The sequence below is a fragment of the Wyeomyia smithii genome, chromosome 1, assembly GCF_029784165.1.
Source record: "Wyeomyia smithii strain HCP4-BCI-WySm-NY-G18 chromosome 1, ASM2978416v1, whole genome shotgun sequence".
Taxonomy (NCBI): domain Eukaryota; kingdom Metazoa; phylum Arthropoda; class Insecta; order Diptera; family Culicidae; genus Wyeomyia; species Wyeomyia smithii.
The window spans coordinates 99,413,612-99,557,790 of record NC_073694.1 but is presented as its reverse complement, the minus strand read 5'-3'; the positions used below and the strand labels follow the sequence as shown (position 1 = coordinate 99,557,790).

At 40.6% G+C, this 144,179-nt stretch overlaps 4 protein-coding genes across 4 annotated transcripts; 1 reads left to right on the top strand and 3 right to left on the bottom strand.

Annotated features, from left to right (window-relative positions):
- The first annotated feature begins 44,779 nt into the window (after window positions 1-44,779).
- LOC129716981 (uncharacterized) lies at window positions 44,780-45,783 on the top strand. The gene is made up of 2 exons (XM_055666826.1): window positions 44,780-45,671; window positions 45,749-45,783. The coding sequence occupies exons 1-2, from the start codon at window positions 44,780-44,782 to the stop codon at window positions 45,781-45,783; spliced, it is 927 nt and encodes a 308-aa protein (XP_055522801.1).
- Window positions 45,784-94,353: 48,570 nt separating this feature from the next.
- On the bottom strand, window positions 94,354-97,174 carry LOC129718075 (uncharacterized). The gene is made up of 2 exons (XM_055668485.1): window positions 96,270-97,174; window positions 94,354-96,205 (listed from the first exon to the last, which is right to left on the bottom strand). Exons 1-2 carry the CDS (start codon window positions 96,982-96,984, stop codon window positions 96,084-96,086), a joined length of 837 nt encoding a protein of 278 aa, XP_055524460.1. The 5' UTR covers window positions 96,985-97,174; the 3' UTR covers window positions 94,354-96,083.
- Window positions 97,175-97,223: 49 nt separating this feature from the next.
- Window positions 97,224-103,106, bottom strand: LOC129716980 (uncharacterized). Its single transcript, XM_055666824.1, has 3 exons — window positions 102,833-103,106; window positions 98,276-102,786; window positions 97,224-98,211 (listed from the first exon to the last, which is right to left on the bottom strand). The coding sequence occupies exons 1-2, from the start codon at window positions 103,104-103,106 to the stop codon at window positions 101,678-101,680; spliced, it is 1,383 nt and encodes a 460-aa protein (XP_055522799.1). The 3' UTR covers window positions 97,224-98,211; window positions 98,276-101,677.
- A 4,333-nt stretch (window positions 103,107-107,439) lies between these two features.
- LOC129719070 (cytochrome P450 315a1, mitochondrial) lies at window positions 107,440-140,924 on the bottom strand. Its single transcript, XM_055670438.1, has 6 exons — window positions 140,906-140,924; window positions 113,547-113,649; window positions 113,335-113,471; window positions 113,064-113,279; window positions 109,208-109,423; window positions 107,440-109,144 (listed from the first exon to the last, which is right to left on the bottom strand). Exons 2-6 carry the CDS (start codon window positions 113,632-113,634, stop codon window positions 109,034-109,036), a joined length of 768 nt encoding a protein of 255 aa, XP_055526413.1. The 5' UTR covers window positions 113,635-113,649; window positions 140,906-140,924; the 3' UTR covers window positions 107,440-109,033.
- Window positions 140,925-144,179: the final 3,255 nt, after the last annotated feature.

Below are 144,179 nucleotides of genomic sequence, written 5' to 3'. Positions count from 1 at the left end.
AAATTTATTGCAGATTTCTCCGAGCATTGGCCATAATAAAAGATAAAAATCCCTCTAAGGGATCGAAAATGCGTCCGGAAATTAAAACCAATAATCCACTAAGTGGAATAGTGCACTGGATTGAAGTAAGTTTTCGATTTTCCATATTAGCACTTCCTCATCTTTCATATTTTGTTTCTGAGTAGGACGATGATATTCCCACAGCTGAATCAGATTCCTTTTTGTTAATTGTTCGTGGTGCTTATTTGACGGATTCCGACGACTGCATTCTTCGGATACGGGAGCAGAACATTCCAATTGGAAGCGATTTACGATCTGCGTTCAAAATTTATTTGGAAGCAATGATTGTATTTAATATTTCACCTACAGCCACCGATAAACAATTTTTTTTTTGTTTTTGAAGAGTGCTGTTTTAAGTGTAGATAACCTGGGCACCACAGGACAAAATTTAACACAGCTTAAAGTAAGACAAGCTCTTTCTTACAATTAGTTGCATCATAAGTAATAATTGATTTAAACAATAACAATGCACTGAATTACTACGTCATGGTTGCTAATTATTTCCGAAATTTTCCATAAACTAATTCTAAATTTATATGAGTTTTAGAGCTCCATATATCTCACAGAACGTACGGTAAATATGACAGCTAGACTTCTTCTTCTTTCATTACAGAATTATTCTGTCAAAAGTGACACATCAGTTGCATCACAAATCAATCTGTACTGGCTTGCATAACGGAAAATTTTACCGAAAGGTCAGCTGTTGAAATTCCGGTGAAACAATTACAGAAGTCAGTGAAATATTTTAAGTGTGTGGGTTTATCTAAAAAAATCGGGCGTACTCCAGTAAATTTTACCGGAGTTTATTTGACTGCTACGATTTTCGACTATTCAGCATATTAAAACGAGATTCAGAATTATTTCATGAATATCTCGGTAAAATATTACCGAGAATCTCGCTAAAGTTTGACAGGTTTGCAAATTTGGTATTACAAAATCTCGGTATTTTGATGTATTACCGGGATTTTTACCGAGATCTTGGCTGTTGAAATCTCGGTAATTTATTTTACCATACTCGGTGATAATATCTAAGTGTGTAGATATTCACACACGATGTGCACACATACATACACGGTGGATGATGGGGAAACCACCTGGCGGTGCAATTCTCGTTCAGTTTCTGGCTGTATTCACCCAACGATATCTGAATTGGATTACCGCTGGTGGGGTCCAACTCAGATCGAAGGGGAGCCGAACTAAATGAAGGAATCCAGCTGTCTACTACCTCCGCCGCTACTGCCTGCTGCCTCCACACTCAATCAGATAATAAAAGTTCGGTACTTATTATCACAATTTCGATCGGTAAGTTTGAGAAAATACAGAATAGTTTGTAAAATTGAAATAACTGCACATACTTTCTGTATTCGACAAATAATTTTACTGAATACTAGTGGTGTGCGAAACTGGCTTTTCTGGTGTCGAAACGAAACGAAACGAAATTAACCCTTAATTTCGGTTTCGCCAAATTAGTCGAAACGAAATCAAGGTGGATTTCAAGTTCTCGAGACGAAACGAAATTGGTCTCTGAATTTCGCGGAATTTCGAAAAATAAAATAAATGTTTCTGAAACATAGCATTACAATGATTTGAAACGTTGGACCGTACGCTAACGAAGTACCCTTCAGCACCTGATCGCAAGGTGCTTACCTGGTCGACGAAGAGTAATGTAGGTATTCAGATATCGATAAACCGACAATGACGAGAAAATCAAAAATGTTAACAACTAAAATCTTGATGCATATATCCATTTATACAGATTATATTGCAGGTAATAGTAGCGCGATAGATACAAATGATCTAAAGGTCACACTCGAAATGTCTTTGTAAATAATAATTTAATAAACTTCTTAACTGATTCTTTTGGTTTGAATGCAACTATGTTTAAAATAGTAATCCTTCTTTCATAGCTTTTTCATCACTCAAAATCCAAGTTTTGTCTTAGAGCTCGAACTGGAAAACATGAGATATGGTAGGTAGGTTTTCAACCATTCCTGTGAGTTTTGGTGTCCCTAGCAAAGATAACTTTTCCAAAGAGTTTTTCCCTATGCAAACGTAAAAGCGACAAATCCGATAAGCAATTCCTCGGCGGCCTTCTGATGCAATTCTGCATTCTCTAAAAGCAGCAAAATTCACGGGAATGGTTAAAAAGCTGTAAACATGGGCGCAACTAAGGAAAATTTCTAGGGGGGGCTAGTTTTCATGTATGATATTAAAAAAAAAAACGGAAAAAGGAGTTTTAATATGCTTATTTAAAAACGCTTGAAATAGTGTCGTAACAGCAGAAAAAATCACTTCGGGATAGAATCTCCGAAGATGTACTGAATATGTTGAACACAGCGTCAACGCCAACCTCTTTCAGCAACACTGATTTGATATTGAGGAGAGCCAGGTTTGGTAAATGGCTGGGCAGTGCTTTTTAACAGCACACCCGTACTAGCTGGAATAAAATAGACCCCAGTGTGGTTCAAGGCATAATGCCCTATTCCTACCTCCACGTGTTACCGACTGTTATACGAGCAACCAAGAGAAAACCGGTGAACCGGTGGGAACTTGGTCGTATGCTGACAGGAAAGGGGTAGTTGTTCTCCTTAGAGAGCAGCTTGTCTGAACCCCACAGGCTAGGGGCGGCTCAAACAGCGACTGATCCGGACCGAACGGCTGAACTACGAAATGCGGTGTCTCACCAGCTACACCTATGGCGGCAGCCCCGTCGCGAGACTAGGCATCGCAGCCCTAGTAAGGCAGCATACTACAATAAACATACTACGAAGAATCAAGAATTCAAAACGAACCGGAACAATAGGCAATGACCCAGCCGACGATATAAGGACGACGATTAGAAGCTTGGTACACGTAACAGTAGATCGCTAAACGCCCCGGATGTCGACTGGATTCCGCTGGATTAGCTAGAATCCCGCCACTTCGACATCGTTGCGCTCCAGGAGCTTTGCCTGAAAGGAGAGAAGGTACGGTGGATTTGTGACCGCAAGGCACAGTACCACCAAAGCGATGGCACAACCAATGAGCTTGGTAGCGGTTTTATAGTGCTGTGCAGGATGCAGAGTCGTGTGATGAAGTGGCAGGCAATCAGCGACAAGTTGTGTTTGTTGAGAATAAAGGCTGGTTCTACAACTACACTGTTCCCAATGTGCACTGCCCTCACAAAGGAAGACCTGATGCAGAAAAAGAAACGTTCTACGCACAGCTGGAGAAACTTTACGATAGCTGCTCGCGTAGGAACATCAAGATCGTCATTGGGGATATGAACAGAAGGAAAGACTTATATAAGTCGGTGATCGGCCCGCACAGCCTGTACACCGTGACGAACGACAACGGCCAGCTATGCACCAACTTCGCAGCTTCCCACGGGCTGGCAGTCCAAAGTCCCTTCTTTCCTCGACCAACGTACAGCAAAACAATTGACCACGTTCTCATCGACGGCCATTACATACGTACGCACCAATCACAGTGCTGATCAGACATGACTACTTCAATACAAAAAACTACGAAACTCTGATATAACCGGTAGTCCTCTACGGAAGTCCTCTTGGTGTTTTCGAACGGAAGGTGCTGTGGACTATCTACGGTGGAGTACAAACGAACGACGGATAACGGCGACAGCGCATGAACCATTAGCTACAAGCACTGCATGGAGAGAACCCCATTGCGCACCTGGCGAAAGACAATAGGTTGCGGTGGGCCGGTCACGTCGTAAGGATGCCGGACGATAACCCTGTGAAATCACTTCTCTTCAGCAAACCCTACCGGCAACAGAAAGTAAGGGGCGTAGGAACTGGTGAAACACAGCCCAAAACCGAGTTAACGAGTTACTACAGCTCTTGTCTGACTGGTAAGATGAGTAAGAGAGCAAGGCTTGAGAAACGATCCTGGGTGCAGAACTAGTTCTTAGCTAATGAATGACGACATCTCAATTTGTGTTGATTTTGATGCTCTGATAAGTAGTATGGAATGTATTTATATTGAATACAATCATTCTCTCGAAAATTCTGGGGGGGGGGGCCAAACACTTTCTAAAGGGGGCTGAAGCCCCCCCGTAGTTGCGCCCATGGCTGTAAACCTTTTGAGCTTTAGGGCATTTTTTTTCACTTTTGTCGACCAGTGTTATTGAATTTTTTTTAACACCGTTTAGTCAGACTAGACTAAGTGACATCTTTATCATTTCGAGGAAAACAAAATTTTAACTAACTTTTCTCTAAACTTTGAAGTTTACAATAATTTTGCACATTTTTTAATATAACTTAAAATTACTTTTTAAAAATGTCCCAGTTTCAATATATTTTTGTCATTTTTGATTTGGCTTAAACTTTGCATAAACTCTTCTATAGGCTGAAAAGCTGTTTAAAATGCTATTTTGGGAGGATTATTGTGATTATCAATATTTTCAGAGCCAAAAGTTTTTTGATCAGTGTGACGTCTCTGGAAAAGTTTTAGATAGTAATTTTGTCTTTCCGATAAAAAAACACTAAAAAATTCATATTTTTTAATGTAAAAAGACATTAAAATTAATATAAAACCTAATCTAATCCACCTAGCGGTCAGCCTTTCTCATTCAAACTTTTATTTGTAAAAAAGATTTACATGAACGCTTCAATCCAATAAATGTATATTCACTCTTTAGGTTCTAAAATATTGATGTTGTAATCTATACATATAAAAATGCAGTCCGGTCTATCTGATGCATATATGACCGAACCGATCGACGTAAAAATTTGTATGTAGGGGTTTTTGGTGCCGATAAAGGTTCCTATGATAGTTTGAGACCCCTCCCTCTTCTGGAAGGGAGCGGTTCCATACAAATAAAACACAAATTTCGCACAGGTCAAGAACCAATCAAGAAAATACAACCAAATTTGGTATGTGAATGTTTTTAGAGGTAACAAATATGTCCATAATGATTCGACGCCCCTACCTCATCTGGAAGCACAATTTCTGCACATCTCGCGAACTAATCAACTAAATGGAACCATATTTGGCAGGTGAATGTTTTGCGTGGTAACAAATATGTTCCATAATCGACCTCAGGCAACATTTTGGATTGTAAGGTGGCACGTTCATTAAGCAGACAGTATGTGAGTAGAGAAAGAACGAAAATTAAGCGAACTGGAAATATGATACAGATTTGGAAAAATATACCGCATCCCGACGGGACTTGAACCCGCAATCTCCCTGTCTCCGGCATGGTGTTTTGACCAATTAAACTACGGGGGACGGTGGTACTGTTCCACAATCTATATCGTATCACATTCCGCTGTCGACTTATTCTATTGCTCATCCCTAACTACACACACTGCTGTGCAAGCGTTATTTATAGACTGAAAGGAATGTCTCATCACACACAGAAGAGTCAGCTGATGCTGATAACTCTTATAGACCTGTGTGATTGCGGGTTCAAGTCCCGTCGGGATGCGGTATATTTTTCCAAATCTGTATCATATTTCCAGTTCGCTTAATTTTCGTTCTTTCTCTACTCACATACTGTCTGCTTAATGAACTTGCGTGTTAACGGGAAAAAGCCGTTGTTGAAAATAGAAATTCAGTTCGAAAAAATTAGCCGTACGGAGCACCTTCCGTAGTTGTGTCGCACTTGCAAGCACGACACAGACTGACTTTGGTCTCGATCACACAGGTCTATAAGAGTTATCAGCATCAGCTGACTCTTCTGTGTGTGATGAGACATTCCTTTCAGTCTATAAATAACGCTTGCACAGCAGTGTGTGTAGTTAGGGATGAGCAATAGAATAAGTCGACAGCGGAATGTGATACGATATAGATTGTGGAACAGTACCACCGTCCCCCGTAGTTTAATTGGTCAAAACACCATGCCGGAGACAGGGAGATGGCGGGTTCAAGTCCCGTTGGGATGCGGTATATTTTTCCAAATCTGTATCATATTTCCAGTTCGCTTAATTTTCGTTCTTTCTCTACTCACATACTGTCTGCTTAATGAACTTGCGTGTTAACGGGAAAAAGCCGTTGTTGAAAATAGAAATTCAGTTCGAAAAAATTAGCCGTACGGAGCACCTTCCGTAGTTGTGTCGCACTTGCAAGCACGACACAGACTGACTTTGGTCTCGATCACACAGGTCTATAAGAGTTATCAGCATCAGCTGACTCTTCTGTGTGTGATGAGACATTCCTTTCAGTCTATAAATAACGCTTGCACAGCAGTGTGTGTAGTTAGGGATGAGCAATAGAATAAGTCGACAGCGGAATGTGATACGATATAGATTGTGGAACAGTACCACCGTCCCCCGTAGTTTAATTGGTCAAAACACCATGCCGGAGACAGGGAGATTGCGGGTTCAAGTCCCGTCGGGATGCGGTATATTTTTCCAAATCTGTATCATATTTCCAGTTCGCTTAATTTTCGTTCTTTCTCTACTCACATACTGTCTGCTTAATGAACTTGCGTGTTAACGGGAAAAAGCCGTTGTTGAAAATAGAAATTCAGTTCGAAAAAATTAGCCGTACGGAGCACCTTCCGTAGTTGTGTCGCACTTGCAAGCACGACACAGACTGACTTTGGTCTCGATCACACAGGTCTATAAGAGTTATCAGCATCAGCTGACTCTTCTGTGTGTGATGAGACATTCCTTTCAGTCTATAAATAACGCTTGCACAGCAGTGTGTGTAGTTAGGGATGAGCAATAGAATAAGTCGACAGCGGAATGTGATACGATATAGATTGTGGAACAGTACCACCGTCCCCCGTAGTTTAATTGGTCAAAACACCATGCCGGAGACAGGGAGATTGCGGGTTCAAGTCCCGTCGGGATGCGGTATATTTTTCCAAATCTGTATCATATTTCCAGTTCGCTTAATTTTCGTTCTTTCTCTACTCACATACTGTCTGCTTAATGAACTTGCGTGTTAACGGGAAAAAGCCGTTGTTGAAAATAGAAATTCAGTTCGAAAAAATAAGGTGGCACATTTCGGTTTCTTGGAAACAGCCAAAAGTGGCCGATTTCCACCCAATATAATAATATCCGGATCAAGAATGATACACAGGAGCTAAAATCGACCACAGATACCATTTTGAATTCTAAGATGGCGACTTCCGGTTTCTGAAAAACAGCTGTAAATGATCAAATACCACCCAATATAAGTGTTCCCTTAACCAGTATGACGTTCAAAATCCAGAAATTGTCTCCAAATGCCATTATGAAATCCAAAATGGACTCCCGGTTTCGGAAAAACAGCGGCAAACGACCAAAGACCGCCCAATATGGGTATTTCCGGAATCGTAATGATGCACTGGAGCCACCAATCGACCTTAGACAGCATTTTAAATTGTAAGATGGCAATATCCGGTTTCTGGAAAACAGCCTGAAATGGACAATTCCCATTAAATATGAGTATCTCCGGAACCAGAAAAAAGCACAGAAGCTAAAAATTGATCACAGACACAATCTTGAATTTTAAGATGATGACTTCCGGTATCTGGCAAACAGCCGGAAATGACCTAATACCATTCAATATGAAGGTTTTCGGAAACAGAATTACGCCCAGATGACAAAAAGTGACCAAATACCACCCAATATGGGTTTCTTCGGAACCAGAATGTTGCAAGAAGCTAAAAATTGACCTCGGACACCATTATGAATTGTAGGATGGTAACATCTGGTTCCTAGAAAACAGCCAAAAATGGCCGATTTTCGGCTAACATGAGTATCTCCGGATCTAGAATGATACACAGCAGTTGAAATCGACCACAAATCCTATTTTAGATTCTCGGTTGGCGACTTCCGGTTCCTGAAAACAGCGGAAAATGAGTGTTTCCTCAACCAGAATGACAATCAGAGGCCAGAAATTATCTTAAATACCATTTTGAAATCCAAGATGGCGACTTCCGGTTTGTGAAAAACAGCCTAAAATAACCAAATACCATCCAATATGAGTATCTCTGGAACCAGAATGATGCAATGAGCTAACAATTAACCTCAGGCATCACTTTGAATTGCTAAATGGCAACTTCTAGGAAACAGTCGAAAATGACCGAATAATACTCAATATGGATATTTCCGTAAACGAGATGATGCATAGAAACCAAACATTGACCCTGGATACCATTTTGAATTTAAAGACGACCACTTTTAGTTTGTAGAAAACAACCAAAATAACTAAATATCTCCCAATATGGGTATTTCCGGTGTCAGATTGATGCCAGAAAATCTGCTGAGAATGACCGTATACCACCCAATATGAATAAATTCAGAATTAAGGCGATGTACAGAAGCCAAAAGTTGAAGATGTTGTCATTTCGATAAAAACAAACATTTCAAACGATTTGTCTTTTGACTTTGATCATATCCTATGGCCGATTCGTCGTGCATTTGCAGACTTTAAACACATCGCAAGGAATCAATGAATTTGGAAAGTTCAAATAGTACGATACCACATTAAAATTATGTTGAGGCCACATATATCGATCAAAGCAGGTGTAGTTTTAAATAGTCTTTGAATTTCTTTTCTTTCCAAAAACTTTGAGTCACATATCAAATTGTTATGAAGTTTGTTATTTGTAAGTTTGAGAGATGACTCATTCGTATAACACTAGTTATGTTCAAATAAGTCATGTAATCTTTGAGATAATAGACTCTCGTTGTTTTTTTTAACAATTTAATACATAACGGTTGCTTAAGTTCGATTATAATCAAATGAAATGGGAACGTATAGAGCAGCCAAACTTCGGAACCACGTGTTCAATCATAATTCATCAGTTAACCCTTAACTAGCCCGCTCATCTGGTAATAATATTGATCAAATCGGTTGTGTAGTTTCTGAGATAATGAAGTTTCGTGATTTTCATATTTCGGTACTTTACAGACGGTATTGCTGTCCGATTACAGTAAAATTCAATAGTGTGTTATGAGACAGCTAGACCTTTTGTTTGACACTAATTTTGTGGAAATCGGGTCAGCCATCACTAAGAAATGTGAGTGAGTTAAAGTAGTCTTCGGGATATGTTCCTTTTCATAGCTGGATTTCACATTTTTAAACATAACAGGCAAAGTAATAGTCCGATTGCAAAACAAATCAATAGGGTCTTACGGGGCAACTAGACCTTCCATTTGACACTGATTTTATGAAAATCGGTCCAGCCCTCTTTGAGAAACATGAGTGAGATTAAGTGTTGAAGACCACAACACGTTTCTTTTCATAAATTTTGAACCACAAGTTCAATCTTCATAAAATTCAAAAGTCAAAGGTATTTTAAATAGCCCGCTCATTTGAAATCAATTTTGTTCAAATCGTTCAAATTGTGTAGTTTTCGAGATAATGATGTTTCATGATTTTTACATTTTGATACATAACCTCTAAACTAAAAATCCGATTAGAATGAAATTCAATAGGGTCTTATGGGACCTTTCATTTGCAATTAATTTCATGAAAATCGGTCCAGCCATCTCTGAGAAAAGTGAGTGAGAATAAAAATCTGCACACACACACACACACACACATACACACATACACACATACAGAAAATGCTCAGCTCGTCGAGCTGAGTCGAGTGCTATATCCCATTCGACCCTTTGGAGCACTTTTATACTTTCGGTTTTGCAAGTGATTGCTATACCTTTCTAGGAGAAAGGCAAAAAGCTTATTTTTCAAAAATCTTATTTTTTTGTATAAAAATTACAAAAAAAAATACCGAAGCGATGAAGGAATAAAAAAACAGTTATAGATTTAAAAAAAAATAAATTACAACATGTTTGTTTTTAGAAGGACAATATTATTATCTACAACTTTGCCAAAAACACTATGCCAATTAAACAAACTGTTTCGATTATAAAAATTTTTTAATTACCCACAGGGTGCCCAATTGGAAATTAAAATTATTTTTTCAGCTAAATCAGTTTGTTTGACTGGCATAACTAGTGTCTCTGGTAAGGTTGTAGAAAATAATTTTGTCCTAAAACAATATGCCTTGTGAGTTTCTGCGACACCAAAAATAATAAAATGCATTTGGGACCATTCCTGAACTACGTGGTCATTTTTTGATCCCTTTTATACCCCCTACTCCTCCGTGGTCTTTCGTGGTCTTTTGTTTTGTGATATTATTCTGCAAATATATGTGCAATAAAGTATGAAAAATTTATTTAAAAAAATGAAGGTTTAAGAAAACTGATTATTAGTTATTGCGCAAATTGTAAATGGAATTTTCAGTAATATCATTTTCTCAAAAACAAAAATAACAAATAGAAAATGGTTGTTTAATTTTTAATAATATTTCATTGTCTTTAACAAATATAATAATTTCCTTACTCTGAAAGTAATTTAAAATACGCTATTCTTTTGAGTATATTCAGATTGATTTTCAATTTGTTGTTGAGTATCAAAATAAATAAAATTTGTTTAAGCAGTTTGATCATAAACGATAAATTTTTCGCTTATAGTTATCATCTAGAAAAATATTATTTGATAATAAGTGAAACCTTACTTTAAGTGATTTTCAGGTATCGGATTTGTAATTTAGTTTTTTTGCCTTTCTCCTAGAAAGGTATAGCAATCACTTGCAAAACTGAAGATATAAAAGTGCTCCAAAGGGCCGAATGGCATATAACATTCGACTCAGCTCGACGAGCTGAGCATTTTCTGTATGTGTGTGTGTGTGTGTATGTGCAGATTTTTATTCTCACCCACTTTTCTCAGAGATGGCTGGACCGATTTTCATGAAATTAATTGAAATGAAAGGTCTTGTTGTCCCATTAGACTCTATTAAATTTTATTGTAATCCGATTTTTAGTTTAGGGGTTATGTATCAAAATGTAAAAATCATGAAACATCATTATCTCTAAAACTACTCAACCGATTTGAACAAAATTGGTTTTCAATGAACGGGCTACCTGAAATACTCTTAAATTTTGAATTTTATAAAGATTGAACTTGTGGTTCAAAAGTTATGAAAAGAAACGTGTTCTGAAGACTGTTAAATTCACTCATGTTTCTCAGAGATGGCTGGACCGATTCTCATAAAATCAGTTTCAAATGGAAGGTCTAGTTGCCCCATAAGACCCTATTGATTTGTTTTGCAATCGGACTATTACTTTGCCTGTTATGTTCAGTAATGTGAAATCCAGCTATGAAAAGGAACATATTCCGAAGACTACTTGAGCTCACTCACTTTTCTCAGAGATGGCTGACCCGATCTCCACAAATTTAGTATATGGTATTTGGTTATTTTAGGCTGTTTTTCATGAACCGGAAATCGCCATCTTGGATTTCAAAATAATATTTAAGATAATTTCTGGCCTCTTAGCGTCATTTTTGTTGAAGAAACACCCATACTGGGTGTTATTCGATCATTTTCGGCTGTTTCCCAGGAACCGGAAGTAGCCAACTTAGAATCCGAAATGGGGTCTATGGTCGATTTCAGCTGCTGTGTATCATTCTAGATCCGGAGATACTCAGTTAGCGTTAGACGGAAATCGGCCATTTTTGGCTGTTTGCCAGAAACCAGAAGTTGCCATCTTACAATTCATAAAGGGGTCTGAGGTCAATTTTAAGCTTCTTGCAATATTCTGGCTCCGGATATACTCATATTGGGTGGTATTTGGTCACTTTGGGCTGTTTTTCAGAAACCGAAAGTCGTCATTTTGTACTTTAAAATTGCTTGTGAAATCAATTTTTGTCATTTGGGCGTGGTTTTGGTTCCAAAAACATGCATATTGAAAGGTATTCGGTCATTTCCGGCTGTTTGCCAGACACCGGAAGTCACCATCTTAAAATTCAAGATTGTGTCTGTTATCAATTTTTAGCTTCTGTGCGTCTTTCTGGTTCCGGAGATACTCATATTTAATGGGAATGATTCATTTCAGACTGTTTTCCAGAAACCGGAAGTTACAATTCAAACTGTTGCCTGAGGTCGATTATGGAACATATTTGTTACCACTAAAAATATTCACCTGCCAAATATGGTTCCATTTATCCTCCCTTCAAGAAAATGAGGGGTGTCGAAACATTATGGACATATTTTTTACCACTAAAAACGTTTACCTGCCAAATTTGGTTCCATTTAGTTGATTAGTTCTCGAGATGTGCAAAAACTTCTGTTTCATTTGTATGGAACCCCTTCCTTACAGAAAAGGGAGGGGCGTCCAATTATTATTGACATATTTGTTACCACTTAAAACATCCACATGCCAGATTCGGTTGCATTTGCTTGGTTTGTTCTTGAGTTGTGCAGAGATTTATGTTTCATTTGTAAAGGATTTCTCCCTTCCATAAGAGGGAGGAATCTCAAACTATCATAAGAACCTTTATCGGCACCAAAAACCCCTACATTTAAATTTTCACGTCGGTTCGTTGCTTTTCGAGCCTATATGGCTCAGACAGACAGACAGACAGACAGACCGGACTGCATTTTTATATGCATAGATTACAACATCAATATTTTGGCACCTAAAGAGTGAATATACACTTGTTGGAAATTGAAACGGATTGAAACGTTCATGTAAATCTATTTTTACAAATAAAAGTTTGAATGAGAAAGGCTGGGTCTGACCGCTAGGTGGATTAATTTAGGTTTTTTTAAATTACAAAGTTTTTGAATGTCGAACAAAATATAAACATCTTTCTTTCTTCCTTCAGTTCACGAACATCCAGATCTTATATATTGTTTTAAGACCAAGACGTTGATTTTTTTACCGGTCGTTGAGTACAGTCAGGTTTTTTTTTACGCGGGGATACATACCTCGTAAAAAAAACCGCGTAAAAAAACGCGTTAATTCGAAAATCCGCGTAAAAAAAACCGCGCTAATTTAAAAATCCGCGTTAAAAAAACCTCGTTAATTCAAAAATCCGCGTAAAAAAAACCGCGTTAATTCAAAAATCCGCGTAAAAAAACCTCGTAAAAAAACCGCGTATAAAAAACCGCGTAAAAAAAACCTGACTGTATTGAAATATACTTCCAGGAAAAATGTCATAAATCCCGACGCATTACAAAATAGAACTATTATTCTAAAGAAGTAAATGCCATATAAGGCAAAGCCTGTTTAAAACCAAAAAAAAAATATTTTCTTCTTTCGGAAAAATTTGAATTATGTTTCAAAAATTTGATTACAGTTAATTGCTGACAACTCGCAAACCTCCCGTGACACTTATTGATTATCGAGTCGTGTCAAATAAATTTATTAATTAAAAAATTATGAAAGCTTTGTCCTGACTTAGGGGAAATAATAAATTATAAGTCAGAAAAAAGACTACGTGGTCTATTCGTTAACCCCCACACCCCCCACGTGATTTTCCGTGGTCTTTTGACAACCCCCCCTCCTCCCCTTCTCCCCATATATACGGCCCCATTGAAATCAGGCCCGGATTTAAGGGGGGGGAGCGAAGGGGGTGAATGCCCCGAGCCTCCCGATTCAAGGGGCCCCCCTAATCCCGGGGTGACCTTTTTTTTTGCTTGCACCTTTCAGAACGTTACCTCTAAATGTTTTAAGAAAAGAGGGCCTCACAAACAAATTTGCCCCGGGCCCCCCCACCATCTAAATCCGGCCCTGTTTGAAACAAACCAAAAATTATTTTTCTTTCACCCAATCAACAGTTAGAATGGAATTTTGTAATGCAACAAACAAATAGTTTTCTTTTTACTCAATTAAGTTATTCGTAATCATCCTCGTTCTCTTATTTCTCGTTCTTTCTAACCTTTTTTTTTCTTCTACCATGTAAATTCGTTAAGTGCAAAGTCAGAATTACTTTTATGCTATAATCTGAACTTGTTTTTGACATTGTAAAATTTTGTGTCCCCTAAAAACAAGAGTAACATTTCTCAGTTATGTGTTCAACGAGAACGAACCATGTACTTTTTATTTATTCATTGAGAAAGTATACTTTTTTGGTAACACGTTTAAAATAGTTTTGATAAGGTACCTGGCAGTTTTGAAACCTATGCTGACTTTCAAGTCAGAGTGTTTTGAAACAATACTAAAAATTCAGGCAATTACAACTTTTTCTGCTTGACACATCGATCACTGCACTAGGGTGGGTCGATTGAAAAATCGCTTAGGCACATATGATTTTCGGATTTTAGGGATCAAAATAAGATACTTTTCTCAAGAAACCATACCTCTAAAATGAATTCTGATGTCCCTTGTACTAACGTGTAGGTACCCAAAAGGTCAAATTTCAAAAAATCCGGTTTTGACCCATTTAGAGTGACCCAATCGAGTCCAAATGTATGACCGACCCCCACTAACTTTGGAGGGCTGACCCACCCATGCTAGTGTTACCCCCCTGGGACCCCCCTAGGGGGTCTCCCATAGAAAAATATAAAAAAATATCAAAAAATCACCATTTTTGGCACTTTATATGACAAAAATCAGTGAAATGGCTATTATTTTTCCGCACAAATGAAGTTTCTAGGAAAAAATGTTTTTTTTTTTGTTTTTGGATTTTTGTTTTCTCCTGCTTCGCATGGGATTCGGTCCTGAGTCTTCAGCGCATACATACACAATTACACATATTTCTGAGCCATTCTCATTGCAGATGGCGTTTGCAGTTGGCGTCCTTTTGAACATAAAATCGTATATCACTCTGTTACATCATATGTAATATTTTTATTTCGACCAGTCAGGCGAGCACCGCTGGTATGCTACCACAACGGCTACCACGCACGGACGCTCCGTTTCTACTGTTCCCACGCACACTGTAGAACCAGAGTGAATAAATAGAGTGACGCAGAGTCTGAAACCAGAAAAACCAAACGAACACTGCAAAGTCGGGTGTATTCGTCTTCAGCAAAGTATCTTAATCCGAAAATCATATGTGCCTAAGCGATTTTTTGATCCCCTACAAATCGAACCGCCCTACTGCACACTATAAGGCATGATGGTTCTCTTTTGATGGCGAACAGAGTAGTTGATGTTATTTTGTGGTGATACATAATTGTTAATTTACGTGTGAAATAGTGAAGTGATTCACGGTAGATATATTCTAACGTGTGTCGGTAGTGAATCTACAAAAGGCTAAGTACAAGAACAGTTGCTTTAAGCAGCAAGTTCGCGTTAAAGTTTGTTAAAATAAAATCCCTCCCGACGCTTTCAAAGCAGCGGTGGTGGCGATCATTTTTTTTGCCTCTGTCTCTTGTTTCTCTGCATGTCTATTGGTATAGCGTCCCGTGTTAACGTGTGTTGTGTGCGATGATTTGCTCTGGCTGTGGTACGGCAATTGTCCTATCGGATTTGCCGTTGAAATGTGTGGGCTTCAACTGTGCACGTTTGTTTCACTACAAGTGTACTGGACTCACCAAGGCAACGGCAAAGATAGTTACAGATAATGATAATCTTTGCTTCAAGTGTGACGAATGTTTATCAAACCAGTGTTGTGGTGGGCAACATTTGATACCGGACATCAAGCGTATTGAAGAAGAGATGAAGAAATTATCTTCTCTCTCTGATTCGGTCATTGAAATGCGGGATCAAATATCGGCCCAGATGGTATGGAACAGTTGAGATTAAATGTAAATGAATCTCTTGAAAAATTATTTTGTGAGAAATTTGATAAATTGAACAATTCGGTTTTGGAATTAAATACGCGTCAAAATAAAGCTGCAATTAATGATGCCCGCGCGCGGAATGGGACGGTTCCTTCTGAATCGGACCAAATCGGCAAGAAGCGTAGAATTGATGACGATAATAGTGATGATGTTTTTGATGACGGCGTGACTTTTGCGCAAGTCGTGAAGGGTCGCCGTAAAAGTATTAAAACGAGTATTAGTAATAATAATAATATTAATGATGGTTTTAAGCCCGTTAAACATAAGACTCGTCCGGTCATTGTGATCAAACCGAAAGAGTCCAAACAAGCTTGCGAGGAAACTCGGAAGTTTTTGAAAACAAAATTAGATCCAAAAACACACAAAGTGAGTAATTTTAGGAACGGTAAAGATGGTTCCATTATTGTTGAATGCGCTGTTGGCGAAAATATTGATAAGTTGAAAAATGGCATTGAAAGCAATCTGGGTGAAAACTACAGTGCTGTTGTTCCCACGTCGGTGCCGAGATTGAAAATAGTGGGCATGAGCGAGAAACTTTCTCCTGATGTTTTCATTGACTTTTTAAAGAGTCAAAATGAAGGTATCAAAATTAATGATGTAAAAGTAATAAACTCGTATGAAAATCCACGCTTTCGGTATAACAAGTATAGCGCGGTAATAGAGGTTGATTTGGAAACGTATAACAGCTTGTTATCTGCTAAGCAAGTAAATGTAGAATTTGATCGGTGCTTAGTATTTCCCGCGGTAAATGTTTTGAGATGCTTCAAATGTGGAGAATTTGGGCACAAGAGCATGGATTGCAAAAATTGTGATACGTGTTCCAGGTGTAGCCTAAAACACAAAACATCTGAATGCACGTCTACTGTTTTGAAATGCGTTAGTTGTTTAAAGACGAATAAAGAGCGTAACATGAATTTGGACGTCAACCATGCCGCATTTAGTTCAGAATGCTTGATATATAAAAGATTATTCAATCAAAAGAAAAGCAGCTTGTGTTTCAATAAATAGCAAACAAATTCCAAGAAGAATGTGAATAAGTTTGAATTTTTGTATTTGAATATTGCGGGGTTGACAACAAACTACGTTGCATTACGTCAGATTGTTGAAGATAAACGTCCACTTTTAGTGTTCTTATCAGAGACTCATATTGTCGATATTGAAGCATATGATCAATATAGTATTCCTGGATATAATGTGGCTGCTTGTTTATCACATTCTGGACAAACGGGCGGTGTTGCTATTTATGTCAGAGAATCAGTTCAATTCGAGCTTTGCCGAAACGAAGCGAAGGATGGCAATTGGTTCTTGGGCATAACAGTAGTACGTGGTATGAAGGTGGGTAATTTTGGTGTTTTGTATCATTCTCCCAATGCTAGTGATCACCGTTTCCTTGAAATATTGGAAAATTGGCTTGATGAATTTCTCGATTATAGTAAACTAAATATATTGACTGACGATTTTAATATCAACTGGCGAGTTAATACAAATTCGAAACATTTGAAGCGTTTAGTAGAATCTTTCAACTTAAAACAAAGCGTTAATGAACTTACACGTATTTCCCAGCGAAGTAGAACTTTGATTGATTATGTTTATTCCAATTTGGATTCCATTTGTTCAGTAACGGATTCTGATATGAAAATAACCGATCATGAGACATTAGTGATCACTGTATTAGACAACTTGAGTGAGAAAAATGATTTAAAAAAATTGAAATGCTGGAGAAAATATTCGAAACAGGCTGTTTCGAATCTTGTTGAAAGAAGCTTGGATTCTCCAATCGCGTCCGGTAATTTAGATGATTCTGCAGCTGTTCTTACTAGTATTTTGAAAACGTGTACGAATCAATTAGTTGAACATAAATTTGTAACCTTAAAGAACGCGAACAGCTGGTACAATTTGGATCTTTTGCGTCTTAAGCGCAAGAGGGATAAATTGTACAAAAAGTTTTGTAGATCAAATAGTCAGAGTCATTGGAATGAGTACACAATCGCGCGTAATAAATATTCACAAGCGTTAAAAAAGACGCGTTGTGAATATATCCAGAGAAAGATTACTCAGCATCAAAACAACAGCAAAGAGTTATGGAAAATTTTGAAATCTTTATTAAAACCTAGTAATTGTAAACCGCGGTCCATAACTTTTGATGGCACATTAGAACAAACAGAACAAATAATTGCTAGTAAGTTTAATGATTATTTCATCAATAGTGTTTCATTGATCAATCAATAATGAAATAAAACAGCCGACTAACGTTAATAGTAGATTTGATGGTTTTCACCCAATCACAATGGATGACCTTAAAAATATTTGTTTTTTATTAGGTAAAACGGCTGGCGTAGACAATGTAAATGCTAGGGTTATTCAAGGTTGCTTTAATGTTATTGGTCACAATCTGCTGAACCTTATTAATGAATCATTGCTAACTGGGCACGTGCCTAAAGTGTGGAAAGAATCGTTGGTTGTTCCGATTCAAAAGGTTGCTGGAACGATTAAAGCCGAAGAGTTTCGTCCCATCAATATGTTACACACGTTAGAAAAGATATTGTAACTTGTTGTCAGCTGTTAGAATATTTAAATAGTAACTCGTTATTAATTCCGGAACAATCTGGCTACCGGGAAGGCCATTCGTGTGAAACCGCGTTGAATTTAGTTCTTGCAAAATGGAAAGATAACTTAAAAAATAGAGACACAATAGTTGCTGTATTTTTGGATCTGAAACGCGCTTTTGAAACAATTTCTAGGCCCTTATTGTTGAACACAATCAAGCGCTTTGGAATTTCTAGTACTGCATTCAGATGGTTTGAAAGCTATTTGTCTGACAGAACTCAACGGACTGTTTTTAATGATTCTGTATCTGGTCCCGTGGAGAATGATCTTGGAGTTCCACAGGGAAGTGTATTAGGGCCCCTTTTATTTATTATGTATATAAATGACATGCGGCGAGTTTTACGTTTCTGTGACAAAGATCATTTTGCCGATGACACCGTGTTGTTCATTGCAGCTAAAAATTTAGAAGAAGCTGTTTCACACTTTAATGAAGATTTACGTTCTCTAAGCAGATGGCTGAAGTATAAGCAATTGAAATTGAATATTGATAAAACTAAATTTATGATTTTCTCGCGCACCGTGGTAAATGACGATGTCTCTGTTATAATAGATGATGAGACAATTGGTCGCGTTCGGGAGATTAAATATCGTGGCGTTATTATTGATGACAACCTAAAGTTCAACGCTCACATTGACAATGTTATCAAGAAAATTGCCAAGAAGTATGGAATATTATGCCGTTTGAAAAACGAATTAACAATTAGTAGTAAAATACAGCTATACAAGTCAATCATCTCGCCCCATTTGGATTTTTGCCCTACCTTTTTGTATTTGGCCAATAACACACAATTATTGAGGTTACAGCGTTTGCAGAATAGAATAATGCGTTTGATTTTAAATTGTGATAGATTAACTTCCTCTGCTTTTATGTTGGACGCTTTGCAATGGTTATCCGTGAAGCAACGAATTGTTTATTTGTCTATGGTGTTCATTTTTAAAATAATTAATGGTTTGCTACCTCAATATTTGTGTGATCGAATTGAAAGAGGAAGTGATTTTCATAGATATAACACTAGAAACGCGGATGAAATTGTTATTTGAATGCTTAGAGAATATACATGAAGTAGTTGTGGTTAGTCTGACTGAAGGTCATGAAAACCCTGTGCTAGCTTTGTGTAGCTCTACAGCAATTCACGTCTTTACCGATGTGAATCAAGTAAACAGTTTTTGAAGAAGTTTATATCTGGAAATGGAATCAGTTCGTTTTTTTTGTATAACTGATTGAAATTGTGATTACATTAATTATCTATAGATAAATCGTCCAGCTCAAACCTTTGTAGGGATATGTGGCGGGACCATCATCATCATCATCATCATCATCATCATGATATCTGGTCAGCCTAGTGATAGCAATGAACTATCTGAAAAACCTAAATTATTCCACCTAGCGGTCAGACCCAGCCTTTCTCATTCAATTTTTTATTTGTAAAAATAGATTTTCATGAACTCTTCGATCCAATAAATGTATATTCGATTTTAAGGTTCTAAAAAATTGATGTTGTAATCTTTACATATAAAAATGCAGTCAAGTCTGTCTGTCTGTCTGATCCATATAGGCCCGAAAACTACCGAACCGATCGACGTGAAAATTTGCATGTAGGGGTTTTTGGTACCGATAAAGGTTCCTATGATAGTTTGAGACCCCTCCCTCTTCTGGAAGGGAGGGGTCCCATACAAATGAAACATAAATTTCTGCACAACTCTAGAACAAACCAAGCAAATGAAACATTTAAATACACTACGGTGTGCGAAGAGGAGTCCTCTGACACAGAGAAATCCGAAAAAACGCTTGAAAATTTTTACAAGTCGAGTAGCATAGAACATTTGGCCTGTAAGATAGAGCTTCAGAGCTTTAGTTTTGACAGAAATTGCTATGCCCTCCGAAACGAAAGACAAAAAGTGATAGTTGTCTTTAACCTTGTGCGCTGCAAATATAACCACATTTTGATGTGCGTAAAAGATGCGTAAAATTTTTTCCTACAAACAAATTACTAGATACCTTGTAGCGCATTTGGACGGCTTCATATTTCTTGAATATGACTTCAGTGATGACATGAATTTTATGCTCTGCGTGAATAAAAAATACTTCCCGCATGATGTTACGGTTTTGTCTTTAAAAACAAAAATTACCGGCTGAGAGTTTATTATTCTATGTCTGACTTTTATTAGTAAACCAGATATCTGTTGAGATATATTCAATTTAATTTATAGTCACAATGAGCACAAACCAAAATAATGTAATAACCCAAGGAACAATTATTGTTGCGTAAACATTTACTCAACCACTTTCATTAGGCTACAGTTGAACAACAATCGAGATGGAAAATAGAAAACTTCTGTTCAACGGTTGTTCAGTTGAATTTGGAGAAATTATCCGACACACAGTTGTTCAGGAGCGGCGAAGAGGGTCTTGAACAACAACAGCAGAACATTTCATCCAACACTTGTTAAACCAGCGTTGAACAAATGCACCGGAAAAAGTCTATCAGGCTACTTTTCTGTATGTGTTCGACCAGTTGAATAAAATATTTATTAAACATCTGTTAAGCCTTTGCCCGACTTTTGAAATGCTTTTGTTAAACGCGTGTTTATTAATAATGTTTGCAAACTTTTATTTCGCGCATTAGAACATACTCATACAGCTCATGCTGAATAGTAGCGTGGAAAAAAAGCTTGATCGACATTAATCCAGCTCTTTTAGCACAAACAAAATGCAAAAAAAAGTTTGAATTTTTTTACCATAATTATTATTATCAGCTTTTTTAATTTTTTTGCTAGTGGAAATGATATGGGTAAATTTTTAATTTATATTAGAAGGCAATACCACCCTCTTAAAACCATCCTTTTTTGTTGGGTTTCTGTTGAGATTCGAACTTGCGATCTATTGCTCGGCGGTCATCGATGAATGATATGAGCTAATCTGTAATATGACGTGTACTGTGTTTGAAGTGAATATGATTCTAAACGTTTTGGTCTATTAAATGTTGAACAGGCATTGCATAACTGTTGAAACATAAGCTTTTTGCACTCACCTCTAAACAAAGCGTACCGGTTGATTTGACATAACCAGGCATGCCAGATCGACAGAATAGTCTGCAAATCTTGGTTTTAATTGCGTGTGCGGATGTAAGCAACTGTCATACCGCACGCCGGCATTGGTATTTTCTCCCTTAACTGCTGTTAAAAGAAATTGTTTTAACTCATCGAATTTATTTCTAACGTTTCTGTGAAAAGTAATGCTCCGTTTATACTTTTCATAAATATTTTTTTTTATTTTTTTTATTTTTACTGTTTTAATTTTCAAACAAATGCAGCTCGATAAAAAGCAACATTTACAGTTACTAAGTAATTGAAGATGATAGCATTGGGCAAGATTCAGGAAAAAGTCTTTTACTGAATCAATCTATTCTTTTGTGATAAATCGATCGGCCGGCCAATTCAATCGACCAGCCTGAATTGATCTTTTCTATGTTGTAGAAATCTACCATATATTTTCCCATATTTCTATGACAAATAAGCTTCTTGTATATTCTGAGAATTGCGCATAAAACTGTTGTTGCTGTTCAGTTCAAATCCTCTGGCATCCCTGATCATTATTATGTCGCTGTCAGTATCTGTTCAGTCTTCACCTTCAGGGCATCTTCAGCGGTGGTCTATTTTTGAAACAACTTTATACTAGATTTACACCAGCGAAATCTGAATAGAACCAGCTAACATAGACCAATTTTTCGTTCTCCGCACCGGTGTTGTATATCTTGTTGTTTTAAACCGCTGACATCTGTCACACTGTCAACAATTCAATACCCCATGCTATCAGTTAATGAGACTTGTTATAATAAAAAACACTCAATATTTAACAAACGGAAATTCGATAATTTTTACGCACATTAAACGATTACTTTGGCAAGACACTTTATATCCACAAGACTTTATGGATTTGACGGTTTGACCCGAGCGTCAGTGACATTTCTCAGCATGGATTGGTATGATCGAAAAATTCCTGCTACAAGTAGGGTTACGGAGGATAGCGAAAAATATTTGATCGCATAGGTGTTCATCTTCCGTTTTCGTCTCATCAATCTTTCAAAATCTTGCAGTTCCTTAAATTTGGTTTGGGTTTTGAGGATATTGGGTGGCATTGCGCAGCTTGATTCGAACAATTTTCGCTATTTTCGAGTAGGTCACATACTGCCAGTTATGCTTCAAGCTTAAAAGGAGCAGTCATTGTCATTTGTCCTGCGGCTCATCTAACCCGCCAATTCAAAAAATACGAAAAACGAAACATAACGCCCCCCAGCGATCATTTAGTTTTGTTCGAGTTGCTCGAAACAAAATGCTCAATGTCACCCCAGCATTTTGAACGTTTTCAGTTCAGTGTCTTCGAGGAACATTTTTCTGGCCTCTTAAGTTCTCCTCTAGTCCCAATACAATTAAGGCGAACAGCCAACATATTTGTCATCCTGGTGGTTGCAAACCAAGTAGTTGAGCCTACGGTTATGGTCTTCCAGAGTTCCCCCTTTTGCTGGTCGGTTTCCTTGAAGCCAAAAACGACAAACCTGTTCGTTTTCTTCTTCAGAAAAACCACAAAAATGAATTGTGAATTGTCATAAAAAATCTTTGTTTTGTTTATTCCCCAACACTCGCGAAACGCTTATATGAAAATAGCTAGAAATGAGGTATTCAATTAAAATATGACATTTTACCCACCTATTGGTAGCGTACAAAGGGTTTCAGAACGATCTATTTGTTGTTCCAAAAAGTGACAAAAATAGACCAAAACGTATACCAGTTTCAATTTTTTTCAAATTTAGATCTAGTATACAACAATATTTACACCACCGGTGCAGCAGTGAATTTGAGTTTGTTCCAAAAAAATAGAACAAAACAACGATTTGGACCACCGCTGAAGATGCCCTCAGTCTCCGCGGCTTCAGTCTGCAGTATTATTGTGTTGTTGTTCACCGATTTTGACTAAGTTTTCTCCAAATATTCAATACAGTTTCCGTGAAGCAAGGTAATTATCAATATGATCTTAAATTATTCAAGTCACTAACTGTAGTAAACGTATTTCAATTTAAGGAGTGCTAGCTAGCGGTAATTGCGGTAATTAGCGACGCTAATCGCTAAACCGCTAACCGGAAAATTTAGCTCGATAATCGCTAAACGCTAAACGCTAATCCCACATTAGCGGAACTTTCGCTAATCGCTAACTTTCTAATATGTAAATAGTCATATCGCTTTATTTATTGCTCGTGTTTTGTAAGATTTGGACCACTTTGATTTTTTTTGGTTAAACAAACGAAAACAATTACTTTTTAAAGCTAAGTATTTACAATAAGAGGTTCACGAAACGGAATTCATATTTGATTTTGTAAAAACAAGAAAAACAAAACTTATTTAGCTTGCATTGAAAACAGATACTCTTAGGAATGTTTTCATAAAAATTCAGTTATTATCTGAATCGAAAAAGTAGAACCAAAGTTGTCATAATTTCAAGCGCATTGCAATTTACCAAAGTTCTTGGTGTGCCGAAAATTTTATCTTGACCTTGTGCTTGTTCTTCAAAATGCTCCTGTGGCTTGTACGATAGTTGGAACTCCATTCTAGGGTAAAAAAACTGACAAAAGTAACTTTCGCAGTAAAGTATGTTCATCTTTCGAATCAATTCACGTACGCCATCAGCAATTCACAGTTTTTCTAAATATTTCTATTGTCGCTTCTCTACAAAATTTAGCGAATAAGCGATTAGCGTTTCGAAGGCCAAAATTTTAGCGACGATAACAGTTTCGCTAACCAGCTCAAAAATTAGCGAAATCGCTAAATCGCTAACTGAATTTTAACGTCGCTAATTAGCGAATTAGCGGAATGGTGCCCATCACTGGGTAATTGTGGTTCCGCATCAATGAATTGCCGGGAAAGACAGCTACTTCAATTCACAAATTTGGCTTAGATCATTTGCCAGAAAACAACGGTAAGTAGATACTGCAATATGTTGTATGATATTTGAATACTCTTACATTTTCATTTTTAGGAGCTTCATAGAAATTATACACCAAAGTGAAGATGGTGCATTTGACCGCGATGAACAGGTGAGATAAAAAAATGAATTCAATCGTTTTGTCATATTATGTTGATGCCCAACAACGACACAAAACTTTCGTACTATTCCTATCTTTAACCTCCGAGGACTTTTTCGGGTACATTATTATTTCGAGTGTTTGTGAATAATATTGATGTAAACATTATTTTTCCATACCAAAAATTAATTGGGATGGTGATGATGCCCTATCAATTATTTGTATTTTTATTTACATTGAAGAAGAATACTTTTCTTAGGAAGTTCGGCTACATAGGGATGTGAAATGAAAATCTAAAACCGAAAAAAGTGAAAAATATGTCCAATGTCAAATGCTAATAAATCGGTTAGTATTCCATGGATTTCCTTCGTTCTTGCAGCAATAGATTGGAAAATCTTCTAAGATTTTTCCCAAATGAAGATAATTGTAATCTTATTATTCAAACTATTGTACTATTGAAAATAATTAAGCCTTGTCAAAACGAAAAATTCGACCTCTGATTGGTCGTTATATGCATGCTTTCTAAGCACGGTCGACAGGATCATATACCTTGCAATTGAAAACATGCTATTTGAGCTATATAAGAGCCTGTTTCAGCCGGAGCCGCTCATAATAGTTCTAGACAGCGACAACAGCAGTCGTCCTTCCTTAGCAGCAGCACTAGCCCTGTGGTTGGTCACCACGTCTCAGGAGCAGCGCGGTTTTTCTCAGCGTGTGTCGCCAAACAGCCATTATTCCCGCCGTGTTGGGGCAGCATGAAGCTTGCCATCAGGAAATCCAATTTTGGAAATCAAAATGCCTTTTTCAAGGCAAATAAACAAGTCATTGAAAGTTAATAATTTTTGTCAACGCAAGCAAGCATTCTGTGTTGCATCCTAGCAATTTAAATCTGTCGCACCCGTCGAATTTACTGAATGTAAAATAGCTTCCACAGTGCATGTTGTCCGTGTATCTTAATTCCCCCAATGTTAGGGCAGCTCAAAAGTTTTAATCAGTAACCGATTTTGTACCGCAAAATCCTTTTTTCAAGGCAAATAAACAAATAATTGAAGGTTAATAATTTTCTGGCATCAACACAAGCAGACATTATGTGCGGGATGCAATCAAATTCTGTTGTAGTTGTCTAATTTTTACTTTTACTTTATTTAGTAAACTCCCCACTGTAGGGGCAGCTCAAAGGCTGCGATCAGCATAACCAACTTTGAATAACAAACTGCCCTGTTAGACCGCATTCACAAAGACAGTTAGTTCAACTATGCAGAGCTAATATGAAGTCGATTCAATCAATCAACAGTAACAGAATTTCGTCGTCTCCCAGTTGCCAAATTGCAACATGATGCAACACGCAACAGCGAGCAAACGAAATCGCTTGATGTTACAAACCGCAATAAGATACGGGTTAAAATCGTTGCGTGTGTGAGATCACCATCGGTGTTTATTCGCTGGATACAGAAATCAAATGCGAATTGTGGAATAATCCGTCTAAAGAACATAAGGAAATGGTAAACCTGAACTGAAAGGCGTGTCCTATTACGTAGCACCCTTCGGCTATAAAAGAGTGTTTCTGGGAAAACTAGCTACATTCATTAGTCGGAAGGTGAACTGGATGGACCGTCCACAACGTTAACAGCAGTAACAGCAGATATCGGCACTCAGTAGTAACAGACCATAGCAGCGGGTTGCGCCTGTGGTTGCCTTCAAATTAAACAAATCACTTGCCCTGTGTCATCACGTCTCAGGAGCAGCGCGGTTCTTCTCAGCGTGTGACGCCAGACTGCCATTATTCCCCCCGTGTTGGGGCAGCATGAAGCTTGCCATCAGGGAATCCAATTTTGAACATCAAAATGCCTTTTACAAGGCAAATAAACAAGTCATTGAGAGTTAATATTTTTTGTCAACGCAAGCAAGCATTCTGTGTTGCATGCTAGCAATTTAAATTTGTCGCACCCGTCGAATTTACTGAATGTGAAATAGCTTCCACAGTGCATGTTGTCCGTGTACCTTAATTCCCCCAATGTTAGGGCAGCTCAAAGGTTGTAATTAGCAACCGATTTTGAACCGCAAAATGCTTTTTTCAAGGCAAATAAAAAAAAATTGAAGGTTAATAATTTTCTGGCATCAACACAAGCAGACATTCTGTGCGGGATGCAATCAAATTCTGTTGTAGTTGTCTACTTTTGAAGTAGAATACTTCTCTCAGGAAGTTCGGCTACATAGGGATGTAAAATGAAAATCTAAAACCGAAAAAAGTGAAAAATATGTTCAATTTCAAATGCTAATAAATCGGTTAGTATTCGACGGATTTCCTTCGTTCTTGCAGCAATAGATTGGAAAATCTCCTAAGATTCTCCCCAAATGAAGATAATTGTAATCTTATTATTCAAACTATTGTACTATTGAAAATAGTTAAGCCTTGTCAAAACGAAAAATTCGACCTCTGATTGGTCGTTATATGCTTGCTTTCCAAGCACGGTCGACAGAATCATATACCTTGCAATTGAAAATATGCTTTTAGGCCTATATACCCGGACGAACACATACGATTCGCATAGATTCTCTAGGATTCCTCACATTGTATTCGTGAGCGTCCTTCAAAAGAATTCCTAAAAAATTATCCTCAGGAATGCCCTGTATGTGGCTCTAGGATTCTTGAATAAGAATCGTGAGTGGTAATCCTCCTGCGTGTTTGCGATTCATTTCACGATTCCGTCACCGTGTTAATCGGTATCCTGGGGATTCTTACTCTGGATTCTCTGCGTGTTAGTAAGGGTAAGGGCATGTTTTAGCCGAAGCCGTTCATAATAGTTCTAAACAGCGAAAACAGCAGTCATCTCTTAGCAGCAGCAGTAGCCGTGCAGTGGATACCAGCGATAGCAGATAGCGGCCACAGCTGTGGCGTAGCAATACATAGCGCACTAGTTGCAGCGGATCTCAGCATCGATAGCAGCTGGGCCAGGTGATGCAGGGACAGCGGATACCAATGGCAGCGTATAGCGGCCACAACTGTGGCTTGGCTACGATTAGCGTAGCAGTTGCAGCGGGTATATCTGACCATGAAGCATTTATGCAATAATTGAATGAAAATTGCAATTGCAGCAATCGGCCTTTCTAAAGGCTACTAAATGTATTTGGAAGAGCATTATAAATGATTATTAATAAACTGCAACTGAGGTTTGATGCTGCTGCAAATGCACAGCAGTGTGATGTTTATTACGATTTGTTGATACTGTGATACAAGCGGTATATTACTGACACGCAAGCAGCCGGGTTATCTTTCTTGTAAAAGTGTTCTACTTCAACCTTGCGGTCGTGGCTTTGCACACAACCCTCCTGTGATTTTTTTTTTGTTTTGGATGATTCGTATCGTATTTTCGATCGAACGCAAATCGGTTTAGTCAGTTGAATATATGATGTTCACTTATTTAGGAATATCGCATCGATTAGATCGTAAAAGGTAGGAATACCATCCGTTCTGATTTAGCAGGACATGTACTGATTTTGAGACCATATTTGGGCATCCTGATTTATTTTTCATGTTCTAGCATTTGTCCTGATTTTCATAAGACATGCAATTATCTTCAATCACTAAGCTCATATTTCAAGGGACAAGTCGGTAAGTTTGGCGTCGTACACAAATTACGTAACGCATGAAGGGGGGGGGGAGTGGGGTTGAGTCAGCGTTACTTATCGTTACATAGGGAGGAGGGGGGGGGGGTAGTTAAGACAGTTACGTAACTGAAAAATTTGCTCAAAATTGAAAATTTGAAGGGGGGTTAGGTTGTTCATCGTTACGTAATTTTAGGGGAGGGGAGTCATTTTGAACGTTTCTTATTGTTACATAGGGGGGGAGGGAGTCTGAAATTAAGATTTTTAGCGTTACGTAATTTGTGTACGACGCCTTTTAAACAGAAACGTGAATGTTTTTTTTTTCTTCATCTATAGTTTATTTGACACGGCACAAATACAATTCAATGTTTAACGGCGCCAATTATATCTGGTAGCTTACTTCCTAAAGTATCTTAATAACTAAAAGCAAAATTTTTATCCTCGCTGTCGACTACGAGCTGAAACTAAATCTTACTTAAAGCTAAAATATTTTGCATTAAAAGCACAGGTTTGCTGTTTGATGATTTTCATTGCCATAGGTAAGCAGCATATTAAATTTGTTCCGCTGCTGGGCCAAGATATTACGGACTGGCATATTGGGTTGTTTCCATCGGGCCTTGAGAGTATCGTGCGGGTCTGATTGCTGTTTCCGGATCCGGGGTCTCAACGTGTTCTTGTCGTTTGGTTGGATGTAGGCGGAAGGGGATAGGACTAAACTGGGGCGTGGATGGATTTCAGGAAAACGTATATAAGGGACATGTAGGATAGGTCACGGCATCATCACATCACGACATCACGAACAGGAACAGCCGGCTGCCTACCTTCGGCCTGCAGGGAAGCTATTAATCTAGACCTGGCGTCACGGTGTACATGGCATGACCAAACAACGTGCTCTATGTCGTGATAACCTTCACCACAGGCACAGATACCACTTTCCCCGAGCCCAACACGACGGAGATGCGCGTCAAATCTATAGTGATTGGACATACGCCGGGACATCACGCAAATGAAATCCCGACCTACATCCAACCCCTTGAACCACGGGTTCGTCGACACCTTGGGGATTATGGAATGTAACCACCTTCCCAGTTCCCCCTTGGTCCAAGAATTTTGCCAACTGATGATCGTATTCTGACGTACAAATGCGAAAAATTCATTAAAGGCAATTGGTCTTTCATAAATATCACCGTTTGTTGCGCCCACCTTAGCCATAGAGTCCGCTTTCTCATTACCCGGTATCGAGCAGTGAGAAGGGACCCACGCTAAGGTAATCTGAGTAGATTTTTCGGATAAAGCACTCAGATGCTTCCGTATTTTCCCCAGGAAATACGGAGAGTGCTTAACATCTTTCATCGATCGGAGAGCCTCAATGGAACTGAGACTGTCCGTAAAGATGAAATAATGGTCCGTGGGCATTTTTTCGATAATCCCTAGGGTGTACTGAATTGCAGCTAATTCTGCGACGTAAACAGAAGCAGGATTATCGAGCTTATGGGAGACGGTTAAATTGTTATTGAAGATACCGAAGCCAGTGGACCCATCAAGAAGTGATCCGTCAGTGTAGAACATATTGTCGCAGTTGATGTTTCGATATTTATTGGAAAAATTTTTAGGGATCTGCTGCACGCGTAAATGATCCGGGATTCCACGAGTTTCTTCTATCATGGATGTATCGAAAAACACAGTAGAATCAGAAGTATTTGATAAGTCGACACGATTTGGAATATTCGAAGAAGGGTTAATATTTTGGAACATGTGATTGAAATACAATGTCATAAAACGGGTTTGAGAATTAAGTTCGATTAACCTTTCAAAATTTTCAATCACGGGACGGTTCAAGACCTCACATTTGATTAGAATATGAGAAGACAGGCTCCAGAAGCGGTTTTTCAATGGTAGTACTCCAGCTTAGATCTCCAAACTCATCGTATGGGTCGATTGCATGCAACCCAAGGCGATACGCAAACAACGATATTGTATTCGCACCAGTTTGATCAAATGTGTGTTTGCTGCGGAGCGGAAGCAGAAACACCCGTACTCAATAACAGACAGTATCGTTGTTTGGTAAAGCCTTATAAGGTCTCCTGGGTGGGCTCCCCACCATTGTCCGGTTATTGTACGAAGAAAATTCACTCTTTGTTGACATTTTTTCATCAGATACCTCACGTGACAACCCCAGGTGCCTTTAGAGTCGAACCAGACACCAAGATATTTGTGTACCAAAACCTGAGAAATCGTTTTACCCATTAATTGTGTTTGAAGCTGAGCAGGTTCATGCTTCCTAGAAAAAACTACTATCTCAGTCTTCTCCGGAGAGAATTCGATACCTAGCTGTAAAGCCCAAGCAGACAAATTGTCCAAGGTATCTTGCAATGGTCCTTGCTAATCGGCAGCTTTGGCTCCTGTAACAGAGATTACACTGTCGTCTGCAAGTTGTCTTATCGTGCATGAATTTGCCAGACATTCGTCGATGTCATTTACATAAAAGTTGTAAAGAAGGGGGCTTAAACATGAGCCCTGGGGAAGACCCATGTAGCTAATGCGAAAAGTTGCCAAATCGCCGTGCGTAAAATGCATGTGCTTTTCGGACAACAAATTGTGCAAAAAAATGTTCAAAATTGGAGAAAATCCTTGTCGGTGAAGTTTACCCGAAAGAATGTCAATAGAAACGGAATCAAAAGCCCCCTTAATGTCCAAGAACGCAGACGCCATTTGTTCTTTGCGAGCATACGCCAGCTGAATATCTGTTGAAAGCAACGCAAGACAATCATTCGTCCCTTTGGCGCGGCGGAAGCCAAATTGAGTATCTGATAGTAGACCATTTGATTCGACCCAATGGTCTAAACGACGGAGTATCATTTTTTCCATCAATTTCCGGATACAGGATAGCATTGCAATCGGCCTATAAGAGTTGTGATCAGAAGCTGGTTTCCCTGGTTTTTGGATGGCGATCACCTTCACTTGCCTCCAATCCTGCGGTACAATGTTTTGCTCCAGGAACTTATTGAACAAGTTCAACAAGCGCCTCTTGGCATTGCCGGGTAGATTCTTCAACAAGTTGAATTTGATTCTATCTAACCCAGGCGCGTTATTGTTACAGGACAGGAGGGCAACTGAAAATTCTGCCATCGTAAGAGGTGATTCTATCGCGTCGTGGCCCGGAGACGCATCGCGAACAATATTTTGCTCAGGAACAGATTCCGGACATACTTTCCTGGCAAAATCAAATATCCACCGACTTGAAGACTCCTCGCTTTCGTTGACCGTTACGCGATTCCGCATTCTTCGGGCTGTGTTCCAAAGAGTGCTCATCGATGTCTCCCTCGACGTCTCGTTCACGAACCGACGCCAATATCCGCGTTTCTTTGCTTTAGCCAGGCTTTTAAGCTTGGTATCAAGCTCCGAATACCGATACCTCCGAATACCGTATCGGGTATACCTCCCTTCTGGAAGGCCAAAAAGGCGTCGGATCTTTGCGTGTAGACATCGGAGCACTCTTGGTCCCACCACGGAGTGGGAGGCCGTTCTTTGATCGTTACGCCGGGATATTTCTTCGTTTGGGCTTGCAACGCGGCGTCGAGAATCAAGCTCGCGAGGAGGTTGTATTCTTCAAGTGGTGGATGATGTTGAATCGACTCGACAGCTTCTGAAACAATTTCCTCGTATAACTTCCAATCGACATTCCGTGTGAGGTCATACGGAATGTCGATTGGTCGCATGCGAGTTGTCCCGTTTGTAATTGAAATAAGAATAGGCAGATGGTCGCTACCGTGAGGATCGAGGATTACCTTCCATGTGCAATCGAACCGTAGCGACGTCGAACATAAGGATAGATCCAAAGCGCTTGGGCGCGCTGGAGGTTTCGGGATACGTGTCATTTCACCGTTGTTTAAAATAGTCATGTCGAAGTCATCGCAAAGGTTATAGATTAAAGAGGAGCGGTTATCATTGTAAGGGGAACCCCAAGCCACACCATGAGAGTTGAAGTCTCCCAAAATCAAACGTGGCGAGGGAAGAAGTTCTATTACATCAAAGGGCAGCCGTTGCCCAACCTGTGCTCTGGGAGGAATATATATTGAGGCAATACAAAGCTCTTAACCTTGTATTGTCATTTGACATGCGACAACTTCGATGCCTGGAATCGAGGGGAGGTTAATACGATAGGAAGAATAGCACTTTTTAATCCCTAAAAGTACTCCTCCATATGGGGTGTCTCGATCAAGGCGAATAATATTAAAATCATGGAAGTTGAGATCAATATTTGAAGTAAGCCAAGTTTCACAAAGGGAAAATGCATCGCATTTGTTTTTATTTATCAAAACTTTAAACGAATCAATTTTTGGTAAAATACTTCTACAATTCCACTGTAAGACAGAGATAGAATCCTTCATATACGCAGTTGAATTAGGCATCGAAGGATACAATCGCTGCAAGGAGGGGCCATTGGGCAGTCAACTGCTTCAAAAATGATCTAACTGTTGGGAGGAATGCTGTAAGAAAAATTTTAATTGGATCGGGTATATTGAAATTTTCAAAAATCCAGTCCACAATGTCAGAAAATTTCACTAATCCAGAGTTTGTTTCATCAACTGGATGTGCAAAAGGAACAACTGGGGCTTAAGATGTTCCTGGCAGTGCTGGGAACTCCTTCTGGGACTTTAAATTTGCAAGCCCAGGAGGAGTTTGCTTCGGTTTTTCCGCAGCACTGTTTGGTTTGTTCGTACTTTTCATTACACTTTGGGAAATCTTAGGACCTTTACGGGGAAGTTTAGGAGAAGAAACATTTTTCCTCTTCCTAGACTCCCCAGGATTGGCATAAGATGTTCCCGCTGATGAATCGTCAGAATCGGTTTCATCAGAGGACAACAGATCAAAGAGGTTCGATGTTATGGTAGAAGTGGTCACGGTCTTCTTCAGCATCTTAGCATAAGAACGCTTTGAACGCTCCTTAAGTGACCGCTTGATTTTATCTCTGCGCTGCATGTACACCGGGCATGTGGAGAGCTCATGCTGGTTTTCCCCACAGTGAATACATTTTTCTGCATTAACACTGCAAGAATCTTCCGCATGAGTCTCCCCACACTTGCTACATCGTGCCTTATTGCAGCAGTAGGCGGCTGTGTGGCCTAACTGCTTGCAATTGGTGCAATTCATAACACGGGGTACATACAATCGCACAGGCAGACGAACCCGGTCGATCGAGACGTGGCTAGGGAGTGCAGATCCGGCAAACGTAACGCGAAACGAGTCTGACGGAGTGTAAACTTTTTTACCGCCGACGAGAGACATGGACCGCAATTGCTTACAATCCAAAATTTTCGCCTGTGTTTCGGTATTTTTGAAGCAACCGGTTGCGCTTTTTAGGATACACTCGACAGACAGACTCGAATCGGTTATGACACCGTCGATCTCCACGTCTCGTGCGGGTATGTAAACGCGATACTCGCGTGTGAAGAGCTCAGAGCAAGCGATAGCATTGGCCTGTGTCAGATCACTGACCACGACACGGAGCTTGTTAGGTCGGACCTTGGAAATTTCGGTCACGGCCTTGTACCCCTTCGTCAGGTCTTTAGAAATTTGCAGTATGTTTAATCGCTTTGAATTCACTCCTGCCTTTGGACGAAAATAAACAGTATAGCTGCCCTGTTGAGATCCGTCCGGGTAAAGCCTGGGGCGAGGGGGGACTGGAGAATGAACAGGGGAGGGGGTAACAGAAGGGTCAGGGTCAGGGGGGCTCGGGGATGGTGGCACGGGAGGCGAGGGATCTATATCCATCGCGCTAAATATAGTGCACTAGCGCACTAGCGCCGACAAGAACACGTACCTATTTACTTCTTCCTTCCAGCAGTGGTTGTCCGATCGTTCGAAGCTGCACCCAAAGCAGCCAGCAGCACCAGTACAGCAGCACCAATACAGCCACCAGCAGTGAGCCGGGTGTGAGATCACTCTGCACAGCGACACGACTCGACTGTCAAATGATGGCCTTGAATTAGAAAGATCTATTCACTGTGCACAGATCAAAACTGCAGCTGGTATTATGCACCAATACAGCCAAAGTTGCGAGCCGGGTACAGAACGTACCGACACAACTCACAATCTAGTTGGCCTTTAGCGCAAATAATACACTCTTTTGTTTGGCTATTCGTACACACGGACCGGATTGTAATAGAACGACCACTTTGCACGTCCGTTTCTGTCGAGTGTTCGACGCGGAATGAAACGTGAATGTTGCCTGATAGTAAAAATTGTTGAAGATTGCCCAGTATATTTTTTTTCATTTCTGGTTGCCAGTTCGAATTCGTCGCTGGTAATAATAAAAACAAAAGGACATTTTTCTCCGATAAAAATCTTAAAGTAACATTTTATGAGGTAAAATTGTAAAATTTGAAGTGATGACCGTTTTGCGGACTAAAGGAATAAAGGGGCCTATTACAGTCAACGAGGTGAGCAGCGAGTTACTCGCCTGACCAATTTAGATATAACAGATGGTGAGTCGGCTGGATTTCGGACGAGTAGCACGTCTGCGAAACTGCTCCACTTAGCTGTCACCAGCCAAGTTTCTCTCGCGTTTCCTAATACAACATTTTGCTCGTCAGTGACTCTAGGCGAGGCAATTTGCTCGCCTCGTTTCTTGTAATCGGTCCCAAAATCAGGAAAAATCTATAATGCAGAATTGAAATATCTGGGAGATCAGATATTAAACCTGTCTATCTTGATACATGTTCAATAATGTGAAAAAAACAGATGACCTGATTTGTACCTCTGACCAGATGGTATCCCTAGTAAAAGGGATACTTTGTATGCAATGATAAGAAATGTTAAAAACGTTTGTTTTTCAACAGTGAGTTTATTTGTAACTCAAGTATTTTATAGTAAACTATCAGTTACTAATTATTTCACAATAATCACAGAACACACTATTAGAATTGTGAGACTATAATTGTTAGCATTTATTTGCTTTCGCAATTGAAGGGATTTAAACCTACTTGTAAAGGCAAAAAAATATAATCTAACAAATAATTCATCTGCTAACTTTTTGACTATAAAGAATGCTTATCGCAGCAAGTGAGTATTAAAACGATGGTTATCAAAAGTTGATAATAATTTTATTGACAGAGATTCAGGGATCGGGTGCTACTCATTTTTTTGCGTGCAAAGCACACGCCGTTGGGAGACTGCACATAAATTTCTAAAGAGACGAGTAAGAGCAGTTCGGATTGCACTGTACATTTCGTTTCCAAAGAGACAAGTAAGTGCAGGTAGCATGTCACAATACACTTTATCCGTCTCTTCCCGGAGATGTCTCTTACTCAGGGATCGGGTGCTACTCATTTTTTTTTACGAGTAGAATGCACGATGTTGGGAGACACATCAATTTCCAAAGAGACAAGTAAAAGCAGTTCGGATCCCTTTCGTGTCGTTCAGGAGACCTCACAGAATTTACCCCAGTATAGTGCAGAAAGACGTACCGTGACTGCGGGTAATTCTGCGCAACACATTTTCCCGCGCACTCAGCTTATAAAACTGTTTGCTACAGTAAATTTGACTAATACATACCTAATCTCTGTACTATTATAGCAGACTATGCTATGCACATGGTGAAGCACACAAATCAACTGTGTTTTAGTAAAATTTACTGTAGAAAAATAGTTTTTTAAGATGAGTGCGCGGAAAACGTGCTGCGCAGAATTACCCGCAGTCACGGTAGTTTCTACCTCGGAAAATTTCTTGGGTTTTGTGTGCCTCTTTGTTGAGAGAGTTTTTGATCACAGCCAGTGATGCCACATATTCAGATTAATCTGTAGTTATACAGATTTTATTTTTCGACATTTTCACGCATAACGATTATCTGTGTTGTATGAGGATGCGGATCACACCTTTTCAAAAAAATGAAAAATGAACCGTGCAACGCATATTATTGTTTTGAAAGGTATGCTTCTATGTTGAACAACAGATTTAAGAAAATTGATCTTACAACACTAAATGAAGGCACAGCTTAATGCTTTTAAAGTTAAATAGCACCTAAACATAAAGAGGCGTCAAAAAACATCTTGTACAGTAGACTTTAAAATTTAATTTAGCTAACAACAAAACCCATGTTTATCACATATTTAAGAGAGGAAATTGTTCCTTTTCTAGGTGCTTCTTATTCTTTATAATTCGACGTTTAAAAGATATCATTGATTACGGACTTTCTCGACTTTCCAACAAAATTAAGCTAGCTTTACATTTCTTGTGCAGTAGTTAAATGTATTTAAAAATGTGAGTGGCAACCCTGATTATGCCTGTGCTGTGTGAAAATTTTACCCGTTTGCAGCTTCCTGCTGACTCGTAGGGGGAATAGGGGCATTGAAAAGTTTATCGTATAATGGTGAAAAACACAAATTAGATTCATGCTTATAAAACTAGCAATCAGTCGATGTGTGGGGCACAATGAGCTTCCCACTGGGGCATAATGAGCACTCTTATAGAACATATCTGTGTAGAAGTACAACTAATGCGCCAACGTTTGTCGCGAGATGTCATGATACTTGGCGGCTTGTTTCGTAAATGTCCCGTCGCGCCTTATGGTGGCCAATTCTGCCTGCAGTCCCTTTTTCTGACCGATTCGGCTCCAAAGATTTTCTAATATATGTTCGCACCATCACTGTAAACAAACACTGACTATGGAAACAGAACAAGTTTCACAAGTCTACTGAGATGAATTTCAGGTAAATTTGTGTGACAACACACCTTGTCTTATTTCACCCCAACTATAGGTGACCATTTCGCTCCTATCGAATTAGTTATAGTTAATATGAGATTTTAACACTAATTATAGCTTAAAATCAAAACGTCAATGATAGTGAAATTTGGGGTACGACCCATACGTCATATTGATGTGTCTACATACTTGATTGAGGCACGACCGTATAAGCTTATTTTGTAGTGCGCAATAATAATAATTTTTCCAACATCCGGGAATCAAGTTGGTTTTTTCAGTATATTTCCATGTTTTAAACAGACAAATCACTTTTGTTCTACATCAAGATATACTGTAGTAACTACGGAACAGTTCCACATACCACATTGTATGAAAAAATGCGTAGTTTCGCATATAAGAGGGGTGCCCATTTCACCCCGTGTGCTTATTATGCCCCTCATCCCCCTACACAGATTTTAATGCAACATTCGTAGCCAGTTTCGAACGCTTTCATTGCACATAATTGCATAGAGACATCTCCGGAAAGACACGGAGTGCTGTGACATGCGAACTGCACTTACCTGTCTCTTTGGAAACGAAATGTACAGTGCAATCCGAACTGCTCTTACTCGTCTCTTTAGAAATTATTGTGCAGTCTCCCAACGGCGTGTGCTTTGCACGCAAAAAAATGAGTAGCACCCGATCTCTGACTCTCAAGTAGAAAATCTCTCTCTCCTTCGTCTCTTACTCCTTCCAAATATTGGAGACGTGCACAAAAATCTGCGAGACGCACGAAGATTTTTTGCACAGCTCTGAGTAGTTAGACGATCCCTGCATAGATTCTAATGTTCCGACACCAGTAAGTCTTTGTAGTTCGAGTGTACCAAACCAAGAAAGGGGCTTTAAAATCTTTTTTAGTGTTTTTTTTTCTCGTTGAACAACAACTTGACCAGATTGGTACAGCATAAAGCATTGCTAGTCTGAAAAATTGTTTGTAAATCAAAAGTTTATTCTCCAAACGAAGTTTAGAGTGTAAGTTAATGCGAAAATATAAACATCTCATATGTTGAGTGCACTTTGCCTGTATACATTTTCTCTTACAATTTGCTCTTTGAAAACAATTTTTTTTTTGATTAAAATATCTGTTTTTTAGTTGCTGGAGGAATGATTATTGATTATACGAGAGGAGTGGACGGAACAGCTTTGCTACAAGAAAACGACACAGGAGAGGAGAGTAATGGTGTTGGCGACTGAATATTAGGTTACGTTTTTGCATAATTTTAAGTTCAATTTTATTAATATTTATTCCACACCAATCTTAATATGTAATCTGTTAATCTGCATTGAAAAAGTTTGAACACCATGTATTCCTGCAAATATACGAAAATGGAATGTTTTCAATAAAAGGCACATTTTCATCGCACATTCTCAATTTTTAATCAGTCTTGTTTCTTTCCAATGGGGCGCTTAGTACTCAGTATCACTGAAAAGTTGAATTGAATTTTAATATCTTTTGTATTTTAAACGAACATTATTCAGGCTTAAATCAAGTAATTATGCAATCAGTTACGGAACACCGGAAGACTGTTCTGATAGAATTCATTTAAATGTACACTTCTGTTCGCTAACTGGGATGTCATTTCACAGGTAAATAAAGGTTGAGGGACACTTTATGAAAAGATTTTAGCCCAGTTAGCGAACAGTTGCTGTGTACCTGTCTGGGTATGAAATGAGGTTAAAAGCAGAAGGCTTTTAACGCTGTTAGATGCACTAAATTTGTGTTTTGCCTTTCTCCTAGAAAGGTATAGCAATCACTTGCAAAACCGAAAGTATAAAAGTGCTCCAAAGGGCCGAATGGCATATATCACTCGACTCAGCTCGACGAGCTGAGCATTTTCTGTATGTGTGTGTGTGTGTGTGTGTGTGTGTGTGTGTGTGTGTGTGTGTGTGTGTGTGTGTGTATGTGTGTGTGTGTGTGTATGTGTGTGTGTGTGTGTGTGTGTGTGTGTGTGTGTGTGTGTGTGTGTGTGTGCAGATTTTTATTCTCACTCACTTTTCTCAGAGATGGCTGGACCGATTTTCATGAAATTAATTGCAAATGAGAGGTCTTGTTGTCCCATAAGACCCTATTCAATTTTATTGTAATCGGATTTTTAGTTTAGATGTGATGTATCAAAATGTAAAAATCATGAAACATCATTATCTCAAAAACAACACAACCGATTTGAACAAAATTGGTTTTAAAAGAACGAGCTACCTGAAATAACCTTAACTTTTGAGTTTTATAAAGATTGAACTTGTGGTTCAAAAGTTATAACAAGAAACGTGTTCTGAAGGCTGTTTAATCTCACTCATGTTTCTCAGAGATGGCTGACCCGATTTCCACAAAATTAGTGTCAATTATTGTTCTAGATGCTTCATAACACCCTAATGAATTTTACTGTAATCGGACTGTAACTTCGTCTGTGATGTACCGAAATGTGAAAATCACAAAACTTCATTATTCCAGAAACTACACAACCGATTTGATCAATATTATCAGATGAGCGGGCTAGTTAGGGGTTAACTGGTGAATTATGATTGAACACGTGGTTTCAAAATTTGGCTGCTCTATATGTTCCCATTTCATTTGATTATAATAGAACATAAGCAACCGTTATGTATTAATTTATTAATAAAACAACGAAAGTCTATTATCTCAAACAGCGAATTTCTTTATTCCACCAGCTCACCTCGTTTTGACCTGGAAGCGCACTAACTGCTGTCAAAACCCTTCTTTATTCGCTCGATTTTGACCCAGTTTTGACCTGGCTTGTTGCCCGAAGCGCACTGTAAAATTTGTCAGTTTCAACCCACTACCGCACGTGCTTAGTTCGTAAACAATTATCTGGCATCTCTTCCTTACTTGCGTCGTAAATCGCGATGTCGTTTCTTTATTGCTCGGCAGATTTGCCCAGACGCAGTGGAATAAAGAATTTCGCTAAGAGATTACATAACCTTTTTGAACATAACTAGTGTCATACTAACGAGTCATCTCTCAAACTTACAAATAACAAACTTCATAACAGTTTGATATGTGGCTCAAAAGTTATGGAACGAAAAGAAATTCAAAGACTATTTGAAACTATACCTGCTTTGATCGATATATGTGGCCTCAACATAATTTAAATGTGGTATCGTACTATTTGAACGTTCCAAATTCATTGATTCCTTGCGATGTGTTTAAAGTCAGCAAATGCACGATGAATCGGCCATAGGATATGATCAAAGTTAAATAACAAATCGTTTGAAATGATTGGTTTCATCGAAATAACATTTGGTCGTTTGCCGCTGTTTTTCCGAAGCCGGAAGTCGTCATTTTGGATTTCATAATGGCATTTGGAGACAATTTCTGGATTTTAAACGTCATACTAATTAAATAAACACTCATATTGGGTGGTATTTGGTCATTTTCAGCTATTTTTCTGAAACCGGAAGTCGCCATATTAGAATTCAAAATGGTATCTGTGGTCGATTTTAGCTCCTGTGTATCATTCTAGTTCCGGATATTATAATATTGGGTGGAAATCGGCCATTATTTGTTATTACTAAAAACATTCACCTGCCAAATTTGGTTCCATTTAGTTGGTTAGCTCTCGAGCTGAGAAGAAATTTGTGTTTCATTTGTATGGAACCCCTCCCTTCCAGAAAAGTGAGGGGCGTCCAACTATTATGGACATATTTGTTACCCCTTAAAACATCCACATGTCAAATTCGGTTTCATTTGCTTTGTTTGTTATTGAGTTGTGCAGAAATTTATGTTTCATTTGTATGGGACCCCTTCCTTCCAGAAGAGGGAGGGGTCTCAAACTATCATAGGAACCTTTATCGGTACCAAAAACCCCTACATACAAATTTTCACGTCGATCGGTTTGGTAGTTTTCGAGCCTATATGGATCAAACAGGACTGTACTTTTATATGTATAGATTACAACATCAATATTTTAGAACCTAAAGAGTGAATAAACATTTATTGGATTTAAGCGTTCATGGTCCCCGTGGTTCTGAGGTTAGCGATGTCGGTTTGCTAGCTCTCCCACACGGTTGTGATATCGGGTTCGATTCCCGATCGAGTCGAGGATCTTAATGACAGAAAGCAACAACAATTTGATTACTGATCGGTCGGTAGTGTTTATATTACCGAACGTTTTACCGGGCGCACAGCTGTTGAAAGTCGGTGAAAAAAAAACGAATTCGGTGATTAAATGTAAGTGTGTCCGCTTGTATCTGCTGCAGCTGCTAATTATTCAGGACCGTTCTAGTGGCCTTCCACTTGTAAACTGCTGCTATGATTGATTGATTGATTTATTTTGAAGGGACTTTAACCCTAAACGGTCATTCGTCCCTAATGACTGCTATGAGACAACGCAGGCTCTTATATAGCCCGAAGCAAAAAACCATCCGCGAGCAAAAGGAAAGCGAGCTTGTGTTTGGTTGAATGTGCACGATTTTTAACACAACTTTTAACTAGTCTAGTATCGAAAACATTTTTAATTACTGAATGACAATCTTGCGCAATATTTCACCAATCAATCAAGCCATTGCACAGAGGTCTAAACTCGAAAAATCATGATCGTTTTAGATTCGACGGTGGAATATTGATTTTATGTACCTAGTGTCATCAGCAAGTTTATTACATAAAACAAGACCTTTCTTTTGGCGTTTCTGTTTTATGATCAATTTCCTTTACAGTTAGATATAAAAATTATTTTTTCTGATTTTCTAAATATCAGATTGCTTTCTTCAGCAAAGTTGTAGATAAATCTATAAGAAAAAGAATTGCTGAACACTGCAATCTTCTATCTGTACGTCTGATATGACAAAACAGAGTTTTTCGAGGAACACCCCTCAAAATTAGTTTTTTGTTAATAATTTCAAACAGACCCGGAAAACATATTTCCACGGGCAGGATAGTCAAACATCTTCTATTATTTCCACATAGGATTTCTCACGACAAACTACTTGAGATTTCCCAACAAGCTAGGCAAATTCCCAAAACCATGTTACACCACAAATCCCAATTCTCACATAGGATTCCCACTAGGGATGGGAATCGGAAGGTATAATACCGGTATTTCGTATCGCAATATATTGCAACGAACCGATACCGAGTAATGAATAAATCGTAACTAAAAAAAGTATCGATACTGCGATATTATTGGTATCGTAAAGTCGGAAAATAAACGAAAAAAACACGATGCTATTTATTATTCCTATCCTTACAAAAGATTTTGTACAATCGCCTCGATAACGGATAATATCTGTTGGACAGTTTAACTTAATTAATATAAAGCAACGGAATATACAACAAAGGACGACTTCTAATGAACCACTGACTCCAACATATCAAAATATGAACACAAAATTGGAAGGTCATGATTTTAATAAATATAGAATTAATATTTTTTTGACAAGGAGTTTATTAATACTGAAGTTTTATTGCTGATTTAAACAAAGAATTTATTTTTATGTTTGTGAAGTTCAAATATTTGTGAAGTTTAAATTTCTCTGTTGCGAATTTTTCTTATATATTCAATCTTTATTTCCATGAGGTTATGGTATCAGTTTGTTTCTCTGCAAAAGTTGAGAACTGAAATATTTTTTTGTGAAATATATAAATAACTTACCGTGAAGATTCGGAAGATTCGCACTATACCACGTGTCTTTGTCTATTGTTTCGAGAAAAATTCTTCGGGACAGATGTTGTGTTGTTAGACGATTTATCCCATCATCCATTATGAAGCCGGCAAGTGAAAACAGTCTTTCCGACGACACACAGTGGCCGGAAAGGACTGAAATCAGGGTGGAATTAATAACTACTAAAGGTTTCTCCTAGATGAACCGTGTCTCCTCGAATGTTGATCCTGAAACTATTGGCCAACTTTTAGCAATGGCTAACTCAACGTGTTTACCGCAATATCGTAAATTTGTTTACCGAAAACTCCCGAATTCAGTAAACTAAAATACCGAATCTCGGAAACCTGACTGTTGAATGTTCAACAAGTGAATCATCTAGAACCACCAAAAACTGAATGAACTATCGTAAAACCTACTGCGATGTAAATAAAGGTTTCCAGAATGCTCCCTATTACGCTCAATTGATCTTCCCGCGACGAGAGAAATCTTTGCGCAAACAAACAAACAACAACAAAAACTGTATGTATGTAAACAAGATTTTAACGAATTTAACGAATTTAACGAGCTACATCAACGAATCATCGTGAAAGTTCCAGCAAATCAACGTGAGCAACATGACTTGAAATATTTAGAGTTTGAAGCTATACACGACGAACTATCGTTGATGTTGGAGGGCTGGTTCGACAATCTGCAACAACCATCGGTGACATCAGTTTCGCAAACTGCAGTAATGCAACCGGCGAATACCACTCAACAACCGTTAGTTATTCAACCGGCGTTGCCTCGTTTTCTCCCAAGTTTCGACGGAAAGTATAAGAATTGGGAAAAGTTCAAAATAATGTTTCGTGATGTGGTAGACCAGTCCTCTGAGCCGGCCCGCATCAAGCTTTACTATTTAGAAAAGGCATTAACCGGAGATGCATGTGGTGTTATTGATGCAAAGACGATCAGCGATGGTAATTACGATCGGGCTTGGGCTTTACTAGCAGAGCGCTATGAAGACAAGCGAAGAATGATCGACTCACATATTCGCGGTCTGTTAAAACTGAAAAGGGTGTCACGAGAACACCATTTCGAGTTGCGATCAATGGTCGAAAGTGTCGTTAGCCACGTTGAAAATCTCAAATTTCACGAGCAACAGTTTACCGGAATATCAGAGCAAATCATTGTCCATCTCATTGCCAACGCTTTAGACGATGAAACCAAAAAGATGTGGGAAGCTACTATTCAACGTGGAGAGTTACCAACATATGAAGATACAATTGAATTTCTGAAAGCTCGTGTGTCGGTCCTTGAGCGATGTGTAAATTCCAACGATCAGGCATCATCTAAGCAACGGAGCAATTTCAAACCGACTGCCAAACCGCCATATCAGAGGGTAAATGCTGCAACGATGTCGTCCCAGCCGGAACCCCGGTGCGATATTTGCAGTGAGTTTCACCTTACCTACAAATGCACTTTGTTCAACGATCTTAGCGTAGCACAGAGGATTACAAAGGGAAAGGAGAAGAAAGTATGCTTTAACTGTTTGCGTGGAGGACATCATTCTACCAATTGCACTTCCAAGAAAGTATGTAGTAAATGTCATAGGCGACACCACACATTATTGCATCAAGAGCCAGCAGAACCACCTAAGCCGACAGCCTCGCCAATTAACCGGTCTACAACTCGGCAAACTTCTCAATCGATTCTCGAGACCGTTTCTACAAACGGTTCACTTGCGCAATCAGGAATTGAACCATCTCCTTCGAATTGGTCAGCATGCAATTACTCCCAAGCAACCAAGGCCAGGGTAGGGAAATGTACTGGTACATTACAGTATTCCCACGACAGTAGCAAGATTTTTGTGATTACCTCTGTGGAATGGAACACTACGCGACAGTAGCCGCTACCGAAGTTTCTTACGTTCTGCTTTATCTCTTGCTTTTTGTCACGAATTCAATATGAACAACAATTCTATCGCTCATTTCTTTTTATATTGTTGTCATTGTATAGACAATCTCTGGCTCGTGTGTTATTGACTGTAGCTGTCTGTGGTATTTATTGCATTTATTATGAATTGAAGTGGAATCAATTCACTTAGCGTCAATTTTTATTTGGTCACGAGGACGGTAATTGAATTTGTAAGATTCATGCTTTTATTGTCCTGTTTTTGATTAAATATGCTAAATTTGGATGAGACTTTCGCTACAGCGAACTATTTTCGAATGAAAAGGTTTAAAAGTTGGGATTCAAATTTTCTGGTGTACACGATTGATGATATTTTTCGGCAGTACATATATAGAAATTATTGATTTTCCATCTTATTACTGTGCCAAACTGTCGCATGATTACCAATTATTGTCATTCGCACAATGCGACAGTCGAGATATCGAAGCGGCTGGAGATCGGCACAAAAGAGAATCGTTAACCATCCGTGTTGGCTTTAAGTCACACGATTCTCTCAAATAGAGAAGCGTACAGTTGAACGCTGCTGTCGTAGTCTGCAAGAGAGGCCACAGTATTTTTCTATACGGTGTCATGCAAAAATGTCAACTGTTCGACACACTGACCATGACTGTGATGTTGTTGACTGCTGTCGTCCATCTGCGGGACCACAAGGGCAGGCTTGTGCCATGTCGAAACCTGATGGACAACGTATCTCAAGTAAATTTCGTTACTGAGCCAATGTCAAATCGTTTAAAACTGAAACGAAAGGCAGAGAATGTTCCAATCACTGGGATTGGGGCATCAAAGGTATTTGCCAGAGAATTGATCTGCGTTGAACTGCGTTCCCGTTACAATAATTACTCGGTGAGTGTGAATTGTTTGATTGTACTGAAGATCACAGGCATGATTCCATCTACGAACGTGGACACATCTTCATGGTCCATCCCTACCGGCCTCCAGTTGGCGGATGCTAGTTTTAATACGCCTGACCACATAGACATGCTTGTTGGTATGTTTCTATTTTTCCAATTGTTGAAATCCGGGTTACGATTAGATAAAAACCTCCCAGAACTTCGTGAAACTCATCTTGGCTGGGTCGTTGCTGGCGATGTAGGAGATGTGGTTCCAAACCAGACATACGTTCACACCGCAACTATTGATGAGGTGCATAAGGCAATTCAACAATTTTGGCACGTTGAGGAACTAGAATATCCTTCGTCTACTGTAACCGAGCACCAAGAATATTTAAAGCAACAATATTGTGATTTTATAAAAGAATATGAGGAGTTGGGTCATTGTAAGGAAGTAGAAGAAGATTGTGACCCACCTAATCAGAGCCGCTACTATATGCCTCATAATGCCATTTTACGTCCTACGAGTTCTACTACCAAGTTGAGGGTGGTGTTTGATGCTTCAGCGAAGATGTCGCCTGGTAAAGTGTCACTCAACGAGGCTCTACTAGTAGGAGGAACCGTTCAAAATGACCTGTTCACTATTTTGCTTTCATTCCGAAAGCGTAAGGTTGCCTTTACCGCCGATTTATCCAAAATGTATTGGCAGATCCTAGTAACACATTCTCATACCTGCTACCAGAGAATCCAATCAATCAGATCGGCTTCGAGTTCTAGAATTGACCACAGTTACTTATGGGACAGCATCTGCACCAACTCTGCGAGGATGATGGTGACTAGTTTCCACTTGCGGCAAACATAATTCGTAACGATTGCTATGTGGATGATATTATTTCAGGAGCTAATACAATCCAGACAGCTACTGAATGCGTTCGAGAGTTACAAGGGTTACTAGGCTGTGGGCAATTTTCAATCCATAAGTGGAGTTCAATTGAACAAGCAGTAATGAAGCTTATCCCTGAGTGCGATAGAGAGAAACTCTTCGAATTGGACCATTCTTCGATCGGTGGGTTTGTGAAGGCACTAAGTCTCATATGGAGTCCTGGTGATGACGAGTTCCGATTCGTAGCTAACCCTTCAGAGAATACTGCTACTAAGCGTCGAGTTCTATCCGAGATCGGAAAGATTTTCGATTCACTCGGACTCTCATCTCTAATCATCATCAAGGCAAAGCTGCTAATGCAACAATTGTGTCTTGATAAACTTTGCTGGGACGAGAAACTACAAGGAACGTTGTTGACCGACTGGCAACAATTTCAAGATGCATTACATGAGTGAATTTCGAATTCCTCGATACATATTCTGCACTGGATACGCCGCATTTGAGTTACATGGGTTTTGTGATGCATGAGTCGTAGCTTATGGGGCTGTTGTATAAGTTCGCAGTCTGTTTCATGATTGCACAGCACAGCTTCGAATCCTATGCAGCAAATCTAAGGTCGTTCCAATTAAACCTCTGAATATCCATCGTAAGAAGCTTTTAGCTGCTAGGTTACTGTCCAAACTCATCTTGAAGGTTGTCGATGCTTTGAAGCTTTCATTTCAATCCATCGTGCTGTGGTCAGACAGCCAAGTAGTACTAGCGTGGTTGAAAAAACCGTTGGACACACTTCAAGTATACGTAAGAAACCGCATCGCTGATATAAGCAAGGTCACAGTTTTTCATGGAATTATGTTCGCTCCAAGGACAATCCGGCCGATATAATTTCACGTGGTCAATTTCCGGCGCAGTTACTAACGAATAATTTGTGATGGAATGGGCCGTCCTTTCTCCAAACCGTCGTGTTTCATACAGAACCTGTGAATGAAGTACCCGATTGTGATTTGGCCGAGATGAGGAACCCAGCAATAGTGATTATGCTTACCATCATTTCTGATTCCTTGCCAGTGTTTAGAAACATAAGCTGTTTTCGTAAGTTACAACGTGTAATTGGATACGTTCTTCGTTTTATTCAAAACTGCCGGCAAAGGGAAACGTGCAAGAGACTAAAAAATCGTCACTTAACTATATCGGAACTTCGTGTAGCAATGAATATCATTGTGAAGGTAGCCCAACATGAGGCACTTTCCAATGAAATAAAACAAGTTGCGGAAAACGATGTTAGTGGTCGCATAGCATGCCTAAAACCATTCTTAGAAGATGGTCTTCTCCGTGTAGGAGGTAGACTGCAGCAGTCAAACCTACCAGAATTAAGTAAACATCAACTTATCCTGCCGAAGCATCACATTACTGAATCGATTATCCAAACGTATCATCAAGAATTCAAACATGTTGGACCTTCAACCTTATTGGCTATTCTACGAACACGTTTTTGGCCCTTAGATGGACGAAATCAAGTGAGGAAAATTACCAGACGCTGTGTTGTTTGATTCCGTGCAAAGCCTCGGCCCTCGAACCAACAAATGGGCAGGCTACCATCGTTCCGAGTGACGCCATCACTGCCATTTGAAGAGGTCGGTGTTGATTACGCCGGACCAGTTTTCGTAAAAAGGGAAACTCGTCGATCGCAACCAGTGAAGGCTTATTTTGCCGTATTTGTTTGTATGAAGACTAAGGCACTACATTTAGAACTTGTGTCCGATCTGACAATGGAAGCATTTCTGTCGGCCGTAGAGCGCTTCGTTGGGAGAAGAGGAGTTCCGAGCTAAATTCATTCTGATAACGCTACAAATTTCAAGAGTGCCAGATCTGAGCTGCATGAATTGTTTCTTCTGTTCAACGACAACATATGCGTTGATAAATTGGAATCCTATTGTCAACCAAAGGAAATATCATGGTCGTTCATTCCTCCTTGGGCACCTGACTTTGGTGGCCTTTGGGAAGCAGCTGTAAAAAGCACAAAATACCATATGAAACGGATAACAAAAAACGCTCTCTTGACATTCGAGGAGTATATGACGGCACTCACCGAGGTGGAAGCTATATTGAATTCGCGACCACTCTGTGTCATTTCGTCAGATCCATCGGACCCAGAAGTTCTCACACCAGGACATTTCCTGATTGGTCGTCCTTTAACTGCCATTCCTGAACCTTCGTATGAGAATACATCAATCAACCGATTATCGCGGTGGCTGTATATACAGCTGCTACGGATTCAGTTTTGGAAGGTATGGAAACGAGATTATTTACTTAGTCTTCAACCGAGAGGCAGCCGTTCTCAGCAGCCAAATTTAAAACCTGGAATGGTGATTTTAATGGAGAAGGACTCACCACCAATGACATGGCCTCTAGGTATTGTTGTCAAAGTTTAACCCGGACCAGATGGGTTAGTTCGAACTGTTGATGTCAAAGTAAGAAATAAGATCCTGAAGCGTCCAATTTCCAAAATCTATCTTTTACCAATAGAAGATAATTTGTCTGAGAACTTTTCTCAGTCCGGGGGGAGGATGTTGAATGTTCAACAAGTGAATCATCTGGAATCATCTAGAACCACCAAAAACTGAATGAACTATCGTAAAACCTACTGCGATGTAAATAAAGGTTTCCAGAATGCTCCCGATTACGCTCAATTGATCTTCCCGCGACGAGAGAAGTCTTTGCGCGAACAAACAAACAACAACAAAAATGCCAGTATACTGCTACGCGAGGACGAAGGAGGGGAAAAGAGAATTCGCGCATATAAAAGGACGTGCACCGCCGATAGTACATCATAAGTTTGTTTATAACCGTCGAAATGTAAACAAGTAACAGTTTAAGTGAAGAGAAGAGAAAATAAAAATTACATTGAAGATTTAGAATTTTCGTGCATTTTTATTGCCAAAGTCGTGACATTACTTTCTTTACTTACTTTTATGGCGACAGATCATTAAGATCCAATGCCGAATCCAGAATACGTCTCCACAAAACTCGGTCTTGGGCTGCTACTCTCCAGTCTCCCCTTACACCCGCTGCTCTGGCATCCTCGTCGACAGCACAGATCCAGCGCTGCCTCGAAGTCGTCGGCCCCTATCCGGTTCTCTACTAAATATTATCTTTCCCGGTCGCTCATCCGCCATCCGTGCTACATGGCCAGCCCACTGTAACCTGCCGTGTTTCATCAGCTTGACAATATCAGCGTGTTTGTATACTTCGTACAGCTCATGATTCATGCGCCTGCGCCAAACTCCGTTCTCTAGTTTGCCTCCGAGTATTGATCGCAGGATTCTACGCTCAAAGACCCCAATCACTCGTCGATCGGCCTCCTTCCACGTCCATTCATGTCCGTAGAGCGCCACCGGGAGGATCAGAGTCCTATAGAGCGCAAATTTCGTACGGATCTGTAGGCTACGGGACCTAAGCTGGCTACGCAATCCGTAATAAGCCCTACTCGCCGCCGCAATCCGGCTCTTCACCTCGCGGCTCACCTCGTTGTCACATGTCACGGGAGTACCAAGATAAATAAATTCGTCGACCACTTCGAAAGTATCCCCATCCATCTCCACCACAGCACCAACACCCGTAGAACTACCACGCTCTCTGCCAGACTTAGTGATGATGGTGCCGCTCCTCTGCACACCTGCCCTTCGTATCGCACCTTTCAAAGCTATGTTGAACAGCAAGTTCGAGAGCCCGTCACCTTGCTTAAGACCATCTAACGTCACAAACGCGTCCGAAAATTCGCCCGCTGCTCTGACGCATGATGTGAAACCGTCGAGCGTCGCACGTATCAGTTTAATCAGTTTAGTTGGGAATGTTCTAGCATTATTTGCCACAGCTCGTTGCGTTTTACTGTATCGTACGCCGCTCGAAAGTCTATAAACAGATGATGTGTCTGCTGGTTGTGTTCTCGAAACTTGTCGAGGATCTGTCTCAAGGTGAACATCTGGTCCGTTGTAGATCGCCCCACTCGAAAACCGCATTGGTATTCTCCAACAAAGGCTTCCTGCAACGGCCTCAGTCGCTGGAACAGGATACGGGAGAGAATTTCGTAAGCGGAATTGAGGAGGGTTATGCCTCGATAAATACTACACTCGAGTCTATGTCCCTATGCCCCCCCCCCCTTGTAGATAGGGCATATGAGTCCTTCCAACCAGTCCGTAGGTAAATTGTTCCTCAGACCATACCCTTAGGATAATGTGGTGAATTGCACTACACAGCCCCTCGCTCCCAACTTTGAAAAGTTCGGCCGGTAAGCCGTCCTTCCCAGCGGCTTTGTTGTTTTTTAGCTTTTTGCAAGCCTTCTTCACCTCGTCCAATGTTGGTGGGTCCACAGCTTGTCCGTCCTCCCCAATTTCTATCCTGTTCCCCTCGACGACTCTCCTCCCTTCCTCGCCGTTCAACACCACTTCGAAATGTTGCTTCCAACGCCTGGCCACCTGCGATTTATCGGTAATCAGGTTCCCCTCCCTGTCATTGCACATGGCAGGTACTGGTACGGTCCGGTTCCTGATTCCGTTGATCGTTCTATTGAAGCTTCTCGTGTCGTGCCTGGTGAAGCAATTCTCCGCCTCCGCGAGGACGCGATCGTAGTGCTCACGTTTCTTACGGCGATGAAGCCTCTTTTCGGCAGCTCTTGCTTCCCGGTATTTCTCCCGCATCTGACGCGTTACATGATTAGCTGCTACTAACGTGTTGGCGTAGGCTCGATTCTTCTCCTCCGTCACCTCTAGGCACTCAGCTTCGAACCACCCACTACGCGTGGTTCCCGTTGTCATGCCTATCACCTGTCGCGCTGTTTCGCTGACCGCATCGTTGATATGCTTCCACTGCTCGTTCAGGTCCACTCCAGTTGATTCACCGATCCGTCTATCAACTTTCCGAGTATACTCTGCAGCAACTCCTTCGGCTGATAACCTCTGGATGTCTAGATGTATATTCCTCGCCGATCTCGATTTAAATACATTGGACAACCGGGCGCGAATCTTGCCTACCACGAGATAGTGATCGGAGTCGATGTTTGGCCCTCGAAAGGACCGCACATCTATGACGTCTGAAAAGTGCCGGCCGTCGATCAGCATGTGGTCGATCCGCGAGCAGGCCTCTCCATTGGGGTGTCTCCAGGTGTGCTACCGAATATTCAGACGTGCAAAATGGGTACTACAGATGGCCATTCCCCTGGCCGCGGCGAAGTTCACTAATCTCAAGCCGTTGTCGTTGGTGGTAGAGTGAAGGCTTTCCCTACCAATAACGGGACGAAAGAACTTCTTTCGTCCGACTTGTGCGTTCGTATCTCCGATGAAGATCTTTATATCGTGCTGTGGGCACTCTCCATACGTTTTCTCGAGGAGCTCACAGAACTCCTCCTTTGGGTCATCGGTTTTATCGTTTGTCGGCGCGTACAACTCCCCCTTCCCTGTCAGCATACGACCAAGTTCCCACCGGTTCACCGATCTTCCCTTGGTTGCTCGTATCCCAGTCGGTACCACGTGGAGGTAGGGCTAGGAGTTGCTGAGCATTATGCTATGGACCACACTGGGGTCTATTTTATGCCAACTAATACGGGTGTGCTGCTGGTACGCATTGCCCGGCCAAAGTCGTTACATACAGTCCATTTCGAATCGTGATAGCAACTGGAATTGGCATTCCAAAGGGCTCAACCGAGCAAAGACGCCGTTCGAGTTGTTAGCTTCCTATCGTTTTTCATCCTGAGAGCAATATTGTATAGGCTCAAACACTGACATTCAACCGAGATTTCGTCGAACAAAAACGCTCTTACCGAGATTCCTGAAAACTGAGCTGTCAGAATAACGCGTGTTTAAGGACACACACTAACAGTTTTTTCGTGTTCGGGTGTAGAAAAAAAGGAGCAAGTTTTGCGGCTGATTATTACTATATAAAGAATTCTGCAATGATCTGATTAACTACAATATTGAGTGAGTATACATTATTTTTTCTCAGAGCTTGTTTTTTTGCTGCAAAGAAAATTCGAAGAAAATGATTAATTTGTTCTTCACTCAATTTCGCAGGTTATCAACTCTCTTCGCAGGATGGAAGTTACAGAGTGATAGATGTTTCTTTATTTCTCGAAAGCAATAAAACTCTCCAGTTTTTAACAATGCTGTATTTAATTGAATCAGTTGACTTAGTAATTATTAAATTAATTTGTATATTCTGAGTGTATTCTGAGTTATCTAAAAAATCGCAAAATATGTACCTCAGTGAATTTTACCGAAGTTCTCGTAATAATTTGACAGTTTAAATTTCAGAGTAGCTCGGCGAAACATTACCGAGAATTTTGTTAAAGTTTGACAGGTTCTTGCTTTTTGCTTTTACGGAATCTCGGTGTTTTGATGTATTACCGAGATCTCAGCTGTTGAAATCTCGGTAATTTATTTTACCGTACTCGGTTATAATATCTAAGTGTGTTCACCCCACCATTCCCACTTAGCCAAACCACTCTCGCAACTAATATCATTCACTTGCTCGACAATTACTTGCCTCACAATAATTTATTCCAACCAACACCCATCTTATAGCCCACCAAGTACACCTCCACCTCATCGCACCATTCTCTCTCTCCCACTTGCACATTACGTTCCATTCTAGAAATTTTACATATTTATATATCTATGCAATTGCTTCGATTTATTAGAAAATGTCTTAATTACCGGGTATAATTTTACTTACTGTATTAATCATTTTTATCATCGGAATGACTTAACTGGCTGTGGTATTTTTCTCTGCGGAAATTTCTTCTGTGGCGAGGGCGAACGGTGCAGTACATTTTTAATAGCAGTCACAGTTGCCACTTCTGAACTCGTTAAGAGTTCAATATCTGGAAACTTAAGCGCGGCCAGAGTAACAAAAAATAGTAACTCAAGATAGGATTTAATCATCGCATAAGTAGAGCTTCATCTTGTTGACACTAGAAATGAGCTTTTTCATATATTTGGGAAGACTCCAGTTTCCAACGACATATTGAACAGCCAGAACAAAGGAGATGTAAGTTCCTTCGAAAGATTTTTCAAGAGTGCTGGAGGTATTCCGTCAGGTTCAGGTCCTTTGGAAGGGTCTAAATTTCTCAGACCCTGCAAAACATCCTGTACCTGAAGTTGGTTGACACCAACGTTTCTTGGATATTCTGGATAAAATGCAAAATAATCACGATCGCGATTTTCTTTGGAAAATGTGGTATAGATTTCCTGGAAAAATTTTGCAAAGAGATTGCAATTTTTCTCCAAGTTATCACCAACATGTTCATCGATTTTAGTTTTGTTTTGACGTAGTTGAAAAAGTTCTTTGGACAAGACTTAATTTCTAGTTCAGTTTTTGCATTGAATTCTTCAAATGCATCACTGATTGCAAAGTTCAGTTGATCACATATTTTCAAGTATATTGCTAGATTTTCACTGCTATTGTGTTTTTTGAAAATTTTGTGGGCTTTTTGTTTGCGGTTTTTTAAATTTTTTATTTGTTTGTTAAACCAGACTGGATGTTTAGTGTTAGCGTGGCGTCGTTTTTTCTTCAATGGTATCGCTTGAGAGATGATGTTGTACAGAATTTTGAAAAAGACGCTAACAGATGATTCGACATTTCCTTCATCTCTAAAAATTTGTTGCCAATTGACACAGTTTAATTTGTTTTCAATATTTGCAAAGTTCGCGAGTTTGAAATCAAGGACTTCCTCATACTCACAGTCGTTGGGTCTTTGATATTTATGTAAAAATAAAGAATATTCAATTGCTGTGTGAAACTTTTCGTTTTTCCACAGTGGGTTAAATGATTCGGTCACACAGAAATCTTCATGGATATTCGTTAAGAGTAGGTCCAAATAGCAATTTTCACGGTTTCTTACATGGTTAACCTGGTTCAAACCTAGTTTGACAATTTCGTCAAACATGAAGTTAAAAGTGATGTTATCTCCAACGACTGGGAGTAGGATGCTTTCGTTTTCAGGGTCCAAGATGAGGTCAGCGGTGTTTTGATTGAAGTTCCCATAGATGTGAACTTTCACTTCTAGAGGTAGTTCAGATAAAAAAATTTCTGCGCAATTAAAAAACTTTTCATACGTAGTTTTATTAGCGTTATGTGATGTGGTTGAAAGTACACAGAGGCGAATACGTGTGTTTCACCTGCCATGTGCGATTTTATCCAAATGTGCTTGAATTCTTTGAATTTAGGTGCAGCAACAGTTTCTGAATTAAAATTCACAGAGACCGCTATGAGGACTCCTCCGCCTGACTTTTTTTCGGATTCTTGAAGATTCCTGTCATTCCTGAATACATTAAACATATTTCCAAACATTTCTTCACTTTTGACACTTTCATTCTAGTTTGTTTCAGTCGCCAATATGACTGAAAAGGATGAGCCTAAAAGATTGTTGTAAATTTGTTTCATTTTGGCTGGGCCTTTCATGCGATTGAAATTTTGACAGTAACCCAAAATTTCAGTCGCATTTTGTGTTGGTGAAGAAATTTGTGGGGATATGGTGGTTGACGATGTTTGAGGGTTGGTGAGTGTTACCTATAAGTCTTCTTCTTTCTCATCGAAAGGGGTCGTTATTTCCGAAAACTCGGTTTGTAAAATTTGTCGGTGCTTTCCCTTAGTTGTTGTAGGCGGTGTGTTCGTTCACTGGATAACGATGTCCGATGAGACTGCAGGTCTGCTAAAGCGTCATCGCGTGATATTCCCAGTTCTTCATGTACGTCCAGGAAAATTTCACGTAGCAGTTTTAAGTCAGTTGGCAGTCCTTCAGCTGCCAGCATCACCGATGCACTAATTTTGGTGATTTCTCGAATGCATACCGTTATTGGCTGATCATGCAGGAAAGCAAGGAAAGCTCGTACCGTATCCATAATTTTGTGATCAAGCAGCCGTGTTTTCAGATACCGTTTGTCACCAGCAGCGGATTGCTCCGTTAGTCTGACAATCGGTGGACGCATAGGATCTAGCAGCGGAGCAGTATTTTCCGGTTTTGACTGTGAAGTAGTGCTCTGTGTTGTACCTTTTTCAGATCGATACGGGTTGATAGTTTCTCCTTTCCTGAAGTTGATGAGTTGTGGAGCAGAAAGTGCAGCTATCGGATGGTCGGTTGATGAGGGTGGCCCGGCGAATTGAACTTTTGCTGCGGCAAGTAATTCTTTGTCTGATGCGTTGATGCGTTGATAGTTTTGCTGGTTGTTTTGTTTACTGGTATGAGTGATTTATTGTTTTCTTTTTTTACGGTTTCTTTTGGCTTTTTCGGCAGCTTTTTCTTGTAGTCTTCGAGACCGTTGCTTGGCATCATAAGTGGACCAGTCCTGCTTCCATTGCCATTTGTTACCCAGAAATCTCCATCCTGGAGATGTATGGTCCGCTTTAGGGTAGAAAGATTTTTTAGCTAGTTCTTCCTGAAGATTTTTTTGAGGTTTTGCACTGCATGTGTTGGTCACCTGAAGATTGGAGACAGTCCCTGAGACAAATTTCACCTCCTCGAGTATTTCAGTAAGTTTTAAGTCGTTATTTGTATGAGGTTTCAATGACTCAGCCTCTGTGATTGAACTAATTAAATTTCTAGTTAGGCTTGAAAGCCGTTCGTCAAAATATTTATGTATTTTTTACACCATTTGCTTTCTGCTGATTTTTATTTGATGCGAAAAACTTTGCTTCTTGTGCGACATTGTTACGATTATTTTTATTCTTTCATTATCTCCGGAATACCGGGTATGTGAGGCACAGGTTGGTTACCCATTTGTTTGAATCCCAACACAATTGCTGGTATTAAGTTAATCGTGTGCGCAAAACACGGCACGTGTCTCGATTTTCCAAAAGCTTGTACACAAGCTTTGGTAATGTTTGAAGCATTATCTGTGACAATTGAGCTTACTTTTTCCGGTCTATATTCCATGAATTTAGGACATCCAAGATTTTTTGTTCCACTTTTACTTGGCGTCATTAATTTTCTTAGTCCTTGAAAAACACTTTAAAAATTAAATGAATATAAATCATGAAATTAAAAATCGAAACGTATCCCAAAACAACACGAACAGTATTCAAAGAAAACTGCGTGTGGTGTGTTATTTGCGCTTTGGATAATGCAACATATTGTGATAAGTTACCTTCATGCTTTACATTGATTCTTCCAATATTTTTCAAATATCGAATGAAAAGTATCGATACTCAATAATATTGCCTGGGCGGTATCGGTTCCAAATAAAAATATTCGGTGCTACTGGTATCGATAAAGTATCGCCCATCCCTAATTCCCACGACAAGTGTCGCATACGACACCAGCCATATGCAAACCACTTAAGAAATCTCACCAAGCTAAACAAATTTCTAGACCCAAGTTTCACCACAAATCCAGATGCCTACATGCCAGACACTTGAAAATAACCAAGTTGCATGTAGCCTGCTGGGAACAAATCCAAACCTTTCTTAACCTGCGTTTTCGTCACCTCATAAAGTACACGGCACTGCGAGCGCAGCTAGCTTTTCCCATGGTCTAGTTCACATTCTCATTTTCATTCCTCCGTCGCGATACTCGGAATAGATTGAAACAGTGCTGATTGTTATACGCCTATGCGTATGCAATAAGCCCATAATCGTAACACTTGCGAGAATTGGACACTTTTCATGCTACCACTACACAAGTCCTTACCATGCCAAATCGTTGCTTTTGGCTCTGCCTGTTTAGACTATATACACTCAAGTCATATTAAACAGACTTATATTTTTTGTATATTTGTCCTTCATTTTCGATAATATCGTACAGACTGGTTTTCTTACGCTACACTTTTATTTCTATTTTATAAACTATTTTTGGTCAAGTTAAAATCAAAAAATCACAGACGTCGTTGAATCCTCCTAGGCAGGAACTGAGCGGATTGTTTTAGCCATAGCACAGATAACAGATTTCCAAGCTAGAACAAAAAACTCCAGAAATCGCGTGTAAGATTTCAAATTCCTACTCGTTTGGAATGCTAACGACATTTTTCTGCAACTTGCGGCTTTAACCACTTTAGTGATGGCAGCGCTGGATTATAGTCAAAGCTGCCAGACGATATAACACGGTTTTTGTGAGGTTTGCGTTTTTTTTTTCATATCAACGCTAAAACAAACAAATTTATCGCAAATATAAACTGGGATTGAATAAAATTTTCGAGTATGTACAAATTACGACTGCTCAAAATTTCTACACTAAAAAACGGCAACGCTTCTAACTATCGGTTTTATCGAATCATTGACCACTAAGTGTTCTTAACGCCACCATACTGCATATTGCGACATGCTAAAAAACGGTTGCGTCTTTTTACACATGAAGCAAGAAGCAAAATTAGCTTGAATATCTGTTATCTGTGGCCATAGCATGTCCTGTGACTGGGTATGGAAATCATTGTTCTGTATCGCAACTGGCGCTGGGGAACGTTTATTCGAATTTGCAGCAGAAATTCTGAACAGTCAATATTATTTGTTAGGACGTCGAATACAACCAATCTTTGAAGTTTTAGACTCCTTGTTGAGAGTAATTCCAGGTCAATAAAACGACATCGTTGCGGGTAGTCTGGCAGATGTACAGGATCATTCCACGGTGGACGATGAAGAGCAAAACGTAAAAACATTTTTGAATTCGCTCAATGCGAATAACCTGAGAGGTATGGTACGGGGCCCATACAGGAGCGGCGTATTCTAGATCACTGCGTACTAAAGCACAGTACAGTGCCTTGAGCGCGTACTCATCAGTGGAATGTGAAGCATTGCGGCGAATGAATCCAAGGATCGAGAAAACTTTGGCGCTAATGGCGGAGATGTGTTGGTTGAAACGGAGCTTAGAGTCGATAATGACACCCAAGTCACGAATAGACTGCACACGACCCAGTGGAGTAGTGTCAATATTGTACAGATGATTGATCGAATTATGACAGCGACTGAAACTGATCACTTTGCATTTGTTAATGTTCACTTGCATCCAGTTTTGCTTGCACCAACGTGAAAGAATATCGATATCCATTTGCAAATATATGCAATCCAAAATGGACTGAATAACTTGGAAGATTTTTAGTTCGTCGGCGAAAAGCAGCTTACCAGAAGAAATTTATTGACACAAATCGTTGATGAAGAGGACAAAAATCAGTGGTCCCAATACGCTTCCCTGTAGAACTCCAGACGGGATGTCGAATTTTCTGGAGCGTGCAGAGTTCACTTGGACGAATGCGCTTCTACTGGTCAAGTATGACATTAACCAGTCGGATATCCAATCGGGTAAGCCCATATGCCTATATGGTGTGCGGAACGGTATCGAATGCTTTTGAGAAGTCGATGTATACCGAGTCCACTTGGTTACGACATTCAATTTCACGGAACAGTACGTTAGTGTAGCATAGCAAGTTAGTCGTTGTAGAGCGATGCGGGACAAATCCATGTTGATAATTCGGTATTATCGATTTCACTGCGGATAGCATGACCGCATGAACCAGAGATTCCAGGAGCTTTATTAAACAGCAGAGAATCGATATTCCGCGGTAATTTTCAACTTTTCGTGTACTCCCTGATTTGTGAACGGGTATTATTTTGGCCGTTTACCAGAAAGTCGGAAAAGTTCTTTCATTCAGTGATCGATTAAACAACAACGTTACCGAACCAACTAGTGACTCGGCGCATTTTTTTAATACAATAGGAGCTAATCCATCTGTTCCAGCACTTTTTGATTCGTCAAGTTTAGTAAGCGCTATGAACACATCCTCTCGAGAAAAGTTGAAAAACGATAGACGGATGTCATGTGAAAACAACCAGGGTGAGGTTGGGGCGGCACTGTGTTAAACACGCTTTCAAAGAAGCACGAAAAAAGGTTTGCGGAATCTTCGGGTGTTCTGGCAGTAGCTGCTCCGTAAAACATACCGTCCGGCACGGGACTACTAGCCCTTTGCTCTTTAACGAATTTCCAAAAAGCAGTAGGATTATGCTTCAGGCTCGGCTGCAGTTTATTTAGGTAGCCTGTGTAGCATATCGTTACTAGTTCCTTATAGGCTGTTTCTGCAAGGCGAAGAGATTTACGGTGCTCATTGAATTTATTAAGAAAGAAACATTTCCGCGCCTTGCGTAGTTTTTTGCGCAAATTCCTGAGCTCGGCATTCCACCATGGTTTTCTACTGGTTACACGAACAGTGCGGCGACGGCGTGGCACTTTCGAATGAAGTACTTCGAACAGCTTGTCGTAAAATGCAAGAACAGCGTCGCCGACAGTTTGACCTTCAATCTGCTGTTCCCAGTTAATAGTTGAAAATTCAGTATTAAGAGAGCTAAAGTCGCAGCTTTTAAAGTCAAGATCGAGCGAATCTGGCTGAACGGTTTCTGTTTTAACGTGCATAAAACTACGCACATCAAGTTGCAACTCAAAAGGTGGATGGTGAAGATCGATTGGTAAGAGCGGAAGCATGGGAGGCGAAATTTCAAAATCTTCCGGGGAACTCGTGAATGCCAGATCGAGTATTCTACCATTCATATTCGGAAAGGAATTCAATTGCACTAGCCCACATGTGGATATGGATTCAGAAACAGCGAGTGCTTGCTCGCTAGAGGCGTTAACCGTTATATATCCATTGATTTTTTTTTATTCTCGCTTATTTTCCGTCGGTCTAGTTCCGCCACTGTTGTTGTGCCAATCACCGACGCCCGGGGAGGCGACTCCACCCAGGACCCTAACTCACGACCCGTTTATTAACGGACCGGCGCCAACGGCTTTACTTCCTCATGCATATCCATTGATATCATCATCAAAGTTCCATTGAAGCTGGGCAAGATTATTATCACCAAGAATTAAAACAATATCGCTTGCCGACGATCCATCGCATACAGACTGAATGGCAGCTGTGTGGGAAGAATATAGTGCCGTGTCAGAATGCGGTCGCAAATAGATGCCGAAGTTGTGCAAGGAACGGTCTGGTAGCTTTATACACACAACCACTTGCTCGAGCTGGCTACAGTCGGTTAGCAAAATCTCGGTACAGTGTAGTGAAGATTTAACTGCAATCAGCACACCACCGCCTCTCGTAAGGGTGCTTGTAGATTCATTGCGATCACCACGGAAGAGCGAGTAATCTGACGTTAGTTCTGAATCGCCTTTATCGGACCGAAGCCATGTCTCGGTGAGTGTTACCACATCGTATTCACAGTTTGCCAATCATAGCTTCAACTCGGACGTTCTGGTAGTAGATGGATAAAAAACGACGCCTTGACGAAACGACATTGTCGTTTGCACAATTGCTGGGAGAGTGCGTGGTACACTGATTGTCGGGTCCAGCAGTAGTTATGCTATTTGATGTCTCGGTAGAAATCGCAGCGGCATGATCAACATTGCAGTTAGTAAACGTAGCACTGTAAGGCGAACATACATCAGGCAGAGTATTAGCTGTGATTTGAGAGTACTTGCCTGAAAATTACGGTATCAGGACCGGGACGACTCGGAAGAATGAACTCAGCAAAAGGCACGACTGACCCGGGTGGCTTGGGGGCTTCGGAATAACTGTTCCTGGAGTGATGCACCTTGGTAACGGTCTGCGAATTTTTTGGCTGCCATTATCTAAAAACTCGCGAAAAAGAAAATCTTCTGGCCATGTTGAACGGTTGAGTGTTTCAGCTTTGAATGCGGGATTCAATCCAATTTTGAAAGAAACAAATGTTAAGCTTGATTCGTCTCTTCCTTTCGGCACTAGTTTGTATATGTCTGGGTCTTCAGTGAGATTAAGGTTTGCCTTTACCATTTCCAACACAGACTCTTTTGTCACATCGAGTCGGATTCTCGATATATAAAGCCAGAATTTGATTGGCTCTATGTAGGTTGAAACTGATATGACAGCTTGATCTGGTTCTTTACATCCATAAAAACATTGCCCGACATCGGGAGGCGCGGCCGCTTGTACTCGTCGTCTTTTAGGTGGGCGCACAGATTTAAGCGAGGGCCATATTTTTGGTGCCGGTGGCGTTGCAAGATTGATGGTGCTGGATGCCAACTGCTTGATTTCAACCCGCAGTTCACAGATAGCTTTGGTGACTGTATCAAGTGGAACAGTATCGTTAGGTTTTGTTGCAATTGAACGAAAGTGCGAGTTTTCGAACAATTCAACGGGAGATTTTAATGCACGGCATCGATACTGGAATTGCTCTAGGACCAACAAAACCGGGATAGAGACTTTACCAAGAAGCAGCTAGCCGTAATTTTTTCATCCATTTCCCGGATACTTTCACGTTTTGTCCCTACGGCCGAGGACGTCCTTCAACTTTAGATTTAACTCTATCAAACAACTTTTGGATATGACGAAACCAGTTACTCTGAACTATTTTTCATCCGATCATGTTCCAGTAGCATTTAACATCACCTTAACAGCGCCGCTCGAACAAGCAGTACCTAAATATCGCTGTTACGCTCGTGCTGACTGGATTCGCTTTCAACAAGAATAAATTCGAAACTGGGTCTTCTAAATCCGACCATAGCGACTTTGGATAACGAGAGTGAAATTGATTACGCAATCGACCTACTGACAACCACAATACTAGAGGCAGAAGCTGTTTCGGTTCCTGAAATAATGCAACGCACCTATCAAACTGAAACTATTTCCGATCACACTCGACAACTAATAGCACTGCGCAACAAACGTCGGCGACAATGGTACAGAAGAAGAGACCCTATCTATCGAGATATTGTATCATCACTAAACTGCAGGATTCGGACTGAATGCGCCCAGGCATGCTTCAAAAAATTCGAGAAAACACTGTGGACACTCGAAAGTGACCGTGACACACTTTGGAGAATATCCAAGGCTTTGCGAAAATCGACCAAATATAGTCCTCTCTTGTCTCAAGGCGATTTTTAGTGGCATCTTCATCCGGTAAGGTACAACTGCTAGCGAACAGTTTTGCTCAGGCTCATATCAACCAAATGGTGGACGACGCCGAAACTGTCGCTGCGGTGAACGACTCGCTCAATCACATCAATTTAACCAACCTGTCCGATGCACATTCGTGGCTGATCCGTCCCAAAGAAATAGTACAGCTTATCAAGAATCTAAAATCCAAAAAGTCGCCCGGCCAAGACCAAATCCGAAACTGTGTGCTAAAGAGATTACCACGAAAAGCACATATACTTTTAGCCAAAATCTTTGCCGCATGTATTCGAATTGGATATTTTACCTCGAATTGGAAGAATGCGATAGTCATTGCTATTCCAAAACCAAACAAGAACCCAACGAACGCTTCGAACTGCAGGCCCATTAGCTTACTTCCTACCCTCAGTAAACTTTTTGAACGAACCATACTAAACCGGATTAATCAACACCTTGAGAACACACGTCTTATACCCGACGTTCAATTCGGATTTGAAAGAGGTCACTCGACCAACCATCAGCTTCTAAGGCTTGTGAAAGAGGTTAAAACCAACTTCGCACTCGGAAATTTCCCTCTGTACATACTAAAAATCATTCGTTCGTTCCTAGTAAATCGTTCGTGCAGGGTTGTTGTCAACGGGCAATCATCTGACCAGAAAAAGGTACCCTTTGGAGTCCCCCAAGGAGCAATTCTCAGTCCTACGCTGTACAACATATTTACAGCTGACCTCGTAATGGTAGACGGTGTCCAGTACTTTCTTTTTGCGGACGACACCGGATTCACCACTTCTAACTCGGATCCAACGATAGTTGTCAATAAACTGCAGGCTGCCCAAAATGCTATTGAAAACTACCAGACACGACGGAAGATCAAAATCAATGCTAGCAAATCGCAAGCAATCTTCTTCACACGAAAACTAACTCGGATCCAACGATAGTTGTCAATAAACTGCAGGCTGCCCAAAATGCTATTGAAAACTACCAGACACGACGGAAGATCAAAATCAATGCTAGCAAATCGCAAGCAATCTTCTTCACACGAAAACGAAGCCCGCGAAATTTTCCCCGCAGTCAGATTACCGTGTGTGGGGAATTAGTCCCATGGTCAGACGATGTAAAATATCTAGGCCTGACATTAGATCGAAAACTGAACTTTGCGGCACATATTAAAAACACCTTAACTAGATGCGATAAACTCACAAGAGCACTCTATCCGCTGATTACGCGGCGATCACACCTTGACAAAAAATTAAAGCTGCTGCTGTACAAAACGGTGTTCAAACCATTAATTACATACGGTTTTCCTGCTTGGTAAACTGCTTGGTTTCCTTCTGTGGCTGCGTGCCACAGAAAAAAGCTACAAGTGAAGCAGAAACGGCTACAAAAAATGATTTTGAATTTGGACCCACTTTACCAAACAGAGGATGTTCACCTAGTTGCAAACATGGAAGAACTCAACGAGTGGTTTCAACGAATGCTTCCAAAGTTTTGGAACGGATGTGCTAATTCAGCAAACCCATTGCTAGGCGCTCCAGCAGCATAAAACTGTGATATTAGAATAATTGAACTCACCTTCCCTTTAACTATCCCTTATACTGTTTGCAATGCCCGAGGGTTTTTTTTTCAATTTTTTCCTTTATTTGACTAAAAAGTTGGTGTTCTGAAATTAATTAATTGCCTTCGAATGATCCAGTTGTTGAAAGTTTATCCATATCTCAGCTTATGTACTCTATTAACACAAAATATGTAATGCCAAATTAAAGAAAAATAAATTAAATAAAAAAATAAATTAAATTAAATAGCTTCTGAGTTATAGAACCGATTTTCACATTTTGCCGCAGTGCCAAAACAGAAAGTTTGAATACAATGAAATTCAATAGTAACCTAAGCGGCAAATAGACCCTTCATTTGACACCAAGATAGGAAGAATAGGTCAGACCATCTCTTAGAAAAGTGAGTGCGAAAAAAGGTGCACATACACACGTACACATCAACACCCACCCACACATGTACACCTATTCATGCATACATGCAGAAAATGCTCGATTCGTCGAGCTGAATCGAGTAGTATATGACATTCGGCCATTTGGATCACTTTTCTTCCTTTTAATTAGCCAGTGATCGTTAGGAGAAAGTTAATATGTTTACTTTCATTATGTGATTTCATATTTTTATCAACAACGGACAAAGTTACAATCCGATTACAATAAAATTCAATAGCAACCTATGGGGCAACTAGACCTTTCATTTCATACTAATTTTGTGAAAATCGGTTCAGCCATCTCTGAGAAAAATGAGTGAGTTTAAACAACCTCAGGATAACTTTTGAACCATACGTTCAATTATTACGAAATTTTAAAGTTAAGAGTTTTGGAGACAGTCCTGTCATTTGCAACCAGTTATATTTAAATCGGTTGTGTGGTTTCTGAGACATTGATGTTTCGTGATTTTTACATGTTGATACATAATCCTAAACTAAAAATCCGATTACAATGAAATTCAATAGCAACCAATGGCGCAACAAGCCCTTTCATTTGCAATTAATTTTGTGAAAATCGGTCCAGCCATCTCTGAGAAAAGTGAATGAGAAAAAAAAGTTGCACACACACACACACATATGTATATATATATATATATATATATATATATATATATATATATATATATATATATATATATATATATATATATATATATATATATATATATATATATATATATATATATATATATATATATATATATATATAGATATATATATATATATATATATTTATATATATATATATATATATATATATATATATATATATATATATATATATATATATATATATATATATATGTGTATATATATATATATATATATATATATATATATATATATATATATATATATATATATATATATATATATATATATATATATATATATATATATATATATATATCTATATATATAAATATATATATATGTATATATATATATATATATATATATATATATATATATATATATATATATATATATATATATATATATATATATATATATTTTTTTTTTTTTTTTTATTTTATTTTTTTTTTTTGTTTCAGGTGAAGGGGAAATTTGCATTCAAACCCCTGAGGTGACCAACCTCAGGGAGTGTGGGGTTGGTTTGAATCAGTGACCGGACCCACTAAAACCCCTTCAGTCTCCAGCCCATAATACTCCCCGGGACCACCGCTAGGTATTGCTTCGGGGAGCGGCTTTTGTGCTCTGTGCACCCTCTTGGTTCTTTAGGTCTTTTTGCTAACTTAGCTAACTAACCTGGAGACTGGCCGTTAGCTAACACTGGCGTGTCGGTGGTCAACCTGTCGCCTGTTTTGCAATTCTAAAACTATTTGAGAGGCGGCTGTACAAACCGCCCTCCAAATGTTTGGGTCTTTACACATCCTCCGAACTAGGTTGTCCGGAGTGGTGTCTGGCCCGCTCACTACCATCATGTCGCTCCGCGCATGCACAAAACGAGGGCACACGAAGAAGACATGCTCAGCAGTCTCTTCCGCATCCGCGCACTCGGGACACATGGGGGACCCCGCATGCCCGAATCTGTGTAGATACTGCCTAAAGCAACCATGGCCTGACAGAATCTGTGTCAGATGGGAGTTCACTTCTCCATGGCGCCTCCCGACCCATCCGGATACATTCGGAATAAGTCAATGCGTCCATCTACCCTTCGCGGAATTGGACCACTCCTGCTGCCATCTGATCATCGAGAATGATCTTCTGGTACCTCGTATGCCCCTCGTGTCACGTTGATCGAAGCATTCTACGTCCTCCTTAATGGCTATGCTGATAGGCATCATGCCGGACAGGACGCAAATTGCGTCGTATGACACAGTTCGATACGCGCTCGCAACCCTCAGGCACATGAGCCTGTAGGTACTTTCCAACTTACTCCGATGTTTACTAGTACCTAGTGCTTTGGACCACACTGGCCCGCCGTATCTCAGTATGGACGAAGTCACGCTAGCTAGAAGTTTCCGCTTGCTGCCGTACACTGCTGAGCTATTGGACATCATGCGAGATAATGCTGCAATAGCCATTGAAGCCCTCTTACAGGCATATTCGACATGGCTCCCGAAGGCGAGCTTGTCATCGATCATCACCCCCAGCAGCTTCAGGGAGCGCTTAGAGGCGATGGTGCAATTCCCGACACTGATCAACGCCTGTTGCTTCGACTTGCGGTAATTGACAACTGAAATCTCCGTCTTATGATGCGCCAGCTCAAGTTTTTTGGAGCGCATCCAGTCCTCGACGACGCTTATAGAGTGCGAAGCCGTCAACTCAACTTCCTCGATCGACTCGCCGTAGACCTCAAGTGTGATGTCGTCCGCAAATCCAACGATCACAACCCCTCGGGGGAGCTTTAGTTTCAGCACTTCATCGTACATGATATTCCACAGTACCGGGCCCAGGATGGAACCTTGTGGAACCCCTGCGGTAATTGGGACACATTTTTGACCCTCGTCTGTGCTGTAAACTAGCACACGATTCTGGAAATAATTTTCCAGAATCCTGTATAAAGACACCGGAATGTCTAGTTTCCGAAGCGAGTGGGCTATGGAATCCCAGCTAACACTATTGAACGCATTTTTGACGTCCAACGTGACGATTGCGCAATAGCGAATGCCCCATCTTTTACGCTGGAGTGCTACCTCTGCTGTTTTGGTGACGGACAGAATAGCATCCACCGTAGACTTGCCTTTTCGGAAGCCGAACTGGTTACTCGACAGACCGTTTGCACTTTCGGTGAACCTAACCAGTCTATTGAGAATAACCTTCTCGAGCACCTTACCCGCCGTATCGAGCAGACATATCGGTCTGTATGCCGACGGGTCACCAGGTGGTTTTCCTGTCTTCGGCAATAAGACCAGCTTCTGTCGCTTCCATCTCTCTGGGAATGTACAGTCATCCAGGCACTTCTGCATGACTTCCCGGAATAGTCTGGGGGCCTCTTTGATGGCCTTCTTCACAGCCAGATTCGGAATCCCATCCAATCCCGGTGCCTTGCTCACCTTCAGGGAGTTGGCGATCGCGATGAGTTCCTCATTCGTAACCGTTTCCGCCTCCTCTGCCCCGGCACGGCTAACGCCGTCACTCATATATTGGGTGTTCGGCAGGTCGGCCGACCACCTCTGGTCTGAGTTTGAGATACTGGAACGTCGGTGAAGTGACTCGCCAGCCGGAGGCCAAGGATTTGGCTCGTGGCGTGGAAAGAGTCCCTCTATGATCCGCTCAAGCATCGCTGGTGATTTTTCTGCGGGCGCCATCGCACCCTTAGTCTTGGCCATCACCATCCTATAGGCGTTACCCCACGGGTTAGTGTTGGCACTAGCGCACAGTCTTTCGAAGCACGCACGTTTACTAGCTTTTATTGCTCTCTTAAGCGCCGCTCTTGCGGAACTGAATGCCCCTCGACGATCTTCCCTTTCTTCGTCGGTTCGCGCACGTTGAATCCTTCTTCTCGCTTGAAGACAAGCTCTGCGGAGGTCCGCTATCGCGTCGGTCCACCAGTAGACTGGTGGCCTTCCATGCCTAGGCTGGCGGTTCCTAGGCATAGTGGCGTCGCACGCCCGCGAAAGTAAGGCAACAAGTTGATCAGCGCTCAGGTTACGAGTTCTGCTCGCCTCGTGTTCTAGTCTAATTGCTTCCGCAAATACTTCTTCGTTGAAGTGTGATATCCTCCACCCGCGAGGAGCTGGAGTGTTAATTCTACTCGCCACATGCGGTCTCGTTTTACAGTCTACGCTATAACAGACCGCCAGATGGTCGCTATGGGTGTAGCCATCGTCTACCCTCCAGTTCGTGATCAATCCTGGACTACAGAATGTCACATCGATGATCGACTCCGCGCCGTTTCTACTGAAGGTGCTCTTCAAGCCGACGTTGGCCAGATCTATGTTGAGCTTCGCCAAAGCCTCCAACAAGATCCGGCCTCTCTGGTTTGTGCGTCGACTTCCCAACTCAGTTGCCCATGCGTTGAAGTCGCCCGCCACTACCAACGGTGATAGACCGATCAGCTCCCCGTTGGCTCGGTCGATCATCCATGCTCGGTAGACCAGCGAGGCGGAGCATAGCAGCTGCAGTAGTACACTCTGTTCACCTTGGCAACCGCGTATCCTTCGTTTGAAGTTGACACTATCTCTTGAACCGGGAACCTGCTCGTCGTCCATATTGCCGCCATACCGGACCCGTCCGAAATCCAGTTACCGTTTCCGGAAGGAATTCGGTAGGGGTCTGAGATTATGGCGATGTACGACAACGACTCAGTGACTGCTTGGTATAGCAGTTGCTGAGCCGCGAAGCAGTGGTTCAAATTCAGCTGTGTCACTCTCACGCCCGTGGCTTGCTAGTCGGCTTACGGGCCGTGCACCTCGGGCCTCCCATTATGTGCTTTGCGTCACGCTTCCCGGCGCACGCCAAGCACTTCGGGGGCTCTCCGCAGTCTTTGCTTTTGTGGCCTGCAGCACCGCACCGCCTGCATAGGGAGCTCCTGTCAGATCCCTTGCAGCTAAAGGACTTGTGTCCTTGCTCGAAGTAAAGAAAGCAGACTTCCGGCGGCTGGTAGATGCTGAGTGGGCACATTGACCAGCCCATTTTGAGCCTCGCTACCTTTAGCGCCTGGTTTGCGTCTACTGACGGAAGCCTGACAGTGGCGGTCTGGGTTCCTACTGGGCCTTTGCGCAATCGAACTGCCTCTGGTGCCACAACCACTTCGCACTGCTCCTTGAGGGCATCCACGACTTCGCATGCCTCGGTGACTTCGTCCAGGTATTTAAGTTGTAGGGTTACCTGCGACTTGAGTGCCCGAACCTGCACTCTATTTCCAAGCGCCTCTTGGGCCAACGCCCGATAGGCTGGGCCCTTGTTTCTGGCTTCTTTAAGGAGCTCGACGATCATTTCTCCCTTGCGGGATCGGCGGATAATACGCACATCTGCCCCAGATCTTTGAGCTTCGCATCGCCTCTCATTGCCTTAAGGACTTCCGAGTACTTTGACTCTTCTGTCTTAAGGATGAGTGCGTCGCTCTTATTTTTAACTTTCTTCGTCGCAGGATTTGTAACCGGGTGCAGTTTTTTGGCCACCACTATTTGGTTCCTACTTCTTCCCGGAACTGTTACCCACGGGTTACCGGGAGCCTTCTGCTCCTTGGCTGCCACCGTGGGCGTTGCTTGCGCCACTCCTACACCGGTCTGAGGGCTGTTTGCGATTAAACGCTTCTTGGTGCCCCCGGGGGCCGTCTCTCCCGGGGACTGTCGCGTTCGTTTGGCAGCTGGCCCTGCCGCACAACCGCCGCAAACGTGCTGGCGTCCGTTTGGACCGACTTCGTCGCCAGCTCGGTCACCTTTGTCTCCTCTTTCTCCGCAGCCGCAGCTTTCATTTCGAGCTCGGCATTCTCCTTTTTCGCAGCATCGACGGAGGACCGAAGCATGTAGAGGGCCTGCTTCAAGTACTTCGTTGTATTGCTGCGACTTTTCGCAAACTCGATTATAGCATCGAGCTGCTCAGACAGGGCCACTACCCTCGGTAGCGTGTCCCGCTGTCTTCCAACCGCCTTTAATAGCTGTGGACCAGCCACCGCGATGTCTTGCGTAGATCCGGTAGGCGTACTGCCTTTACCGTCTTCGCAGGCGACCTTCACTGCATCAGTCTCCACTTTTCTAGGCGGAGACCGCTGGATGCCACCTCGCGCAAATGGGTTTTCCAACCCATCTGCCCCCATCTCCAGAGTTTTGTTTTGCTGCATTTTTGTTTATTGGGTCCCCCTACCAGCCGCTATCCTTATCCATAATGGAGTAGTCGCCAAAATGGTCCAAAGGTAGTCTATGCCGGAGCAGTGAGGCCATGGCTAGGGGCGGCTGCCATAGCGCCTTATGGGCAACTAAGACACCCCCGACCGGCGCAAGTCAGGAAAAGACATCTGATCCTACTCCTGCCTGGCTCCCACCAGGCAATGGACTCGGAACGTACTGGAAGGCCTGCCAGGTTTTACGGGACGGAGACCCCTGCACCGGTTGTAATCTCGCCGTTTCAAGCCGTTATCACACGACATTACTAAGGGAGCTCGGCGCAGGTGCCAGCCCAAAATCATGGTACGAAAACGAAATCCGACTCTTATTCTATAGCGATGCGACCAGTTGCCGTAATTGGGAACATTACTGGCATCAGTCCCAATGGGCGGTATAGTGCATTTTGGTGGTGGGAGAAGCACTACTCGCTCCGTCGGAGCTGCTTCCGGCCAGTGTGGCTTTTGCGAGAATTCAGCGGCCCAGTGCCTGAATCTCGCCACGACCTAGGCTAGCTCCCGCTGATGGTCCGGGACTGCTTGCTAGCAGTGAGCACTTCCGTGGCCTACGGTAATCGCCAATTACGGATATTTATATATATTTGGCAGAGCTGTATGCCACCACGGGTCGGTATTTGGCGATTACCGTAGGCCACGGAAGTGCTAACTGCAAGAACGCAGTCCTGGACCATCAGCGAGAGCTAGCCTAGGTTGTGGTGAGACTCAGGCATTGGGCCGCCGAATTCTCACAAAAGCCACATTATCCGGAAGCAGCTCTGACGGAGCGAATAGTGCCGCTCCCACCACCCAAATGCACTAATTCGCCCATTGGGATTGATGCCAGTAAGTTCCCAATTACGGTAACTGGTCGCAACGCCATATGATAAGAGTCGGATTCCGTTTTCGTACCACGATTCTGGGCTGGCACCTGCGCCGAGCTCCCTTAGTAAGGTCGTGTGACAACGGCTTGAAACGGCGAGACAACAACCGGTGCAGGGGTCTCCGTCCCGTAAAACCTGGCAGGCCTTCCAGTACGTTCCAAATTCATTGCCCGGTGGGAACCGGGCAGGAGTGGGACCAGATGTCCTTTCCTGACTTGCGCCGGTCGGGGGTGTCATAGTTGCTCATAAGGCGCTATGGCAGCCGCCCCTAGCCATGGCCTCACTGCTTCGGCATAGACTACCATGTGACCAGATAGGCGACCACTCCAGTATGGATAAGGATAGCGGCTGGAAGGGGGACCCACTTAACAAAAATGAACAGTAATAATGAAGATCAACAATTGGGCGCAGATGGGTTGAAAAACCCATCTCGGAAGACAGCGAGACACGCTACCGAAGGTAGTAGCGCTGTCGGAGCAGCTCGATGCCATAATCGAGTTTGCGAAAAGTCGCACCAACACGACGAAGTACCTGAAGCAGGCTCTTTACATGCTTCGGTCCTCCATCGATGCTGCGAAGAAGGAGCACGCCGAGCTCAAGGCAAGAGCGGTGGCTGCAGAGAAGAATGCAACGGAGGTGACCGGAAGGGCGACGAAGTCGGTCCAAACGGACACCTGCATGTTTGCAGCGGTTTGCGCCTCTGGGTCAGCCGCAAAAAGAGCAAGGCAGTCTCCGGGGGAAGCCCCCGAGAACAGCAAGAAACGGTTGGTTGTGCTAAGCCCGCGAGATAGCACACCAACGGCCTCCAAGTCCGCCGAAAAGTCTGCCGAAGTGGCAGCTACGGGAAACCCTTGGGTTACCGTGGGAGGAAGGAAGCGCCAAAAAGACAGCAAGCGCAACGACGAGAAGGCGACAGATCGTCCAAAAATGGGAAAGAAGGCGCGAAGCAGGGGCGACGCCCTCATACTCAAGACGGAGGGGTCCAAGTACTCCGAAGTCTTGAAGAAAATGAGAGGCGAAACCCAGCTCAAGGATCTGGGAGCGGATGTGCGGACCATCCGTCGTTCTCGCACCGGCGAGATGATCCTTGAGCTCCGTAAGGATGCTAAAAACAAGGGCGCTGCCTACAAGACGGTAGCCGAGCAGGTCCTCGGGAAAGATGTGCAAATTCGGGCACTCACCTCAGAGGTGACTCTCCAGCTCAAAAACCTGGATGAAATCACCGAGAGGTGCGATATTGCACAGGCCCTCAAGGAGAAGTGCGGAGTGGAAGTAGCCACTGAGGTAATTCGCCTCCGAAAGGGTCCAGCGGGGACCCAGGTGGCCACTTTCCGGCTTGCATCGGCCGATGCAACTCTGGCCCTGAAGACAGCCAAACTTAAGGTTGGCTGGTCAGTATGTCCCCTGAGCATACTCCAGCAGCCGGACGTTTGCTTCAGGTGTTTCGAGGGAGGACACAAGTCCTGGACCTGCAAGGGGCCCGATAGGAGCCAGTTATGTAGGCGTTGTGGTGGTGCTGGCCATAAAGCTAAAGACTGCGGGGAGCCTCCCAAGTGCTTGGTATGTACTGGAAAACGGGACGCCAAGCACTTTATGGGAGGCCCACGGTGCCCAGCCGGTAAGGCGGCCACGAAACCACGGGCGTGAGGGTGACACAATTGAACCTGAACCATTGCTATGCGGCACAGCAGCTGCTATACCAAGCAGCGTCTGAGTCGCGGTCGGACATCGCAATCGTATCGGACCCCTACTGCATTCCTCCCGGAAACGGTAATTGGGTTGCAGATAAGTCCAGTACGGCGGCCATATGCACGACCAGCAAGTTCCCGGTTCAGGAGGTTGTGTCAACCTCAAATGAAGAATACGCGGTTGCCAAGGTGGACGGAGTGTTCTACTGCAGTTGTTATGCTCCGCCGCGTTGGTCTATCGAAAGGTTCACCCAGATGGTCGATTTGTTATCTATGGAGCTGACGGGACTAACACCCTTAGTAGTGGCGGGCGACTTCAACGCTTGGGCTGTTGAGTGGGGAAGCCGCCGCACGAACCGGAGGGGTCAGATCTTGTTGGAAGCTTTGGCAAAGCTCAACCTAGATCTGGCCAACGTTGGAACCAAGTGTACATTCAGCAGAAATGGTGCGGAGTCGATCATCGACGTGACGTTCTCCAGCCCAGGAATGATCGTGAACTGGAGGGTAGACGATGGCTACACCTATAGTGACCACCAGTCGGTCTGCTATAGCGTAGTCCAGAACGTGAGGCGGCAGGCGACGGGTAGAGCCAATACTCCGACCGTCCGCGGGTGGAAGACATCGCATTTCGATGCCGAGGTATTTGCAGAAGCAATGAGAAGAGAGCGCGAGGGGGGCAGTTGGCTCCGCCCAAGTGCTGACCAATTAGTTGCCACATTATCGCGGGCGTGCGACGCCACCATGCCTAGGACCCGCCAACCTAGGAATGGTAAGTCACCGGTATACTGGTGGACCGACGCGATAGCGGACCTCCGTAGCGCGTGCCTCCGTGCAAGACGGATGTTGCAACGTGCACGTACCGATGCACAGAGGGTAGAGCGCCGTGTAGTATTCGGATCTGCAAGATCGGCGCTTAAAAGTGCGATAAAGGCGAGCAAAAGGGCCTGCTTCGATAGGCTATGCGCGAGTGCCAATACGAATCCGTGGGGCAACGCCTACAGTGTCGTAATGGCGAAGACCAAAGGCGTGTTGGCGCCTGCAGAGCGATCACCAGCGATGCTGGAGCGTATCATCGAGGGACTCTTTCCACGACACGAGCCAAATCCTTGGCCTCCGGTTGCTGAGTCTCACGTCCGACGTTCCAGTATCTCAGACACAGACCAGGGGTGGTCGGCCAACCTGCCGGGCATCCAATCCGTGAGAGACGGCAGCCGTGCAGAGGTTGTGGAGGAGGTAAGGGTTACGAATGAGAAACTCATCGTGATCGCCAACTCCCTAAAGGTGAGCAAGGCACCGGGACCGAATGGAATCCCGAACTTGGCCATCAGGACGGCCATGAAAGTGGCCCCCGATCTATTTCGAGCAGTCATGCAGAAGTGCTTGGATGACTGCCTCTTTCCGGACAGGTGGAAGTGACAGAGATTGGTGCTGTTGCCGAAGGCTGGAAAACCGCCAGGGGACCCATCGGCATACAGACCTATCTGTCTGCTGGACACTACGGGCAAGGTGCTTGAGAGGATTATCCTCAACAGACTGGTGAAGTACACAGAGGGTGTAAACGGTCTGGCAAGTAACCAGTTCGGCTTCCGGAAATGTAGATCCACGCTGGATGCTATTCTCTCTGTCACCAAGACGGCAGAGGTAGCACTCCAGCGTAAGAGTTGGGGCATTCGCTATTGCGCAATCGTCACGCTTGACGTGAAGAATGCATTCAATAGCGCCAGTTGGGACTCCATAGCGCTCGCGCTTAGGAGCATCCGCGTACCGGTGTCGTTGTACAAGATTTTGGAAAATTATTTCCCGAATCGGGTACTAGTTTACAACACGGAGGAGGGTCAGAAGCGCGTTCCAATCACCGCAGGGGTACCGCAAGGTTCCATCCTGGGCCCGGTGTTGTGGAATGTCATGTATGACGGGGTGTTGAAACTAAAGTTCCCTGTAGGGGTTGTGATCGTCGGTTTCGCAGACGACATCACGCTAGAGGTCTACGGCGAGTCGATCGAAGAGGTCGAGTTGACGGCCGCTCACTGCCTACGCAAGGTCGAAGACTGGATGCACTCTAGGAAACTGGAGTTAGCGCACCATAAAACGGAGGTTACGGTTGTGAACAACCGCAAATTAGAGCAACAGGCGGTGGTCAGAGTCGGTGACTGCACCATTACCTCAAGGCGTTCCTTGAAGCTCTTGGGGGTTATGGTTGACGATAAGCTCACATTTAAGAGTCACGTCGACTATGCCTGTAAGAGGGCTTCAACGGCCGCTGCAGGACTATCTCGAATGATGTCCAATAGCTCAGCGGTATATGGCAGCAAGCGTAAACTTATTGCCAGCGTGGTTTCGTCCATACTTAGGTATGGTGGGCCAGCGTGGTCCAAAGCGTTAGGTACCAACAGTCATCGTCGTAAACTGGAAAGTATCTACAGGCTCATGTGCCTGAGGGTTGTGAGCGCGTACCGTACAGTGTCATACGACGCAATCTGCGTCCTGTCCGGCATGATGCCTATCAGCATAGCCATTAAGGAGGACGTAGAATGCTTCGATCAACGTGACACAAGGGGTATACGAGGCACCAGAAGGTCATTCTCGATGATCAGATGGCAGCAGGAATGGTCCAATTCCGTAAAGGGTAGATGGACGCATCGACTTATTCCGGACGTATCCGGATGGGTCGGGAGGCGCCATGGAGAAGTTAACTTCCACTTGACACAGATTCTGTCAGGTCATGGTTGCTTCAGTCAGTATCTACACAGATTCGGGCATGCGGGGTTCCCCATGTGTCCCGAGTGCGCGGATGCGGAAGAAACTGCTGAGCATGTCTTCTTCGTGTGCCCTCGTTTTGTGCATGCGCGGAGCGACATGATGGTAGTGAGCGGGCCAGACACCACTCCGGACAACCTAGTTCGGAGGATGTGTAAAGACCCAAACATTTGGAGGGCGGTTTGTACAGCCGCCTCTCAAATAGTTTTAGAATTGCAAAACAGGCGACAGGTTGACCACCGACACGCCAGTGTTAGCTAACGGCCAGTCTCCAGGTTAGTTAGCTAAGTTAGCAAAGAGATCTATAGAACCAAGAGGGTGCACAGAGCACAAAAGCCGCTCCCCGAAGCAATACCTAGCGGTGGTCCCGGGGAGTATTATGGGCTGGAGACTGGAGGGGTTTTAGTGGGTCCGGTCACTGATTCAAACCAACCCCACACACCCTGAGGTTGGTCACCTCAGGGGTTTGGATGCAAATTTCCCCTCCACCTGAAACAAAAAAAAAAATATATATATATATATATATATATATATATATATATATATATATATATATATATATATATATATATATATATATATATATATATATATATATATATATATATATATATATATATATATATATATATATATATATATATATATATATATATATATATATATAATATATATATATATATATATATATATATATATATATATATATATATATATATATATATATATATATGTATATATATGTATATATATATATATATATATATATATATATATATATATATATATATATATATATATATATATATATATATATATATATATATATATATTTATATATATACAGAAAATGCTCAGTTCGTCGAACTGAGTCGAGTGGTATATGACATTCGGCCATTGGGACCACTTTTATACCTTTGGGTTTTCCAGTGATTGCTATACCTTTCTAGGAGAAAGGCAAAAAGGTAGAAAAGTGATCCAAATGGCTGAATGTCATATACTACTCGAGTCAGTTCGACGAATCGAGCATTTTCTGTATGTATGCATGTATAGGTGTATATGCGTGTGTGTGGGTGTGTACGTTTGTATGTGCACCTTTTTTTCGCACTCACTTTTCTCAGAGATAGTCTGACCGATGCTTCCTATCTTGGTGTCAAATGAAGGGTCTATCAGCCGCTTAGGTTGTCATTGAATTTCATTGTAATCGAATTTCTAGTTTTGGCGCTGCGTCAAAATGTGAAAATCGCTCTTATATCTCAGAAGCTATGAACATAGTTGAATTCAAATTAATGGGCTTTGAAACCCTTAAACAATGAATTTCATAATGTTTAAAGATGTGGTTTAAAAGTCATAGAGAGAAACGTATTCCGAAGACTGTTTAAAACTATAGATACGATCAAAATATGTGGCCTCAACATCATTTAAATTTGGTATTGTACTATTTCAATGTTTGCGGCCTTGCCATTTCTATCATTTCACTTTTTCTTTAGCACAAATATTACGTCAAATTTCACATACTATACCTAAATTATTACTCTATATATAACATCAATATTCCAGTATCCAAAGAGTGGATATACTTTCATTGAATTGTATTTGACAATTGTTGTTTTCCTTAAACCGGAAGCTGCAAGATCGGGTTTCAAAGTTAAATATGGAGTTTACTCCCGGTCTCGGGCCCCGGATAATGTTCTTAAAAAACATTGGGTAATATTTGTCCCTTTAAGGTTGTTATCCAGAAATCGGAAGCTACTATGAATCGAGAAATTTAAATTAGCGTCCTAAGTTGATTTCTGGCCTCTGGGTGTAACGCTTCCGCAATACTCATAATAGATGTTATTTGGTCATCTTAAATTGTTTTCCAGAAACTGAAAGTCGGCATCTTCGCCATTGAAATACCCGGATTAGGCAAAATTTGGCCATTTTAGGATGTATTCCGGTAACCAGAAGTAGTCATCTGGATTTTTTGCGTGATGTATTTGAAACATACTTGTTTCATGGTATTAGCATATGTATGTTTTCATGTATGCTCATATGTGTATAAATGTTAGGTTTTGCCTTTCTCCTAGAAAGGTATAGCAATCACTTGAAAAACCGAAAGTATAAAAGTGCTCCAAAGGGCCGAATGGCATATATCACTCGACTCAGCTCGACGAGCTGAGCATTTTCTGTATGTGTGTGTGTGTGTGTGTGTATGTGTGTGTGTGTATGTGTGTGTGTATGTGCATTATTCTCACTCACTTTTCTCAGAGACGGCTTGACCGATTTTCATGAAAATAATTTCAAATGAAAGGTCTTGTTGTCCCATAACACCCTATTAAATTTTATTGTAAACGGATTTTTAGTTTAGAGGTTATGTATCAAAATGTAAAAATCATGAAACATCATTATCTCAAAAACTACTCGACCGATTTGAACAAAATTAGTTTCAAATGAACAGGCTACCTGAAAGACCCTTAACTTTTGAATTTTATAAAGATTGAACTTGTTGTTCAAAAGTTAAAACAAGGAACGTGTTCTGAAGACTGTTTAATCTCACTCATGTTTCTCAGAGATGTCTGAACCGATTTTCATAAAATCAGTGTCAAATGGATGCTCCAGTTGTCCCATAAAACCCCATTGATTTATTTTGCAATCGGATTATTACTTTGCCTGTTATGATTTAAAATGTGAAATCCAGCTATGAAAAGGAACATATTCCGAAGACTACTTGAACTCACTTACTTTTCTCAGAGATGGCTAACCCGATTTCAATAAAATTAGTGTCAATTAATAAGTCTAGCTGCCTCATAACACCCTATTGAATTTTACTGTAATCGGACTTTAACTTCGTCTGTAAAGTACCGAAATGTGAAAATTACGAAACTTCATTATCTCAAAAACTACACAACCGATTTGATCAATAATATTATCAGATGAGCGAGCTAGTTAAGGGTTAACTGATAAATTATGATCGAACACGTGGTTTCAAAGTTTCGCTTCCCTATACGTTCCCATTTCATTTGATTATAATCGAACATAAGCAACCGTTATATAATAAATTGTTAATAAAAAAACCTAAATTAATCCACCTAGCGGTCAGACCCAGCCTTTCTCATTCAAACTTTTTATTTGTAAAATAGATTTACATGAACGCTTCAATTTAATAAATGTGTATTCACTCTTTAGGTTCTAAAACTTGATGTTGTAATCTATACAAATAAAAATGCATTCCGGTCTGTCTGTCTGTCTGTCTAATCCATATAGGCTCGAAAACTACCGAACCGATCGACGTGAAAATTTGTATGTAGGGGTTTTTTGATGCAGATAAAGGTTCCTATGATAGTTTGAGACCCCTCCCTCTTCTGTAAGGGAAGGTTCCCATAAAAATGAAACACAAATTTCTGCACATCTCGAGAACTAATCAACTAAATGGAACCAAATTTGGTAGGTGAATGTTTTTAGAGGTAACAAATATGTTTCATAATCGACCTCAGGCAACATTTTGATTGTAAGATGGCAACATCCGGTTTCTGGAAAACAGCCAAAAAAGGCCGTATTCCACCCAGTATAGTAATATTCGGACCCAATATGGCTATTTCTTCAACCAGAATGACGCTCAGAGGTCAGAAATTATCTTAAATACCATTTCGAAATCCAAGATGGCGACTTCCGGTTTGTGAAAAACAGCCTAAAATAACCAAATACCATCCAATATGAGTACCTCTGGAACCAGAATGGTGAATTGACGCCAGGCACCATTTGAGTTGCTAAATGGAAACTTCTAGGAAACAGCCGAAAATGACCGAATAATACTCAATATGGCTAATGGATATTTCCGTAATCGAGATGATGCATAGAAACCAAACATTGACCCTGGACACCATTTTGAATTTAAGGACGACCACACTTAGTTTCTGGAAAACAACCAAAATAACTAAATACCTCCCAATATGGGTATTTCCGGTGTCAGATTGATGCCAGAAAATCTGCTGAAAATGACCGAATACAACCCAACATGAATATATTTAGAATTAAGGCGATGTACAGAAGCCAAAAGTCGAGGATGTTGTCATTTCGATAAAACCAATCATTTCAAACGACTTTAAACACATCGCAAGAAATCAATGAAATTGGAACGTTCAAATAGTACGACATCACATTCAAATTATGTTAAGACCACATATATCGATCAAAGCAGGTATAGTTTTAAATAGTCTTTAAATTTCTTTTCTCTCCATAACTTTTGAGCCACATTTCAAATTGTTATCAAGTTTGTTTTTCGTAAGTTCGAGAGATGACTCGTTCGTATGACACTAGTTATGTTCAAATAAGGCATGTAATCTTTGAAATAATAGACTTTCGTTGTTTTTTTAACTATTTAATACATAACGGTTGCTTAAGTTCGATTATAATCAAATGAAATGGGAACGTATAGAGCAGCCAAACTTTGAAGCCACGTATTCAATCATAATTCATCAGTTAACCCTTAACTAACCTGCTCATCTGATAATACGATTGATCAAATTGATTGTGTAGTTTCTGAGATAATGAAGCTTCGTGATTTTCACATTTCGGTACATTACATACGAAGTTACAGTCCGATTACAGTAAAATTCAATAGGGTGTTATGAGGCAGCTAGACCTCTCATTTCACACTAATTTTGTGGAAATCGGTTCAGTCATCTCTAAGAAAAGTGAGTGAGCTCAAGTAGTCTTTGGAATATGTTCCTTTTCATAGCTGGATTTCACATTTTTAAACATAACAGGCAAAGTAATAGTCTGAATGCACAACAAATCAATTGGGTCTTGTGAGACAACTAGACTTTCCATTTGACACTGATTCTATAAAAATCGGTCCAGCCATCTCTGAGAAACATGAGTGAGATTAAACTGTCTCCAGAACACGTTTCTTTTCATAACTTTTTAACCACAAGGTCAATCTTTATGAAATTCAAAAGTTAAGGGTTTTTAGGTAGCCCGTTCATTTGAAACCAATTTTGTTCAAATCGGTTGGGTGGTTTTAGAGATAATGATGTTTCATGATTTTTACATTTTGATACATTATCTCTAAACTAAAAATCCGATTACAATAAAATTGAAAAGGGTCTTATGGGACAATAAGACCTTTCATTTGCAATTAATTTCATGAAAATCGGTCCAGCCATCTCTGAGAAAAGTGAGTGAGAATAAAAATCTGCACATACACACACACACACATACAGAAAATGCTCAGCTCGTCGAGCTGAGTTGAGTGATATATGCCATTCGGCCCTTTGAGGCACTTTTATACTTTCGGTTTTGCAAGTGATTGCTATACCTTTCTAGGAGAAAGGCAAAAAGTCTATTATCTCATAGATTACATGACTTATTTAAACATAACTAGTGTCATACGAACGAGTCATCTTTCAAACTTACGAATAACAAACTTCATAACAATTTGATAATACCACAATAGATCAAACATTGGTCGCAGTGGTTCAGTTTTCTACAAGGGAAAAAACAATTTGATATGTGGCTCAAAAGTTATGGACAGAAAATAAATTCAAAGACTATTTAAAACTATACCTGATCGATATATGTGGCCTCAACTCAATTCAAGTGTGGTATCGTACTATTTGGGCGTTCCAAATTCATTGATTCCTTGCGATGTGTTTAAAGTCTGCAAATGCACGACGAATCGGCCATATGATATGATCAAAGTCAAATAACAAATCGTTTGAAATGATTGGTTTTTCAAAATGACAACATCCTCGACTTTTGGCTTCTGTACATCGCCCTAATTCTGAATATATTCATATTGGATGGTATTCGGTCATTTTCAGCAGATTCTCTAATATCAATCTGACACCGGAAATACCCATTTGGGAGATATTTAGTTATCCGGATATAATTATATTGGGTGAAAATCGGCCATTTTCGGCTGTTTTCCAGAAACCGGAATTTGCCATCTTACAATCCAAAATGTTGCCTGAGGTCGATTATGGAACATATTTGTTACCACTAAAAACATTCACCTGCCAAATATGGTTCAATTTAGTTGATTAGTTCGCGATATGTGCAGAAATTTGTGCAGAAACAAGTGCTTCCAGAAGAGGGAGGGCGTCAAACCATCATGGACATATTTGTCACCTCTAAAAACATTCACATAACAAATTTGGTTGTATTTTCTTGTTTGGTTCTTGAGCTGTGCGAATTTGTGTTTCATTTGTATGGGACCCCTCCCTTATAGAAGAGGGAGGGGTGTCAAACCATTATGCACATATTTGTTACCTCTAAAAACATTCACCTGCCAAATTTTTTTTCAATTAGCTGGATAGCCCTCGAGATGAGCAGAAATTTGTGTTTCTTTTGTATGGAACCCCTCCCTTCCCGAAAAGGGAAGGGTGTCGAACCATTATGGACATATTTGTTCCCACTAAAAAAAATCACATTCATAATTTGGTTCCATTTACTCGGTTAGTTCTCGAGATTTGTGTTTCACTTGTATGGAAACCCTCCCTTCCAAAAAAGAGGAGGGGTGTCAAAACATTACGAACATATTTTTTACCACTAAAAACATTTACCTGCCAAATTTGCTTCCATTTAGTTGATTATTTTTCGAGATGTGCAGAAATTTGTGTTTCGTTTGTATGGAACCCCTACCTTCCAGAAAAGGGAGGGGCGTCCAACTTTTATGGACATATTTGAAAACATTCACATATTTGAAACATTCTCATGCCAAATTTGGTTTCATTTGCCTGGTTTGTTCTTAAGTTGTGCAAAAATTTATGCTTCATTTGTATTGAACCCCTCCCTTCCAGCAGAGGGAGTCTCAAACTATCATAAAAACCTTTATCGGCACCAAAAATCCCTACATACAAATTTTCACGTCTATCGGTTCGGTAGTTTTCGAGTCTATATGGATCAGACGGACAGACAGACAGACCGGACTGCATTTTTAAAGGTACAGATTACAACATCACTATTTTAGAACCTAAAGAGTGAACATACATTTATTGGATTGAAGCGTTCACGTAAATCTATTTTTGCAAATAAAAGTTTGAATGAGAAAGGCTGGGTCTGACCGCTAGGTGGATTAATTTAGGTTTTTAATTTTAATTTAATAATGGTATAGTTGTGCTGTTGGCTATCAGAAATTCCTAATTTAGAGTGAAAAATGAAACCAGCAGAAATTTTCAAGGAGTAGTTTTTCTACTAAATCGTGTAAATCTATTTTAACATATAATAAGCTTGAATCAGAAAGGCTGGGTATCACCGCTAGATGGATTAATTTTTTTTAGTGTTGCATCCCATTTTTTTTGCAATTTTTTCAATGAAAATTTAAACAATTTTCTGAAAGTCATCTCTTGACTACTTTTCCTAAGCTCTTGTTAGTTTTTTAGATTAATCGATTTGCTTAAAAATGGATTGAAAGCTTAAGTCCATTTTCGATGTTAGTCCAGTTATTTTTTGAACAATGAAGTGTGCAAAGCTGCTTAGTTTAGTAAGGTTCACACAAATATAAAGTTGTGCTGCCAGCCCCGGACCCGGTTGACGCGGAATCCGTCAGAATCGTCCAGAAAAAGTTAAAAAAAAATAACAACAGAGATATTCTTCATAAATTTAAATTATTTGGCAAGGAAAATACGTTTTAAAATTTACTTTCACGATAGATACTTCTTTTCCGAAATTACAATTCAAGCTTAAGTGGGTCGAATGATCGATCTACCAATTTATTGCCTTTCCCCTTGAAAGGTATAGCAATCACTTGCAAAACCGAAAGTATAAAAGTGCTCAAAAGAGCCGAATGGCATATATCACTCGGCTCAGCTCGACGAGCTGAGCATTATATATATATATATATATATATATATATATATATATATATATATATATATATATATATATATATATATATATATATATATATATATATATATATATATATATATATATATATATATATATATATATATATAATATATATATATATATATATATATATATATATATATATATATATATATATATATATATATATATATATATATATATATATATATATATATATATATATATATATATATATATATATATATATATATATATATGTGTGTGTGTGTGTGCAGATTTTTATTCTCACTCTATTTTCTCAGAGATGGCTGGACCGATTTTCATGAGATTGATTGCAAATGAAAGGTCTTATTGTCCCATAAGACCCTATTCAATTGTATTGTAATCGGATTTTTAGTTTAGATGTGATGTATCAAAATGTAAAAATCATGAAACATCATTATCTCGAAAACTATACAACCGATAGGAACAGAGTTGATTTCAAATAAACGGGCTACTTGAAATACCCATAACTTTTGAATTTCATAAAGATTGAACATATGGTGGTTTAATAGTTATGAAAAGAAACGTGTTCTGAAGACTGTTTAATCTCACTCATGTTTCTCAGAGATGGCTGGACCGATTTCCATAAATTCAGTGTCAAATGGAAGGTCTAGTTGCCCCATAAGACCCTATTAATTTATTTTGCAATCGGACTATGACTTTGCCTGTTATGTTTAAAAATGTGAATTCCAGCTATGAAAAGGAACATATTCTGAAGACTGCTTGGACTCACTCACTTTTCTCAGAGATGGCTGACCCGAATTCTACAAAATTAGTGTCAATTAATAAGTCTAGCTGCCCCATAACACCCTATTGAATTTTACTGTAATCGAAATGTAACTTCGTCTGTAATGTACCGAAATGTGAAAATCACGAAACTTCATTATCTAAGAAACTACACAACCGGTTTGATCAATATTATTATCAGATGAGCGGGCTAGTTAAGTGCTAACTGATGAATTATGATTGAATACGTGGTTTCAGAGTTTGGCTGCCCTATGGGTTACCATTTCATTTGATTATAATTAAATATAAGCCACCGTTATGTATTGGATTTTTAGTAAAACAACGAAAGTCTATTATCTCAAAGATTACATGACTTAGTTGAACATAACTAGTGTCATACGAACGAGTCATCCCTCAAACTTACAAATAGCAAACTTCATAACAATTTGATATGTATGTGGCTCAGAAATTTTGGAAAGAAAAGAAATTCAAAGACTATTTGAAACTATACCTGCTTCGATCGATATATGTGGCCTCAGCATAATTTAAATGTGGTATAGTACTATTTCAACGTTCCAAATTCATTGATTCCTTGCGATGTGTTTAAAGCTTGCAAATGCACGACGAATCGGCCGTAGGATACGATCAAAGTCAAATAACAAATTGTTTGAAATGATTGGTTTTAACGAAATGACAACAACGTCGATTTTTGGCTTCTGTATATCGCCTTTATTCTGAATACATTCATATTGGGTGGTATTCTGTCATTTTCAGCAGATTTTCTTTCTTCTGCAATCTGATACCGGAAATACACATATTGGGAGGTATTTAGTTATTTTGGTTGTTTCCCCGAAACTAAATGTGATCGTCTTCAAATTCAAAATAATGTCCAGGGTCAATGTTTGGTTTCTATGCATCATCTCGATTACGGAAATATCCATATTGAGTGTTATTTGGTCATTTTCGACTGTTTCCTAGAAGTTGCCATTTAGTAATTCAAAATGGTGCCTGAGGTCAATTGTTAGCTCATTGCATCATTCTGGTTCCAGAGATACTCATATTGGATGGTATTTGGTTATTTAAGGCTGTTTTTCACAAACCGGAAGTTGTCAGCTTGGATTTCAAAATGGTATTTAAGATAATTTCTGGCCTCTGAGGTAACAAATATGTTCATAATGGTTCGACTTCTAGTAGCACATGTTCCTGGGAAATAGCCGAAAATAATCGAATAACACCCAAAACCGGAAGTCGCCATCTTAGAATTCAAAATGGTATCTGTGGTCGATTTTAGCTCCTGTGTATCATTCTAGATCCGGATATTATTATATTGGGTGGAAATCGGCCATTTATGACTGTTTTCCAGAAACCGGAAGTTGCCATCTTACAATCCAAAATGTTGCCCGAGGTCGATTATGGAACATCACATGCTACATTTGGCTCCATTTACTCGGTTAGTTCTCGAGATGTGAAAAACATTGTGTTTCATTTGTAACACTTCCAAAAGAAGGAGGGGTGTCAAAACATTATGGACATTTTTGTTACGACTAAAAACATTCACCTGCCAAATTTGGTTCCATTTAGTTGGTTAGTTCTCGAGATGTGCAGAAATTTGTGTTTCATTTGTATGGAACCCCTCCTTTCAAGAAAAGGGAGGGGCATCCAACTTTTATGGACATATTTGTTACCTCTAAAAACATTCACATGCCGAATTCGGTTTAATTTACTTGGTTTGTTCCTGAGTTGTGTAGAAATTTATGTTTCATTTGTATGGGACCCCTCCCTTCCAGGAGAGGGAGAGGTCTCAAACTATTACAGGAACCTTTATCGGCACCAAAAACCCTCACATACAAATTTTCACGTCGATCGGTTCGGTAGTTTTCGAGCCTATATGGATCAGACAGACAGACAGACCGGACTGCATTTTTATATGTATACAACATCAATATTTTAGAACCTAAAGAGTGAATATACATTCATTGGATTGAAGCGTTCATATAAATCTATTTTTACAAATAAAAGTTTGAATGAGAAAGGATGGGTCTGACCGCTAGGTGGATTAATTTAGGTTTATCTGGTACCCGTTGCCCCATAGTACTCCGTACCTCGAACTGTCCAACTGCTCGACGAATAATGAACAAAATGATTTTTTTTCTCGGCTTTATCGAGCCCCGAAGAAAATCCCATAAGGAACTGCCAAAAAGTTATTTATAAAATCAATGCAGCATTTTTCCAGCAGGAACAAGACAAATGCAGGGCTGCGGAGGTACACTGCCTTCAAAAACAACTCAAACAGTAATTTTATTCAGAGTGTGGTACCATTCGAGTGGTTCATTTTGTACCAAATTTTTTGGGAGATTTCTTCCTGAGTGTTACGTATATTTTATGTATGTGGTGGTATCACGTACATAAGACATACGTAACACTGGCGTTTTTTTCTGGTACACGTTGTCCCATAGTACTCCGTAAACCGTTGCGTCTTTTCACGCATGAAGCAAGAAGTAAAATTAGCTTGGATGCCTGTTATCTGTGGTTAAAGTTTTCCGAAAAGTTTGAAAGTTTGAATCCCTATTCTTGAACAATTTCTAAACCTGCTTTCAGAACCTAATATGAACTGATGTCTTGAAAGAAAACATGCCGATAAAAGCAACAGAACCAGTGGAGTAAAGAACCGCAGGTCTCTCGTCGTCTATGATTGCAGCGGTACTCTTCTATTCGTACATTTCAGCGGTACACTTCTATTCGTACTGCAGCGGTAGTGTTCGTACTGCAGCGGTACTACCCAAGGAACCAGAAGTTCGAATTTCACTTAACACACGAACTTAGAAGTTCACATAAGGTTCGGATTTGGTTCCGTGAAACTTTCTTGCTGAACAACAGGACACATTACTCACAAACCAAACTTCATTCTAAATAAAGTAACGTCAACACCTGAAAACAACTTGAAAGTTCAGAATAAGCTGCTTGTTCTTCTTCATTGGAACATTGAAGTTCACATAAAGTTTACACGTGAACTTCAAAGCCGCCGGAAATTAAAGTTCGGTTAGCAATTTATCCGTACTTTTAATCAGCACGAGAGATCAGGAGAGATCTATGTCGTACTTCATTTCCACTTTAAAGTTCATTTTAGGTTCCGACTCGGCTTTGGCGAAAGTGAAGTTTGCTCCAGGATTAGTGATGAAAAATGAGTTTTCCAAAATCAATAAAGAAAAGACCACTTTTCTACTTTTATTTTATTATCATTGGAAATTTTCTATCTAAATAAACGGCAAAAGAAAAACAAAGCTATAATTCCAATAAGTAATATCAGGGTGTTTAAAGGCTTTCTCTATCTAAACACTTTCTTTTGTTATTTTACAGGAATTCAATTATGAATTCAGATCAACAGAAAAAATAAACCGGATGTAAGCTGTGAATTCCCGTTAGACACTTGTTTGCGCGTGATGCTTTTATCACTGAGCATTTTGTCCAAATCTTGGGTGTTTTTTACGTTCGGCCACAGCATGATGCTGCCGGTTCTGGGGGTCCGAATCCATTTCTCGGACACCACCGAGAGTTTTCTATTTTACCAACGGCTCGTTTCGACTACGGCAAACAGCATATCTATTAATCTGAAAAGTTTTTATCGATTTTGATCATTTATCATATTTTGTATATACTGCTTACCAGAATAAATTTTCAACAAACGTTTGAAAAGAAAATATTGCGTACACAACCTTTTTCAATTACATTACCAACGAACTGCAGTAAAATCAAAACAAACTACAGATATGTCAGACTTAAGTTCACATTGCGTTCCGCCTGTACTTTTTTTGAACTTGAAAGTTCAGAAAAAGTTCCGCGTCAGCCTTTTCTGAACTTCCTAGCTCGCATGAGGTTCCGCCTGTACTTTATCTGAACTTTCAAGCTGAAAGAGAGACCCGGTATGTTCCTAGCCATGAACGTGTAGGTAACGTAGAGAAATCAGCACATCGAGTAAAATCGATGCTGATCTCATATAGCGGGAACGGAGCAGTGGTATGAATCTAGGCTTTAAAGAGGGAAGACACGAGTTCGAAGCTTGGTGTAGTAAGTTGCAAAAAAAAAGAAATTTATTAATAAATGGAGCCAGGCAATTATTTTTCTGATCTAGATTTCTTCAGTAAATGATTATCATGGGGTTATACCAAAACGAATAATGAGTGGAGGAAATTGAAAAATTGCAAATTGATTTTTATTTTAAGTTTTTTTAAGTTTTCTTTTCAAGCTGAATAGCGCTCTGTACAGCGACCTTGATGTGAACTTTCTAGTTCGGTTTAGAAGCTGCTTTGCATGCTACTCGTAGTTTAGTCAACAAATGCGAACTTGAAAGTACGGTTAATTACTTAAAAATGGAGCTGAATAGAATTCTATTCATGATTGTTAGATAGGCTGATTAGTCTATGAATTCTACTTTTATCCGCACTTTTGGTTACTCGGGTATTCGTATTGCAGTGGTACACTTTTTTTCGTACATTTCTATTCGTGTGCAATCGAGGAAAAACTGCAATGCTGCTGTTGATGGTAATTGAAAGTTCATCTCATAAATATGATTACCATCAATAACTCAACAAGAATTGGGAATTTTTGCAACGGATATTTATTTAATTTTATCTTCGATATTCACTAAATAATCGTGACCGGATAGTATCGAAATAGTAAATCTCCAAATATACACATTTCTAGAAGAGTAAGAGCCTGCGAATGCTTGTGAATTTTTGGTTTATTTACTAAGATTTATTCAGAATCTCTTTTTACATGTTAGATTTTTAAATTGTTAGATGATATATTATTATTCTAAGCTTTACCATAACAAACGTATATTAGCTGTCTTCGTAATACAGCGAATGTAGTTGTAGGCAAATGAAAAAAATTGTCAAGCAAAAAACAAAAAAGTAATTGTGGATTGCTATGATTTTTTGCTGGAACTTGTTATTATTTTGTTAACATATCTTCTTATGTTTGCCAATCAATAAACCTTTGAATGGGTTCCATATTATTTTGAAAGTAAGATCCATATTACAGATTTAATTTAATCAGAGTTCATTCAAACCATTCATTATGATAACGTAAGTATTATTGGATTTGGTTTTTGAGGATATAGGGTTAATTCTAACTTTGCCGCATTACGAGAAATTCTTGGTGCTTCTTCAACAAGTACGATATGCTTGTGCTTTGTCAAATAAAGGGTGATTTTTTCGCTATTTGGTTTTTCGTGTAATCAGATTTGACAGTTCAGCAAAATTGCCGCATTTGGATCGAAGAGCAACCAGAAGCTACAAGAATCGCCAATGCACCCAGAAAAATGCACGGTTTGGTGTGGTTTACACGCTGAGGCATCATTGGTCCGTACTTCTTCGCTATCGCGCGATGATTTCTGATTTTTTTTGCCAGAAATTGAAGAGCTGGGTCTTGTTAACATGTGGTTTCAGCAAGACGGAGCAACGTGCCACACATCGCGCCAATCAATGGACAATGTATGATGAATTCTTATAATCAACAATGTGAAGCCATTGACTTCACGATGTCCCGGTATAAACTGAATCAGTATTTCAAGTCCTTGAGGCTGAGGACACAAAATTAATTTGTTTTATGTTTGTGTATAGTTTAGAAATTAATGTAACCAGTCTACATATATGATTGACGAAATAAATAAATAAATAAATAAATTGCGGAATGAGTTCAGGGCTAGTAGCGAACTTGTAGCAAAATTATAGTGACTTTAGTGACTTTTTTCATTAAAATAGTGACCAAATAGAGACTAAATAGTGACCAAATAGTGACCAAAAATATACAAAAGAGGGTTTTGAAAATTATTGTTGAACCATAAATGAATTAAATTTTATCTGAAATTTACGTCTTTAGAACATAGGATGTGCAATGATTTGTTCTCGTAGAAAAAAAGTCTAACTAAAATCTGTATCATAATTTCACATTGAAATGGTTGTAATAACACCTTGTTCAATATATTCGAATACAAGTTTTCGAGTTATAAGTGTTAATGAAAGTACGTGAACGAATGTATGCACTCTCGAATACGATTTTTGGTCAGTGACTGCCCTTGCACAATATTCAAACATCTCAAATCGTGTGAAGCTAGGCGAGATTTCGTTTATTAAACCATCGAAAAATACAAGGAAACATTCTCTTTGGAGGATCGTTGAAAATTCTGTCGGCCACGATCTGCAAGGATGTCGCAAGTCGTAAAATTGTGACTGTTATGAAAAAGCGTGTCCGGCGAAATGATAACGTTCAGTTTGTAATTGCCACCCATCTGAGTATATCTATTGAATCGGTCCACAATATTTTGGCCAAACTTAATAAACTCAACTCAATAAATTTTTTTTTACAATATCTCCAACTTAAAAAGCGGTTAAAGCAGTTATCCAGAAAATCTGGGAATCCGTGCCGCCTGTGACAGCTTCGAAAAGCGTTTGAAGTTGGTTAAGCTAACTAAGGGAGGGGTTTTTCAAAATATATTAAAAATAGCATTGTTCGTTCCGAAAATGCAAAAACAATACTAAGCCTGTTTGTCCCATCAATGATTTTCCACGCATATTTAACCCACTTGACATTTTCTAATCAAATTCGTCCAACTACACACTCGTTTGTTTGCTCTGGAGGACAAATATGCGTAGAACGGGTTATCATTATGGAATTTCGAAATGGTATCTGGTAAACACCGGTAGGTTCGGATGATTGAAAGCAAAATCCTACGAATTGAGACCTAAACACGACTATGCACAATATAAGCTCGAAATTTTTGAATCCACTTCAACCAGGAGGAACAGTTGATTTGAGACAAGCAAATCAAACTACAAACGTAATTTCACGCACAACACTGGTTTAAGACGCGAGTAGCTTGTAGAATAAACCTTTACATTCCTTTGCAGCTCTTAGACAATTCGTTCGTAACTATTCTGCACTGTTCACTTCGATGAGAAATTTGAAAACATTGCCTGGCATGAAACTTCTATGATGGAAAAGATAACAAAAATGCCTTACAAACCGAACTGTCCAAATAGTAAGTAAATGAGAAGCAAGCTTTCTAAAGTATGTTGCAATACAATGTAGCATGGTCACTGTTATACGAATTTAAATCATTCAATTTCACTTAGTTTCACTGTTCAATATTGCATGATAGAATTGAAAATCAGACGCTTGTATACAAATACTCCACTATATTGAATTCAGCAGTTTCAAATTCCCTTTTCTTAGTATTTTCCGTCTCACTAAATACCGAAGCGGGTGCGGAAGCAAATCTGCGATTGGAAGAACGGAAGAAAGAAGGAGATAAAATCATTCACGCCTAAGCCATAAATGATCGTGTTGAAGTGGTTCATTACTTCCGATCGCGGAAACCGAATACCGCGCAACTTATCTGAGGGTTTTCGGAACTACTACTCGTGCATTTCAATTCTGATCGTGAACGAGGCAGTAGTGTGATTAGTTTATTTCGCGTGCGTTTTATAGGTTTAGCTAGTGCGGTTAAGTTAGAAGTGCGGTCTACGGACGCTTTTTCGTGCGTTATTGTTACAAAAAGAAGCCGTTGTCGGCTTCTTTTTTGGGCTTTCTTTTCGCCCTTTACTAGCCGCTGCACCAGCGCGACGCTGCCACCCTCACGCTGCTGACCCACGACGGGATTGGAAGTTGCTGCTCTGGTTAAACGTCGGCCCTTGAGATCAGCCGGCAAACGACGCCGTCGATACCGTCCGATCGACGCCATCCCGTCTCATTGATCGACGCCATCGCTTATCATCGAGTGACGCCAGCTGATCGACGCCATCGCTTATCATCGAGTGACGCCATCGCAGCTCATCGATCGACGCCAACGACGCCAAGCAGAACAGCAGTGGACGCAACAAGTCATCGACGGTAGGGCTATTAATAGCACCGACGGGACTTCTTTATCTACCGTGAGTAAAAATAGCTCTATGAGCCGGGCCTGATAAAGACACACAAAAAACCCCTTCTTGATAGAAAGCTTTCGCCGTCCAGCCGTCTGTTGGACGAGTTCTTTTGCAAGCACACAGAAGCGAGGAAATAAAATGTGATAATTGACTGTACACGCCACTAACCCGTTAGACTTAAGTAAATCCCGCTTCATGCAATAAATGTAAATCGTTGTAAATACTATATACTATGCTCGATTTTATGCTTCCCAAACAGGTAAATCTTGTCTAGGAGAATTCTCACATTCGCGTACGTGTAGTTTTTTGTCGTTGTTCGTTCTTATTTTACTCCGGGTGACTCTCGGGAAACAGCCCCACTATTGCCGCTGAATCGAACAGAAAGATTTGGCTTTGGTGTTCCGCCTGTGATGATAACGCTTATTTTTCGGACACTCGTGTTTTCCGTGTTTCGATAAGACGGTTGTTTTTGGGTAAGCGGAGTAGTGGTTTCATCGTACGCGCGGCGGATTAATTCTTCATTCAACAATTGCTACCGTTTCTTTATGTCGTTTCGGGACAACTCTTCCACAACCTGCCCTGAGGTTTAGGTTTCGTGCTGGGCAAAATTCAACACGACGAGTAGCCCTCTCTGGAGGTGGCGCTTAAGCTACTCGTTTATACGTCCTGGAAGGTATTTAGTAGACGGAAACACATCGCGGCCTGTGGGCCAGCTACATATTGGCGCCCAACGTTAAAAAAGAGGCTGAAATTTTATTCGCAGATAATTTGAATTATCTTGCGGGTAAAACAGATTTTTACTAATTTGGCGCAACCTTTTGGGAAATTGCACCTTTTTATTATTAAAGATAACATTATTGAAATAAATGGTTTTTCGGATTGGTTTAAGCAATTAAAAACATTGGAATACTTGATGTTAATAAATTTTATTCTTCATATTTATATTTGTATATGCGTCGTAATCTTGGTTTCATTATTAATAATATCATATAGTTTTTACATTTTAAAAATTCTTCTAGTTTCCAAGTCTTTGTACATACTTGAATTAATTATTTCATAAATTTATTGAGCGCGACTTTTGGTATAAATAGTGCATTTTGTAGAGTTTTAACGGCAGTGATAACTCTAAGTGAGGTTGTTCTTGGTGAATTGTTTTAAACTTATTTTTCGAGATGGCTTTGAAGTTTCCATACGCAAACCATTTGACGAACGAAGAAGTGGACTATGAGCTGGTCCTGCGAAACCAGCTGGAAGAACGGCAAAAAGATATGCCAATCAAATTGCGATTACTGCGCAGGTTGTTCCAGGAGGATAAGAAGACCGGGCGAGAATATCGTGCGCCTTATCAGTTTGAAACGGAAGTTGATCTTATCTCGAATCGGATTGATCAAATTGAATGTTTGCTGCATGACGGCGCCCACGCAAATTTGTTGTCTCGTTTAAGGCACTACTATCTGCGAGTGCAGAGAAACGTAGCAGCAAATGAAGGTGGCGAAAAGACTCGTCAGCGATTGCTGAACAGAATCGAAGAGTTACTGTTGAAAACAGCCAGCAAACTACCTACTTCAGAGACTGAAGACGAGAGTACAGCGGCTGATCTACTTGGGAAAGAAGAAGACGATGCTTTGGCGGGTACAGGGAAAGCCGGCGGAGCGCTGGGAAATGTCTCGTTAGGAGCAATCCCAAAGAGAACTCAAACCTCACAGCCAGAAATAACGGAGCTGGGAGCGGCTTCGCAACCATCGTACGAAGAAATGCGAAGTCGTGTATGGGAACTCGAATGCCAGGTTGATCGGTTGCAACGTTTGGTTTTGGTTAGCTCACGTGCACCTCAAAACGCTGGGACGGCTGGGTTGCCCACTTCACGAAACCAGCACCAGGAAGTTAGTAGCGAATCCGAGGACGAGGGCAGACTGAGCGGCAGAAGAGGTTGGCAAAGGCCGAGAATAAGACAGAGTACACGTCCGGGGGAGGATAGGTACGATTCAAGGGGGTCCAGTTATAGTAACCAACGGGGAGAACGGGAGCCTCGACATTATCGGAGGATAGAACACTGGAAATTGTTTTTCTCTGGGGATGCAAAGTCCGTTTCGGTGGAAAACTTCCTGTATAAATTAAAAAAAATCGCCAGGAGGGAAGGCATATCTGACAGCAGCTTGCTGCGCGATATTCATCTCGTCTTTAGGGTTTTCGGAACTACTACTCGTGCATTTCAATTCTGATCGTGAACGAGGCAGTAGTGTGATTAGTTTATTTCGCGTGCGTTTTATAGGTTTAGCTAGTGCGGTTAAGTTAGAAGTGCGGTCTACGGACGCTTTTTCGTGCGTTATTGTTACAAAAAGAAGCCGTTGTCGGCTTCTTTTTTGGGCTTTCTTTTCGCCCTTTACTAGCCGCTGCACCAGCGCGACGCTGCCACCCTCACGCTGCTGACCCACGACGGGATTGGAAGTTGCTGCTCTGGTTAAACGTCGGCCCTTGAGATCAGCCGGCAAACGACGCCGTCGATACCGTCCGATCGACGCCATCCCGTCTCATTGATCGACGCCATCGCTTATCATCGAGTGACGCCAGCTGATCGACGCCATCGCTTATCATCGAGTGACGCCATCGCAGCTCATCGATCGACGCCAACGACGCCAAGCAGAACAGCAGTGGACGCAACAAGTCATCGACGGTAGGGCTATTAATAGCACCGACGGGACTTCTTTATCTACCGTGAGTAAAAATAGCTCTATGAGCCGGGCCTGATAAAGACACACAAAAAACCCCTTCTTGATAGAAAGCTTTCGCCGTCCAGCCGTCTGTTGGACGAGTTCTTTTGCAAGCACACAGAAGCGAGGAAATAAAATGTGATAATTGACTGTACACGCCACTAACCCGTTAGACTTAAGTAAATCCCGCTTCATGCAATAAATGTAAATCGTTGTAAATACTATATACTATGCTCGATTTTATGCTTCCCAAACAGGTAAATCTTGTCTAGGAGAATTCTCACATTCGCGTACGTGTGGTTTCATCGTACGCGCGGCGGAGTAATTCTTCATTTAACAATTGCTACCGTTTCTTTATGTCGCTTCGGGACAATTCTTCCACAACCTGCCCTGAGGTTTAGGTTTCGTGCTGGGCAAAATTCAACACGACGAGTAGCCCTCTCTGGAGGTGGCGCTTAAGCTACTCGTTTATACGTCCTGGAAGGTATTTAGTAGACGGAAACACATCGCGGCCTGTGGGCCAGCTACAACAACAATAGTTAATTTATACATTTAAAGCAAAAAAGTGACTTTAGTGACCATTTTGTCGTAAAATAGTGACTTTAGTGACTTTTAAGCGTAAATAGTGACTTTTAAGTGACTAGGTTCAAAATAGTGACAAAGTCACTAAAAAGTGACTCGCTACTAGCCCTGTGAGTTCGGTGAGCATTCCATCTCACGAAATGGACCGGTGAATTTGCCGCCTAGATCATGCGATTTAACACCGCTAGATTATTTTTTGTGGGGTTACGTTAAGTCTCTCCTCTATGCGGATAAGCCAACAACAATTCCAGCCTTGGAAGACAACATTACATGCGTTATTCGCGAGATACCAGCCGAAATTATCGAAAAAGTGACCCAAAGTTGGACTTTACGTATGAACCATTCGAAACGTAGCCGTGGCCAACATTTGAATGAAATTATCTTTAAAAAGAAAATGGCATAAACCAATTTATCGGCTCTAATAAAGATTTCATACAGTTTTGTAATTTTTATGCGTTAGTTTTTAAAGAAAAACCAAATTCTTAAAAAATCACCCTTTATAAAATTAAACAGTAGAGGTAAAAAAAGAGTCGGCTACATATGTTTGAGCCACGAGCACGCAGACTAACATAGACAATCTGGATATTGAGTATTCTGCGCAGTTAAGACAATTTCAAAAGTTTAACTCTAGTTCGCAGATTTTTCACATGCATTAAACAAATCATAGGTCCACATCTGCCGTGATACAACTTCATGACGTACATCTATTTGATCAGTTTTTCAATACGCCCCAAAAACGAACGGGTTACTTGTCACTTTTGTATTGAAATGGTGCATACGTCATTTTGTTTTCTTGATTTTATGCAACGTACGAATAAGTAACAACTAAACCATACCAAAAGATGGATCTTCGAATAACGAACAAATTGGCATAAGAACCCCATATTTGGAAAAATGGCGCTTACGTCAGTCTGCGAGATTACGGCAGACATGATGTGTGACTTTGAAAAATACAGAAAAAAAAGTTAGACACATGTACAGCCAAAACAACAGTATGAGAAGAAAATTTTGCATATATGTTTGGTGCCAATTCTGCGCACTTGCTTGGGCATGTTCCTTATTCTGCGCAGTTTTGTTCCTGATTCTGTGCAGCCAAAAAATAACAATGATTGTTTTAACAAAATTGTTTATTAAAAAGGAAAGTAATTCAAACATTTTCTGTAGAAGTTTTTCCATCATTTGAAGCCTTCGTTAATGTTTGTTTTCGGCGCTTCTCTTGTACTAACTGCCTTTTCTTTTCACGAGCTGCTTTTCTCTGCATTTTTTCCGCTACAATTTTATTATTTTTTTTGCTCCAAATCTTTATGAAATTTTCGGAATTCTTCGCTGGTAGCAACTGAAACTATCCTCGAAAAAAATGCATTGCTTCCTCCGTTAATTGCTCGTTACAAACGGAGTCATCTTGAGACGAAATGGCCTGTTGCTCAAACGATGCGAATCTTGCCTGAACATTAAGACGACCAGCTGAAACAAGATAATATCTGGTTAAACATTGTATAATTCAAATCATCAATGTGTTAGACTCTACCACGTATTTCCGACTCATGAAATCCGCTAAATCTCGGTAACTTTTCGTTTTGTATTGTGCTGTGTTGTTCATTGGATTCCCGTTTAATGGTCTGCCAAACATAAAACAAATTTGTGTCACCAACAGGTCCGGTCCGAATTGTGTTTGAATAATTATCCTCAAATCTTTTCAGTTGACCAACAGTGAGATATGATTTTAATCCGAGCAAAACATTTTTAGATTCGAACTCATTATTAGTATCGCTTATCGGTTGCTTTTGGGCTGTTGAGGCTGATGTTTGTGGAGTTTTATTTTGTAAAAGCATTGCATAGTTCACTGCATCTGGGTTCCACGGATAAAGACCGCATTTGCGGAACCCGTTGCACAAAGTGGGTGATAAGTTGACCATATCAACTGCCCGCTTCAATAAAGGTGCAAAATCATGCCTTTTCAAAGACTCACCGGCACGAAAAGTACGCCAATCAATGAGCCGCTTGTTCCACTTAACTTTCAGACCTCTGAAAAATGCGACATCTAGAGGCTGAAGCACATGTGTTGAATTTGGAAAAAGACAAATCAATACAGTTTGTTTCTCCTTGCAAAACTCAGTGGTCTGAAGAGAAACGTGCGATCTATGGCCATCTACGAAAAGTAAAATGGGAAAAGCTACCTTGAATCTCAGTAGCCATGGGTGGAAAACATTTTTTAAATATTCATAAAATGTCTCCTGTGTCATCCATCCTGATACATTTTTCCCAATAGACCAACCATCCGGAGCGCTATTGACGATTTCTGCTGGCAGACGTTGTTTGTACGGAAACAATACCGTCGGTGGTGCCAGAACTCCTGCCGCGCTTGCAGAAAACAACACCGTGTAGCATTCCTTTTCGGAACTGGCATTAGAAGTGTGCACATATTTTTCTCCTGTTTTGGCGAGTTTTGTAATTTTTATGCGTTAGTTTTTAAAGAAAAACCAAATTCTTAAAAAATCACCCTTTATAAAATTAAACAGTAGAGGTAAAAAAAGAGTCGGCTACATATGTTTGAGCCACGAGCACGCAGACTAACATAGACAATCTGGATATTGAGTATTCTGCGCAGTTAAGACAATTTCAAAAGTTTAACTCTAGTTCGCAGATTTTTCACATGCATTAAACAAATCATAGGTCCACATCTGCCGTGATACAACTTCATGACGTACATCTATTTGATCAGTTTTTCAATACGCCCCAAAAACGAACGGGTTACTTGTCACTTTTGTATTGAAATGGTGCATACGTCATTTTGTTTTCTTGATTTTATGCAACGTACGAATAAGTAACAACTAAACCATACCAAAAGATGGATCTTCGAATAACGAACAAATTGGCATAAGAACCCCATATTTGGAAAAATGGCGCTTACGTCAGTCTGCGAGATTACGGCAGACATGATGTGTGACTTTGAAAAATACAGAAAAAAAAGTTAGACACATGTACAGCCAAAACAACAGTATGAGAAGAAAATTTTGCATATATGTTTGGTGCCAATTCTGCGCACTTGCTTGGGCATGTTCCTTATTCTGCGCAGTTTTGTTCCTGATTCTGTGCAGCCAAAAAATAACAATGATTGTTTTAACAAAATTGTTTATTAAAAAGGAAAGTAATTCAAACATTTTCTGTAGAAGTTTTTCCATCATTTGAAGCCTTCGTTAATGTTTGTTTTCGGCGCTTCTCTTGTACTAACTGCCTTTTCTTTTCACGAGCTGCTTTTCTCTGCATTTTTTCCGCTACAATTTTATTATTTTTTTTGCTCCAAATCTTTATGAAATTTTCGGAATTCTTCGCTGGTAGCAACTGAAACTATCCTCGAAAAAAATGCATTGCTTCCTCCGTTAATTGCTCGTTACAAACGGAGTCATCTTGAGACGAAATGGCCTGTTGCTCAAACGATGCGAATCTTGCCTGAACATTAAGACGACCAGCTGAAACAAGATAATATCTGGTTAAACATTGTATAATTCAAATCATCAATGTGTTAGACTCTACCACGTATTTCCGACTCATGAAATCCGCTAAATCTCGGTAACTTTTCGTTTTGTATTGTGCTGTGTTGTTCATTGGATTCCCGTTTAATGGTCTGCCAAACATAAAACAAATTTGTGTCACCAACAGGTCCGGTCCGAATTGTGTTTGAATAATTATCCTCAAATCTTTTCAGTTGACCAACAGTGAGATATGATTTTAATCCGAGCAAAACATTTTTAGATTCGAACTCATTATTAGTATCGCTTATCGGTTGCTTTTGGGCTGTTGAGGCTGATGTTTGTGGAGTTTTATTTTGTAAAAGCATTGCATAGTTCACTGCATCTGGGTTCCACGGATAAAGACCGCATTTGCGGAACCCGTTGCACAAAGTGGGTGATAAGTTGACCATATCAACTGCCCGCTTCAATAAAGGTGCAAAATCATGCCTTTTCAAAGACTCACCGGCACGAAAAGTACGCCAATCAATGAGCCGCTTGTTCCACTTAACTTTCAGACCTCTGAAAAATGCGACATCTAGAGGCTGAAGCACATGTGTTGAATTTGGAAAAAGACAAATCAATACAGTTTGTTTCTCCTTGCAAAACTCAGTGGTCTGAAGAGAAACGTGCGATCTATGGCCATCTACGAAAAGTAAAATGGGAAAAGCTACCTTGAATCTCAGTAGCCATGGGTGGAAAACATTTTTTAAATATTCATAAAATGTCTCCTGTGTCATCCATCCTGATACATTTTTCCCAATAGACCAACCATCCGGAGCGCTATTGACGATTTCTGCTGGCAGACGTTGTTTGTACGGAAACAATACCGTCGGTGGTGCCAGAACTCCTGCCGCGCTTGCAGAAAACAACACCGTGTAGCATTCCTTTTCGGAACTGGCATTAGAAGTGTGCACATATTTTTCTCCTGTTTTGGCGAACACAGTTTTTTTTTGTTGGAACAAGAAGGATGGATAATTCGTCCATATTAAAAATTCGACCTGGGTGTAGCAGAACTTCTTGCAAGCCAGCCTCTAGAATATAGTTATGTACTTCTTCAAACCAGCTTTGAATTTTATCCTCTGTGATATAGGTCCGCTTCCCAGTTGGTCTCGAAGTACGATGCTAGTACTGGGACGTACTGTTAGTGTCAGTAGAATCGTAGCGCTAGCCCCGCAATTGTCCTGTACACTAAACAGTTGGCTGCGAAGTCTGTTTATAAGAAAACAGAAGGTCGAGTTCCGAATCGGAATGTAGCACCAAGGCTTTGTTTGACATAGGTCCGCTGTTTGGAAAGAGCACTCGGTACTCTGTGAGAAATTTCAGGGTGTCGTTTAAAAAAAATTATTCAACCATTTGCGGCCAGGAGGAATTCCGACGAAACTAGATCGCCCAATCGATTTAAGGTAGTGTGCCACAGATGCCTTCAACCGCTGACAATACAACGGAAATCCAGTTTTCGCCATCTCTTTTTTTTTTTTTTTAAAGGACAGACACCTGAGAAGAGAACTCAGGGTGTGGGGATGAGACTAGGGGAGAGATGCTGGGGTAGTTACACTCCCCCAGACACCTACTGATGGGAGACCCCGCATGTCCGAGCCTGTGCAGATATTGCCTGAAACAACCAAGGCCTGACAGGATTTGTGTCAGGTGGAAGTTCACTTCACCATGTCGTCTCTCGACCCAGCCGGATATCTCCGGTATAAGTCGGTGCGTCCATCTGCCCTTTGTGGAGCTGGATCATTCTCGCTGCCAGCGGAGCATTGAGAATGACCTTCTGGTACCTCGTATGCCCCTTGTGTCACATTGGTCGAAACACTCTCTGTACTCCATGATGGCGATGCTGATTGGCATCATGCCGGACAAGACACAGATTGCATCGTATGACACTGTACGATACGCACTCGCAACTCTCAGGCACATGAGCCTGTAGGTAGTTTCCAGTTTACCACGGTAACTGTTAGTACCTAACGCTCTGGACCACACTGGCCCACCATACCTAAGTATGGACAAAACCACGCTGGCAAGAAGTCTTCGCTTGCTGCCATAAACCGCTGAGCTATTGGACATCATACGAGATAGTGCTGCAAAAGCCGATGAGGCCCTCTTACAGGCATAGTCGACGTGGCTCCCGAACGTGAGCTTGTCGTCGACCATAACCCCCAAGAGCTTCAACGATCGCTTTGAGGTGATGGTGCAGTCACCGACTTTGACCACCGCCTGTTGCTCCAATTCACGGTTGTTAACAACCGTGACCTCCGTCTTATGGTGTGCGAGCTCCAGTTTCCTGGAGCGCATCCAATCCTCGACCTTGCGTATGCAGTGCGCAGCCGTCAACTCGACCTCTTCGATCGACTCGCCGTAAACCTCTAGCGTTATGTCGTCTGCAAAGCCGACGATCACAACCTCTTCAGGAATCTTTAGTTTCAGCACCCCGTCATACATGACGTTCCACAACACCGGACCCAGGATGGAACCTTGCGGAACCCCTGCGGTGATTGGAACGCACTTCTGACCCTCCTTTGTGTTGTAAACCAGTACTCGATTCTAGAGGAAGTTTTCCAGAATCTTGTACAACGACACCGGTACATGGATGCTCCTGAGCGCGAGCGCTATGGAGTCCCAACTGGCGCTATTGAACGCATTCTTCACGTCGAGCGTGACGATTGCGCAATAGCGTGTTCCCCTTCTCTTGCGCTGGAGTGCTGTCTCCGCCGTCTCGGAGGCGGAGGTGATAGCATCCAGCGTGGACCTGCCCTTCCGGAAGCAGAACTGGTTGCTTGCCAGACCGTTTACACCCTCTGTGTACCTCACCAGTCTGTTGAGGATAATCCTCTCAAGTACCTTGCCCGCCGTGTCTAGCAGGCAGATAGGCCTATATGCCGATGGGTCACCTGGTGGTTTCCCAGAAGTGCGGAATACAGCAGACACCCGGGCATATCTCACAATAGATCTACGATTCTGGTCGCAGTGAGGAAGTCCATACAGGAAAAAAAAATCTATTTCAACAAATAATAAGTTCGATTGAAAGAGGCTGGGTTTCACCGCTAGGTGGATGATTTCGGGTTTCATTTAAATCTCTGTTAATTATCAATGATTTTTCGGTCTGTCGAATGATTCGGCCTTTTGTGGTTCGGCCGTTTGATAGATTCGGCCGTTTGAAATTCGGCCGTTATTGATTCGGCCTTTCGTGTTCCGGCCGTTTGTAGGTAAACCAGACCAACGCGGCGGAGCATAGCAACTACAGTAGAACACTCCGTTCACCTCGGCAACCACGTACCCTGCTTCTGAGGTTGAAAAAACCTCCTGAACCGGAAACCTGCCCGTCGTCCATATGGCCGCCATGCTGGACCTATCCGCAACCCAGTTACCGTTTCCGGGAGGGATGCGGTAGGGGTCCGATACAATGGCGATGTCCGACAGCGACTCAGTGGCTGCTTAGTATAGCAGCTGCTGAGCCGCGTAGCAATGGTTCAGGTTCAGTTGCCTCACCCTTACGCGCGTGGTTTCGTAACTGGCTTGCCGGCTGGGCACCTGGGGCCTCCCATAAAGTGTTTGGCGTCCCGTTTCCCGGAACACACCATGTGGGAGGCTCCCCACAGTCCTTCGCTTTATGGCCTGCACCACCGCAACGCCTGCATAGTTGGCTCCTATCGGGCCCCTTGCAGGTCCAGGACTTATGTCCTCCCTCGAAGCACCGGAAGCAAACGTCCGGTTGCTGGAGTATACCCAGGGGGCATACTGACCAGCCGACCTTTAGCTGACCTTCCTTCAGTGCCAGGTTCACGTCCGCCGACGCTAACCGGAAGGTGGCCACTTGGGTTCCCGCTGGACCCTTCCGGAGGCGGATTGACTCAGTAGCCACCTCCACCCCGCACTTCTCCTTGAGGGCTTGTGCAATGTCGATTTCATCCAGGTTTTTAAGCTGGAGAGTCACCTCCGAGGTGAGTGCCCGAACTTGCACATCCTTGCCGAGGACCTGCTCGGCTACCGCCTTGTAGGAAGCGCCCTTGTTTTTCGCATCCTTTCGGAGCTCAAGGATAATCTCGCCGGTGCGAGATCGGCGGATGCTCCGCACATCTGCCCCCAACTCCTTGAGCTGGGTTTCGCCCCTCATCTTTTTCAATACTTCCGAGTACTTAGACCCGTCAGTCCTGAGAATGAGGGCGTCCCCCCTGCTCTTGGCCTTCTTGGCCCTTAGCGGTCGTTTCTTTGCCGCTCCGTCTTGGCGTTTTCTACCTTCCTGGCACCCTTTTCCTATCACGGTAACCCAGGGGTTTCCCGCAGTAGCCGCTCCGGTCGACACTTCGGCCCTTGTGCCTGTTGGTGTGCTGCCCCGTGTGGATAGCGCCACCAACCGCTTTTTCACATTTTCGGGGGCCGCTTCCCCCAGGGACTGCCGCGTTGGCTTAGTGGTCTGCCCTGTAGAGCAGATCACTGCGAACGTGGGGGCATCAGTCTGAACCCCTTTGGATTCAGTTGCCCTTTCCTTCCACACCTCCTTTTCAGCCGCTTCGGCCCGCTCCACGAGTTCGGCTTACTCCTGTTGAGCTTCGTCAATGGTAGTCCGAAGCGATATTACTCCTATTCGTTGCGAACTCGATGATCGCATCGAGCTGTTCGGACAGCGCTGCCACCCTTGGCCGCTTGTCCCTACTTTTCTCGATGGCCTTGATTAACAAGGGACCGTCGACCGTTATGTCCGGTGTGGAGACTGGCGTGTTAACCTTTCCACCACCGGATTTTACTGCATCCGTCTCTGCCTTCTTCTGCGTAGACCGCTGGATGCCACCTCTCGCAAAGGAATTTGGTAGTCCCTCCACGCTCGTCGCTTCTTTTTTACTGGTAGGATTCATGTTGATTGGGTCGCCCTTTCAGCCGCTATCCTTGTCCATAGAGAAGAAGTCGCTTGTATGGTCCCACGGTAGTTTATGCCGAAGCAGTGAGGCGATGGGTAAGGGAGGTCGCCATAGCACCTTATGAGCACTATGACGCCCCCGCCCGCGTAAGTCAGGAAAGGGGCATCTTGTCCTAGGACTAGTCCCCCCCCCATCTGATCCTTCTCTGCCTGATTCCCACCAGGCAATGGACGCGGAACGTACTGGAAGGCCTGCCAGGTTTTATGGGACGGAGACTGCACCGGGTACCATCTCGCCGTTTCAAGCCGCTGTCACGCGACTTTACTAAGGGAGCCCGATGCAGGTGCCAGCCTTGGTCGTGGTTCCGTATCAAAGTCCGACTCGAATCCGTTTCATTCACTGCTGGCACCTTACTGGTGTCAGCCCCAATGGGCAGGGGAGTGCATTTGGTTGATGGGAGCGGCACTACTCGCTCCGTCAGAGATGCTTCCGGGTACTTGTGGCATTTACGAGGAGTGTCGACGGCCCAGTAACCGACCTTCACCACCTCACCACCCCTAGGCAATCTCCCGCTGCTGGTCCGGGCTGTTGGGTACTGTTAGCGGTCACCCTCGTATTACGTGACCTCGGCGATCGCCACGCGCCGACCCGTGGTGGCATGCAGCTCTGCCTGCTTTCGCCATTCGAATAATCCAATCGACGATCCGGCCTTCCTCTTGTGTTGTTAACGCTGTTGGTCTCCCAGGACGCGCCGCAGAGTTCAACTCGACACCAGCTGAAAACTTTGCGCGAAGTGTGTTTTCGGGAATCCCATATTCCCTTGCGGCTTGACGTATGGAAAAGCCTCTTCTTACCTTGTCCACAGCCGCAAGCATGTTGTTCTTGTCATATTGCATGTGCTTCCGCTTAATTTTGCCAGAATTCATCTCTGTAAAACTGCGCATAGTTAGGAACACAAAAAACAAACGCTACTCAGCGTAAGCTAATATTTCTTTTTTACCTAATTCATGACTAATACTAACTTTTCTTACCTTTGTTTAAATCGTTGCACTCGTTTTGAATGGGAATGAATAAAACTATTACCAGCCGTTGTCTTTTCGTTACTACGAACAAAGGTGTTTGCGACATTGACAGTGTTTACAATTCAGATTTTTTTCTTTTATTCGCATGTCTTCTTGATATTTTTTGTGACCACTGACATAGAATCAATAATATTAAAAAAAAAATAAAAGAAGGGTGGTATCCAAGACACGACCGCATAGTTAACGTAGGACTACAATAGTTTTATTTTCCTTTTGAAGCTATTTGAGTTGACTGGACTGGAATATGTTCCGGTAATGTAATGATCATGATCAAAGCAGTACTATGCCTCAAATTACTGGGGTGGTCATATCAAGTATCTAGGTCGTCAGCCTAAATTCATCAAGCGACACCTCAAACAACTTGTAATTAAAACTCGTTCATTGGTGGCCATTTCTACTGTTGAGGTCGTCTTTGGACACTTAAAATGAGCGATCTGTCATAAAATGAACGATCTGCTCATTTTTGGCATGGTTTGGCAACAGAAAAAATTCTGGCGTGTTGCAAAAATCGAACGGGGTCTGTATTTTGATTATTTATTTGCAGCACTCTATTTTAGAAAAAAAAAATCCCTTTAACATTGATGAAAACCTTTCATTCTAATACAGTCAATTTTCTTTAATACGCGAAAAGGCAAATTTCCATGTAATATCTAATTGAGTACGATTTAGTAGAAACTAAACTTCCTTCTATATATATTTGTATTGTGGAAGATGGCTCACTCACTGATCATAAAGCGGCAAAGATGTCACGTTTTTTTCCTGCAGCTACAAGCTCGTGGAAAAAATATCGATAAGAAATCATAGTTTTTAGTCAAAAATGTATATTCACAGGAAATTTCAAAATTGACATAGAATTTTATGAATTTTCAGGTCAAACAGAATCAATCAGAAAAAAAATTTAATCAGTTTCAAGGTACCAAAAAACGGGGACGGGACACGAGGCATATGGACGCTAGGCATATGGATGTTAGGCATAGTATGCTAGGCATACAGACGCGAGGCATAATGGATGTGAGGCATAATGGATACGAGGCATACTGCCACAAGGCATAACGGACGCGAGGCCGAATGGACACAAGGCCGAATGGACGCGAGGCCGAATGGACGCAAGGCCGAATGAACGCAAGGCCGAATGCGATGTTGTACGATCGCATGAGATCCAATTATGTAGTTCAAGTGTAAATATATTTCTAAAGAGTTAAAGTTGGGTATAATACTTTTCTTGAAATCATGCGGCGAAGACGCATAATCGAGGGCAAGGAAACGAGGCGGCACTAAGCCGCCGTGGTTTCCGCAGTCCGAGCCGGCCGCCGACCCGCCGTCGGAAGCGGCGGCCTCTCGCACCCAAACGACTGATCTACTGGTTTCCTAGGTCTACTCAAACAGAGTTTTCTTCCCTTAGTTAAGTCCGAACGAGCGGTAGCGAGTAAGGACAGCATTCGCTCGAACAGCGAGTCGGCCGAAGGCCGCGAGTGTATTGCTTGCCAAATGACACTTTGAAGCGAAATACATGATATTGAAAGAGGGCTGTGATGATGATGACGATAATAACATATTTCGCATCACTTTTCCTTGGCCTTGTGTCCATTCGGCCTCACGTCCATTCGGCCTTGCGTCCATTCGGCCTCGCGTCCATATGCCTCGTGTCCGTATGCCTGCCGTCCATTATGCCTAGCGTACTATGCCTCGCGTCTGTATGCTTAACGGGGTGTCATCCCAAAAAACAACGAAAATACTATATTTGAAAGTCATATGTCTGTTACTGTGAATCCGCGCAGCATATTTTTCGGCGCACTCTTTTTAAAAAACTGTTTTTGAACAGTAAGTTTTACTAAAACATACCTAATTTCCGTACTATCATAGCAGGCTATGCTATGCACATGGTAAAGCACACAAATTAGTTGTGTTCTAGTGAAATTTATTGTGCTGAAAATAGTTTTTTAAGATTAGTGCGCGGAAAAATGTGCTGCGCGGAATTACCCGCAGTCACGGTATCTTCAAAAATAATCCGGGCTAGAGTGATGCACATTAGCCCTTCAATGTTTGCAGAGTGTTGTTCAATTTTAAGTAAGGTTATGGAAATTAATATTTTCTTGTAGATAATATATAATGAAAAAAAAAATTAATTGAAAAATACAAATACAAATGTCGGAACTCTAATATAAAGATGAAATGAATTTAGTTTTCCTCTATACCGCCACCGCGGGATGCAACTAGGATTGTCATAATGAATTATTTTAGTTATAAAAATATAATCATGAGCACAGCTCGTTTAAGTACCTATTCAAAGATCTATACCGAGCATTTTGGTTTTCTATTGTCTTTTTAATACCCTATATTCAGTTATTTTAATAAATCTGAGAAAAACAGAGCGTAGAGTTCAAAAATAAACAACGCATTTTATCTGTAAAATGCACCAAATTTTATGCCCTGCTATGTGCCTCTACCGACACGTACAGAACTTTGTGGTCCCCGGCGGCGTAGTTCTTCTGCACTGACAGACGACGAGTGACCAGCGCTCTATTCATACATTTCTCGGTACAGTATTGTTGCCTGTGTCAGCATGTTTTCCTTCAAGACATCAGTTTTAATAACATTCTAACAGCAGATCGCTAAACTGTCTGACAGAAGAGGTTGTTACGAACTTTCCGAAAAAGCTTTACCTTCAAGACGTCAAAATAGTCTAGGCTCATGGAAGTAAACATTAGTTGACCTATTGGGACGGGGTGATTCTGTCAATTTTTTTTGCCACTACTATAAAGTATATCACAGCAGGCAGTTGGTGTCTAATCATGAAGTCTGTGCCAGGCGTGCTCGCATGTGATTGGTACATTGTTCGTGAAAATTCGACCTTGAAACTTTTATGAAATTTTCACTGTTTAACAATGAAATGATAATGATAACTGAAGAATCACAAAATTGTCTATCATTTTATCAATCCAACGACATATTGATTATTGTGATCCATCAAGTGGTTACATCAGTATCAACATTTGAAATCTTTCATTCCTACGTTACATCTTGGTTTTAGTTTTCGCAGAATGTATCTCGATATAGTGCGGTTAGACGTAGTTCTACGTCAAAATAAAAATATGCTCATAGTTACAAAAAATACAACAAAACAAAAGTATAATAGAAATTGCGCAGAATTAGGAAATTAGGCACGGTAACAGTACATCAGGTTTAAACACCTGAAATGTAAACATATAGGAATATCGGGTGTGGTGTGAGTGAAAATTCACTTATCTTTACAGTTTGAAAAGTTTATTTCATATATTGTCGCAACCTAAAAGTACGCCACCTGAATGACAACTCCATTCCTAATGTCGAGACGGCTAGGCTACAATTAGGGACATTTAAAATTCTCCATCCCATAAATCTTACGCATATTGAATTAATGGTTCATACATTCGTGAGAACTGCAAATCTGAGATAGGGTTGTCCTATATACAACTGTTGCGTTAGATAATCAACTATTATTATCTTTGTTATACTATTACCTTTGTTATACTAAACACAGGTTATAAAATCGGTCGAAAAACGCAAAATAGAACCATTCGACTCAGCTCGACGAACTGAGCAATGTCAATTCGTGTGTGTGTGTGTATGTGTGTTGTCTGTTTGTATGTGCCGCAAAATACTAACGCACCTTTCTTATAGAACGCAATACCCGATTTTGATGATCTTATATGCAAATGAAAACTATTGTGTTCCCCCAGATTGCTACTGAGTGGATTTTTGATTATTGACTTAGATTTCGAGATATTGATCGAAAAATATGTTTTACATAGGATATTCAACTTTAAACACCAAATGAATCTGTTGAGGGCCAAGTGTTGTATACCAACCGACTCAGTTCAACTAAATGAACACTGGCTGTATATATTTGTATGTGCGTATGTACGTGGGTAGGTGTCAATATGTTGCTTATCTGTGTGGTATATCAAAATCGAACAAAGAAAAACAAGAAAAAATCTCACCTTTCTTACAGAACGTATTATTTGATTTTGATGTATACAAGTGCAAATGGAAGCTCCAAAGCTCTTCGAAAAAAATACTGAGCGAGTTTTTTATCAGTTGCTTGAATGTTAGAATATTTAAATCAGAATGTTTAAACATGAGATATTTTACATTTCGGATCAATTCTTACTCTATCTTCCTTTTTTTTCTATTTTATTTTCTCTCTTTTTCTCTCGTTCCTCTTTTTTCAACCGCTATGTATTTCTCAAAAGAAACTAAGAGTAGAAGACATCTGTGCTGTGTTTTATACTCTGTGTTGCCTTCTAACTGGTGTAAATTAATGAACCTTTTGTTTTTAATAGCTAAACAAAATCGTTTAAGATATGTCCACGTGTTATGTGGATGGTCCCTAATTCTGAACTATAATTTCTTGAGAGCAAGTTTGTAGAACTTTGCTGCAATTCGTAGGAAATATTCGATGCAAATTCATAATTTACAATCATTATGTTTATTTCTAGATTTTGTGGTTTTTGAAAACTGACAAACATATCTGCTGTTCTAGAATTGAATCTGCATCATTGTTATCTTTATTGTTTCTGGGCTTTCGATTGTGTCAAAAATTCATAAATTGTTTGTAGAAAGCTTTAAAAAATGGTGTGGGGTCGAAAAAATATAGCCCAGACTCGAGTGATGATATTCACAATATTTGTGAAAACCACGTCGAGGTTTGATTCAATGATCGTATTTGGTTCATCCTCTGGAAAACTATCTTTTAAATTCAATTTTGAACGATTTATGGTTTACTGACATAATAAGTTTATGTGTAGTAATAGTTAGTATAACAAAGGTTTTTGCACTGCTAGGTGGATTAGTTCAGGTTTATTAGTTAAAATTGGTGAACATTAGTTTAAACTTGTTTTTCGGAATAGTTACAAGTTTTAACTCTGCTTCCACTTCAGTATTATCTACTGTTATTTTGTAGTGCTGTAGTAGCTGAAACAATATAATGTTGTTTATTGTTGTCTCACAACAAAAACTTCGTTGTGTCCTACTTACCTTCGAAAGTAGAAAATGCATCTGATACAATGCGATGCGGCGACCTACGCAACTTCTGCTGCCCATTGCAAAAGGTAAACTAGCATTGACGTTAAAAGGCTGATATGATTCACTTCGTTCATTTCCACGCATCCACCTTTGAGGAATGAATTCATTAGGTCTAAGAAAATTAGTCTCATCTCTTCCAGCGCTATAAAGTGACAATAATGCTAACGTCTGAAAAGCAAAGTTCATTTAAACTCATTCTAATTAGTTATTCAGATTCGTACAAGCTTTCTTAAAATATAATCAACTAAGAATATACGCACATAGTTTTAATAAACTTTCAAATGGTGAGTTGACAACTTGGAAGGAGCGTCAAACTGAGCTCCCGCCCTCACAAGTTCCTATCTCACGCCTTTTCAAGTCATATGATACAATAGACTACCAGTTGAAACATGGACACAACTGGTTGGCGTTGCCTGGGCAATGTTGTCATCCGACAATAGCTAAGTGAGAAGGTGCGACGCGATCGTTGGCGCGGTAACCATATCTCGGCGGTAGAGGAAATGCTTCGCCAATCTGAGCGTCTGTTCACCAAGATGGTGCGGCTCAAAACAGCGTCTGATCTCCATGTTAGGAGCGGCTGATCAACGTCCTGGTGTCAGCGTGGGACTCTAAACAAAGCTGACACGATGGTCCTCCGGCGAGACAGGGGGTTGGGGAAGGCCCAACAAGCCGCCCCGCAAAATACAAAACGTTGCAAATCTGGAAGAAGTTAATACGGATCGGAGCAATCACCATAGACCTAGGCGACGAAATAAGGACTACGATTGGAAACTCGGTACATGGAATTGCAGATCGTTAGGTTTTCACGGCTGCAACAGGATCATATATGATGGACTCAATCCACGCAACTTCGAAATCGTAGCACTGCAGGAACTTTGCTGGTCGGGACAGAAGGTATGGAAAAGCAGACATCGAGAGGCTACCTTTTATCAGAGCTGTGCCACCAATCTTCTCAGACGTCATCAACGTTCGCACCTACCGCAGTGCGAATATTCATTCGGACCATTACCTTGTTGCAGTATGCATGCGCTCAAAACTTTCAACGGTCGCCAACCGCTACCAAACATCGGGCAACTACGGGACGCCGAAGTTTGGTTCCGCACAGGAGAAACAACTGGTTTGACGACGAATACAAAGAGTCAGTGGAAGAGAAGAATGCAGTACGAGCGAGAATGCTGCAACACCAAACGAGGGCGAACGTGGAGCGCTACCGACGCGCACGGAACAGAAAAAACTCAGTCTTAGGTAAGAAGAAGCACCAGGAGGAAGATCGAGATCGCGAGGCGATGAAGAAACTGTACCGTGCGAATGACACACGAAAGTTCTACAAGAAGCTTAATAGTTCCCGCAAAGGCTATGTGCCTCAAACCGAAATGTGCAGGGACCTGGACGGCAACCTTCTCACGAACAAGCGTGAGGTGATTAAAAGGTGGAAGCAGTACTACGTTGAGCACCTAAATGTCGATGTAGCAGAGGACACGACAGAGTGGTAGTAGATCCCGGTGTACGCGCAGATGACGACAGAATTTCAGCCTCTGACCTTCAGGAGCAGTGATGGAAATGAAACGAATATGATGCAATCGTCGTCTATTCATCACATGTGCACTCATGAAGTGTACAGACCGCGACTAAACTTGAATCCTCTCAACTCATAATGAAATGATGAATTGGTGCATAGGTTTCTGGGAGAAAACAAACATATAACTAGACTACATCAGCTCTGAGAAGCGATTCGCTCGTTGCGTTTGTCTCTCCATATGCCGGTCGATAGGGGAAGAAAGCAACAGGAGAATATCATGTCGTCTGAGCAGCAGCAGAGGTGTGGTGCGGAAGTGTGGGGGAAGGTACTACTTTGGCAGCGGTTGAGTAAAGCGAGAGTAGTAGAGCATACACTGTCATTTTCCTTCTTTTTCTGACAAAAAAATCATATTCATGAGTCAAATGAATAAGAATATAACAAGATCTGATCGCTCTGTGTAAGAGAGACGAATAACTTTATATACCGAGTTGTGCACATTGAGAACCACTTGTTGTGGTGTACACTAATGAATAGAAATATATCGTAAAGAGGGAAGCAAAGAGAGTGCACCATCACCGATACTTTGTTTTTCGCATACTGACGACGATAGCAACGCATCTTAGACTTGCTTTATATGTATTCATTGATCGCTAGAGGTGATTTTTTTCCTTCGCTGTTCGCTGAGATGAGATCGGCCGGTTGAAAAACAATAAAGCCGCTGGAGTTGACCAACTCCTCAGCGAGCTGATAAAACACGGTGGTGAATCACTGGCTAAGGCGCTACACTGGGTTATTGCCAAGATTTGGGAGAAGGAGTTAGTACCGGAGGAGTGGATTGAGGGTATAGTGTGCCCTATCTACAAAAAGGCGACAAGTTGGATTGCCGCAACTACCGCGCAATCACGTTGCTGAACGCCGCCTACAAGGTACTCTCTCAAATTCTGTGCCGTCGACTATTACTGTTTGCAAGAGAGTTCGTGGCGTACTACCAAGTGGGATTTATGGGTGCCCGCGCCATCACGGACCAAATATTCGCGGTACGACAGGTCCTACAGAAGTACCTTGAGTATAACGTGCCCACACATCATTTGTTCATCGATTTTAAATCGGCATACGACACAATCGTTCGAGATCAGCTAGGGCAGATATTTTTTTTGTGTAAGATTTGGACCACTGCGACCATTATTTTGATCTTTTGTGATAGCTATGGCAGATTATGCACGATTACGATTTTCCGGATAAACTGACACGGTTGGTCAAGTCGACGATGGATCGGGTGATGTGCGTAGTTCGAGTTCAAGGACACTGTCAAGTCCCTTCGAATCTCGAAGAAGGTTACGACAATGTGATGGATTATCGTGCTTGCTATTCAACATCGCTTTGGAAGGTGTGTTACGTAGGGCTGGTATCTACACGAGTGGCACGATTTTTAGAATATCTGTTCAGCTCTTTGGCTTCGTCGGTGACATTGATATTGTAGCACGAACCCTTGAGAGAATGACGGAGACATACATCCGACTGAAGGCTGAAGCCGGACGAATTGGACTGGCCATAAACGCATCGAAAATTAAGTACATGAGAGGAAGAGATTCCAGAGTATACAGTATAAACCTCCCGCCTTGAATTCATATTAGCGGTGATGAAATCGAGGTGGTAGACGAATTCGTGTGCCTGGGCTCACTGGTGACTGCTTACAACGACACCAGCAGAGAAATTCGTCGATGCCTTATGGCAGGAAATCGTGCCTGCATTGGACTCCGGAGGACGTTCCGTTCGAATAAAATCCGTCGCCGCACGAAGTTAACCATCTACAAAACATTGATCAGACCGGTAGTCCTCTACGGCCACGAAACCTGGACCATGCTCGTGGAGGACCAATGCGTCGCGGGGATGGAAGAGCAGATGGAAGATGGATCATGGCGGAGGCGGATGAACAACGAGTTCATCAGCTGCTGAAAAAACCACTCAAACGGCGAAAATCGAGAGACTACGGTGGGCTGGGCATGTCGTTAGGATGTCGAACGACAACCCGGTGAAAAAGGTTCTTGATAACTACCCGACTGGAACGAGGCGACGGGGTGCGCAGCAAGCAAGGTGGCTCGATCAAGTGGAAAACGACCTCCGCAGACGACATGGCTGGCGAACTGCAGCCATGGACGGAATTGAATGAAGACGACTTCTTCGAACAGCAAGGGACACTTCGGCCTGGAGCTGACTGGTAAGGTGAGTTTGAATAAACCTGAATAAAAGGAAAAAGTGTGTAATGGAATTATTGATTTTAGTACATACATTTTTTGGAATATTATAGCCACCGATGATTGAATCTTGATCCAAGAACCGACCAATGAATGGGGCAACTGGAAACATTCGTAAAGTTTCTTTCACTGTTGCTCGAATTAGTGGAGATTCTAAGTCTCCACTTTGTATTATGCTAAAGCGAACCTTTTCCTGAACAGTTTGATGTTTTGCTAGTAGGTATAAACACCATAATGTACTAAAAGCAGTCTACAATGATAAATATACTGTATTTTTTCGTACTTCGTTATCGATATTTTCTTACGGTATCACCAGCAGCAATAATGAAATCTGCGAATATACGGTGTATATCTTCCCGTGATGATACACTGTTTTGAAATTTCGACAGCAACCCATCTCCTTGTTCGATATCTTCGAGTGAAACGTCAATAATTTTACTTGCTAAAATATTGAATAAGGATGTAAATATACTTTTTGGCAGTTATTTGTCTTGACAGTTATTTCTCTGATACCAACCTGTATTCAAAGTTTCCTTTACAATTTTCTCGAATTTTTGCCAGACATCCAAGTGCATGCTATCAGCCACATAAGGGGAAATTCGCATCAGTTTGGAACTATACTGAAAAACCAGATAAACGGTTCGAGAAAACTGAGCAACTAAATCATTTAGCTTTACAGCATTTTTGTCATTGTACGAACTACCAAGCATCACACCTATAACAACTGAAATATATAAATTAGATAAATGAGCCCAATAAGACTTATAAATGCTTTTTTGTCAAGTTTTTTTAAGTTTATATGACACGGCAGTGTAGGATCTGGCCCCTCGCTTTAGGTCTAAGCAAAAAGATGACTGGCATCTCTGGATCGATCCCATACAAGCATCCCATACAAATGACAAGCGTCTATATCAAAAAGCGCACTCCATATATAAGGCAATCCAAGGGTGACGTTTCATTGCTTGTACGTTTGTTATTGTTGTTGTTTTTCAAGTTGCAAAACCAAGACACAACTCGGAAAATAAATCTAAAGTGATATTCTATTGTTGGGTAAAGGATTGCTCAACGCAATACTAGATCGGACAACTTTTGTTTTTCACGCTTTTCGATCCGCATTGCATCCAAGTTGCGACCGTTCGTACAAGCCTGAAGCTGTCAAAAGTTGAAAACAAACTGAAATAAGCTGATCGCAACTGTCTCGTGGATTGCCTTATTGAAGGTAGTAGCTTGTTATGAAAATGGTGGTAATTACATCCCTACGAAGTCGTATGTGATATTCCTGCTTGTGCGTTCGAATTGCACTCGCAACGCCAGAACACAGACCAGCAAGTGTCAGTTCCACCTGAACTCAATTGACGGCGCTGCCAAAACTGGCGCTCGATTTCAAGCAGAGTTCCCAGTATTCTTGATATGATGTTATTGCTTTAAGTCATCATCGAGAAAACGAGAACTGTTCACCCGAGAAGGAGAGAATTAGTGTACTTCTGATTAACTACCGAATTCGTATCTTAAGCTCAATGGGACAATGGCATGAGATGACGCTTTTCCAGTGGGATTAAAAATGTTTTAAATGTTCGTTATTGAATTTCTCGGTCGTTGAACAATCGATTTTTGATACACGAAGCTTAACCTTGCCGAAAAAATTTTTTGATGAAATTTTCAGCGCTGAAAACATGTTTTTTTTTCGGGAGAAACGTTCTCGTTTGCACTGAAAACAAAATATTCATCGTTCAGGTACCCGCCACACTTCTAAACTAATGAAAAAATATGAGTTTTTTTTATTTCAGTTGATCTGCTGCGTCGCTATCGTAAACACCGCAAACTTCTGCCAAAAACAAATCGTTTCGGGGAAACGGCCATTACTCGCCAAATAATTGGTATTTCTTATGAAAAAACGTGTTCAATGTTGTTGGATAACTGAACTTTCAGAAAATTATTACTTGTATGCATTAGAAAAGGTGCTACGCGCTTAAAAAAAATTCAAACTTTTTTTCTCGAGCAAAAAGGTATATAACCCCCTAAAGAAAAACCAAACGGTCGAGTCGAACAACATGGTAACTTTATTGTTGTTTTTGTTTTAGACAATATACATCTCTAATTTGATTTAATTTGATGGGGAACCATTTGAAGTGGTTGACGAATTCGTTTATCTTGGTACGCTTGTGACATGTGACAACGATATGAGCCGTGAAGTGAGACGACGAGTTGCAGCTGCGAACAGGGCTTTCTACGGACCAGCTAAGATCCCGTAGTTTGCAAACTCGCACAAAACTAGCGCTGTATGAGGCACTGATACTCCCGGTGGCCCTTTACGGACATGAAGCATGGACGCTAAAGGAAGCTGATCGACGAGTGCTCGGAGTTTTTGAGCGTAAAGCTCTGTGATCGATACGTGGCGGTGAACTAGAAGATGGAGTGTGGCGCAGACGCATGAACCACGAGGTGTACCAGCTATACAAACATGCTGATATAGTGAAGGTAATACAGCGGGGCAGGCTTCAGTGGGCTGGACATGTAGCCAGGATGCCTAACGAGAGAGCCGCCAAAACTGTTTTCAGTAGAGAACCAGGAAGAGGCCGTCGACTCCGTGATAGGCCTCGCACGCGGTGGAAGAAGATGCACGATCTGCTAGTGTACGAGGAGACTGGAGAGCGGCTGCCCCAGACAGAAGAAGCTGGACATCTCTAATTCGTTCGGCCCTAGACCGGTTAACGGTCCGTTAGCCAACAAAGTAAAGTAAGTACATCTCTAATTTTCACATATTTTATGTAAATACTACACGGTATACAGCCCTAGGGTTGTATGAAATGGTGACGTGGGACTAAACACTGTAATTAGGGGATTTTTTGTTACAAAATATACAGAGTCTGCAGACAGAATCAATGTGTTTGCTCAGCGACTGCACGTATTTTTATTTTCAGCCTTCCCTGGAAATCAATTTTTTAAATATATTCAACAACACTCGAAAGAATATCGTTTATATTTGGCGATATTATGCCTGTAGTATTTTTTTGTGCAAACAACATGTATTTGACAAAGTACAAGCATATCGTGTTTGTTGAAGAAGCACCAAAAATTTCTAGTAATGCGTCAAAGTCAGAATTAATTCTATATCCTCAAAAACCAAATCCAATAATACTGACGTTATCATGATGAACCATCAGCAGCAGCATTGCAGTTTTTCCTCGATTGCACACGAAATGTACGAACAAAAGTGTACCACTGCAATACGAATAGTACCGCTGCAGTACGAACAGAAGAGTACCGCTGCAATTATAAACGACGAGAGACCAGCGGCTCTTTACTCCACTGGTACTGTTGCTGTTACCGGCATATTTTCTTTCAAGACATCAGTTTTTATTAGGTTCTGCAGGCAGGTTAAGAAATTGTTCAAGAATGGGGATTGTTTCAAACTTTTCGGAAAACATTTACCTTCGAGACATCATATTAGTCTAAGCTCATGGAAGCAAAAATAAATTGACCTATTGTGACGGGGAGACTCTGTCAATTTTTATTTCGATATTGATACAGATAATATCACAGGGAACGGTTGGTGTCCATTCACGTCGTCTGTGCTAGGAATGCTCGCATGTAATTGGTTCATTGTTCGTGTAAATTTGTCATTGAAACTTTTTATCAATTTTACCGCTTAGCATAGGAATTAGAGTGATAACTAGCATATTACAAAATTGCTCTACATTTTATCAATCCAACAACATATTGGTTATTGTTATCCATCATGTGGTTATGCTGTTATTTACGTTTGAAATCTGACGCAACATTTGCCAGTTTCATTTCCAATTTTACAGAATGCATCTCAGTATAGTAAACAAAGACATAGTCCCACGTCAAAAAGCATGACCTTTTGTATGGAATAATAAAATTTGAGGTAGATGGGGCACCTATTCAAAAATCAATTTTTCTGAAAGAACAATATGGCGGCCAAATCAAACATGACGACTGCCCACTTTGATATTTGCAAAAGAAGGCACTATCTTTTCCCTTGCCAATGATATGTTGGTTTAGGTAATTTCATAGAGAAATTCAAGAATTAGGGCAATTTTGGTGAGCCAAGTCTTGAAGAAAAACGATTTTTTAAAGTATTGAGTTAACGGGGGGTTTCTTAACTTGTTCAACATGGGCTTTCGAAAAACCATAACTTAAATCGTTTTCAATATCACCATGTAAATAGTGGGCCGGTCTCAGCGGAAACTGCTCATTACTAATTTTCAAACTAAAACGCATTGGATTGGACAACCAGTTCGTAAAATGGATTGAATCTTATTCAATGAACAGAACACAAGTTGTCCGTTTCAAAGGTCATCTCTCTGATCCAGTTAACGTTTTCAACAGTTTTTGGACTTCAATTTTGGTGGACCTTTTTACCCCAAACCCCTTTTAAAAAAATCCGAGATAATGCAAAACAATGTTCTATTATATAGATAAACAAGCCCCAAAAGTTTGAGTTCGATCGGAGAACCTCGAAACAAAACCTATTTGCGGTCTTCACGAACTGGCTCTTTAAAAAACACGCTTATGAACATTCAAGTGTATGATAACAGAATTTGATACAATTCTGTACTTTTTATCATTCTGACATATCAAGAATATTACAGGCTTTGTTATTTCTATCAAGTTCAGATATATTTGTGTTAACCGTTTGTTATAATCGTTTGATCGGGAAGCCACCCAAGTAACAAAACTGGTTTTATCAAAGATTAATAGCGCTGTTTTGGCTTTATTAGACGCTATAAAAGTTTGATAAAACCAATATTGTTACTAGGGCAACATCATGCTTAGCTTTATTAAACGTTTCAAGGACCCGTACACAATAAAAACTCTTTTTGTGAGCTATGTTCGATCAATACTAGAGTATTGCAGTATAGTTTGGTCTCCATAAGTTCATATCAATCCTCGGGTAATTTTTCAAAAGGATCTAAGTAACATTGAGAGACTCTCTTTGTTTACTTTCTCTTTGATTAATAACTAAGTTATTTTCACATATTGCATGATACCCTTCGCATAGTAAGCTAGGCTACATAACAATCTTTCGATCTGTTGCAAGAAATCGTTGATAGCTTTCATAATGACGCTGTAATCAGCGAAAAAGTGTGAGAGAGGAGAGAATCGCTCATTGTCACTTAGGTTCTTTTGAAAAATTACGATTATCGTATTGAATCAGTTCAAAAACAATTTCTGGTTTTTGCATTAAGACAACTCAATTGGGCATCATATCCTGCCCCTTCTCACAAATTTCGCTGCATGCTTATTAATATCGAAACTTTGTCAACGATATAATCTCACAACGTGTCAATTCACAATATCTGCTGGAAACTTAACTTTTATACCCCTTTTTGTCCTTTAAGAACGCGCAATATATTTAATAATTTAATAATTACCGGTCACTGTACGCCAAACATGGACCAATTAACAGTATCATGAACGCCTACAACAAACACTGCGGAATTATATACGTTACTATATACCGATATGCATTAAAAAGCGCATTACGTGCTAGAACTCAATAGCTTAAGATTAACGTATGCATAACAATTAAATTGTAGTCTACATTGATTGACGAAATGAAGAAGAACAAATTTGCGTTGGATAGTCTCTACTCTACTCATCCAAACTACTTGATCAGGTCTTCATACAACGCTGGCGAATTCTAACGTCGAACGAACAAGTACACAGTATAGTGCTGTAAAGCAGAGCAGCATCATCAATAAAGATAAAAAATAACAGTGGCCCAAAATTACTGCCTTGCGGAACTCCTAAACAATTTGAAAAAATGGCAGATTGACAGTTTCCAATTCGTACAAACAATTCCCTATGAACAAGATATGATTATTAGGGTGGGACAAAAAATAAACGTTAGCTCCCATGCACTTTTCGTGTCCTTATGGGTCCCATAACAACTGTGTAACTTTTCAGATCGATCGGTGAAACGCTCGATTTGCGCCCGATTTTTAAAGTTTACATACAATTTTATATGGGAAAATCCACTTTTTCTATACTTATTCTCTAAAGATGTCCATTTGGCTGTTAAAATATATATCAATACATGATATTTGTAGGAAATTTTTCTGGAAAAAACTCTTCCGAATACCGTAAGGCGCTACGATGCTTGTAGAAACAGCTATTCACTCTAAACTGATTGAATGTCTGACGGACGGCTCACCATTGAAATTTTTCAACAACACTGCTACAGCATGCTGCTATTGCAAACTTGCTTAAGTATGAGAATTAATTTCGCGTGGAATTAATTTTCAAAGTGTGATTTTTGCTCATAGTATCTTCGGGGAAGCCTCCAAGATAAATTAAAACGATATCATTTCTTATCACATGATTGAATTTGCAACAGCAGCATGCTGCAGCAGTATTGCTAGTAAAGTTCAATGGTGAGCCGTTCATCAGATATTCATTCAGTCTGGAGTAAATATCTTTTTCCACAAGCAAAGTAGCGCCTTGCAGTCTTCAAAAGAGTTTTTCCCAGGAAAATTTGCTATAAATATCATGTATTGATATATTTTTAGGAGCCAACTGGACATCTCTATAGAAAAAGTTTTGAAAAAGTGGTTTTTCCCATATAAAATCGTATGGAAGCTTTAAAAATCGGGCGTTTCACCGATCGATCTGAAAACTTACAAAGTTGTTATAGGACCCATAAGGAACACTAAAAGTGTATGGGAGCGAAAAAATAACACCATCACTTTTTTCCTATATAACCGTGTCCCAGTCTAATGATTATATCCATTTATGAAAGCGCGCAGTGCAGTCAAGTTTCTCTAATTTGGACAAAAGAATAGAATGATTGATCGAATCAAAGGTAGCTTTTGGATCGGTATACAGTCATGGAGAAAAAAATAAATACACATGCAGTGTTGGATGATTTTTCGTATTTTCGCAGTGATTTTAATTGTTGTACGATGTCATGTTACGTCATTAAGATCTGCAGACACTCTTTTTGAAAGAAGAACGAAGAAATAACTGGAGAAATTTCTTTCTCGGTGATTTCAAAAATTTTTTGCGTGAGTTAGTGTTTTTAAAGTGGCGACAAAAAAAAATACACTATTGAAATACATATACAAAACAATCCAAATTAGCTTTCTTTCTCTACATATTGTTAGCAAAGTGATTTTTGACGTTACAAAACTAAATGAGGAAAAAAAAACTCACTTTTAAAATTTTTTGGCCTGTTTTTTCTTTTGTAAAGCCATATTCAATCTTCGTGGAATGTTTACCCCCAGGTTTTCACGAGTAGAAGCTGAACTAGCATTTCACGCTGCCTGTCCGACGTTCCATAAGTCTGTTTTATTCTTTGGATGATGCTTTGCAACCTAGACTTTCCCAATCTTCCATAGAATTTCCAAAGAATTTAAATTAGGAGTCTGCGCTGGTCAAACTAATAATTTTATATTTTCGTTTGAAAATCATCTTCGTGTTTTCAATGCTGTATGTTTAGGATCGTTATACTGCATAGAGATCCAGCAAAGTGGCATATTTTCTTCGGCATAAGGAAGCAAAATCGACCACCTAGGTACACAGGAAACTTTATTCTACGTCAAAAGCGACACATTTTGGCAAGAACTGAATTTTCTAAAAAGTTTTTAGACTAGAGTGCAACTAAATGGCACATCGTGTTTTGGTCGGATGAGTCGAAATTTAACCTTTTGGTTCAAACGGTCAGCAGCTGGTGAGAAGACCGGTGAATTCTGCCTTCAACGCACAATTAACCACGAAAGTAGTAAAATTTGGAAGTGACCACAAAACGGTTTAATATTGCTTTCTGAACCCATTGATTTTATAACATGGACTATGAATACTAACGACTGTGTAGAAGTTTTACGTAGCGCAATGCTTCCGTATGCCAAAGAAAACATGCTTCTACGTTGGAGAGTTACGATCCTATACATACAGCATTGAAAACACGAAGATGATTTTTAAACGAAAATATAAAATTATTAGTTTGACCAGCGCAGACTTTTAATTTAAATCCTTTAGAAATTCTATGGAAGATTGGGAAAGTCTAGGTTGCAAAGCATCATCCAAAGAATAAAACATACTTATGGAACGTCGGGGAGGCAGCGTGAAATGCTAGTTCAGCTTCTACTCGTGAAAACCTGGCGGTAAAAATACCCGGAAGATTGAATATGGCTTTACAAAACGTTAAAGGTCACTTTGTCAACGATATGTAGAGAAATAAACCTAATTTGGATTGTTTTGTATATATATTTCAATAGTGTATTTATTTTTGTCGCCACTTTAAAAACACTAACTCACGCAGAAATTTTTCGTAATCACCGACAAAGAAATTTCTCCAGTCATTTCTCCGTGCCTCTTTTAAAAAGAGTGTCTGCGGGTCATAATGACGTAACATAACATCATACAACAATTAAAATCAGTGCGCAAATACGAAAAATTATCCAACACTGCAAGTGTATTTATTATTTTCTCCATGACTGTACATTGAAACTTTAGAAGCCAAAATTGAACTTTAGAGCCAAAATTTTTAATACAAAGCGATGCGAATTTTATAAGATTTGTTTCCACCGTACTGCCGTTCTACGCATAGTTGTCCCATGTTACTTTTGGTCGATTTTCGTTTGTTATCACCAATGAGTCTATTTTCATGTATATTTTTAAAAAACTTTTAAAAATAACATTGTTTGTTCCGGAACTCTTGAAAAACCATACCAAGTCTGTTTGTCCCATCGATGATTTTCTATACATATTTGTCCCAATAGATTTTTTCTATTCTAATTCATCCCACTAACAACTAATTCCCATATTTACAACTTAAGAAGTGCTACAGAGCACTAAAGACTTCTCCTAACATCATCTGGTTACATTACGGGTTTCAGAAATTCGGTAACGAAAATCACTTTGCTTGATTATTTAAATGCGGTGCGCTCATATCTTTGTTAGGGATACCTAAACCTTGTTTGCTGGTTCGTAACCTGAATGATTTTCTTGTTCGAGCATATAAGAAGATGAACGTATGAGATTCATACTAATTGGAAGTTGTAAGAACTGCCTTTTTTTTGTAGCCAAAATGGGGAAAGCCCAACAACGTTCAAATATTGTATGATAGGAATGGGCAATCTAGAAACAATAATTCCCCTTTGTCATCTGATACTTATTCAAATAACCTAACTTTCATCTCGACTATCATCACTTGTGTATAAACACAACAAGATTAGCGTGATCATTTTCGTGAAAGATTAAACAGCCTTCTTTCCCCAGTACGAACTTTGTATTGGGAAACATCGAATGCACGTGGTGGGACTGATATGCGTAGAAATTACCTTTTGGAAGGCAAATTTCTCGGCATTATTGTCCCAGTGGGTATTTTATGGAAAAGAGTGTTGGATCTAAAAACCTTCAACTAGATTTATTAAAAACAGTCTATTGCAAGGTAGAACTGGCTAGAAACCTGTAATTGCATTTATCACATTGACGCAATGCGTAAAAGTATTGTAAAACTTTAACATCGTTTTTCTCGTTTGCATGATTTAGAACATGGGACAAATATGCGTAGAATGGCAGCGTACGACCTCTAAATATGCATGTTTTTCATTGCATATACAATTGCGACACGCAGCAAAAAATGTGTTGTTGATGATAGTCTCGAACAATTTAGATTCTGCGCGAGTTAGCTTTCTTTACTTTCATATACAATTGCGACACGCAGCAAAAAACGTGTTGTTGATGATAGTCTCGAACAATTTAGATTCTGCGCGAGTTAGCTTTCTTTACTTTCTCTGCTATAGTCAAATATCGAATGCTACTTTAATTCTACTCAAAATTATATTACCCTAAACCTACAGTTCACTTCATGCTGTCATGTTCGCCCGATGTTTGTAAACGCCCAGAATGCTATCGCCAGCATGTGGTGCGATGTGACTAGGTCACTGATGCCCGATGACGGTCTACTCGTTGGCAACATGTGTTGCGTCGTATTCAAGTCATCGGTGCTCGGCGGTGGTCTCGTTGCCTTCGCACGGTGAGTGGTGTTGGTGCATCCTTTTTCCAGGATGAATCTTCGTTGCTAACTCGTCCCCCCTTAAAGATTCGGTTCCATCCGAATCACGTCTTGGGTCAATGTTCTGAACCTGGGTTGAAGGTCGGCTAGCTGCTGCGTCATTCCGGACTCTATTGTTGGATTGTGGCCTTGAGTTGAATTACTGCAGTTGATTCGAAGAGTTTTGTTTCTGTGGACGAGATAACTCAAGAAAAATACGAAACCGATTATAAATGGCGTGATTGCCATTCCTCCAAAGATACTCCAATGAGGGAACTGCAAACTGGTACTATTTAACCGGAGCAATTCCAACTCCTTCCGATTCTCCAATTGAAGATGAATTTGATTATGAAGGTGTTCCATACTGAGATTAAGTATCTCTCGTTGCTTTTTGATATGAACTCCGTCTAAATGAAGTTGGATTGGATTACCTGGCAATGTTCGAGTCTTCGAAATATATAAAACGTCGTTTATATATAAACGGCAGTTATTAAAAGAAATGAGAAATGACCCTGAAAGAGTTCTGTTTGGAATTCCACAGGTTGTTGATAGTGTAAAATTTCTCATAGTGTTTACTAGTATGTGTGTTTCGTCGAGAAAAACGATTTCCTCTTCGACAGGGTTCGAAGTATAATTGCAAGTCGCAGGCTCTCCACTCAACAACTTGGGTATACATGTTGAATTATCCGGTTGAATTTCGTGTACGGAAAATATAGTTGGTTCGATTGAATTAATTTGATAAGTTTCATCATGATGATGATGATGATGGTCCCACCTCATACCCCTACATCGGTTTGAGCTGGTCGATTTATCTAAGTAAGATATTATATAGAGTCATACAATGTAACCAGTTGGCAAACAAATAACGGACTGGTTATTAATACAGACATAGTAACCCTTCAAAAGAATACCAATAATTTAACAATGAGTATAAAAAAACGATTTAACAATGAGTATAAGAAAACGAATACCATCATGGATCCAAGGCTCATCCAGAACGTTTCCAACCCGAAAATTATCTGGACTTGGTAAGGAATTGAACCTAACATTTAGGAGTGTTAACTAATCAGAATTGATTCTGGATAACGATCCAAAACTACGAGAGAGATCCTGTGATACTATAGTTCTCGATAACGAGCTTTACAGTCCACAGGCGAACCCAAGCCTTTTCAGTTTTTTCTCCCAACCCTAGTTCAAAATCGTAAAAACAGATAAATATCAAAAATCAGAATAACAGCATATATGCTATTTCATACCAAAAAGCAACTTTCCAACCCGATATGCTTTTTGTTTCAATTTCAGGGGTTTAATCCTGATGTACTCAATATCCAGATTGTCTATGTCAGTCTACGCGCGCGTGGCTCAAACATGTGTAGTCGACTCTTTTTTCAACTCTACTATTAAATATTATACAACTAATTCAAACAAAAATCCATCATCATCAGTGAACATAATAGCTTAGTTTACCCAATAAATTAAAAAAAAAATACATAAATTTTACAATCTTCGTCATTATTTACAAAAAATTCTATATAATCTGTCTACAAAACAGACTTTATGTGTGAAATACAGAGCCTTTTAAACTCCGCCATTGTTGCTGCACGTTTTACCTGTCTTGGCATCGAATTGAAAAAATTTATTCCTTTGTACAACAGAGAGTTCTGTGATCTTCCAAAAAAAAATTTGGTATTCTAGCATCATCCGCGTTTCTAGTGTTGTACCTATGAAAATCACTTCCCCTATCAATTCGATTACACAAATATCGAGGCAGCATATTATTAAACATTTTATATAGAAACACCATTGTCAGAAAATATACTCTTTGCTTCACAGAAAGCCATTGCAATGCGTCCAGCATAAAACTCGAGGAAGTGTATCTATTACATCTTAATATTAATCGCATAACTTTATTTTGTAAGCGCTTCAGTCTCAATATTTGTGTATTGTTTGCATAAAATAATATGGATGGGCAAAAATCTATATGTGGTGAAATGATTGACTTATAAAGACTAATTTTACTACTAACAGTCAATTCATTTTTCAAACGGCACAGAATACCGTATTTTTTGCCATTTTCTTGATGACATTGTCAATGTGAGACTTAAAAGTTAATTTGTCATCAATAATCACTCCAAGATACTTTATTTCGTTTACGCGATCAATCGTCTCACCATCAATTGCAATATTTACGTCTGCTCTGGAGTTGGCAGAAGAAATGATTAAGTACTTTGTTTTGCTAATATTTAATTTAAGCTGTTTAAACTTCAACCAATTCGCCAGATAATGTAAATCTTGATTTAAAAGTGCCACGACGTCATTAGGATTCTTAGCCGCAATGAACAGAACAGTATCATCAGCAAATAAATTGATATCGCAAAACCGTAAAACTCGCTTCATGTCACTAATATAAATAATGAACAAACTGGGCCCTAAAACACTTCCTTGCGGTAACCAAGTGTATTAGCAATGGAATCAGATTCAGAATCATTAAAACGAGTCTTCTGAGTTCTAGCACACAAATAGCTCTCAAACCATTTGTATGCTGTCCCTGCGATACCAAAGCGCTCCAATGTTTGTAACAATAAGGGCCTAGAAATTGTTTCAGAAGCGCGTTTTAGATCCAAAAACACCGCAAAAATAGTTTCTTTAGCCTCGATTTTTTCTTTCCATTTTGCTAACACCAGATTCAAAGCAGACTCACAAGAGTGACCCTCTCGATAACCTGATTGCTCTGGGATTAGCAAATCATTACTATTTAAATAATCCATCAGCTGGCCTTTCACAACTAGTTCTAAAATTTTCTCTAATGTGTGCAACATATTAATGGGGCGGAACTCTTCGGCTTTATCCGTCCCATTAATCTTGGGGATAGGAACCACAAGTGATTCCTTCCAAACCTGAGGCACGTGCCCTGTTTGCAGTGATTCATTGATAAGGTCCAGCAGATCGTGTCCAATGACATGAGAGCAATCTTGTATTACTTTTGCGTTGACATTGTCGATACCAGCCGATCTCTCCAGAGAAAAACAAATATCTTTCAACTGTGCAAAAGTAATAGGATGAAAACCAGAAAAATTACAGTTATTATGGGCCGGCTGTATTATTTCGAGAGGTTCGTTGACCAAATCAATACTCTGATTGATCGATTGAACACTATCAACGAAATAACTGTTGAATTTACTTGCAATCACTCGCGCCGAATGTTCTTCTAAGCCATTAAAAGTTATGGTTTGCGGGCAACTATCTTTACTTTTTATTAATGTTTTTAAAATTTTCCATAACTCTTTGCTATTATTTTGATGTTGATCAATCTTCCGTTGTATATATTCACTTCGTGCCTTTTTCAAGGTGCGTGAGTATATATTCCGCGCAGCGGTTTACCTATTCCAATCATTGCTATCATTACTTTTGCAAAATTTTTTGTACTTTTTATCTCTTTTACGTTTTAAACGCAAAAGTTCTAAAGAGTACCAGCTGTTCGAATTATGCAATTCAACACACTTTTCGGAAACTAGGCTATTGATACACTCTTTTAGCGTGTTAGTTAGAACAGCTGCTTTATTGTCGAAATTCCCTGTTATTGGCTGAAAATTCAGGCTTCTCGAAACAAGCTGAGACATTGCTTGCTTCGAGTATCTATTCCAACACTTAAGAGTCAGTTCGCGAGAACCGCAACCACCTTTACAAGGGAGATTGTATCGAGGTTCTCCGATTTGGCTGAAACTTACAGGGTTTGTTTATCTATATAATAGAGCAATGTTTTGCATATTCTCAGATTTTTTTAATTGGGGTAAGTGGGGTAAAAAAGCCCACCAAAAATTAATGTCAAAAAACTGCTAAAAACGTAAAATTGCTATAACTTTAAGTTAACTGAACCGATTTTCATGAAAATTGGCATGTTTGTTTTACTCTATAAAAGGAACAAAAAGAGTGCTATTTGAAGTAGCTGTCAAGAATACATGCTGAGAAATTTGCATTTTTCTAAAAAAAAAAGGTGATTTTCACAGCTGTTTTTCTCTCACCAACAGATCTAGGATTAAAATCCAAACAATACGATTTGTAGTGCAACTCAAGAGCTTTCCTTTGATATATAAAGAAAATGCGCCGTTATAAAGATGCATGAGAAAATCCAATTTTTCTATAACATGTTTTTGACCATTATTTTGTACCCATTGTGCGAGAAGCGCTACTCCGTTTTGTGTCATTGTCCTCCAATTGGGCTGTAATTTTCAGGTTACGTTTGTTTATGCATTGTTATATCGAAATTTGAGGTTTTTTGAGAAAAGGGTAAGTGGGGTAAACAGGCTCTCAAAAATCTTGTGTTCAAAAACTGCTCACATCGTAACATATGTAATTACTTTCGGCTTACTCTCGAAGTTACACGATAAAATGAAAAAAAATGGCCTAACAAGCCAGTCGTCGTATGTTCGAGTCCCGGCTCGGGAGAGACTGTTAGTGTCAGTAGAATCATAACGCAATAACGCATAGCCCCGCAATTGTCCTGTATACTTAACAGTTGACTGCGAAGTCTGTGTATAATAAAACAGAAGGTCGAGTTCCGATACGGAATGTAGCACCAAGGCTTTCCTCTGCTTTTTAAAAGAATGTGCACGCTTGCTTATAGCAACACAAGCGGCATTACTGCTCACTAAGCATAATTTCAAAATAATCGTTATTTTTCTGGTCGATGAAATCGTCATCGAGTCTGTTTGTCTGTGTAATTACCTTCCATAGGGAATTCATCAATCCCAACTATCTTCCCCCCCCCCAGCGTCCCCAACCTTTTTGGCTATGCCTTTGTCACCCAGGAACCTTCCCTATTCATTACTACCCACTCGGGAAAATAGTTACGCCGGCCCTGGTGCTTACCACAAGCAGAAATCGATTTCAGTGCGCATTTTGTAGCCATTTTTACTGTAAGTTGGTGGAAAAAAGATTCAAGTAGGTAATTAATTATTTAAAAATTCACTCACCTGATTGAAAACTACGCAAACAATCAATACAGTTCAGTTTCAGCCGTTGTAGATGCGGCAGTTTTTGTTTTCTTTAAAATTGCACTAAGAAATTCTCAAAACTTTCACTTACTCCATCAGACATGATATTCTCTTTAGCTTGACACTTTGCTGTATTTCGCATTTTTTTCACGTTCGCAGTTTCACTTATTAAGAAATAATCTGATAAGTGATAATCCACTGCGAATTCAGTTGTACCTCGTTTGTCTTCCCTTAGATTTTATATGGTATAATTAGCATGTTCTAAGTATTTGATCTCGAATCATGAACTTCGGAGAACAAGAAACTAACGAGAGTTAGCTCTTCAAGCAACTGATAACGAATGATTAAATTTTCTCTTAATTCTGATTAAATATTATATTAGGTTTCTAAGAAAACGTTGCTCTAGTAACTATTGATATTGGTCCAGGGTCGGACTCAACATAGCATGCAAAATTTCAACAAAACTCAAAATTATAGCGGAGTAACGCTTCTCGCACAATGCGTACAAAATAATGGTCGAAAACATGTTATAGAAAAATTGGATTTTCTCATGCACCTTTATAACGGCGCTTTTTTTTTATATATCAAATGAAAGCTCTTGAGTTGCACTACAAATCGTATTGTTTGGATTTTAATCCTAGATCTGTTGGTGAGAGAAAAACAGCTGTAAAAATCACCATTTATTTTTAGAAAAATGCGAATTTCTCAGCATGTATTCTCGACAGCAACTTCCAATAGCCCTCTTTTTGTTCCTTTTAAAAGGTAAAACAAACATGCCAATTTTCATGAAAATCGGTTCAGTTTACTCAAAGTTATGGCAATATTACGTTTTTAGCAGTTTTTTGACATTATATTTTGGCGGGTTTTTTTACCCCACTTACCCCTTTCCAAAAAATCTGATAATATGCAAAACATTGCTCTATTATGTAGATAAACAAACCCTGAAAGTTTCAGTCCAATCGGAAAACCTCGAAACAAGACCTAGTTGCGGTCTTCGCGAACTGGCTCTTAATTTTTACTTTATTATCACGGTTTTGATCATTCTCAAGTACAACACAAATTGTCTCATGATCTGTGATTTTATAATCGGCCTCAGTGAAAGAATGGACATTATCAAAATTCGAAAACACGTGATCAATTAATGTACGAGAGTGTCTGGAAATTCTCAATTTGTTTATATCTGTTGCAGTGTTTGACTCTTCGTCTTGTTTTTTCAAAGGCGTCTATGTTGTCGTCAATTGCAACGTCCGTCTTATTTTTATTATGTAACGATAAGTCCTTTTTCTGTTTAATGGTGAGATTTTTAAAAACGGTCTCAACAATCGTCTGTGAACTGTTCGATGATAGGATTATTTCGTATGGTGTAAACCTGGTGCATGAATGGATAGTGGAATTATATTTATGGATAGAAATATTTACGAGATCGATCACGGACTTCTCAGGATTTTCTGCTTTTTGAATCCGATATATTTCTAACAGTGTAGAATGCAACTTTTCAACGATTCCATTCATCTCACTGCGACCGGTAGCTGTAACGTACGGTTCGATCTCATAAGTATTGTAAAAATGCACAAGTTCTCCCGTCATGAACGCTTTTTTGTTATCCATAACTAAGACTTCTGCTGGTTGATATTTTAGAAGGATATCTTTTATTGCTGGGGTTAGGTCTATAGCAGCTCGAGATTCAATTAATTTGATCTGAGCAAATTTTGAAAATTTATCAATATATTTAAGAAAACGCAGGTTCTCTAAGAAAAGAATATCTATATGGGCGATTTGGAATGCTCCAGTTGGAATAGGAGTCTTTGGAAGAGGGAAATGGATAGGGTTACTATCATATTTGCATTCGTGGCAAATGCGACAGGTTGCGATGAATTCTTTGATCTTTGGCTGGAATCTAGGAAAATAGAATCGCCTAAGAATTTGTTTTTTATTTTCCTATCATACTATCATATTTGCATTCGTGGCAAATGCGACAGGTTGCGATGAATTCTTTGATCTTTGGCTGGAATCTAGGAAAATAGAATCGCCTAAGAATTTGTTTTTTATTTTCCTCTGCACCTCTGTGGGCTCTTAGATGTTCGTTTTTTATAACGTCCCATTGCAGATTCTCCTCTTTGACGTCCTGTAAAAGCTTTTGGGTGAAACGAATTTTTAACGTCTTACTGCTTCCAAATTTATCTTTGAAGACTTCTTGGATTTTCCCCATTATTTTTTCAGACGTTAACAATCCGTTAACCTTGGTGGGATTGAAATGAGTTTTCAGGGCCTGAAATGAAGTAGAATCATTAATTTCGTTAATTTGTACTGTAATCCTAGTAAAGCCTGGAAATGGCTCTTCTGTCGCTATTTGGTCTGGTCCTTCTTTAATAATCACTTGGTGTTTGAATACGTTATGCGGTGCTACTGTGGAAACGATACAGTAGTCATCACTAGTGTCTGTGGAGTGTTGTGTTCCCGTCATTGAACAAACAATTCTGCTGAGTGCGTCCGCAACTACATTAGTCTTCCCCGGTTTGTACACGATCTTGTAGTCGTGCTCTTCCAAATATGCCTTCCAGCGCTTAAGCTTGGCGTTCGTGTTTCTTGGAGATAAAGCGAACGTTAGTGGCTGATGATCGGTTAAGATTTGAAATTTCGATCCATAGAGATAGTTTCTAAGCGTTTGCAATGCCCAAAAAATGGCAAGCATTTCTTTTTCTAGTACTGAATACCCTTCTTCGGTTTTTGAAAGTGTTCTAGAGGCAAAGTGAATAGGTTTGTCTTTCCCTAATTCTCCTTGTGACAGAACTGCACCAATTGCAAAATCGGAAGCGTCTGTTGTCAAAATGAAAGCTTGATTATAGTCTGGGTAAATGAGTACATCAGATGACGAAAGCAGGCTTTTCATTCTCTGAAAACATTGCCTTTCTTTATCGTTCAATGAAATTTTTGACGTTGACTAACGTCTATATCGAAGTTAGGCCCCTGAATTTAAAAATCTAGTAATTCAACCAGGGAAAACCAGAGAAAAGTGGTCAGGTTTTGAGCGCTTATTTTGCAGTCATCTATAATCAGGTTTTCGAGGTTTTGGCATCAATCGATCAGAAATTCTTTTACGGTTAAATTTATGTAACAAAAACAAACTATTGTTTGAGATACACTATTGAAAAATTGGTAATTAATATCGATTGTCTAAATCATACCGCGCAGCCAATCACTACCTCTCTTCCCAAGCACAGTCGACACTAACGGATACAATCGATCTGACTTTGTTGTTATTGTTGTTGTCACTTTCTGTTTCCGATGTTTATGCTGCTGCTAGCGGAAAAAACCTTGCAAATATGCATCTTTTTGTTGGTGTTAATTTTATGACAGCGGCCGGCACCCCATCATTCTGATTCCAAAACCGCACCAGTGACATGCGGACGCTAGGTGATAGCAGCTGAAAGGAGGAAATACAAAATAGTACTGGTCATCTCGTGCCGGTTTCACCCGTAATGCTGGTGGCTTTAGTAGTAAATGGCTACTGCAAAACACTTAAATGGCTGGAATTCTGGACGGACTAACCAGGAAACTATAATCGGCAACTGGCACCTTTTGGTGCCTCGAAATTTTGGTACAGAAGCGGCTAATTGAATTTTCTGTTTTACCAAATGCTGCTGCTAGCGGAAAAAAACCTTGCAAAAATGCATGTTTGTGTTGGTGTTAATATTACGACAGCGGCCGGCGCAGCTTTCAAGAAACATTTGTCTCTGCCATTTCATCATCTATGTAGCCCATCCCTCTTTCTATTTATCTGACGAAGCCTTGGTATAAAACGTATCGTTCGAACATTTCACCCCATCAGTTTCATTATTAAACCGTACCGGATACATACGGACGCTCGGTGTTAGCAGCTAAAAGGAGGAAAAACAAAATAGTACCGGTCATCTCGTGCCGGTTTGATCCGTGATGCTGGTGGCTACTGCAAAGTACTAAAATGGCTGGAATTCTGGACGGAAACCAGTAAACAAGAAATCGGCAACTGGCACCTTTTGGTGCCTCGCAGTTTTATAATAGAAGCGGTTAGTTGAATTTTATGTTTTACAATTGCTGTTGCTAGCGGAAAAAAAACCTTGCAAAAATGCATGTTCATGTTGATGTTAATTTCACGACAGCGCTAGGTGTTAGCAGCTGAAAGGAGGAAATACAAAATAGTACCGGTCATCTCGTGCCGGTTTCACCCGTTATGCTGGTGGCTTTTAGTAGATTAACCAGAAAACAACAATGTAATCGGCAACTGGCACCTTTTGGTGCCTCTAAATTTTGTTACAGAAGCGGCAAATTGAATTTTCTGTTTTACCAAATGATGCTGCTAGCGGAAAAAACCTTGCAAAAATGCATGTTTGTGTTGGTGTTAATATTATGACAGCGGCCGGCGCAGCTTTCAAGAAACATTTGTCTCTTCCATTCCATAATTTGCGTAGCCCATCCCTCTTTTAATTTATCTGACGAAGCCTTGGTATAAAACGTACCGTTCGAACATTTCACCCCATCAGTTTCATTACTAAACCGTACCGGCTACATACGGACGCTATCTTGAAAGAATTCTGGACGGACTGACCAAAAAAATGGATATATTCGGCACCTGGCCCCTTTTGGTGCCTCGAAATTTTGTTACAGAAGCGGCTAATTGAATTTTCTGTTTTATTACAAAATGCTGCTGCTAGCGGAAAAAAAGTAGGAGGGTGGTATTCAAGACACGACCGCATGACGTTGGACTACGGTATTCTTATATTCCATTAAAACAAATAATAGAGAGAATTGCAACTCTAGTATTTGCTGCAATTTTATCTAACAGTGCATTTCTGGATGCTGAGACGTTAAAACGTTATAAATAATAATATATACTAAAAGAATGGATATCTTTTATTTAATCGCTGTCATTTCATACATATTCGAATCAACCCTTTGTTTGCTAAAATTTTCCTATCTAAGCAAAAAGCAAACTTTACGAAACTATCTGAAATTGGAGCCCAGAACGATTCAACCGAAAATTTTAAATTCGAAAATTGTTTGACATTTAATCGATAAAACTCATGCTAGGTTAGTTCCAGCCCAGCATATAACTTCATGTATTTGAAAAACAAAAACGTTTGGTTCAATAACTCAATATAGCAAGAGCTCAATCACACGTTTTTCGGTAGTTGTTATCAAGGTTGGGGCGAGTGACAGGAAAATATCTTAACTTCTTCAGTTGTGATTTAGAGCATTTCTAATTGTTTTGTTATTTTTCACGATAGCGACAAGTTTGTTTCTTTCTCTGTGTGCGAGAAACAAAATCAAAACCGCGCACCGAGAAACAAAAACGAAAATTTAATGAATGCTCATTGAGAAAACTTGCAACTTTTTTTACCAATAACTTATGATACTCAAAAGAACCCGTTTTGATCTAAATCAAATTTCTAGTAAATAAGTGTTGATCATTCATAGGTAGTAATTTTTCCTCGATGAATAAAGACTGGCTGAAGAAGTTAAAATCGCTGCTGTAAAATCAAATTCACAACTGTGTCCGTTAAGACGTTTTAATATTTTCAATGACAATAATAATCTTCGAAAAACACCCGCTAGTTATTCACACACATGCTATAACTATCTAAACACGCGTTAAAACTATTCATACACACGCTGTAGCTATAGCTATCCATACACACGCTATTCCTTTCCATACATCCGATACAACAACACGCATAAGCTATCCAACCATGTGCTATTACTATCCATACATACGCTATAACTAATCATTACACACGCAGCAGCTATCCACACACAAGCTATAACTATCCGTACACACGCTGAAGATATACACGCAATAGCCATAATATGCTACACTTGCTAGTGTCTTACACACGCTATAGCTAGCCATACACACGCAACAGCGCCATCCCTATCATCGCAAATGTCATAGCAATACAGATGCACATACGCTATATGTGCACACTGCACACACACCCAACGTTTTCAGCCAACGATATCTGAATTGGATTACCGCTGGTGGGGTCCAACTCAGATCGAAGGAGCACCGAACTGAATGAAGAAATGCAGCTTCCCACTACCTTCGCCGCTGCTGCCTGATACCACCGCTCTGGTTCTGCTGCAGCTCAGTTTGGCCGCTGGAATCAGCCACCGCTGCTGATTATACAAGACCGGCCTGGTGGCCTTTCACTTGTTAACTGAAGACTGCTATGAGACGACACAGGCTATTATATAGCCCAAAGCAAAAATCCATCCGCGAGCAAACAAGAAGCGAGCTTGTGATTGGTTGAATGTGCACGACTTTTAACACAACTTTTAACTAGTTTAGTATCGAAAACATATTTAAATTACTATATGACAATCTTGCGCAATATTTCCCCTATCAATCAAGCCATTGGTGTTTAGAATCTGTTCAGTGGTAATGATAAAAGAAGCATTTTAAAACGGTGTTGAAACACCTGTTGCAGCTACCGAAAGCGAGCTCGTTATTGGTTGAAAGCTGTGAGACTGTTTACAAAGTCAGATCGGTTGTATCCGTTAGTGTCGACTGTGCTTGTGAAGAGAGGTGGTGATTGGTTGCTCGTTATGATTTAGACAATCGTTGTGATTTATCAATTTTTCAATAGTGTATCTCGAACAATAGGTTATTTTTGTTACATAAATTCAACCGTAAAAGAATTTCTGATCGGTTGATGCCAAAACCTCAAAATTCTGAAAAGAAATGACTGATATATAAGCGCTCAAAACCTGACCACTTTTCCCTGGTTTTCCCCGGTTGAATTACTAGATTTTCAAATTCAGGTGCCTAACTTCGATATAGACGTTAGTCCAACGTCAAAACCTTGCAAATATGCATCTTTTTGTTGGTGTTAATTTTACGACAGCGGCCGGCGCCCCATCATTCTGATTCCAAAACCGCACCAGTGACATGCGGACGCTAGGTGATAGCAGCTGAAAGGAGGAAATACAAAATAGTACCGGTCATCTCGTGCCGGTTTCACCCGTAATGCTGGTGGCTTCAGTAGTAAATGGCTACTGCAAAACACTTAAATGGCTGGAATTCTGGACGGACTAACCAGGAAACTATAATCGGCAACTGGCACCTTTTGGTGCCTCGAAATTTTGGTACAGAAGCGGCTAATTGAATTTTCTGTTTTACCAAATGATGCTGCTAGCGGAAAAAACCTTGCAAAAATGCATGTTTGTGTTGGTGTTAATATTATGACAGCGGCCGGCGCAGCTTTCAAGAAACATTTGTCTCTTCCATTCCATAATTTGCGTAGCCCATCCCTCTTTTAATTTATCTGACGAAGCCTTGGTATAAAACGTACCGTTCGAACATTTCACCCCATCAGTTTCATTACTAAACCGTACCGGCTACATACGGACGCTATCTTGAAAGAATTCTGGACGGACTGACCAAAAGCATGGATATATTCGGCACCTGGCCCCTTTTGGTGCCTCGAAATTTTGTTACAGAAGCGGCTACTTGAATTTTCTGTTTTATTACAAAATGCTGCTGCTAGCGAAAAAAACCTTGCAAATATGCATCTTTTTGTTGGTGTTAATTTTACGACAGCGGCCGGCGCCCCATCATTCTGATTCCAAAACCGCACCAGTGACATGCGGACGCTAGGTGATAGCAGCTGAAAGGAGGAAATACAATATAGTACCGGTCATCTCGTGCCGGTTTCACCCGTAATGCTGGTGCCTTTAGTAGTAAATGGCTACTGCAAAACACTTAAATGGCTGGAATTCTGGACGGACTAACCAGGAAACTATAATCGGCAACTGGCACCTTTTGGTGCCTCTAAATTTTGTTACAGAAGCGGCAAATTGAATTTTCTGTTTTACCAAATGATGCTGCTAGCGGAAAAAAACCTTGCAAAAATGCATGTTTGTGTTGGTGTTAATATTATGACAGCGGCCGGCGCAGCTTTCAAGAAACATTTGTCTCTTCCATTCCATAATTTGCGTAGCCCATCCCTCTTTTAATTTATCTGACGAAGCCTTGGTATAAAACGTACCGTTCGAACATTTCACCCCATCAGTTTCATTACTAAACCGTACCGGCTACATACGGACGCTATCTTGAAAGAATTCTGGACGGACTGACCAAAAGCATGGATATATTCGGCACCTGGCCCCTTTTGGTGCCTCGAAATTTTGTTACAGAAGCGGCTAATTGAATTTTCTGTTTTATTACAAAATGCTGCTGCTAGCGGAAAAAACCTTGCAAATATGCATCTTTTTGTTGGTGTTAATTTTACGACAGCGGCCGGCGCCCCATCATTCTGATTCCAAAACCGCACCAGTGACATGCGGACGCTAGGTGATAGCAGCTGAAAGGAGGAAATACAAAATAGTACCGGTCATCTCGTGCCGGTTTCACCCGTAATGCTGGTGGCTTTAGTAGTAAATGGCTACTGCAAAACACTTAAATGGCTGGAATTCTGGACGGACTAACCAGGAAACTATAATCGGCAACTGGCACCTTTTGGTGCCTCGAAATTTTGGTACAGAAGCGGCTAATTGAATTTTCTGTTTTACCAAATGATGCTGCTAGCGGAAAAAACCTTGCAAAAATGCATGTTTGTGTTGGTGTTAATATTATGACAGCGGCCGGCGCAGCTTTCAAGAAACATTTGTCTCTTCCATTCCATAATTTGCGTAGCCCATCCCTCTTTTAATTTATCTGACGAAGCCTTGGTATAAAACGTACCGTTCGAACATTTCACCCCATCAGTTTCATTATTAAACCGTACCGGATACATACGGACGCTCGGAGGAAAAACAAAATAGTACCGGTCATCTCGTGCCGGTTTGATCCGTGATGCTGGTGGCTACTGCAAAGTACTAAAATGGCTGGAATTCTGGACGGAAACCAGTAAACAAGAAATCGGCAACTGGCACCTTTTGGTGCCTCGCAGTTTTATAATAGAAGCAGTTAGTTGAATTTTATGTTTTACAATTGCTGTTGCTAGCGGAAAAAAAACCTTGCAAAAATGCATGTTCATGTTGATGTTAATTTCACGACAGCGCTAGGTGTTAGCAGCTGAAAGGAGGAAATACAAAATAGTACCGGTCATCTCGTGCCGGTTTCACCCGTAATGCTGGTGGCTTTAGTAGTAAATGGCTACTGCAAAACACTTAAATGGCTGGAATTCTGGACGGACTAACCAGGAAACTATAATCGGCAACTGGCACCTTTTGGTGCCTCGAAATTTTGGTACAGAAGCGGCTAATAGAATTTTCTGTTCTACCAAATGCTGCTGCTAGCGGAAAAAAACCTTGCAAAAATGCATGTTTGTGTTGGTGTTAATATTACGACAGCGGCCGGCGCAGCTTTCAAGAAACATTTGTCTCTGCCATTTCATCATCTATGTAGCCCATCCCTCTTTCTATTTATCTGACGAAGCCTTGGTATAAAACGTATCGTTCGAACATTTCACCCCATCAGTTTCATTATTAAACCGTACCGGATACATACGGACGCTCGGAGGAAAAACAAAATAGTACCGGTCATCTCGTGCCGGTTTGATCCGTGATGCTGGTGGCTACTGCAAAGTACTAAAATGGCTGGAATTCTGGACGGAAACCAGTAAACAAGAAATCGGCAACTGGCACCTTTTGGTGCCTCGCAGTTTTATAATAGAAGCGGTTAGTTGAATTTTATGTTTTACAATTGCTGTTGCTAGCGGAAAAAAAAACCTTGCAAAAATGCATGTTCATGTTGATGTTAATTTCACGACAGCGCTAGGTGTTAGCAGCTGAAAGGAGGAAAGACAAAATAGTACCGGTCATCTCGTGCCGGTTTCACCCGTTATGCTGGTGGCTGTTAGTAATAAATGGCTACTGCAAAATACTCAAATGGCTGGAATTCTGGACGAAAATAATCGGAAACTGGTACCTTTTGGAGCCTCGAAATTTTGTTACAGAAGTTTTGTAAAAGAAGCGTTGCAATTCCCTATACTATTTGCTTCAATGGAATATTTTTTTTTTTTAAGAATACGGTAGTCAACGTCATGCGGTCGTGTCTTGAATACCACCCTCCTACTTTTTTATAAGAATTAGGGGTTCTCTCCCCCCTTAAGAGATTTGTTAATGGTTTCGCAATTTTTGCAAAATCTTTGACAAATCGACGATAATAACCCATCATTCCCAAAAATCCTCTAAGTTCTTTAAGACTCTTTGGCTCTGGGTATGAATTAATTACTTCGATTTTGTTTTGGTTAGGTTTGATACCATCAGCACAAATGATATAACCTAAAAATTCAATTTCGTTGTGTAAGAACTCAGATTTATCAAGCTGGATTTTTAAGTTTGCATCGTTCAAAGCCTTCAGAATTGTAGCTATATTCTTCAAGGCTTCTCCCAAAGTTTTTCCAAAAATGATTACATCATCAATATAGACATAACATATTTTCCCAATATACTCTCTTAATACGTCGTCAATGGCACGCTGGAATGTAGCGGGAGCATTTTTTAAGCCAAACGGCATACGTGTGAACTCGTATTTACCGTTTTCAATTGAAAAAGCTGTCTTTTCGATATCGCACTCTCTCATTTTTATCTGATGAAAACCGGATGCTAAATCGAGGGTGGTGAAAAATTTTTGACCCTTCAGTTGGTCGATTACATAATTAATTTCTGGCATTGGGTACCGGTCTGACACAGTTTTTTCATTCAGTTTACGGTAGTCCACTACCATTCGAAATTTCTTTTTTCCTGACGCATCAGATCGTGACGTCCAGGCAGAACGTGATGGTCGTATTATTCCGTCTTGAAGCAATTTGTTGATTTGATTGTTTACTTCCTCGGCATATGCCCTCGGATACATATAAACCTTTTGGTGGACTCGGTTGTCTTTATGACACACTCTACTTCGGTACTGCAGGTCAACTTTGAGTCGGGTGTGTGGAATGCTTTCACATGTTCGCTCAGTACTTCGAGTAGCTGTTTTTTTTACGCTGGTTGAAAGATGAGCCGTTCTGAATGTTGTGTTTTGCCTGAATTGTTGTCTTGGAGTAGGTCATTTTCAATTGTCTGTTGCATATGGTTTTCGCTGTGTGGCGTTTGTCGTGTTGAATTATTGGATGTTTTCTTCTGTGGACAATAAGATTCGAGTGGAACATGTAATTTTTCGTTTCCTTTTGAGAGGTGTAGTATATTGTTAGAAAGGTCTATAACTGCGTTGAGTGCGTTTAGAATTTCAGTTCCAACAATTCCAAAGAAGAATGGGTGAAATTTATGTAACAAAAATGTACCTACATGGTTGATTTTTGGTGAGAAAAAATTTATATCGATAGCAGATGTGGCATTGAATGTACCATTGGCACTGGTTATGTCGTTGGCACTGAAGTTGTATGGTCTGCTGCTTTTGTAAGCCCATGCAAGATTCGGGTTAATTAGGTTTATATTTGCTCCTGTGTCGATTAAAAATGGAAATGTTCCTGTTGTCGTTTTTAAGTTGATGTAAGGTAAACTAGGCCTCACCAACTTGGGTTCCAATCTAAAAAATTCGCTGAAGTTGAAGGCATTTGGTCACTGTATGAAAAATGTTCCGCTTGCTCTTCGTATACATTATGAAATTCACCATGCTGATGTTCGTCGTACTGTGAATATGGGTCGAACGCTTGAGCATTGTAATGCTCATAATCATTAAATTGTTCTGCTTGAGCTTCGGGTAAGGTGTCAATTGGATGGGCTTGCCTCTTGAAAGGCACCTGATTTGGTTGTGGGAGAAATCTCTGCATGTCGTTCGGGCGATTACCATAGTTGACGTTTCGCGTGCGGATACTATAATCAATATCCATTGGTTCCGGCCTAGGCTGAGGTTTCGGGTAAAATGGCCTAGGAGGAGGTTGTATTGCTTGTTGATTCTGGAAGAAAGGACGGCAGCTTTGCCCGGGGTGCGGTGGCATTCTATGTTGCTCAAAATGTCTTGGTGCTGGAATTGGTGGCGGAGCGGGAGGGTGTCTTCTTAGGGGTGTCCTTAGAGGTGTTCTATCGACTTCCAAGTCTCTCGGTTTGGGTATTATGGTCGCATGTTCGTTCCGAAAGGGAGCTGATCTGACATCTAATTATAGTACTCTAAACAAAACTGGTACGCCTGATTCAGCGTTTTTGGGTTAAATGTTTTCAATAGCTGACAGTGAGGTTTTTCTAGACCTCTAATAAAAGCGTCCGTCGCTTTGTCACGAAAATAATTAATGTGTGACTCCGCGTGTTGGAAAAATCTTTCGTCTGTTTGTAGCTGTGCTACTATAGATGATAATAGTTCGTTAATCCTTGAAAAATACCCACTCAAACTTTCGTTGGAATACTTTTTCACCGAACTTAATTCATAATCAAGAGTTTTTAGATCTCTTTTATCTCTATAATAGAGAAGTAGAGTTCTTTTCATTTCCGCCCAATCATAATAAACATTGTTCGAGTTCAAGATATCGGCGGCTTCGCCTCTAATCTTCCTATGAACCGAACGTTGTATTTGCTCGAGTTGAGCATTAGTTGCACCCGCTTCTCGGTACATGCCAGAAATACCTTCCACATCGATTAACCAAGCCAATAATTCTGTTGGTTTCCCATCAAAAGGTTGGAGGTCACGGATAAAATCCGGAAGCCGTCCAATATCAATGAACTGCTGCATCGTTAATGGAGGGGTTTCTTCCTCTACAGCGTTCGGAGCTGGATTCGACATAATTCTACCGAAGTAGAAGTCTAATCGACTCTTTTTCTTAATTATGATATTACTTTTTTCTTCTACTTATATAAATAAAAATCGTTTCACATTGCCAGCTAGTCTGGACTTTTTTAATATTCACTTCAAATTAAAAAAATTATAATTGGAAAATTACTCACATGAATTTTACCAGCATTATTCAATACTGGATTTTTTGTCCGGGGGTGTTATCCTTCGTCGTTCGCGGGGAAGCAGGAGCAGGTACTTCGGATGATCCTTGTACCAATCAAGATGTATGTATATATATATATATATATATATATATATATATATATATATATATATATATATATATATATATATATACATATATATATATATATATAGATATATATATATATATATACATATATATATATATATATATATATATATATATATATACATATATATATATATATATATATATATATATATATATATATATATATATATATTTATATATATATATATATATATAAATATATATATATATATATATATATATATATATATATATATATATATATATACATATATATATATATATATATATATATATATATATATATATAAATATATATATATATGTATATACATATATATATATATATATATATATAATATATATATATATATATATATATATATATATATATATATATATATATATATATATATATATATATATATATATATATATATATATACATATATATATATATATATATATATATATATATATATATATATATATATATATATATATATATATATATATTTATATATATATATATATATATATATATATATATATATATATATATATATATATATATATATATATATATATATATATATATATATATATATATATATATATACATATATAAACATATATATTTTGTTTCAGGTGAAGGGGAAATTTGCATCCAAACCCCTGAGGTGACCAACGTCAGGGAGTGTGGGGTTGGTTTGGATCAGTGACCGGACCCACTAAAACCCCTTCAGTCTCCAGCCCATAATACATCCTCCGAACTAGGTTGTCCGGAGTGGTGTCTGGCCCACTCACTACCATCATGTCGCTCCGCGCATGCACAAAACGAGGGCACACGAAGAAGACATGCTCAGCAGTCTCTTCCGCATCCGCGCACTCGGGACACATGGGGGACCCCGCATGCCCGAATCTGTGTAGATACTGCCTGAAGCAACCATGACCTGACAGAATCTGTGTCAAGTGGAAGTTAACTTCTCCATGGCACCTCCCGACCCATCCGGATACGTCCGGAATAAGTCGATGCGTCCATCTACCCTTTGCGGAATTGGACCATTCCTGCTGCCATCTGATCATCGAGAATGACCTTCTGGTGCCTCGTATACCCCTTGTGTCACGTTGATCGAAGCATTCTACGTCCTCCTTAATGGCTATGCTGATAGGCATCATGCCGGACAGGACGCAGATTGCGTCGTATGACACTGTACGGTACGCGCTCACAACCCTCAGGCACATGAGCCTGTAGGTACCTTCCAGTTTACGACGATGACTGTTGGTACCTAACGCTTTGAACCACACTGGCCCAACAATACCTAAGTATGGACGAAACCACGCTGGCAAGAAGTTTACGCTTGCTGCCATATACCGCTGAGCTATTCGACATCATTCGAGATAGTCCTGCAACGGCCGTTGAAGCCCTCTTACAGGCAAAGTCGACGTGACTCTTGAATGTGAGCTTATCGTCAACCATAACCCCTAAGAGCTTCAAGGAACGCCTTAAGATAATGGTGCAGTCACCGACTCTGACCACCGCCTGTTGCTCTAATTTGCGGTTGTTCACAACCGTAACCTCCGTTTTATGGTGCGCTAACTCCAGTTTCCTAGAGTGCATCCAGTCTTCGACCTTGCATATGCAGTGCGCGGCCGTCAACTCGACCTCTTCGATCGACTCGCCGTAGACCTCTAGCGTGATGTCGTCTGCGAAACCGACGATCACAACCCCTACAGGGAACTTTAGTTTCAACACCCCGTCATACATGACATTCCACAACACCGGGCCCAGGATGGAACCTTGCGGTACCCCTGCGGTGATTGGGACGCACTTCTGACCCTCCTGGAAATCTGGAAATAATTTTCCAAAATCTTGTATTACGACACCGGTACGTGGATGCTTCTAAGCGCGAGCGCTATGGAGTCCCAACTGGCGCTATTGAATGCATTCTTCACGTCAAGCGTGACGATTGCGCAATAGCGAATGCCCCAACTCTTACGCTGGAGTGCTACCTCTGCCGTCTTAGTGACAGAGGGAATAGCATCCAGCGTGGATCTACCTTTCCGGATGCCGAACTGGTTACTTGCCAGACCGTTTACACCCTCTGTGTACTTTACCAGTCTGTTGAGGATAATTCTCTCAAGCACCTTGCCCGTAGTGTCCAGCAGAAAGATAGGTCTGTATGCCGATGGGTCCCCTGGTGGTTTCCAAGCCTTCGGCAACAGCACCAATCTCTGTCGCTTCCACCTGTCCGGAAAGAGGCAGTCATCCAGGCACTTCTGCATGACTGCTCGAAATAGATCGGGGGCCACTTTCATGGCCGTCCTGATGGCCAAGTTCGGGATTCCATCCGGTCCTGGTGCCTTGCTCACCTATAGGGAATTGGCGATCACGATGAGTTCCTCATTCGTAACCCTTACCTCCTCCACAACCTCGGCACGGCTGCCGTCTCTCACGGATTGGAGGCCCGGCAGGTTGGCCGACCATCCCTGGTCTGTGTCTGAGATACTGGAACGTCGGACGTGAGACTCAGCAACCAGAGGCCAAGGATTTGGCTCGTGTCGTGGAAAGAGTCCTTCGATGATACGCTCCAGCATCGCTGGTGATCGCTCTGCAGGCGCCAACACGCCTTTGGTCTTCGCAATTACGACTCTGTAGGCGTTGCCCCACGGATTCGTACTGGCACTCGCGCATAGCCTATCGAAGCAGGCCCTCTTGCTCGCCTTAATCGCACTTTTAAGCGCCGATTTTGCAGATCCGAATGCTACACGGCGCTCTACTCTCTGTGCATCGGTACGTGCACGTTGCAACATCCGTCTTGCACGGAGGCACGCGCTACGGAGGTCCGCTATCGCGTCGGTCCACCAGTATACCGGTGACTTACCATTCCTAGGTTGGCGGGTCCTAGGCATGGTGGCGTCGCACGCCCGCGATAATGTGGCAACTAACTGGTCAGCACTCGGGCGGAGCCAACTGCCCCCCTCGCGCTCTCTACTCATTGCTACTGCAAATACCTCGGCATCGAAATGCGATGTCTTCCACCCGCGGACGGTCGGAGTATTGGCTCTACCCGTCGCCTGCCGCCTCACGTTATGGACTACGCTATAGCAGACCGACTGGTGGTCTCTATAGGTGTAGCCATCGTCTA

Bases quoted from the DNA above. Each gene is read 5' to 3' on its own strand.
- LOC129719070 (XM_055670438.1), bottom strand. From the start codon at position 113,634: ATGCGAATTTCCCCTTATGTGGCTGATAGCATGCACTTGGATGTCTGG. The intron at 113,280-113,334 runs GTAAGAAAATAT...TTATCATTGTAG, and splicing joins TTATTGCTGCTGGTGATACC to ACTGCTTTTAGTACATTATG. The intron at 109,424-113,063 runs GTATGTACTAAA...TTTGCTTTTCAG, and splicing joins GCTATAATATTCCAAAAAAT to ACGTTAGCATTATTGTCACT.
- LOC129718075 (XM_055668485.1), bottom strand. From the start codon at position 96,984: ATGACACAGGAGACATTTTATGAATATTTAAAAAATGTTTTCCACCCA. The intron at 96,206-96,269 runs GTAGAGTCTAAC...ATCTTGTTTCAG, and splicing joins TCATGAGTCGGAAATACGTG to CTGGTCGTCTTAATGTTCAG.
- LOC129716981 (XM_055666826.1), top strand. From the start codon at position 44,780: ATGACTGTGATGTTGTTGACTGCTGTCGTCCATCTGCGGGACCACAAG. The intron at 45,672-45,748 runs GTAAGGTTGCCT...ACCTGCTACCAG, and splicing joins TTTGCTTTCATTCCGAAAGC to AGAATCCAATCAATCAGATC.
- LOC129716980 (XM_055666824.1), bottom strand. From the start codon at position 103,106: ATGAATCCTACCAGTAAAAAAGAAGCGACGAGCGTGGAGGGACTACCA. The intron at 102,787-102,832 runs GTAATATCGCTT...AACAGGAGTAAG, and splicing joins CGAGTTCGCAACGAATAGGA to CCGAACTCGTGGAGCGGGCC.